The sequence below is a fragment of the Salvelinus sp. IW2-2015 genome, linkage group LG36 (assembly GCF_002910315.2).
Source record: "Salvelinus sp. IW2-2015 linkage group LG36, ASM291031v2, whole genome shotgun sequence".
NCBI lineage: Eukaryota > Metazoa > Chordata > Actinopteri > Salmoniformes > Salmonidae > Salvelinus > Salvelinus sp. IW2-2015.
Window position 1 is genome coordinate 12,260,278 of NC_036875.1, and position 144,179 is coordinate 12,404,456.

Consider the following 144,179-nt stretch of genomic DNA (forward strand, 5'->3'; position numbering starts at 1 on the left):
CACCGTTTAGAAAACATGCTTCCATTCTGCTGTGCGACTCAGGTGTTTTAAAAAGCTATTTGACTTTATGTCATCAGTTAGACCTTCCCAGAGGGTTATATCTGTAAACCATATGTCATGGCTGTCTCAGTCACCAAATCTCAACCCAATTGAACACTTATAGGAGATTCTGGAGCGGTGCCTGAGATAGCATTTTTCCACCACCATCAACAAAACACCAAGTGATCTAATTTCACGTAGATGAATGGTGTCGCATCCCTCCAATAGAGTTCCAGACACCTGTAGAATCTATGCCAAGGTACATTGAATCTGTTCTGGCTCGTGGTAGCCCAACGCCCTATTAAGACACTTTATGTTGGTGTTTCCTTTATTTTGGCAGTTACCTGTATTTTCAAGATGTTCTTATATGTTTTGCATCAATTGATATGTGCTTACAGTTGAARTCGGAAGTTTACATACACCTTAGCCAAATACATTTAAACTCAGTTTTTCACAATAAACAATATCTTAAAGGGGAGGCTGAACCTTCTGATTTCGTCTCGGTTTCAATTCGCCTCATTAGGAAATGCGACTGAGAACGAGATTTGGGTTTTGGAGGCGTGCTTTGATGTGGGTGTCTCTTGTGTGTGTGTTCGAACATGGGAAGCATTTGTACTTTCACTCTGCCAAAACAGTTACCGTCAATCACCCTCCTATGTAACTTGAAACAGTCTAACCAGGTCTTGTGTCTGGAAGTATCCTAGACTAGCTAGCAAGCTAGCCAACTTCTTTTGCCAATTAGCTTCAGCCGGCTGGTGTGCGACCGTGGCAAAATTGGTTTGGCTTTGGATAGCCTATCTGTGGGGGTAGTTAGGGACCGTCAATAAATGACATGATGTAAATAGAACAATACTTTCATGTTGCACACCGTTTAGTTGTTTAGATGTTTTCAATATTTGTACATGAATTTCTACAAATTATAATTGATTTGAGGCTTTTAAGTCATTGAAATTTGGAGCTATTTGAAATGTTAAAATATTGTCCCATATACATTGCGTAATTTACTGATGGTGCCTAACTAGCCCATAGGGATATCGAATGTCAAACCAAATTGACCATGGGCATTACGATCGGGTTGCATGCAGCTGCGGTCTGAATTGATGATTACTTGGGTGCTGCCAGTTGTGGGCAGGATTGAAATAAACCTAACCCGAGGAAAACTGTTACGGTACCATTCATTCCATGACATACTATTTTTTTCGAATTATCTCGCAAATCTTCGTTTTGGACAAGACCGACTTCATGACCAAAATGATCATATTTACACTTTGYAGTCAATTTTGACACTAGAATAAATGTTTCTGACTCATATCGATGCCACAAAAGGAGAAGTTGCTTATTACGTTATTCTTTAATCGTACTGTATTTTTGCCATACAGGCTACTTACCTTTGTTGTGCCCAACCATTATCAAACTGTGTCATTTTGGGATCAAGTTACAATAATCTGTGGTTACAGGAAGCCGCTAAAGACTTCCGTCTGAGTCTAGTTGTATTTCCCAACCACAGAGTAGTGAGCAGTGAGTCTACCAAACTAGGCACAGGCCCTTTCATTAACTTTTCTCTGATTCCAATTCAGAGAGAAACTCCCAATAGGAATGTGAGTTTTGGGTCTGGCTTCATCTGCTCTATTCCTGAATATTGTGTTTATCTTGGAACCCAGCAGACAGAACCATATAGGCCTCAGTAAAAAGCTCTGCCAACTGCTTTCAACAAGATTCTACAGCGAAGTATGAAGTACATTTTCAGTAATTGTTCTCTTTACTACCTCATTCTGGGCAGTGCATGTACATTGGGACACATTTCTAACCAAATGAAAAGCCTGTCATTTTAGACAGTGATATGCAGTGTGCTATAGCCTGGCAGGTGGGACTCACGTGTCATGTGGAAGATGCCATCGCAGGCACTGATGTGGGACAGGAAGGCGTTGCCCAGGCCCTGGGGAGCGTGAGCTCCCTTCACCAGTCCTGCTATGTCCACCACATTCAGGAAGRCCRGCACCTTGTTGCAGAACAGGTAGTGGGGATTAGTGTRGTGGAAAAGAAACAGAGGTTCTATAACTCAGTTTAATGTCTAATATAACCAACAAAATACAGAAAAGGACAACGTTTGGAAAGTGAAAGTGTTTCTCGGGTTTTACATATGAATCAATACTGCCAGAGGAGATTCTCTGTGATCAAACTTTCTTGTTTTCAATATATACGTCTTTAAAATCATGTCTGGGGCATTAGCTGTCTATCGCTGACTAAGTGGTAGCCCTAGGGCCCCATGGTTCTATCAGCCCTCCCACTTAATGCAGATAAAGGAGAAATAAAAACCAAGCAGCAGCCTGTASACCAACACCGGTTCTACACCTTAATCATCCTCCTACTGACAACAGAGGTATGTGCCATACCTTGATTCGTCAYCAGGCTCCTACACTCTGGAATATATGGTTTGAGACACAAGAGCTGTGACTAAAGGGTGATAGGGTTTATGTCATATTAGTCCTAGCAGAGTCATAATGAATATTTTTTGCATTGCTCAGTGCTGAACATGTTATACAGTCGCTTTCGCAATACCATCAACCCCAGAGAGACAGAGACATTAATTCCCTGCTGTGATTTATGACCCTCTCTCACATCAAACCAATAGGATGGTCTAACCGCGCTCATAATGACATATGATAGCCAGCCACTGACACTTAAATGTTATAGCCTCTTACTTAAAAGACAAAATAACATGGAAACCTGCAGTTATCCTTATATGTATTGTAAAGGACTGGCAACTCAATGTCAACAAAATGTTTGTGTCTTTCATGTTGCAGTAGTGTACATTTGCGGTGGCCAATACATATTTGCCAGAGAGCCCAAGTCTGAAGTGTGAATAATAYGTGAACAGTGAGACCCCATACCTGACAGGCTTGTGGAATTGGCACAGGAAATCATAGCGTTCATCTGGAATGGGCACTCGGCTTTCATTTKGGTCAATGGTGCAGAAGGGGAAATTCTCAGCTGCAGCTTGACTCTTTGTCAGTAYGTTGAAAAAGGTTGACTTCCTAGAAAGAAAAACAGCAGAGAGGTCAACACATCCCAGAAACTGTTTGTGGATCCTGATGGCTTGAGGGTATGATGTTGGTTTATTCAAAGTCCTCAGCAAAGCCTGCAAGGCAGGAAGAACATTTCATCTCCACCATGGGAAAGAGGTCAATCTAATATWTTGAACATTTGAGCTTCCAAATCATAAATGTCCTGATTGTAAAACATTAAGCCCATTTACAAGGTCAGATAATCCCATAATAGATCAATTGTGGTTGGAATCCAGGAGAAAATTAGGTTTCTGATAGATATGAGCTGTTGAATGGGATCAGCCAAACATAGCCCCATGTYGTGCTCACTGAGAGGTTTCTGTTCCACAGCACAAGCACCTCAAGAGTGCTTCAGGTTGSACTGACTACCCAATGAATGCAAGTGTAATAACGGCAAGGCAGTTAAATATAATCCTGGACAGTTCTATCTTGGTCCCCTCACCTGATGCTCTCCGCATTTCAATGATTGGTTGGTTTAGACTCCAAAATCTACAAGACTCGAATTGCCTGGAGATTGCTGTGATGAAGCATGGATTCCTCACATATCGCAGGATTGTTCCATCTGTCATCGTAGATATTTCAAGGATGTTTGAGATCATCCTCAGAAATATACAATCTGCCTATGATTTACAATGGCATATGAGGATATTAGCGGAGCGCTTCCCCATGTCCCCAGACAAAGGGGATTGTATATAGTCAAAKAATATTTATGACTTGACCTTAATGTTAATGAAGACTGGTGTTATTCTGCCTACAGTGGTGGACAAAAACATGTCGCTTCAATCATCTCTCATGTTTGTATTCATCAGCTCATCACAGAGCATGAGGCCAATTGAACAACAGTGCTTGCCAGGTAGGGTGGGGAGCAGGGTGAGGGCAGGGGTCATTGTGAAGCCCCAGGCTTGCTAATGTTTCATACAGGAGAGATTATTTCCAGTGGACACACATGCTACCATCTCTATCCCTGTACAGTGGAAATTACAGGAAAAAGCCAAATATCATAATGAGCGAGATGTTGCTGCTTGGCAGGCTTTAGGATTTGACAGCATGGTATCCTTTGTTGTATGTTTTTATCTGGGTAGAATCTTATAATACACACTCATCAATCAAAAGCCTTTTGTGGCTGTTTATTCTAATCTATTACACTTAAGAGTCAGTTGATATTCTGAATTATTGAATTAAATTTGGCTAATGTGATCCCAGACATTACTGGTACAGGGTTCACGACCTTTGGGTTCACATGCACTGTACAGTGAAAGGTATACATACTCCTGCGTTCACAAGTCTAGTGAGAGCCTGAAATTAACTAGTCCAGGGGTTCTCAAAGTGGGGTCCGTACRCGTAGGTACTGCAGGGGGTCTAYGGCCAGATCTCAAAATATATATATTTTTTAAAGTGAGGTCAACATTATTATTTATTTATATTTTGTTTTAATAATATTACTAAAAACAGCAGATTAAATACATTTTTGCCAAGGGATCCGTGGAATAAGTTTAGAGGGTGTAATACAATACAATGTAATTTTATTCATCTAGAATTTATGTTCTTAAAGGGCCAGTTCAGTCAAAAACTAGATTGTCTTGTGTTTTATATATATTTCCACACTATGAGGTTGAAATAATACTGGGAAATTGTGAAAATTATGATAATGCCCTTTTAACGAAAGAGCTGTTTTAAAACACAGCCTGAAATGTCTGCCTGTTTTGGTAGGATGGAAAATTAGTTAATAGACCAATAAGAAAGAGAGTTCCAAACCTCTCTGCAAATAAAAGCTAATTTTCAGTTTTCTGAAGTCGGAAGTTTACATACACTTAGGTTGGAGTCATTAAAACTTGTTTTTCAACCACTCCACAAATTTCTTGTTAACAAACTATAGCTTTGGCAAGTCGGTTAGGACATCTACTTTGTGCATGACACAAGTAATTTTTCCAACAATTGTTTACAGACAGTATATTTCACTAATAATTCACTGTATCACAATTCCAGCGTGTCAAAATTTACTGTGCCTTTAAACAGCTTGGAAAATTCCAGAAAATGATGTGGCTTTAGAAGCTTCTGATAGGCTAACTGACATCATTTGAGTCAATTGGAGGTGTACCTGTGGATGTATTTCAAGGCCTACCTTCAAACTCAGTGCCTCTTTGCTTGACATCATGGGAAAATCAAAAGAAATCAGCCAAGACCTCAGAAAAAAATTGGAGACCTCCACAAGTCTGGTTCATCCTTGGGAGCAATTTCCAAACGCCTGAAGGTACATTTACATTTACATTTAAGTCATTTAGCTGACGCTCTTATCCAGAGCGACTTACAATTTGGAAAGTTCATACATATTCATCCTGGTCCCCCCGTGGGGAATGAACCCACAACCCTGGCGTTGCAAGCGCCATGCTCTACCAACTGAGCCACACGGGACCTAGGTACCACCTTCATCTGTACAAACAATAGTATGCAAGTATAAACACCATGGGACCACGCAGCCATCATACCGCTCAGGGAAGGAGACGCGTTCTGTCTCCTAGAGATGAACGTACTTTGGTGCGAAAAGTACAAATCAATCCCTGAAAAACAGCAAAAGACCTTGTGAAAATGCTGGAGAAAACAGGTACAAAAGTATCTATATCCACAGTAAAACGAGTCCTATATCGACATTACCTGAAAGGCCACTCAGCAAGGAAGAAGCCACTGCTCCAAAACCGCCATAAAAAAGACAGACTACGGTTTGCAACTGCACATGGGGACAAAGATCGTACTTCTTGGAGAAATGTCCTCTGGTCTGATGAAACAAAAATAGAACTGTTTGGCCATAATGACCATCGTTATGTTTGGAGGAAAAAGGGGGAGGCTTGCATGCCGAAGAACACCATCCCAACCGTGAAGCACGGGGTGGCAGCATCATGTTGTGGGGGTGCTTTGCTGCAGGGGGGACTGGTGCACTTCACAAAATAGATGGCATCATATGGAAGGAAAATTATGTGGATATATTGAAGCAACATCTCAAGACATCAGTTAGGAAGTTAAAGCTTGCTCGCAAATGGGTCTTCCAAATGGACAATGACCCCAAGCATACTTCCAAAGTTGTGGCAACATGGCTTAAGGACAACAAAGTCAAGGTATTGGAGTGGCCATCACAAAGCCCTGACCTCAATCCTATAGAAAATGTGTGGGCAGAACTGAAAAAGTGTGTGCRAGCAAGGCCTACAAACCTGACTCAGTTACACCAGCTCTGTCAGGAGGAATGGGCCAAAATTCACCCAACTTACTGTGGAAGCTTGTTGAAGGCTACCCAAAATGTTTGACCCAAGTTAAACAACTTAAAGCCAATGCTACCAAATACTAATTGAGTGTATGTAAACTTCTGACCCACTGGAAATGTGATGAAAGAAATAAAAGCTGAAATAAATCATTCTCTCTACTATTATTCTGACATTTCACATTCTTAAAATAAAGTGGTGATCCTAACTGACCTAARACAGGGAATTTTTACTTGGATTAAATGTCAGGGATTGTGAAAGACCGAGTTTAAATGTATTTGGCTATGGTGCATGTAAACTTCCGACTTCAACTGTAGGTTGAAGACAACAAAGGTTAAAACAACGAGATTCTAATATCGCATAACTCTTTGCAACAATAGGACCAGCTATGCTAGTTAGCAGCGTCGCTGGTCCCAGGGGTTTACCAAGACTCAGACCACTCACAGACAGTCCTGGAAACACTTTTGCTTGAAAAATTGCTCTTTGGTAAGAAGCTAGCTATTTTTGTGTATTTTTTTACMATTTTAATTGAAAACAATCACAGTAAGGTACTTAATAGTTACTCAGAAATGATTGATATTGAGATAAAAATGGCTGTATTGGGACTTTAACTACGGGCAACATGGGCCTGGGAGGCTCACAGGGATATTGGCATTCACAGTACTCCACCAATTATAATTTTTTTTAACTCAACACTTCTTGTATTCCCCATACATGCACAGTAATTTAAGCTTTAAAACTGTCTCTCTGCCTCATGTAAAACTGTGTAGAATTACAGTATATGTGTTGAATTGCAGAGTATTATAGCTTTAAAGCTGCAACAACAACAAAAACTCTCTGCCACTGACAAAATGTGTAGAAATGCAGGAAATTAGTACACACAAAAAATATCTCCAATGCCAGGCCTTTAAAATGTTCTTTCCCAGGACCTGAGACTTGGTTTGTCTAGCCCTGCACTGCCAAAGTCTTAGTAAAACTCCTTGTTTGCTATTTCTATCTCACTCGAGTTGTGTTCTGATTATGAGGGGGTCCCTGAAGAATTTGCTMTGACAAAATGGGTTCCCGGACCCAAAARGTTTGAGAACCCCTAGTCCAGTGGTTCCTAAMCAGGGGAAGTAGGATCCCTGGGGGTACTTGACGTATCCACAGGGGGTACTTGAGAAGACTCATGAGACCATTGGCCTACTGGTAAAATACACATGAGKAGGCACTTCAGGGGTACTCTGGGCAGAGCAAAATTTAGCTGGTGGTACAGTAACTGAAAAAGGTTGGGAACCACTGCCCTAGTCAATGAATGACCAGAATACCTTTACACTGGCTCATGTGGGCCATAAAATAAATGAAGTACTTAAAAATGCATAGTCTATGTTTGCTAAGCAGTAAAATGTATATTTCCAGTTTACATTTAAAGACTATAGACATACCCTACATTGGGCAATCCAACATTCCTATTTTTAAAAAGGTCCCAAACCGTCCWATCAGTGGTGGTGGCTGCTGTCAATCGTCTCCCTTCTKCTGAAATGAAAGACGACACTGGTMGCTTGCTAGCTGTGGTGGTGGCTGCTGTCAATCGTCTCCCTTCTGCTAACAAAAACAACATGACAATGTCCATTGAGAGTGAGAGCTCATAGCATTATGTAATCTAGGGTACACATTCAGCTTTGGCCTGAGCTACTGTGGTATACATAAAACACACCTTCTTGGGAGCCATGTCCTTTTCTTCAGTTTGCGCTGGCTACTAAAACTGCGCTTAAAGTATAGTGAAAAAACATAAATGCACGATTTAGAGACAATAATCTAATAGKTGTCTCGCTAACACCACGCTGATGTCGACCGCACTAACGCCGTGCTCTCAAAATAGGACATGATTCTGCCTGAAATGAAAGACGACACTGGTAGCTTGCTAGCTGACCCATGTCTCTACATTTAACACACACTTGTTAATATTAGGCCTAGTAGGCCTACTCTACTTGAGCTGAGCTAAACTTAATTTTGTCATAGAAAATGTATGCACACATTGGCGCATATACATTGGAACAGGTAAATACTTTTCATATGTGCCTGACTGTGTTGTCTGGCACAATGCATTTGACTTGCAACACATGCACTTACAACTGATTTAAAACGTACAACACACCATTATAGGTTACTACAGGAGTTATTACAGGAGACTACCCAAGAGTCAAGCCTATAACCAAAATGACAGTCTCTAACACAGAATATTACAGTGGCAGGGTGTGCTGGTTAGGCTGTACCTCATATCAGGGAGGGTTAAATCAATGCAAGTAAACAGCTGGGGGATTACTACTCCTTTAACAATGCGAATCTTCTATGCTAWTCCTTGCCACAGCGTTGGTTTTTCCCTAAGGGTTATCTCCCTCCCCGATAAATGTTTTTTTTCTGAACACGAATATGATTGTATATCAATCTGCCTGTTAAGCACCATTGCATAGTGAATTTCAGTCTTTCCCACATATTCTTTAAAAAAAGCTTCCCTTGACAACCAGAAATGTACAAACATCGGATGGAAAATGTTAAAGGCATTCAGCAATAATTACCATGCAAGAGCGGGGACGAGAAACACGTTGAATACTGTACATTCAAAATTAATGTAGAACGATATGGCATGCAAGTCTTTGCATATGCAAATAGCCTACTCACTTCGACGATCTGGTGCGTTAGTCTACAAATCATATAAAAGGAGAAAGGCCTACTGTGCATCTTGATATAGATTTTACAAGATAAAAATAACACGAGTTTATGAGAAAATAACGTTTTCTACATAAAAATGAAGTAGGCTACCACCAGTATGACCCAAAACACCACCATCTTTATCTGCTTGTAGGCTACTTAAAAAATAAAAAATAAATCTCTCTATATATATATATTTTTTTTTTTACTTTCATACACCTGTTTTAAGATAATTATATAAATAAACATGTGAAACTACTTAGAATTGAAGCAAGGCATCATTGCCCCTAAACTGTTTCATCCCTTGGACAGAAACAGCTGTAGGCCTGTGGATTTCCAACAATCCCGACCATGAGATTACACCGATTAGTTAATTGTCCACAAATAAACTTCCCTCAAGGCCTAAGGAAATTAATCCGTGCAGGGACTGACCAGAAATATTGCTATAATCCAGCCCCCTGCATCGTTTAACATGCATAAAATGAGCCTCTAATAATATAGATTTGAGGCAATCAAATGCCTTTTGTACCAATAATTTAAATGAATAGGTTTGGATTAATCATGTATCTTTTGTTGTTGAACGCCTTGATCGATGCAGCGTCACTTAGCCTCACCACAATAGATGCACAACGTTTTGTTCTACCAAATAAATCATTTTCATTGTTTAAGGTACATTGATCAATCTAATGACTTGTAATAGGCTCCTAATTGCCACAGAAAAGTGCTTTCGGATGGAGTCCTGCATGCGAGATTCAACTTCAAATTCTCATTTGAATGACACTGTTAAAATATTTTTCAGGACAAGATTTCTTCAAGGATGCTGGCATTCGGTACCAAACCATTACGCACATTGACAGGCTATCACATCTTTATTATGGTAGGCCTACATGAAATTGTATAAAATTCCAAACTCAAGTACATGTGCAACGCCATTCAAAATTAGTAAATAGTCTAACACTGTTTCAAAATGAGTATTGGCACTCATGTGATCAAACATTTTGACAACAGCTGTCATTTTGAAACATAATCGTTGTTTTAGTGCTCTGGTGTCCCTATCTGCCTACACCGCTAAAGTTTTTTTTGTTCGTTATACATTACCTTACGACTTCATAATATAAGTGTTTCAATAATCAGTTAGATGTTGAATAATGTGGGAATAATCACTCTAATTAAAAGCAAGTACTCCATCGAAGGCATTATCTTYCCCTCGCTCGGTGATAAATGATTCCTCTTTTATTTACAGACAAAAATAGAAATCCAGTATAAAGATCTAGATAACACCAGAATATGATTATATATAGAACATCAACAACAGATAATCAACAATAATGACATGGGCCTTATTTGAACCAAAAGTGCATTACACCAGACAAAAGATTTCGAATTGTAATTACAAAAATGCCAAAAACAGTAAGAGAAATGAATTCTTACATGCTCAGACACATCTTATCAGAAACTCACGCTGTTCGAGCTACTTTGGCATTACAATCAAATTTGTTTATGCAGAATCGACATTTGATAGTGCTAATAGCACTCCACTCAAATTGCCATGATTGCAAAAAAATGAAGCAATTTTCTTGGCTCCGTTCGATGGATTTGATGAAATTGTTTTATATTCACCTCTCTAAAGGTGGGGATTTAAAGCAGAGAGAGCCTTTGAACAAATTGCGCTTGCCTGACTGGCAGCATTCAAGCGCTATAATGGAGCATTATTTGCCCGTTTTGAATACTGTAATGCACAGCTTTCAGTGAAGCCTTTCTCTGGAAAATTGCTTTAACTTTTAAAGGGATGATGATTCACACCAAAGCAGGCCATTGTTACATTATGTCATTACCCCTAAATGTTTAACAAGCTGTGAAACACGTTGACATATATTGCATTGTGATCTTAAAAAAAAAATATCTAGAGGAAGAAAAAAACTATAGTCATTTGGCGGAAAAAAAAGGTTAACGTTGATGAGCTCCCCATGGGGTTTCTATGATTCAATTGTATCTCCAAACGTTATATTTAGTTAGCCTAAATATTTAGTGTGCAATGCTCTATGGTTTCATTGTGCCATATGAAATCAGCCTGTATCGTTGAATGAAATCCATTCGCCAGGCTGACATGAGGGAAACAACATCTCATGTGATTATTATGAGAACGTCTGCAATATCTTTTCAAATAATTGTATTTTAGTACAGTTTACAGGCTGTAACCCTTCAGAACACCAACCACTCATCAAGTTAATTGTCACTTTTTAATTGACCAAAAATCCCCCCGCACACACTCAACATACACGCGTAAATTGGCACAGACCGGCAGGCATACTGGCGCTTTACGCTCACGCACGTACACACACAGTTTACAAACAAGTCCACGATGCTCTCTTTCACGCACACCTGGCAACACCGCTTGAGCCGATGGAAACATTAAGATAATTCACCTGTTGAATGACATACCTTGTATTGCAAGCGTCTTCACTTCAGTCAGCCATTATTCAGTGATAATGGGTCAGCTTATTGTATTTTCTGGCCTCCTGGTGAGAGTACGGGAACTTCTGCTTATTAAATTCATGTCCATGGACGCTGTGAGCAAGCACAACATGCCCTGCAAATGAAGACGTTTCCATTCCTGAAAGTGCATGACAGCTTTAGTTTTGACAAATATGAAGGCACCGCAATTCTTATAGGCCTAGATATTTTTTCAATAATCACCAATCCCCTTATGTCATGTCATGTAACATAAAACATTTTTTGGGACTCCAGGAGGGATAAATGCCAGTGGCAGCTATAGCTTACATCAGAACAGTATACCTCACAATAATATGCAATTAGAGAAAACTATTTCAAGAAGAAGCTGCAGTTGAAATAAAACAAGACAATTTGTCAGAAAGCTTTAGGAAATGCAACCGAGTGCGTCATSTAAATAAAATATATCATATCAAATGCTTACCTCTTTCAGAGGACTGGTTTACACCAAAATGAGCTCGATTCTACAATGAAAGGACACATTGAGCCTTGATGAGAGAATACTTAAAATGTATAAAAACACCACATCGTGTCTTGCTTGACAGTCAGAGCCGCACAATAGTTATTGATTGACGTGAATCTTTTAGCGTTTCTGTCCTTAGCCGAATCTCTCATTGGCTGACATCGCCCCCTTGCCAATAATCCAGCACTTAGATTGGCTGCTTGCTCTTGCCAGCTGTACTTCAAAGAACGCGCTCTCTACAACTAGGTAGTGTAGGAGCTCCGAGCCAAGAGAGAAATCGTGTGGCTACGAAAAAGCACAGTGCCTGAGTCGAATTGGAAAAGTACACTATTGCAGAATTGTGACCAATTCAACATAGCAAAGACCCTGGATATGGCTACGTCTATACTTGGGGTAAGGCGACAAAATATTAGTTTTCAATTCAATGCGTAAAACATGCGTGAAAGTAGGCTTTATACTTTGTCGCTTTCTAAAAAGTTTGTGGTCAATGTTGTTTTATCCTTCAGCTTTGTTGTTTATAGGTATTGAAMCTGCTTGTTTATATGTTGTACATCGTGACTCATATCGGTTTATAGACCACTYTCCTCAATCAAAAGAATTGTAGCTTTTGCCAACTTTCATAATAGGCTATACCCAACATTGTGAGCAAACTTTCGAGACACGCAGTAAACTGAGTGACATTACTGTATAYCCTCGATGAATGTGGCTGTTTATTTGGTTCAGTGGATMTTTGGGTCACATTTTGATACACTCTTTATGAATAAACATTTTCAATACATTTATTTTTTATCCATTATTACGGTAAATCATTTTGTAGCCTATGCAATAATTGCTATCCAAACAAGCATGACAACCGAACGGTTGGTGATCACATAGGCAGACGCAAATTATACTTCTATCAAATACATGTAGGCTATATTATTTACATTGCTTGCAATGTTCTAAAATACAGATATTCATCTCTTTACAGGAAGAACCACGATTTGGAACTACCCCTCTAGCTATGCTGGCTGCTACTTGTAACAAAATTGGCAATACCAGTCCCCTTACCACTCTACCTGATTCCAGTGCGTTTTCAAAAGGCGGATTTCATCCTTGGAAAAGATCCTCTAGTTGCAACTTGGGATCCAGTCTCCCTGGATTCACTGTAGCAACAAGCCGCGGATCGACCGGACTTACATCAACTACTGGCACAGGCAACAGCGCGTTCTGCTTAGCCTCCACCTCCCCGACCTCCTCTGCGTTTTCCACAGAGTACAGCAGTCTGTTTTCCAACTCAGCGAGCATTTCGTCCCAAGAGTCTGGGCAATCCGCCTTCATCTCCAAAGTCCACTCMTCAGCAGAAACCCTGTATCCKAGGGTAGGGATGGCACATCCGTATGAGTCGTGGTACAAGTCTGGTTTCCATTCAACCATCTCGGGCGATGTTACGAACGGAGCGTCCGCGTGGTGGGACGTTCACACCAACCCTGGCTCATGGCTCGAGGTCCAGAACCCTGCAGGCTCACTGCAGACCTCCCTACATTCCGGGACCCCCCAAGCCATACACTCTCAGCTCAGTGGCTATAACCCTGACTTCTCCACTTTGACACACTCSGCATTCAGCTCAACCGGTATAAGTCCCACGGCATCTCATCTCCTATCAACTAGCCAACACCTGTTAACACAAGAGGGATTCAAAACAGTCATTCCATCATACACGGACGCCTCTGCCGCCAACGCTATGATTTCAGGTTCCAGTTCTGGTTCCTCAAGGTCATCCAGGAGGTACTCCGGCAGAGCCACRTGCGACTGTCCGAACTGTCAGGAGGCTGAGCGGCTCGGGCCTGCAGGGGCCAGCCTACGGAGGAAAGGACTTCACAGTTGTCACATTCCTGGCTGCGGTAAGGTGTATGGCAAAACCTCTCACCTTAAAGCCCATTTGCGATGGCATACTGGCGAGCGGCCCTTTGTCTGCAATTGGCTTTTTTGTGGCAAAAGGTTTACAAGATCAGATGAACTTCAGAGACACCTCCGTACCCACACCGGTGAGAAAAGGTTTGCTTGCCCAGTATGCAACAAGCGCTTTATGAGGAGCGACCATTTGAGCAAGCACATTAAAACCCACACTGCCGGTGGTGGAGAAGGCAAAAAGGGAAGCGACAGTGACACCGACACCAGTAACCTGGAGACCCCCAGGTCCGAGTCCCCAGAACTMATTTTAGACGGGGTAAACCCCAGAATCACGATCAAGGACCCATCTCCTCATGACGAGCCCTGAAGGCTGTTATTTCAATGACTTCGAAACCAACTTTATAAAGCAAATGACCAKTAGGCATCAAAACTGGCACATGTAATAAAAACGGGTCTAGGTTTGAGAGACAGGATTGGAGGAAACAATTATTTTAGGCAAAGCATTTGAAAACTAAAAATAATTAGATCTTACCACCATATTGATTAAATGTTCAACTCGTTATTAACCATCAAACGAAAAGCATAATTATTCTATAGGCTATTGTAAGAAAATGACTATAAAGCTGTCAACTTAAAAATGAGCTGGAGGACATTTTAAACGGATCAGTGCGTAAAAGGRGTAAGTTAACCCAAATGAACTTGGTTGGCYCATGTGAGTCGCCATCATCTTGTACATATTGGCAACAAACAATGTGTTCTTTTCATGTAAATGTTAATTATGATTGTTTTATTCGTGTTTGGGATCCTGAAATTCAGGGAGTTTACTTTTAACGCACTTTGTGGATATGTATGTACACAGCTTTTTAAATTCAGTTAACCATTTCATTTCTTTGCTAAAAATATATAAATGTTTACTTGTATAAAATCACACGTATAAGCCTTTCATTTTGTCATAATTAAAATKATGTAAAATCTGAGGCAGTAGTCATGTGATGGGAATGTTTTACTATCTTGTGTCCCATATTTGTTTTCATTATTCCAAATGAAAATAAATGATGAAAAAAGGTATTTGATTTGATCGTAAATAAATACGATTGCCAAACGTAAAATGTAGATAAGCAAGAGTGTTCATTACATAAAATCAATCATACATTGCTGATATAGGCAATCGCACATAGACGTGCATTCTCTCTGAGGAATAAATCAATAGGCCTAGTAAATGGCCGGAAAATACATTTCATGCCCAAATGAAAATCTTGTTAAATGGTATTAATTATGACTTGGAGCACATCGCAGCCCCCATGTGTCTTGTATTTGCGATTAGGGATTCGTGTCTTATCAAATATCTAATTAATCGCCGAGACATCATTTGTTCAGCTTTACTTTATCTGGGGGCTTCCGAGGGGGTTTTGATGACAAAGGCCCCCTGAATAYTTATTTTAATTGTCCAAATTAACTGCTTTAATTTGCATGTCAAACGGAAAGATGGCAGTCCAATAATAAGGATAAAGCATCTYTAAGCTTTCCTAGAAACTATACACTTGATTTGATGTTATGGGAACTGTTAAAAAAAAGGAAAGAAGGGGTAAAAAGCCATATGCAAATGTTGAATTTGAAATGCTCTTGTCGCGGCGCAGTCAAATGGTTCCTGCATGTTATTTGAATATCAGTGGCCCCGTACTGAAAGGGTTCAAGGATGCTCTCTGAATTCTTTGTGCTTACCCAGTGCAGCGTCCGATCTCAAAGAAAAACCCGGGGAATAATTACAGCGTGAGCCCAGGCCTGGGAATACATTAGGGAGAGGCATCTCATCCAGACAACCTCTTCCTGAAGAGGAAGTTAAATTGACCAGAAGGCAATAGAGGAAAATTATTTTCATTTCCTTTTGTGYGGCTGGGTTTAAGGGAGAGATCAGGAAAATAACGACCAAAATAACATCTACATGTTCTATAAYGATCACCAAATTTGAGTTCAAGAATAAACAACTAAAACGGAAGACTAAAATGCCTAAAAAACAAACAAAGGCATATATCATATATTTAGCATTTAATATCAATGTGACCTTTTAAATGTGCAGGCATGATTTWAAATAAAATAGGCCTATTCAAAATCAGGCTACTATAATATAGACTAACAAATAATACATAAATGCAACCTGAAGTTGCAAGTGTGCTTATCTTTTAARTGATAAATTAGCTGTTTATTTGCAGTGTCTTTCTAATGTTATTTTTTCTTCTTCTGGAAATTAATTMTCCTAAAACATTTTGTATTATGCTGTAAATCATTAACATAATTTGCAATTATATGGCTACAATAGGTGGTTAAAATCAAAACGATAAGTGCGTCCAAATGCTTTTGGGAGAGAGACGCCTGGTGTTGCGGACAGTAAGTGGTGTCAGTTATCGCTTTATCGCTTTCCCTGGAATGCCCTCTCACTGAGCATTAGGCAGAAGTCATCTTTGTTTTCAAGCCACAATAAAAGAGAGATCAAAGGAGAGAACCAGTGCGACGTCACGGGACACATTTCGCTGCTAAAGGACTCACGCCATTCTCCTCGTCCCCAGSGTAAAACAATGTCCATCATCTCACAATGGAATATTTTTCTTGTGATAATAACAAAATTACAATTCATCAAACCAATTGGATAGCCTAAAGCATTTAAAGTACAAGCTTATAGATGCACACACCTCCCTGCCTTATTGGAGTTAAATTGCCTATACAGAATATACAAATCTGAAGCGACTGAAACTAAACGTCAAAGCATATCATATGGACATTAGTTATCCATCTAAGCTAATTGCTATGGCTTTTCCAAAAATATATGACTCCCAAACAAATACGGACTCGTAGGTTACACTGTTCCTTATGTCAAATGAACCCCAATGACCTCATGGTTTCTTCAGTTTTGTCCATCATGGTGATCTTGTCATGCAGGTAGTTTACAAGTAATATCTAAAGGCAAATAGGCACGCAGTGTTGCGTAAATCCTGCATTGAGTTTTACACTAAAAGTAAAATTCAGAATTGGGTCTTCAGTGTTAAACATTTGAAACAAACTTGAGGTCTACACACTAATCACGTATGCAGCATACTCATATGGATCGCATAGGCTACTGAACACTCAGAGATTGAGTGTCATTAGTCAACCATGCTCCTGTTTAGGGMACTTGTTGCAAAATACCATTGTGAAACAAGTCTACATAATTAGGCTAGACTTGTAACAAAWGTGATGAAACACGGTTACAAGCATGTGGGAACAGAACCGTTTCCCACTGGGCACAGACATMATTTCAGTTTTATTCAGTAATGTCTAGTTCTGATTTACTTTTGGTTGAGTTGTCAACTAACGTGATATAAACACAACAATTCACCATGCCATTTGATTTAGGGTAAAAGTTGGGTGAACCCCCCCCCCCCCCAATTCCATTACTTTGACAATCAGTTTTCCACGTTGGTTCAACGTCACATAATTTGTTGTTTAAATGACGTGGGGAAACAACATTGATTAAAAAATATTATAATAATTGCCCAGTGGGTTATTACACTTTCACCAAACCAAAATATTTTCATTTCGATTTGCTATAATATTCTTTTAGTATTTTGAAGAGTTATCGGGAATAAAATGACAACCATGACAACAAATATTTCTGTGGTTCAAGTTATTTTACATCTACTGCTGCCCTCTAGTGGAGAAAAATAAKAAAATTTGAGGGCCTGCGCTCTCATGATGCTGTAGCAGTCAAATAGCAGGTAACATCAAAACATGACCAATACTGTGCAGGCTACTAAAACGTTGGTTTCTATGTGTTGTTTAATGTTTAATAAAATAAGGAAAAAAAATACATTTTACAGTAGCATCATAAAACATTACACGTTCGTGTCAAAAAAATATTCACTTTGTTTAGGCCAGCAAAATAAACAGGTATGCCATTACTGTTCCACTTTGTAAGATTGTCTACTCTCACAGTTTAGCGCTTTCTCTCAGCTCTATCTCGGCTTCTGTCTCTTTTCTCCCTCCCTCTGCCCGTACTCCTGCTCCTCCCTGCTCCTCCCCTCTCTCTCTCGTGGCTTCTACTCCCCTCTTTTGCTGCTTTATCCTCCGCTCCATCTCTGCTCCTATTCCTCTCTCGTCTACTTTTCCCCTCATCCTTACGTTGAACCTTGTCTTTACCTCTCTCCCTGTCTCTCTCCCTGTCTCTCTCACTGCTCCTGCTTCTTTCTGGGCCAGGCTGGGAGCTGCTGCTGGTTCTCTGCCTCTCCCTGCTGTCGTGTCTGTGTCTCTCCTGACGTTCTTCCACCCTCATCTTTCTCTCTGGACTGTACTTTCGGCCCTCGCTCCTGCCTGGCTCAGCCCTCGTTTGTTTCTTCTCTCTGGTATCGTCTTTGTGCCGTTTCTGTCTGGAGGTTGGGCTCCGTGACCTGCTCCTGTGAGAGGCGGCCTTGGTCTTACTGTTGACTAGTCCCTCACTCTTCGTGTTATCACAACAGGAGTCCTTTCTCTTGTCCTTCTTCTTCTTTTTCTTCTGGCTCTTAGAGTTGCTGTCAGAGTCTGAGTCACTGTCACCATCACTGCTGCTGCTACTGTCACTGGAGCTATCACTATCATGCTTCTTCTGCTTTCCTTTACTCTTCTTCTTCTGCTTTTTGCCCTTCTTGTCTTTCTTCTTCTCCTTCTTTTCTAGACGATCCAGTTTCCTTAAAAAAAAAAAAAAGACAATATAGGTTAGTAAATCACGTTTACTTTTATTTTTGAATTAATCATCCTTTGTCTTATTTTACAATGAGCATACTTACATCCCAAACAACTAAATCTATGAATGAATGCTCTCCTACCTGAGGAGCTTCTCTTTCTGTTTAGTAGTCAACGACTTCAGGAATTCAACCTCAGGATCCTCCTCTTCTTCACTGGCGACATACTCCTATAGCAGAAAAACAATGAACAATATAAGTCAAACACAATTCAAGATAATTAAAGAGCAAATACTAACTAAACGTGCATATAATTTAATGTAGAAGAGATGTCACAAATGGTTAGAGGAAGCAAGTAAGACAAGAATAACATCTGCTGAACAAAAATACAAATGCAACAATTTCAAAGATTTTTACTGAGTTACAGTTCATATAAGGAAAAAAATCTGTCAATTGAAATAAATTCATTAGGCCCTAATCTACAGATTTCACATGACTAGGAATACAGATATGCATGTATTGGTCACAGATAGGGGCGTGGATCAGAAAACCAGTCAGTATCTGGGGTGATCACCATTTGCCTCATGCAGCACGACACACCTCCTTCRYATTGAGTTGATCAGGCTGTTGATTGTGGCCTCTGGAATGTTGTCCCACTCCTCTACAATGGCTGTGTGAAGTTGCTGGATATTGTCAAGAACGCCGTCGTACACGACGATCCAGAGCATCCCAAACATGCTCAATGGTTGACAAGTCTGTTGAGTATGCAGGCCATGGAAGAACTGGGGCATTTTCAGCTTCTAGGATTCATGTACAGATCCTGCGACATGGGGCCGTGCATTATCATGCTGCAACATGAGGTGATGGCGGCAGATTAATGGCACGACAATGGGCCTCARGATCATCACGGTATCTCTGTGCATTGAAATTGCCATCAATAAAATGCAATTGTGTTCGTTGTCAAGGGCWTAAGCCTGCCCACACAATAACCCCACCATGGGGCACTCTGTTCACAACGTTGACATCAGCAAACYGCTCACCCACATGATGCCATACATGCTGTCTGCCATCTGGCCGGTACAGTTGAAACCGSGATTCATCCGTGAAAAGCATACTTCTCCAGCRTACCACTGGCCATCGAAGGTGAGCATTTGCCCACTGAAGTCGGTTACGATGCCGAACTGCAGTCAGGTCAAGACCCTGGTGAGGACGACGAGAACGCAAATGAGCTTCCCCGAGAYGGTTTCTGACAGTTTGTGCTGAACGTCTTTGGTTGTGCAAACCCACAGTTTCATCAGCTGTCCGGGTCGCTGGTCTCAGACGATCCCACAGGTGAAGAAGATGGATGTGGAAGCCCTGGGCCGGCATGGTTACACGTGGTCTGCGGTTGTGAGGCCGGTTATACGTACGGTCAAATTCTCTTAAACGATGCTGAGGCGACTAATGGTAGAGAAATTAACAATTTCTGGCAACAGCTCTGGTGGACATTCCTGCAGTCAGCATTCCAATTGTACACTCCCTYAAAACTTGAGACATCTGTGGCATTGTGTTGTGTGACAAAACTGCACATTTTAGCGTGGTCTTTTATTATCCCCAGCACAAGGTRCACCTGTGTAATGATCATTTAATCAGCTTCTGATATGCCACGCCTGTCAGGTGAATGGATTATCTTGGCAAAGGCAAATTTCTCACTAACAGGGATGTAAATAAATTTGTGCTCAACATTTGAGAGAAATAAGCTTGTAGTGCGTATGGAAAATTTCTGGGATATTTTATTTCAGCTCATGAAACATGGGACCAACACTTTACATGTTGCGTTTATATTTTTGTTCAGTGTATATACCACCGCATCTTGTGTTGCAAACAATTTCCACAGTTAGTCAATTGGTCACATGTGATGAGACTAACGTTAAACTTGAAGCAACTGGAATAGTGCTGTGGTTTGGTTTACTCTGATAATTGGGCAGTTTGCAGCAATCACATTTAGACCAGGGATTTGCCATGGATATTGTTGKTGTTTTTCTTCAGGGGGAGAAGAGGAACAGAAGAAGATTACCTGCGATGGATCACAAACAGTAGAATTTCTCCCAAGGACACATTTCTTCAGGGCAAATCCACTGTTCCGCATCTCCGCCATTAACTCAGAGGGGTGCATTGAYGGACCTGTTAGCACAAATCACAGCCTCAAAGTCCCATTGATGTCTGACCGCATCCACCACTGCCTCCACAGTRGGGAATTCAGGGGTGGCTTTGTTAACAGAAAGGGATACCAAATCAACTCACTCGTCTTCTGGTGGAGCAAATCATACAATATCATTCYCCCAAAGCAGTGGTTAGGGGAATCAGAATACTTTCATTTTTCTCCCAGCACAGGAGGGGCTCCATTATGGCCTACACGATCAACGCCATTCACAGGACTGTCCCACTGTAAACATTACTTTACTAATCCACTTCCTGATTGTAGCAGTCAGAATCAACTCCACAGGACACCAGGAACGATGGCAACTACTGCTACAGACTAGAGCTGGGTGATATTTACAAAAATCCACATTGCAATAAACTGCCTGAATTGATACGATAACAAATAGAACGATAAGTTTATAACAATGTGCACCACAGATTTTAAAATGATCATTTAAACTACTACTACTAGTAGTATAGTTGTAGCCATCAGTTGTCCTATAAAAATAAAAAAAGAAATCACCCATATTAGCAAACGTATTTCATTTCAAACTTCACATTTCTCTATATAGGCTACTTATCATAATGAACAAAATCAGCAAAATGCCTGCGGTAAGTATTTGGTATCGATAATTCAGTTTATTGTCCCAGCTCTAGTATAGACTTTTTACAAATATACAATGTAATAGTGAATAATATTATATTGGACAAATTATTACAGAATTTTTTGTGCGCCATAGGTGCATCATACATCGATAACAAGTTCTTTATTCAAATTATTTCAAAGGAATTGGTGACGAAAATATAATTTTGTCGTTGAGACAATATGAATACAAATATTTATTTTTTTATAAACCATTACGTCTGTGAAATACTATTCATAATTACCAGCCGGCTAACTTTTTTTTACCTCTACTTATCCTGATAGGTCAATTAAAACCAGATTGTTATTTGTACCTGCTTCCTCTGTGGGTGCAGCGCTGGCATTGATCCCAGACAGGCCGAAGAGAGGACACTCTCTGTCTGTATTCACATGGCCCCATTTGTGACACTTGATGCATCTCACGTTGCGAACCTGAGAATCACAGGTGATTAGACTCAACTTACATCCATTCATTCCATCACTCATATTACCTCCAATAGGACCTGCTACGCAGGTATGCATGACGTAACGTAAATAAACACATTGTAATCCTGAGTTCAACATTAYCCTTCTCCTTTAGCGCCACCAAGTGTCAAATTCCAACACGTTTGTTAACAGAAGAGTATTTAGCGCTGACGATGATATTAAAAGAGCAGATTGTTATCAATAGGTAAGTCATTTGAGTTAAATCAAACATAAAATGGGCACATTATTAATCTATTAAAAARGGTTCACACACACACACAACCAGTCAAAAGTTGGGACACCTACTCATTCCACGCCTTTATTTTTTTWAAACTATTTTCTACATTGTAGAATAATAGGGAAGACATCAAAACTATGAAATAACACATATGGAATCATGTGGTAAMCAAAAAAAGTGTTAAACAAATGTTATAATTCAGAATCTTCAAAGTAGCCACCCTTTGCCTTGACAGCTTTGCACACTCTTGGCATTTTCTCAAACAGCTTCATGAGGTAGTCACCTGGAATGCATTTCAATTAACAGGTGTGCTTTCTTAAAAGTTAATTTGTGGAATTTATTTTCTTCTTATTGCATTTGAGCCAATCAGTTGTGTTGTGACAAGGTAGGGATGGTATACAGAAGATGGCACTATTTGGTAAAAGACCAAGTCCATATTATGGCAAGAACAGCTCAAATAAGCAAAGAGAAACGACAGTCCATCATTACTTTAAGACATGAAGGTCAGTCAATACGGAAAATTTCAAGAACTTTGAAAGTTTCTTCAAGTGCAGYCGTAAAAACCATCAAGCACTATGATGAAACCGGCTCTCATGAGGACCGCCACAGGAAAGGAAGACCCAGAGTTACCTCTGCTGCAGAGGATGAGTTCAACAGAGTTAACTGCAGATCAGATTGCAGCCCAAATAAATGCTTCACAGAGTTCAAGTAACAGACATCGCAACATCAACTGTTCAGAGGAGACTGCGTGAAATATTGATTTGTTTAACACTTTTTTTGGTTACTACATGATTCCATAGTTTTGATGTCTTGTTCACTATTATTCTACAATGTAGAAAAAAGTCAAAATAAAGAAAAACCCTTGAATGAGTAGGTGTTCTAAAACTTTTGAACGGTAGTGTATATTCACCTGAATTCCAAATGGTTGATCCCTAATAGCCATGTCATCCTTGGCATACCTAAAAAGATGAAAGAGAAAGTATAAACAAATATACATTTAAACTCAAGTCATCTAAATGTTTGTACTGATCAACACAATTACCGACTTACTTCTCTCGAGGGGCCGTCTTTTGCCACTCAAACTTGTATTCTGATTCACCTTCCTATAAGAGAAGATACAACGTATATAACTTTAATAATRCTAACATATCTTGCATCACTYATCTCWTATGTATWTACTGTATTTGATACCATCTATTGCATYTTGCTTATGGCGCTCTGTCATTGCTCATCCATATATTTATATGTACATATTCCTTTACTTAGATGTGTGTATTCGGCAGTTGTGGAATTGTTAATTACATGTTAGATATTGCTGCACTGTTGGAACTAKAAGCAAAAGCATTTTGCCACACTCGCATTAACATCTGCTAACCATGTGTATGTGACCAATAAAATGTGATTTGAATAATAAACCAACACATGCCTTTAAAATCTACAACATTTACCAGAGTATAAATGAACACAAATCTAAACACAACATGGAACAATTTCAAAGATTTTACTAAGTTACAGTTCATAGAAGGAAATCAGTCAATTGTAATRAATTCATTAGGCCCTAATCYATGGATTTCACATGACTGGGCAGGGGCGCAGCCATGGGTGGACTTGGGAGGGCATGGGCCCACCCACTGGGGAGCCAGGTCCACCCACTGGGGWRCCAGATCCAGCCAATCAGAAWGAGTTTTTCCCCACAAAAGGGCTTTATTACAGAAAGAAATACTCCTGAGCRCMCCCCCCCCCCCCCCCCAGGTGAAGAAGCCAGATGTGGAGGTCCTGGGCTGGAGTGCTTACACGTGGTGCGGTTGTGATGCCGAYTGGATGTACTGCCATATTATCTAAAACAACGTTGGAGGCGGCTTATGGTAGAGAAATTAACATTCAATTCTCTGGCAACAGCTCTGGTGGACATTCCTGCAGTCAGCATGCCAATCGCACACTACCTCAACTTGAGACATCTGTGGCATTGTGTTGTCTGAGAAAACKGCACATTTTAGAGTGGCCTTTTATTGTCCCTAGCACAAGGTGCACTTGTGTAATGMTCATGCTGTTTAATAAGCTTMTTGATATGCCACACTAGTCAGGTGTATGGATTATCTTGGCAAATGAGAAATGYTCACTAACAGAGATGTAAAACAAATTTGTGCACAAAATTTGGTGTATAAAAATTATTTTTGTGCATATGAAAAAATTTGGGGATCTTTTATTTCAGCTCATGAAAAATGAGACCAACGCTTTACATGTTGTTTATATTTTTGTTCAGTGTATTAATGCTTTCTTAGAGAAGTCTAAGCCTCTGAACAAGAGGGGATTTTAAACATGAGGTGCTTACCTCTTTGGTCTCTTCTTCTCAGTAGAGTGGAGAGTGCATGAGAAAGGAGAGCACAGATCAGTGGAAAGTCATATGGTTTGTTTAGTATGGTGAAAAAATGCACATCTAAAGAAGCAGAACCAGGATTGATGTAGTTACCTTTGTCTGCCCCAGGTGGAGCTTCATACATGAAGTTGAGACCATTTTTCACACGATCATCCCCCATCAACAGTCTAAGGAGAAAGGTTTTAACAGCCAAAACGTCAGACAACGGGTTTCAATCTTATGTGATCAATTAGAGCTGTGATTTTACACAAGACAAAATKTAGGTATACAGTTATATGACAAGTACMCCAACTTCCAGTGGTTAAATAATGMGAGACTTATAAGAMGTCCTATGTAAAGGCATAGCATAATTGAGATCCAAGTATCTGGATCATGTTGTGCTGCCACAGATCCTCGGAATATCTGTAACCCACCTGTTGTTGTAGGTGTCTTGTTCTTTTAGGTAAGAATTCATGAGGTCCTCCTGCTTCTTCTTCTCGAATGTTAATTTCTGCTCTGCTATCCATACCTGTACAATGGTAAAATGGATAACATTGAGAATAGCCAAATCATATTTGTATCCTAGTATATGTACTGTATCTATGGRACATAGCTAGCTAGCCATCTTTCTGAATGTTACATAACGTAGTTAGCTAGCTAATGTGCTAGTCAACAACTGTTGTTAGCCCACAGGTGGTGAAGGTAGGAAACATTTCCACTTCGCTGATCCTCAATACTGGGGCCCCACAAGGGTGTGTGCTCAGCCCCCTCATGTACTCCCTTTTCACCCATGACTGCGTGGCCATGCACGCCTCCAACTCAATCATCAAGTTTGCAGACGACACAACAGTAGTGGGCTTGATTATCAACAACGATGAGACAGCCTACAGGGAGGAGGTGGGGGCACTCGGAGTGTGGTGTCARGAAAATAAACTCTCACTCAACATCAACAAAACAAAGGAGATGATTGTGGACTTCAGGAAACAGCAGAGGGAGCACCTCCCTATCCACATCGACAGGACAGCAGTGGAGAAGGTAGAATGTTAAGTTCCTCTGCATACATATCACAGACAAACTGAAATGGTCCACCCACACAGACAGTGTGGTGAAGAAGGCGCAACAGCGCCTCTTCAACCTCAGGAGGCTGAAGAAATTTGGCTTGTCACCTAAAACCCTCAATCTTTTACAGATGCACAATTGAGAGCATCCTGTCGGGCTGTATCGGCTCTCCAGAGGGTGGTGCGGTCTGCGCAAMGCATCACCGGGGGCAAACTACCTGCCYTCCAGGACACCTACAGCACCCAATGTCACAGGAAAGCCAAAAATATCAAAAGGACAACAACCACCCGAGCCACTGCCTGTTCACCCCGCTACCATCCAGAAGGCAAGGTCAGTACARGTGCAACAAAGATGGGACCGAGAGACTGAAAAACAGTTTCTATCTCAAGGCCATCAGACTGTTAAACAGCCATCACTAACACAGAGAGGCTGCTGCCTACATACAGACTCAAAATCATTGGCCACTTTAACAAATGGATCATTAGTCACTTTAATAATGCCACTGTAATAATGTTTACATATCTTACATACTCATCTCATGTTAATACTGTATTTTATACCATCTATTGCATCTTGCCTATGCTGCTCGGTCATTGCTAATCCATATATTTATATGTACATATTCTTATTCCATCCCTTTAGATTTGTGTGTATTAGGTAGTTGTGGAATTGTTAGATTACTTGTTAGATATTACTGCATTGTCGGTACTAGAWGCACAAGCATTTCGCTACACTCGCATTAACATATGCTAACCATGTGTATGTGACCAATAACGTACAATTTGATTTGTTAGCTAGCTAGCTTCATACTGGCTTGCCAATGTTAGCTGACTGATTTAACGAACATATACGCCTATAATAGCTAGCTAGGGATCATTCTTCTCATAACTAAATTACATCTAGAGGTGATACGTTCAAATTGGAAATACATTTTCTTCAGCTAGCTAGATAACTGTTAGCTGGCTAAATCCAAATTAGGTTATATGCGTCAGTTAGCTAACCAAGCTAGTTACTTCCTGGTGAGCAAATCTATACCAAAGATTTGCCACTTACCTTTTTTATATTTGACTTAGATGCAGGGTGAAAATCTTTCTTGCACATAAAATTAGCAAAAGACTTCCCCATGATTGAAGAATATTAGTTAGCTAGCTAGCTAGGGGATTAAATGCGAAATGTTGTCAAACTCGTTCTGACAAAAACAAAACTGTCGTTACTAGTTACCACAGCCACAAAGTGATAAACCCCGCATATTTGTAGAATTTATTMTTCTTAAAATGTGATTTAAACTTAACGTTAACCCTAATATTAACCCCCCTGTTGATCTTATGCCTAACCATAAATTAACACCAAAAAGCTCATTTTTGTTTTCATTAATTTTTACGATAAAACCAATTTGTGGCTGTGGTAACTAGTGGAAACACCCAAAACAAGGTCATTAAAATCTTCTTCCGAGTCAGCTCTCTGCGTGCGTGACCTCTGACGTACAGTGAGGCAGTCACAACATTCATTGTGCGCACTTGTGAAATCTKGTAAAGATTGAAATAAAAGTGAAAGTAAGGACGAAAGTTTATAGTTTAATGAATCAGGGGGACACGTACAAAAATTAAGTTGTCGGCTACAATKTGTGATCCGGTACTTGGCTGCGGTRACAGGTAATGTTAACATGCCTAGCTGAAATCAGCAGATTATTTCAGATGGTACATTAGACAGGCAATGTCCAGTGCATGTTCAAGTGCTTTGTTTGTGTGTTCATGTWGTAAAATCATCAACCATTTCTGTGTATTTTATCATAGTGTGTTCTTTGTAAATAGCCTTCTGTCACAGTAGCTTCCCACTGGGCACAAACTGGTTGAATCAGTTATCTCAACGGAATTTGTCAACGTATTGTGACGTGGAATCTAAATGTCATTAATGTAAACTGTTGTTTTGTGGGTGAAATTTCAACCACAGGATTATGTCATCATTTCAACACATTTTCAACATAGACACATATAAAATATGTTCAATTTGTACCTTTTAAACAACGTCAGATATTCAACATTATATCCACCGTTTTAGTGGGCAACACCTCCTACTGTAGATTGGAGAGTTGATCTACAAGTATGCTCTTTATTTAGTGATTGGGAAAAAAATCGATACAGTTACATATCCGCAATATTAATTTTGTGCTTGTTGCTTGTTGGCTGTACCTGCACCAAAACTCCAGTATTTTCCCCTTCATAGCTTGTTCTCCATCTTCTTTTTAAATAGGGAGTCAATTTGTTTTAAGCACTTTTATTTCCATGACTGATCTAAACTCGTTTTCTAGGGCTTTCTTGTCCCYCTGCAGCAGACATACTGTATAGTGAGCAATATGTTTGGAATAATGAATTGCAATAAAATCACAGTATCGAATCGCAATACATAAAGAATCGTGAGAATCCCAATACATATTGGCACCTACGTATCGTGATAATATCGTATCGTGAGGTCCCTGGCAATTCCCAACCCTAACTTTATTGGTATCTTTAAAGGGATACTTTAAATAAAGTTTGATTTGATTTAGTCCTATTCTTTAACTTTGATTCTTGGTTGAGATGGAGACGTGAATCCAACATATCAATTATTAATTTGTTGACAAACTGGAATTAAAGCCAAAGATACATCTCCTTCAAATGTTGAYATTTTGTTGCGTTTTCAACCAAACACAATTCAATTCCACTTTTGYAATACAGTAAATAGCCTATTTACTTGTCGACAAGTTAACAAATATATATTGGATTCATCTTTATATTTTATATTTAATCCCAGCCCCTKTCCCCGCAGGAGGCCATCATTGTAAATAAGAATATGTTCTTAACTGACTCCCCGCAGGAGGCCATCATTGTAAATAAGAATATGTTCTTAACTGACTTGTCTAGTTAAATAAAGGTTAAATACATTTTTAAAAATAAATAATTACATCTCCAACCAAACCAAAACTAAAAGTTAAATAATAAGTTTAAGCCAGTGGCTCAGTTTAAGCCAATGGCTCTATCCAAGCATTAGATACTCTTTAAATTATGATATTTGGCTGCATTGTCAACCAAACACAATTCAGTAATACTTTAGTAATACAGTTAAGGCTGTCTTCTAAACTAACGTGACAGTATTTATTCAAGCGTAAAATGAGTAACACATCCATGGCCACATTTTGAGGTTAGCCTACTGCAACTGACATTTAAACAGGTCAACATTTACAAGGCTGCAGGGCCAGACGGATTACCAGGACGTGTACTCCGAGCATGCGCTGACCAACTGGCAAGTGTCTTTACTGACATTTTCAACCTCTCCCTGTCTGAGTCTGTAATACCAACATGTTTCAAGCAGACCACCATAGTATTCTTGGGCACARGGACTAAGGTAACCTGCCTAAATGACTACCGACCTGTAGCACTCACGTCTGTAGCCATGAAATGCTTTGAAAGGCTGGTCATGACTCACATCAACACCATAATCCCAGAAACCCTAGACCAATTTGCATCCCGCACCAACAGATCCACAGATGATGCAATCTCTGTTGCACTCCACACTGCCCTTTCACACCTGGACAAAAGGAACACCTATATGAGAATGCTATTGATTGACAGCTCAGCGTTCAACACCATAGTGCCCTCAAAGCTCATGACGGGCCGCACCCAGGTGGTAAGGGTAGGTAACAACACATCCGCCACGCTGATCCTCAACACGTGGGCCACTCAGGGGTGCGTGCTCAGTCTCCTCCTGTACTCCCTRTTCACTCATGACTGCACGGCCAGGCACGACTCCAACACCATCATTAAGTTTGCTGATGACGCAACAGTAGACCTGATCACCGACAACGATGAGACAGCCTTATAGGGAGGAGGTCAGAGACCTGACCGTGTAGTGCATGGACAACAACCTCTCCCTCAACGTGATCAAGACAAAGGAGATGATTGTGGACTACAGGAAAAGGAGGACTGAGCACGCCCCCATTCTCATCGACGGGCCTRTAGTGGAGCAGGTTGAGARCTTCAAGTTCCTTGGCGTCCACATCACCAACAAACTAACATGGTCCAAGCACACCAAGACAGTCGTGAAGAGGGCACTACAAAACCTATTCCCCCTCAGGAGACTGAAAAGATTTGGCATGGGTCGTCAGATCCTCAAAAGGTTTTACAGCTGCACCATCGAGAGCATCCTGACGGGTTGCATCACTGCCTGGTATGGCAACTGCTCGGCCTCCGACCACAAGGCACTACAGAAGGTAGTGTGWACGGTCCAGTACATCACTGGGACCAAGCTTCCTGCCATCCGGGACCTCTATACCAGGCGGTGTCAAATTGTCAAAGACTCCAGCCACCCTAGTCATAGACTGTTCTCTCTGCTACCGCACGGCAAGCGGTACCGGAGCACCGAGTCTAGGTCCAAGAGGCTCCTAAATAGCTTCTACCCCCAAGCCATAATACTCCTGAACAGCTAATCAAATGGCTACCCAGACTACATTAAGTTGTATAAATAGAAAATATCTGACATTGCATTCCCATTTGAACTTTGTTGTGCTTTTAAATGGTTGAAAGCGCAGTGATAACACATTTAGATGACAAATAAACCAAAAATYGGACATTGTTTTTCCATTGGAATTTGTGCTTTTAGATGGTTGAAAGGATAGTTGTAACACATTGGGAATTCAACAAACTTCTGTCTTGTCTTTTTGAGTGGGTGAATAAATGTACAAATCTTATTGATCAACGTCTCAACCAAATATGACCAAAATGTCCAGGTTGAAATAACGTTATTTGCCCAGTGGGTTGGGTTTGGTTGYTGAATTCTTTCTGCCCACCAGAATGTACCCATCTTCCTGTGATACCTTTGTGGCTCTGCCCCCTGCCACCCAGGGACAGCGCATCGTCTTCGGAAAGAACTCCGACAGGCCCTGTGATGAGGTCCAGGAGGTGGTCTACTTCCCTGCAAGAGACTACAATGCAGGAGAAAAAGTTGAAGTAAGTCTTTAAGACCTCCTCTGTACATGTTTTCAACATGTATATTGTAGTGATGTGAAAATGTCACCTGTCTTACACTCAGTAGGTACACAATGACAGCTGTGTCCCCTTTCGGTCTTGCTCCTCGGACTAGTGCACGTACATCGAAATTGAGCAGGCAGCCCATACCAATGCGGTTGTGCTGAGCAGACCAGCCTGGTTGTGGGGGGCTGAGATGGGGGCTAACGAGCATCAGGTGTGCATCGGAAATGAGGCAGTTTGGGGCAGAGAGAGTGCTGAGGACGAGGAGGCCCTTCTTGGCATGGATTTTGTCAGGTGAATATCTGCCAGCTGATTCATACATCATACATATCTGTTCCTGTCTGTAGTTTGTCATTCTTCAACTAAGCATTGCTCAGGTATTTGTTAATTATTGCTTGTAAAATAAAAATGCATTGCACTGTAAAGCAAATAATGGGGACACATCAATGTGATGGATTTGTCTTTGCAGACTTGGTCTGGAGAGAGCAGAGACTGCTCAGAAGGCTGTGGATGTTATTGCTGAGCTGCTGGAGAAATATGGCCAGGGAGGAAAYTGCATGGAGGACCAGTCTGGCTTTACCTACCACAACAGCTTCCTCATCTCCGACAGRACTGAGGCCTGGGTGATGGAGACGTCTGGGAAGTACTGGGCAGCAGAGMAAGTGGGAGGTACATTTTAATAAGCTATCASTGTTTAAGTTTGCCCAACTTGTGAACTTGCAGAGCAATAACAGTTTTGAATGTTGTTTTTGATCCTCCTCTAGATGGATATCGTAATATCTCCAATCAGTACTCCATAACAACCAAGATAGACAAGGAACACCCTGGGATGAGGGAGTATGCCAAGAGCCATGGCTGGTGGGATGGGAAGGCCCCGTTCAGTTTTGCTGAGACATACTCTTTCATGACTACAGCCAGAATAGAGGCATCTAGCAGCAGATACTGCGAAGGACGGAACCTACTMGAGCGAAGTAAAGGTGAGTTAAGTGTGTAGATGAATGTAGGCAATTGCTTTAGGGATTAGTTGTTTGTGTCAAGTGTAGAGAAAAATGGGTTTGATCAGATTTGAATCAAAACTGAATAGTGAATCCATAGAGGACAGGGCTGTCCAACCCGTTTTTTTCTGGAGAGCTACCGACCTTTAGGTTTTCGCTCCATCACCAGTTGTAACTAASCYGATTCAACTTTCAACTAGCTAATTATTAGAATCATGTGCGCTAAATTAGGCTTGTAGTGAAAACCTACCGGACCATAGCTCTCCAGGAACAGGGTTTGAGAGCCCTGATATAGGATGACAAACCATTTACAATGAATTACTTTTGAATATTTAGGACACATCACAGCTGAGACAATGATGGAAATCCTGAGGGACAAGGAGAGTGGCATCAACATGGAGGGGATGTTCATGACAACAGGAAGCATGGTGTCTGTCGTACCAACAGACTCCACCCTGCCAGGGGTGCACTACATCACTGGAACACCTGACCCTGAGAGGTAGCCGGCCACCGCTCAACCTAGCCTTGTTCCAGCTGAAGCTTATGCAAATCGCTGTATATTAAGGGCCCTTTCTTWCCCAACAGGTCTGTTTTCAAACCTTTCATCTTTGTGAAAGACATTAAACAGTTGAAGCAAACTAGCTCTCCCTGTTATGGCCCTGATGACCCTGTGAAGAAGATACCTCGTTTCCAGAGCAAGCCAGATCGCAAACATCCACTGTTTATCAAACACGAGGTGGTGGCTGCAATCATTGACAGCACCAAGGTACAGAACTTTTCCTAATCTATACATCTTAACCCTTTAAGATTAAGCAAATATGTCTTAAATTTAGCATTTTATTTTTTAGGACAAAGGAAAGAAGATCCTGCAGAATATGAGAGAGTTAGAAAAGGAGAAGATGGCTGAGATGGAGAAACTTTTATCAAGTGGTATTGAAGACCCTACTTCAGTTGTGCACCTGTTTTCTACCTCAAGCCAGGAAGAACTGAGGGTGTACAGTAAAATTTAGTGGGATCTTTCATATTGGAATGACAAGGGGTTGTTTCAAGATCAAACCCCAGCATGCCCCACTATGCAATCATTTCACTACATTGTAACAGTAAATGGTMGTTTCATAAATTGCTGCTCATCAGTAAAAAGTATTAATACATCTGGATCATGATTACAGCCTGTCATTTTTCTTTAAAATCCTAGTTTTATATTTTAAAACATTCAACCAAACAGTAATASTAGAGCAGTTGAGGAGAGAGTTGCCTTTAGTTTGACCTTTGAGCTGTTTACTGAGTGATTTACATAGGCTTATTTGAAGTAAAAGAACAAGTTCATGTTATTACACCACTGCCGTCAGGCATCTGTAAACACCCTGAAAAGCCCTAAAGAGCCACACCCACGCGTTACCACACCATGTATTCACCAGTTCTGTTTTAACCCAGTATAAAAGGAATCGCGTAAACCAGAGGTGCAATAGTTTAGTTTTTTTCAGAACAGGCTGGGAATCAGAGGAACATGCAGCATTAGTTGGCTTCAAAGTACATGACACCGTATATTCTCGGTCAAGTGACATAAAAAAAATACATTGACAAACCATCATTCAAACATTCATAATGCCAAACGAGGTGTATACATGGCTCAGTTACCTTATTAGCAACAGTAATAAGCACAACCCCATTAAAAGGACAAAGTAACATCGCTCCAAAATAACACATMATACAGATTACATTTAATCTGGCACATTTGGTATTGTACTCCTTTTCTCCCAACAAACTGAAATGTWATTGTGTATTTAAAAATCCCAAAAGATAGCTGATCAGAAATATATTTCTTGGCCAAGAATCATTAAAACAAGTCTAAACCAAAAACACAATTCTGCCTTAGCAGACAAGTCTGCATCCATAAACATTTGACACCATTCCATCTACATTATTCAAAATAGATGCCGTGTCCTATTTTCAAGTTCTAAACAATGGCCAAATTAAGGATTTTTAGAATACACAGGAACATTACAGGCTTCTATTTTTAATACCTGAAGCAACATTACAGGCTTCTATTTTTAATACCTGAAGTCACATTGACAAATACCATTCTTGTCATCCGAACGAAATAAAAACATGTTCAATCAGCCTCATGGTATACGAGTGTCATCAAGGGTATACAAGCTAGTCTGTATAACTTGATGATAATGCAAGATATTTGACATCCATCATTTTGCAAGATTATTCATTATTAGTTCTGCCTCCTTGACAAACTTAAATCTCGTTATGCATACAGTACCGCACAAACATATTACAATGGACAGTTCAAAAGAAAAACAAGTGCTCAATGCTTGTTATGACTGCATATTTCCCATGTGCAAAACAGTATGAGTATTTCAAAAAGCAGCACTCTTCAATTCACCTCTATTGGTTATTACTGCTAGGTAGGTAGAGACCTGGTTTCAGGTTTGGTAGGTAGCCGACCTCTGTCATCCTGTGCCTCAGGAGAGCCCTTGAGACTGGGCCTGCCCAGGGCCCACCTTACGCTGTGAAGCGGTAGTGCAGCTCGTCATCTTGGAAGCCGTACTCCTGGGTGATGTGCTGGAGAACCCCACCCTGCTGCAGTCGGCCACCGTAGAGCAGGGCCTCTCCTCGGTCCTGTGACAGACCCACCTGCAACAGCCACTCCACCAGCTCACTGCCAAGAAAAGTGTCCGCCACCATCCTCTCCCCACACCTGTGTGTCGGAGGACAGATTCACCAACAGGCCAGTTAGGCACTCCCCACAGCTACCAACGCCAATAGGAATGACAGAAAGAGAGGGGGAGGAGGGAGCCGATAGACAGGAGGAAGATGGCGCACAGACAAAAGCAAGAGAGAACACAACCCATGCACCAAAAGCCATGAAAAAAATAATTTATATTAGGGATGGGTATACAAAAACTATGCCAGACTGTCAAATCATAAGCAAAGTCAGACCCCTGACCTCTTCTTCTGGACAATGTCCCGGACACACTGCTCTTTGTGGTACGTGGTGAATTGAGTGCAGGTCATCACGATGTCGTCAGACACAACCAGTTGAGGCTGCTCCTCTGGCTTCATACTATGCCACAGACTGGACATCCTGGACAAAAATACATGTCACGGCTTCTTATTCAACACAGCTTACTACTAGATCCTATGAAATGCTTGTCAGGGAACCACTTACCTCTTTTTAAATGGCAGTATTATTAAATGTTTGTCCAGACCAAAAATCCCAAATGAGATGAAGCCCTGAGGACAGAAAACACATATGTAAACACCACAATTAAAATGAATAGAGYAGTTGTTAATGCCATTATGTCTAGGCCAGGGAGGCCTATTGTACCTGTCCATAGTTGACCACAGCACAGAAGAACTGCAGCTCTAAGTAGAGTCTCCCAGGAACTTGATTAAACAGCCACCACAGGCAGCTGGACAGGTTCTAAAAACGTGGAGAGAGACATGCAACAGGGATCATCATACTAACCCAAACACTGAAGGGCAGGACAGGGGTAAAACAAAATCAACAGGCTTTGTTGCATAAGGTAGGCCTAGCTGTGAGGTAATGGCATAATACTCTAGCACAACATTTCATCACTACATTGACTGACCCTTGAGCAACATCCCAACCAATTAGGTTTTATCTTATCCTGAGGGAGCTTTGTGTGATGTTGAGTCACTCACAGCTAATAGGCTGACGGTCAGTAGCAGGCATAGGAGCACGTGGCGGGCCACCTGTCTGTCTGCTAGCTGCCTCTGCTGCTCTTCCTGGGCCAGTAGACAGCCTGTGGACTCACAGCCAGTCCCACACTGACCTGAGGAAGGACACAGAGCAGACATGGCTAGTGACCCACAGGTTAATGACATAGTTTCAAATGAATCACTTAACCTAAGCGTGACATTTGTGTGGGGATAACTGGGGCAAGGAGGATTTCCTGGTCTGACCACCTGTCCTGACCAGGGAAACTCCTTGCCCTTGGTTTAACGATATCATTTGTCTACAGGAAGAGGAGGTATCTGACACAACAAATTGAAATGAAGACTAGAGGGATGTAGGTTAGGAGGTTTCTTAAAATCACTACCTGGCTCGATGAGAAGCGCGTCATTTTTGTTTGTGCTGACAATCATATCAGGCATGGGCTGGGACGGCGCACAGTCACACATATGGCACTCTGACAACACGCACAGAGGATACATTTGATCAGCATCACACACTTGATTAACAAGTCTACTGTAATATACATGTCATAAATCCTGCTAACGCAAGTATACCTTGGTTGATGCTTCCGGTTCTGCCTGGCTCCAACATATCTGGGAGAGTTTGGGTATCGGGGCAACTCTGGGGCCTCAGATCCTCAGTAGTGCCTAACAGAGAGTCTCTCTCCAGGACCTGGTACTTCGAATCCCACGTGCCTCGACTGAGGCCCATCAATGAGCCCCCACTCARCACTATGCTGAAGGCAAGCACAACTGAGGTGCAGATGTTCTGCGCAAGTCAAAAAGACGGGAGGTCAGGATGATGAAGTCATGTTCTACGAGAGGCGATTCTGAATGTCTACTTTCCCCAGTCCGTCTCACCTGGGGCGTCCCGTAGAAGAACGCMGAGTCGATGGTGTCAGGCATCCTCTCCCCAGTTAGGAGGAGCACTGCTGCCACAAGGCCTGGGACTCTGTTGGCATTAGATAAGGACTATGTTTGAGCAGCAGATTCAACAAACAAAAAAAGGTCCCTTGGTTTCCAGCTATTTCATTATTTCAGTGGAAAAAAATAAATAAATCATGACTCACCCCCAGCCTGYAATCACCAGGAAGCCTGGCGCAACCTTCAGCTCACCACCGCTCTTCATCAGCACAAGGGAAAGCGCTATCAGACCTAAAACCACAATGCGCACTCTAGCTCGAGATCATCATCGTCGCTAGACGCCGCACCTTTCACTTTTTCCTTTCGAATCACAGTATGTTAAACACGCAACACAACAGCATGATGTAGGAGAGAATGGTGGTGGTATAACGTTGATGGTCGTGCGGGTGACGGACATACCTGGCCACACGTAAGTACTGTACAGTGAGCCGTACAACAGTGTGAATGTCAACACGTGTCCAATGAAGCTGTCTTGGCGCACGACAAAGTTCCACAAGATCATGCCGACACAAGCTAGAATCTGGACGCACGGAGAGGCACMCGTCAATAGAAAGCAGCAATCAATGACAACTTTTACACAGTGATATTGCACTTACAACTTTCTACTGTGGACAATATGATATGTTCAACATTATTCCATGAACATACAATACGTCAGTTGATGAATGTTTTTGTGAAAAGTAACCGATATTCAAAAGCCTTGCCTGTGCCAGGAACAGGTTGAGGGTGAACATGTGAGGCAGTCTCTTGAATTTCTTACTCAGGAACATGACAGTTACTGTCCAAACCTGTAACAAAAAGACCTCAAAACTAGATATGCTCGTCTACACAAACCATACGTCTTYATGTAAACCAGAATTGCAATTTCATAAATCCAAATCATAACACCACATGCATCCTAGACCAAAAAGATTAAACACAACATTTCWAAATTGTTGGTCCCATGTTTCAGCTGAAATAAAAAGACCCCAGACCAGGACCTCCACATGCCTGACACSATCACATTCACTATATACACGTGCATGTATACCGACAACACACACACTCAATTTGCTGCTGCTACTCTGTTCTTTATTTTACTCTCATTATTCATCCTGATGCCTAGCCATTTTACCCTGCCTTCATGTACATATTTACCTCAAATACCTCTGCACATTGACCTGGCACTGGTACTCCCTGTATACAGTTGCATTCTAAGCAAGCATTTCACAGTAAAGTCTACACCAGTTGTATATGGCGCATGTGACAAATAAAACTGCATATGACCAGTCTAGAAAACAAATAAAAATAAAATGGCCAGCCGAAGGGGAGCAGGAACAGAAAATAAACAGTCCCAAATCAAATGTATTTATAAAGTCCTTTTTACACCATCAGATTTTTACTAGCAATGTGTTCCCGGTTCGTTACAGAAGTGAAACTGAGGTCACATTATAGGAGGAAGTAAGTCTCACGTATCATATCATTGGCACCAGACAGACATCCTTCTGATGACTTTGAACTGCTTGGTTTCAAGTCATATCCCCATCCCTGCTGKTCATAGACTTCCTGCGCTTTTCAATATCATTGTATCCCTTTTTCAATACAGAATTGATGTAGCCCAGCCTAGACAGTATCACCTAATACTACTGTCCCCGAATTCCACAATATAAATGGGATTAGGTACAAAGAAACTTTAGTACAAATCAACACAGCACCCTGCTTGGGGCTTATAATTTCCTGAAATCCGACCACCCTGTCTGAAATAAAATAGGCTAACCAGCACAAAGCCAGTCAGGAGATAAAGACTACAGTTAATGATAGTTCTTCGTTCATAATGGTGGGAGGCAGTCAACAACTCACCAGTGTAACTAAGCTGATGATGCTGACATTAAAGCTGACATTCTGCAGTGAATCCATCAATGGCTTAGGGTCCATCCATGGTATTGTCAGCAACCAAGCAGAAACATACATTATGGGAGCTGAGAGGAATGTGCTTAGTACCATCCCCGAGGTAACCTGTTAGAAAACAATTATGACACTGTCAATGTCTTCCTATGGCATACATTTCTATTAGGGATGCACGACATAATATAAAACAGCACTACCTGTGCAACACAGCATTCCTAACCTAGCCCACAATGTCTGCTGTGTGGATCGAGCAGTCAACAAGTCGAGCAGTCTTTTGAAAGAGTAAGAACATTTCAGCGAGACAACTCAATGGCGAAATCCATTAAATGCCAAGATAATGGTATTCATTGCCCTTGACAATTAACGGATCTCTGTCGTGGATGATGTTGGCTTTCGCCGACTGATCGAGCAGCAGTAAACACTACCAAGTAGGCGCTATTTTTCAAATGTTGCCCTACCAGAGTTACACAGTATTGTTGAAACTCACATCTATGAGCTACTTGCTATGGGCATCACTGCTATTAGCTTCATGACTGGCATTTGGACCAGCGATATCAGCCCCATGAGCATTGAGTCTGACAGCACAGTGGGTCAACGAGGACCTCGTACTGAGGAAAGCCATATTGCATGCTCAAGAATGTGTTTGTTCTCATACCGCTGCTGCCATTTCAATGGCATTTGAGAACATGTTTGAAACTTGAACACTCCTAGATCCATTCGAACAACTGACTGGAGAAATAAGCTAATCAAACTGTGTCTGCAGCAGACATTATACCCTCTGTCATGGCATTGAAACGCCTGCTCAACAAAAATGCCGACACAGACTGTGGGGTTAACTTGGAAAAGTACTCTACTTGAGGCTGTGAACAAGCGATTCGGTAACATTCTCTCTGAGCCTCTACTGTGTCTCCACCATGCGCGATGCTAGGTATAAGGACCGCTACTTCGATGCAGACAAGAAACAGGGTTTACGTGAAATGTTCCAGACACAGTTGGACAAGATGGAAACGGACACAGTGACAGTGCGCACCAAGGAAGAGGYGCCACGGACAGACAGAGCTGGAACTTCACTGCTTGACATGTATGATGAAATCCTGGTTGAGACCGAACAACAAAACAGCACAGCAAATAAGTGAAAGAAATAGGTTTTGATTACGTTTTACTGGTAATGGGGACATACGTAAATGCCAACAAAATAACTTTTTGGTCAGTGTGTGTGTTTCAACTATTTAACTGTACTAGAATGCTTAAAAGGCCACCATTTAAAAARAAATATCGGTATCGTTGTTTTGGGGGCAAGGAAAATATTGGATATCGGTCAAAAATGTCATATCGGCGCATCCCTAATTTCTATCCATACAAGAGAAGGTTGATGACTTACAACTTGTAGCTCCATGTTATAGTGAGCAGCATAGATGGCCACACTGGGGGCGGTAGGGAAGACTCCATAGAGGAAGGCATAGTTGGAGAGACTGGATTGGTTGAGACCAGAGTTGGTGTGGTYGGCATACAGTAGCTCCACCATTTCTCGACAGATCAACGGCATCACCAACCTCCAGAAAAAAACACACAAAAAAAAACACGCTMTTTAAAGTTGAATGTTTCTAAAGTTTACAAGAGAAATGCTGGATTCCTTCACAATGAATCGTCAGGTGAGAAGGAAGAGACTTTATTTCTTCTCCTAACCCTTGACAATAACATTCTGCAGGTCAAAACACTGAAATGTGGGTGGGTGCCAGCATTGAAGAACGTTGGTAATACACAATACAATGGCAGTCCTGAGCCTACGGTTCCCTTGTGTGTGACAGACCTATATGGATCTACAGTTAGTTCTGAGTCAATAACATGTTGTCAGCTCTCCGACAGGCCCAGACCTGCATGGCATTACACCAACACAAAATGTAATAACAAGCAGGTGTGGTCTTWGGTCCTGACAATGTATAATTACAACTAACCCTTTAAGAACAGGATGAACTGCAGGCCTATATGAATATTAAATTGTATCACAGTTCATGTATGCTTAAGTCAGGATTAGGTAAAAAAAAAAAAAAACATTATACTGTACACATGTAATAATCTACCCTAACATTTTCAAACTCAAACAATCCCTCCTAATTCCACCCAAAAACACTCACAGCTTTGCAGTGATGAGCAGGATCAGGGCTACAACAGTAGACCTGGTGAGCTTTCCCAACTGGCCCACCATGGAGAGGCCCAAGTAGAACAGGGCCGCTCCTCCAAAAGAGTTAGCCAGGCCGTCCACAAACTGCTCCATGAAAGCAGGGATCTTCTGGGCCAGGATGAAGTGGAAGATAATGCCAATAACAACCATGAAGACGATGGGGTTCTTCAGAACCTGAAGGATGACCACACCCACTATCTGGAGTTTGTTCTGCTGCCGGTCTCTCTGGTCCCTCCACTTCTGGATCTCACAGAAGGCAAAGCCAATTGGGTTGAGAAGCATGAGAGACACTGGGGCCACCAGGTAGATGTACTGTAGGTACTCTGGGTGGGTGTTCTTATACAAGGCCTCAACTGTGAAGAAGAAAACAAAAAAAAATAGGTACAGTTTAGGAAGGTATATTTTAGGGAGGAGAGCAGASTGAATCAAAATCTGTGTCACAAACCAACCAAATAAGATTTATAGTATAAAAGACATCAATTTCCTTTGTTCTGAGGTTCTGCAAGGAGGAGGCTCTCAAATTTTAAGTGGAGTGAAACTCAAAAGGCACTCGCAMATCTGAGCAATCTTTTCTGCAGGTGCATGGTAACAGTTGAACAAGATGAAGGAAAAAGGAAACCGCACACTGCTCTCGATAGTAACACTGATCTTTAATAAAATGACGCACCGATACGTAAGCTTATTAAAGATCAGTGTTACTATCAAGAGCAGTGTGCGGTTTCCTTTTTCCGTCATCAAGTGGAGTGAAACTGAAAGGATGGAAAGAAGAAGAACACAAGACTCACCAATAGGATATCCCAAAGCAAAGTCGTTGCTTTGAGTAGCAAAGATTGAGAAGAGACCAGCTTTGCTGAAGCGAGTGTCAGGACTGGCAACCAGAAGTGTAATCACACACACAATGAAAAACACAGACACTTTGGCGATGAGAATACTCCACAGAAATGGCCAGATGACATTGCCAAAGTCCAACAGTACCATGTTCTTAAAGAGCAATGCTGGGAGGGCAAACTTGGACACAAAGTTCCCCAATCCTTTGCCCTGTGTGGATGTGATGATGTTTGCACGCCCAGCAATGTAGCCACACAAGATGATCCCAAAACACTCCAGGAGTGCTGGGAAGAGCTTGTCAATGGACATGGTGGGAGGGGTGTCAGAGGGATCCATGTCCCCATATGAAATATTGAGGGTGGCAGGGACCTTCATAGTGGCGGTGGTGGCTTAAGTCCTCAGATAGCAGCTCTCGTGGCTGGCCACGCTGAYGGGGTTGCTGATGTCACTACCAGTCACTGAAAACAGAAAATACATGGAGGTCAGTCAACTACTACGATTTCAATTTAGAGTCCCTAAAAACAGSAGTAATGACAATGTCTTACACAATTGAAACATTTCTGGGAAAAAAGTCTGTAGAAATAAAACAATTTAGTAGTTTTTKCACACGCATGTTCCTCAAAACTGAACACTAAGATAGCTAAATAACAAAGTCTACATTTATCCACTGACGACATCCAGAAAATGTGATTCCAATGACTTTGACAWCATATGTAACTACCATGTAAATACTAGGTAGAAGTTAGATGGGTAACTGGTAAACACACACCAAATGCAACCCACAGTCTACCAGTTAGCTAGTAGTTACTTTGTAGCCTAATGCAACCTTCTGACAGTGTAAGCTACTTTTAAACAAATCGGACAAAACAGCGATGCTAGTTTTAGGTCCCAAAAAACAAAGAGATCTGCTGTTTATGGTTGCAAAAGCCGTCTCAAATATTTTAAAAAAAACTGTGAAGGACCTCTGCGTCATTCTGGACCCTGATCTCTTTTGACAAACATATAAAGAATATTTCAAGGGCAGCATTTTTCCATCTTCGTAACATTAAAACATCTGAAACTTTTTGTCCAAAAATTAGGCCGAAAAACGAATCCATGCTTTTGTCACTTCTAGATTAGACTACTGCAATGCTCTTCTTTCCGGCTACCCGGATGAAGCACTAAATAAACTTCAGTTAGTGCTAAACACAGCTGCTACAATTGACTAGAACCAGACAACTAGACCATATTACTCCAGCGCTAGCCTATCTACACTGGCTTCCTGTTAAGGCTAGGGCTGATTCCAAGGTTTTACTGGACTTTCTCCTACCAATGTCTCCAATTTGGTCCTGCTGTACATACACTACGTGACCAAACAGTACGTGGACACCTGCTCGAACATCTCATTCCAAAGTCATGGGCATTAATATGGAGTTGGTCCCCCCCTTTTGCTCTTATAACAGCCTCCACTCTTCTGGGAAGGCTTTCCACTAGATGTTGGAAGATGGCTGAATGGAAGCAAGTCCACGCAACAATGAGCATTAGCGAGGTTTTATTTTTATTTATTTTATTGAACATTTATTTAACTAGGGAAGTCAGTTAAGAACAAATTCTTATTTACAATGACGGCCTACCCGTCATTGTTGTTGGGTGATTAGGCCTGGCTCGCAGTCGGTGTTCCAACTCATCCCAAAGGTGTTCGATGGGGTTGAGGTCAGGGCTCTGTGCAGGCCAGTCAAGTCCTTCCACATCGATCTCGACAAACAACTTCTGTATGGACCTCGCTTTGTGCACGGGGTGACCTCTACACTACTCCAGCTGACGCTTGGCATTGCGCTTGGTGACCTTAGGCTTGTGTGTGGCTGCTCGGCCATGGRAACACATTTCATGAAGCTCCCATCGAACAACATTGCTTCCAGAGGCAGTTTGGAACTCGGCGGTGAGCGTTGGAACTGAGGACAGATGATGTTTACRCGCGATGCGCTTCATCACTTGGCAGTCCCATTCTGTGAGCTTGTGTGGCCTACCACTTCACGGTTGAGCTGTTGTTGATCCTAGACGTTTCCATTTCACAGTAACGGCATAAACAGTTGACCGGGGCAGCTCTAGCAGGTTAGAAATTTGATGAACTGACTTATTGGAAAGGTGGCATCCTATGACAGTGCCACGTTGCAAGTCACTGAGCTCTTTAGTAYGAGCCATTCTACTGCCAATGTTTGTCTATGGTGAATGCATGGCTGTGTGCTCGATTTTATTCACTGGTCAGCAACGGGTGTAGCTGAAATAGCCGAATCCACCAATTTGAAGGGGTGTCCACATACTTAGTGTCCCTACTTGTACGCTATGGTCACAAGACACAGGCCCYCTTATTGTCCCTAGAATTTCTAAGMAAACAGCTGAAGGCAGGGCTTTCTCCTATAGAACTACATTTTTATGGAATGGTCTACCTATCCATGTGAGAGACGCAGACTCTCTTGACCTTTAAGTCTTTACTGAGTAGGTCCTATGATTGAGTGTAGTCTRGCCCTGGGTTGGCGAAGGTGAAGGGCAAGGCACTGGAGTGATGAACCGCCCTTGCTGTCTCTGCCTGGCTGGCTCCCCTCKCGCCACTGSGATTCTCTGCCTTTAAGCCTATTACGGGGGCTGAGTCACTGGCTTACTAGTGCTCTCCCATGTCGTCCCTCGGAGGGTTGTGTCACGTTGTACCAGGCTTTTTTTTGCTATACTCGACTTGAGTGAGTTGAGCTACTGATGTGATCTTTCTGTCCGGTTTTGCGCCCCCCTCGGGATTGTGCGATGGAAGAGATCTTCGTAGGCTATACTCAGCCTTGTCTCAGGGTAGTAAGTTGGTGGTCTATTGATATCCCTCTAGTGGTGTGGGGGCTGTGCCTTGGCGAAGTGGGTGGGGTTATATCCTGCCTGGTTGGCCCTTTCCGGGGCTATCGTCAGACAGGGCCAGAGTCCCCTGACCCTCTCAGCCTCCAGTATCTATGCTGCAATAATTTATTTGCCGGGGGCTAGGGTCAGTCTGTCCTATCTGGTGAGATTCTCCTGTCTTATCTGGTGTCCTGTGTGAACTTAAGTATTCTCTCGCTCTCTCGCCATAATTACATAAAAACAAAATGGATGACCATGCCTTGTAATGTTTCTAAAAGCAAGAAATGTATTATTAGTAAGAAATAATGTGGTATGTTGCTAAATTGAATTACATTTTTTGTGACCCGAGTCTTTTAAYCAAAATATCAGATACAAAATGTTCARCTGCCCCTTTAATGACAAGAGGTTACCAAGGTAACAGGGTCACTCAAGTAGTTTGATGGGTCAGTGTGTGCGATTTGGGCATCTCTTCACTATCAGCTGAAGCAGCAGACTCAAACTAACATTTAAAAATAACAGAGCTTGTGAACAAAACAATCTAAATAGCCAAGAAGCGAGTACAAAGTCTCACTTTGTAGACTTTAGACTAAATTAGACCAACAACTTTTATGCCTCTGCGCAGCGCCTCCAAAAATGAATCTATCAGYACTTCACTCAGAGCGTACAGCTCTCCTGCCAGGCAGTGTTGGTGCGTGATGTGGGATATAGAATTTGTATTTCTTTATGCGATTAGCATCTCTGAATCAAAACAGAAGACATACTTTGAAAACAGCTATTGCAGCATTTTTCTACAATAAGTTGCAACTCACATGTGCTCAACTTGCCTTAACTATTTTTATTCAGAAATGTAATTCACTGTAGAGCCCTGCAAATTGACCACCCRCCAATGTGGCTGGTGAAATAGACATTYTTACCCACCACTACCTAAATCAAACTGCATTTGGCGGGTGGCAGGTGTTAATTTTATGCCCTGGGATAAGGGCAATTCCATGGTAACAGACTGATTTTTACTTTAAAAGTATGCCAAAGAAAAAAACTTTGATTGCAAAGTTAAACAAACCATACAACTCGAGGACTAGGCCTACTTTTAACAATTTCCACAGATTTTTGAAAACAACATTTACTTGAAGAACAGCGCAATATGTAAAGTTTAGTAACAGAATAACTGTAACATCTCCCTCAGTTTTGTGTGACCACGTTTTCCAATAAGTTGGTTAAATATGTACTCGGAATTAAGATTCAAAGATGTCTGCAGAAAGAATGGGGTGTCAGCTACCGTATATGACACCTTGAGTTTGAAAACATAWMWTCTGGTTATTGAACYGCAGTAAGTGAAGTGGATAAACACCCGGTAACAGAATGATGGTAACAGAATGACACCATGGGTCTCTGATCTGTACTATAGAGAAATGTATCAAGTTTAATGTAATTCGCTTCATGGCAATGTATCCTGAACAGGTACACAAAGGTCGAAAATGTGTACACTACCATTCAAAGGTTTGGGGTCACTTAGAAMTGTCCTTGTTTAAATAAAAAAAAGCTATTTGTTTAGTCCATTAAAATAACATCAAAATAATCAGAAATACAGTGTAGACATTGTTCATGTTGTAAATGAGTATTGTAGCTGGAAATGGCWGATTTTTTATGGAATATCTACATAGAGGCCTATTATCAGCAACCATCACTCCTGTGTTCCAATGTCACGTTGTGTTAGTTGATCATTTTAAAAGTCTAATTGATCATTAGAAAACCCTTTTGCAATTATGTTAGCACAGCTGAAAACTGTTGTTCTGATTAAAGATGCAATAAAACTGGCCTTCTTTAAGGCAGTTGAGTATCTGGAGCATCAGCATTTGTGGGTTCGATTACAGGCTCAACATGGCCAGAAAAAAGTATTTTCTTCTGAAACTCGTCAGTCTATTCTTGTTCTGATGAAAAGCTATTCCATGCGAGAATTTGCCAAGAACTGAAGATCTCGTACAACGCTGTGTACTACTTCCTTCACAGAACAGCGCAAACTGGCGCTAACCAGACAAGAAAAGAGTGGGAGGCCCCGGTGCACAACTGAGCAAGAGGACAAGTACATTAAAGTGTCTAGTTTTGAGAAACAGACGCCTCACAAGTCCTCAACTGGCAGCTTCATTAAATATGACCCGCAAAACACCAGTTTCAACGACAACAATGAAGAGATGACTCCGGGATACTGGCCTTCTAGGCAGAGTTGCAAAGAAAAAGACATCTCAGACTGGCCAATGAAAAGAAAAGATTAAGATGGGCAAAAGAACACAGACACTGGACAGAGRAACTCTGTCTAGAAGGCCAGCATCCTAGAGTCGCCTCTTCACTGTTGACGTTGAGACTGGTGTTTTGCGGGTACTATTTAATGAAGCTGCCAGTTGAGGACTTGTGAGGCGTCCGTAAGTGACCCCAAACTTTTGAACGGTAGTGTAAATCCTCCTTTGCATGTTTGGGTATTACTCTACACACTARCCCTGTCAAAATACCCATACAAGCATACTACATACTTAAACTGCACACTCATTTCTACATTTGATCTAGTACAATTCACTCGTCTTTGACAACAGCTGATAATCAGATGAATTGACACGCTGTACCAAAATTAACGAATGGCACGTGTCAACGCAATCTCACAATATATGACGCATTGAGTACTATTTAATTTTTTTTGCATACTATTAAGTATGTTAGTATGAGGATTCGCACACTGACACTTCTAATGAGCTCCGCTCCAAAACAAAACCAAATTTGGATGGTCTGGATCAAGCATAGACATCTGTTTCACAAGTTCGGACATCACAGTACAGCACAGTAGTTCATTACAGTAAATTATACTGTACTCTAGTGGGCTCTACTGTACTATACTGAACTCTACATACTGACCTACATTCTACTCTAGTTGTATTCACTGTACTGTCCAAACTTGTGAAACAGACGTCTATGATTGGTTCAGATTTGGATTGACCAAATTTCAACTATATTCCAACGTCCATGGACACCCGGGGTGTCAGTCAGTTCTCAGAGGGTGGGAAAGCTGGTTACAGTAAATGGATAGAGGGGGCTCATGGGTAGGTCTCCATAAGAGCTGCGAGAGATGACATTAACTGGAGAGAGAAGAAAGACAGACAGAGACAAACAGGATGAGAGAGCAAGAGGAAGACAGCGACAGACAGTTAAGACTTGTTTCACACATCTGCGTTGACCACCACACGAAAGACAAAGAAAACAGTTATGAACATAACTATGACAGTAACGTTACAGTAGAAGGTGACCCAACAGAGTTGTGACTACTAGGAGTTCCCATAGTAGACAATTAAGTTGCAGTCATCCGGTTACTGATTTATTGGTCACTTACMTATTTGGTAACAGAATGACGCATTTCGTAGAAAATATATATATATATTGTAACGACCTGGGTTTATATGCGCGGAAATCGACAGTCGAAAGCGCACTGGACTTCGGGCAAGAAGGTCGAGGGTTCGAGGCCTGYTCCCTGCTGTTTCATTACAATATAGACTCTTAGCATTCATTTGACACCAAATATAATGTGCTCTTATGAACTTCGTTAGTGCTCGTGAATCATGGGGCGTTTTACATGGAAATGCCCATTATCTAAATTACCTAACGTTAGCTATAGACAGCCAATTAACCTTGCTCTATCCATATAGTATGCGCGATATTTATAGATAGGTGACATGCTAGTTTGCCAAAGGCAATGAATGTACCGGGTGCTATTTTGTCTAGTCTACTCCAAGTTCCCAAAAGAAAAAAGAAGACAGCTTACCGATACCTCTCCATGTCAAGTGCACCGTCTGTGTCTGACAGTTCATGTTGCTACATTCCTCGTGACTGCAGTGCAAACTACTTCACCAATCAAATGACATGGGGCGGAAGGGACCAATGAGTCAATTCGATTATGCTGAACCGTGGGGCACCRGACTCTGGCCCGTGACGTGAATGGGCAAAAGCGGTGAGGGAGGACCGCACTTTTCAAATAGAACAGTAATCTGCGCCACTCGGCCATGTTGTCCACAAGACAGCACGGTGGATCGTCCAGAATCATACAACATCTCTTAGCATTTTCAAACTAGTCTTCATTGGGAAGGCAGATAAAGCGTTTTTTTATCAAAAGCAATCACTTTCGCATGTGAAAACACCGAATCCTACTAATTTCCACATGCTTAATTACGTCACTTAACGTTTTTTTTAAGCGACTACGCAGTGGGCTTTGAACGGGGCACCTGGCTCACGCCCGGGAGGCAGCCCGGTTTCAAAACAAACGCAATCAATTTCCTACCTTTGGTCACCCGGGACAGATTAATCGAAACCCCTTATTGTTGGCGAATCTTCTTCTTCGAGGTTTATTAGCAGACTTCAACCTATAAAGTGTATTGCTGCCACCTACTGTACGAGTTAGTGAACGATAGAAAAAATATATTGCAGGAATGTTCATAGACTTAGATAGACATCGCATCRTTGTATCTGTCCTATTAAGACGTCTGTTAGAGCACGAGCAGCGCCACTGAGGACACCTCCATTTTGAACAGAGAAGGATGGTGGGAGGAGCTATAGGAGAACGGGCTCATTTTAGTGGCTGGAATGTATTTTTGTATTTTTTATTTAACCTTTATTTAACTAGGCAAGTCAGTCAAGAACAAATTCTTATTTACAATGACTGCCTACCCCAGCAAAACCCTCCCCTAAGCCGGACTACGCTGGGCCAATTGTGCGCCGACCTATGGGACTCCCGATCACGGCCAGTTGTGATACAGCCTGGGATAAAACCGGGGTCTGTAGGGACGCCTCTAGCACTGCGATGCAGTGCCTTAGACAGCTGCACCACTCGGGAGCCCTTATAAGTAAACCAAGTAAACCAAGACAACAATTAGACATCAATTACTTCTTGCTAGTTAGGAGACACTGTCTCCATTACAACACACTGCATGACAGGGTAGTGAATTGCTCATCATCGCTGCTCTCCCAAGATGGGTGGTAATTTTATGTAGCATCTTTAAAAAAAAGTTTCCTCAATGGAATGGTATCAAACACATCAAATGAATGGAAACCACATGCTTGACTCAGTTCCTTTTATTCCATTCCCGCTATTGCAATGAGCCAATATAGCTCCTCCCACCAGACGCCTCTGATTTTGAAGTAGTCCATTTTCTTCTTCTACTACTTCTTTGAGTTGGCAAACAAACTGGAAGGGTGCACGCTGCCACCTAGACTGCATTGGATGATCCCTCGGGGACCTGGATGGAATTATGTGATCCTTCCTTAACCCATATGAAGTGTCAGTTGACTACTTTAAAGTGGTGAAAGTCCTCTATGGGACTGCMCATGCTAAAACGGCCTTYGGGTACTAGAGTCTTCTATCTATCTCTATAGGAATGTTGCACATGGGCCTCTCACATGGTCAAAATTCAGTCTATTGTAGTGTTCAGGATCTCAACGTTCCACAAAGTTTCACATGCAGTGCTTTTTAGTAAATGTTGCCATTTATGGATTGATTATTATCTCACTGGTTCAAATATTATTTACTTTGATTGCACAATATCCTTACTAGCTAGTAGACTGTCAAACGTTCCCTCATCACTGTCAAACACTCCCTAAAACACTTCAACGAGCAGGCCTTTCTATCGACCTGGCCCGGGTATCCTGGAAGGATATTGAACTCATTCCGTCAGTAGAGGATGCCTGGTTATTCTTTAAAAGTGCTTTCCTCACCATCTTAAATAAGCATGCCCCATTCAGAAATTTAGAACCAGGAACAGATATAGCCCTTGGTTATCTCTAGACCTGACTGCCCTTGACCAGCACAAAAACATCCTGTGGCGTACTGCATTAGCATCGAATAGCCCCCACAATATGCAACTTTTGAGGGAAGTTAGGAACCAATATACACAGGCAGTTAGGAAAGCAAAGGCTAGCTTTTTCAAACAGAAATTTGCATCCCGAAGCATAAACTCCAAAAAGTTCTGGGACACTGTAAAGTCCATGGAGAATAAAAGCACCTCCTCCCAGCTGCCCACTGCTCTGAGGCTAGGAAACACTGTCACCACCGATAAATCCACTATAATTGAGAATTTAAATAAGCATTTTTCTACGGCTGGCCATGCTTTCCACCTGGCTACCCCTACCCCGGTCAACAGCCCTGCACCCCCCACAGCAACTTGCCCAAACCTCCCCCATTTCTACTTCACCCAAATCCAGATAGCTGATGTTCTGAAAGAGTTGCAAAATCTGGACCCCTACAAATCATCTGGGCTAGACAATCTGGACCCTCTCTTTCTAAAATGATCCGCCGCAATTGTTGCAACCCCTATTACTAGCCTGTTCAACCTCTCTTTCGTATCATCTGAGATCCCCAAAGATTGGAACGCAGCCGCGGTCATTCCCCTCTTCAAAGGGGGAGACACTCTAGACCCAAACGGTTACAGACCTATATCTTATCCTACCCTGCCTTTCTAAGGTCTTCGAAAGCCAAGTTAACAAACAGATTACCGACCATTTCGAATCCCACCATACCTTCTCCGCTATGCAATCTGGTTTCCGAGCTGGTCATGGGTGCACCTCAGCCACGCTCAAGGTCCTAAACAATATCATAACCGCCATCGATAAAATACAATACTGTGCAGCCGTATTCATCTACCTGGCCAAGGCTTTTGACTCTTGTCAATCACCACATTCTTATTGGCAGACTCAACAGCCTTGTTTCTCAAATTACTTCCTCGCCTGGTTCACCAACTACTTATCAGACAGAGTTCAGTGTGTCAAATCGGAGGGCCTGGTTGTCCGGACCTCTGGCAGTCTCTACGGGGGTGCCACAGGGTTCAATTCTCGGGCCGACTCTATTCTCTGATATATATCAACAATGTCGCTCTTGCTGCTGGTGATTCCTGATCCACATTTACGCAGATGACACCATTCCGTATACTTCTGGCCCTTCTTTGGACACTGTGTGTTAACTACCTCCAGACGAGCTTCAATGCCATACAACTCTCCTTTCCGTGGCCTCCAACTGCTCTTAAATGCAAGTAAAACTAAATGCATGCTCTTCAATCGATCGGCTGCCCTCACCTGCCCGCCCGTCCAGCATCACTACTCTGACAGTTCTGACTTAGAATATGTGGACAATTACAAATACCTTGGTGTCTGGTTAGACTGTAAACTCTCTTCCAGACTCACATTAAGCATCTCCAATCCAAAATTAAATCTTAGAATCGGCTTCCTATTTCGCAACAAAGCCTCCTTCACTCATGCTGCCAAACATACCCTCGTAAAACTGACTATCCTACCGATCCTTGACATCAGCGATGTCATTTATAAAATAGCCTCCAACACTCTACTCAGCAAATTTGATGCAGTCTATCACAGTGCCATCCGTTTTGTCACCAAAGCCCCATATACTACCCACCACTGCGACCTGTATGCTGGCGTTGGCTGGCCCTCGCTTCATATTCGTCGCAAAACCCATTGGCTCCAGGTCATCTATAAGTCTTTGCTAGGTTAAGCCCTGCCTTATCTCAGCTCACTGGTCACCGTAGCAGCACCCACCCGTAGCACGCGCTCCAGCAGGTATATTTCACTGGTCATCCCCAAAGCCAACTCCTCATTGGCCGCCTTTCCTTCCAGTTCTCTGCTGCCAATGASTGGAACGAATTGCAAAAATCACTGAAGCTGGAGACTCATATCTCCCTCACTAACTTTAAGCATCAACTGTCAGAGCAGCTCACAGATCACTGCACCTGTACATAGCCCATCTGTAAATAGCCCATCCAACTACCTCATCCCSGTATTGTTAGTTATTTGATTTTTTTGCTCCTTTGCACCCCAGTATCTCTACTTGCACATTCATCTATCACTCCAGTGTTTAATTGCTAATTTGTAATTACTTTGCCACTACGGCCTATTTATTGCCTTACCTCCCTAATCTTACTTCATTTGCACACACTGCATATAGATTTTTTTCTATTGTGTTGTTGACTGTACATTTGTTTATTCCATGTGTAACTCTGTGTTGTTGTTTGTGTCGCACTGCTTTGCTTTATCTTGGCCAGGTCGCAGTTGTAAATGAGAACTTGTTCTCAACTGGCCTACCGGGTTAAATAAAAGTGAAATAAAAGAAAAAAAGACACATAGAAAATAGACAACCAGTGTCAAGTAGGCCTATCAATTTTACTTAAATACTGTATTAAAGATTAATGAAAATATATAACAAAACATATTGAGTAAARACAACAAATATTCTGATTACAAAAACTTGATTAGAATGGTCAATGTAGATCAACTGTTCTATAATACACGAGTGAAAATATGGATAAACATGCATGCACCCAGCGATCTGAAGTAATTGCAAACCACCCAATAATAATGAATGTATGAGGGTCAAAAACACAGTCCTCATACAGCAATATGTGACTTTAAGGTCATAGGGCCAAGAGTCACTAGGGCCCAGAGTGTTACCTGGTCAGGTCATAAAAACATCTGGACCTACTCAGGACACCCCGCAGACYTCTAAGGTGTCATGCTCAGCTCAATGAGACGGCCTGCGAACACTCCTAGGGTGCCAATGATACACACCGCCATGAACACACACAGCAGAATGTGATCCAGCACCATGGCCACAAACTTCCACTCTTCAGCAGCCTGGGAAAAGAGGAGAGCAGTTAGAAACACTMAATCTGAGATCTTTAAGGAACAAACTGTGGGAAGGACGGCAATGAATTCCATAGTCTTACACTGTTGGACTCCTCATCAGATTTCATGGTCTCAGCRATGTAYTTMACCCCCTCAATAGCACTGCGTACATCTGGGTTCTTGGTCATRGGGGACTGGTAGGTGACTGCAGTAGGGGTGGGCTTGCCTGAGATGTCTGAGATGTCAAAGTCAGCACCATAGATGTTTTTATCCTGTCTCTCCTTTGCAGGACGCTTCATTGTTGAGAAGAACATGAGGTTGGGAATTGTGTCAATGAAAATCTAGGAAGCAAAAAATATGAAAGGAATGAATTAATCAAATGTTATTAGTCGCATGCGCCGAATACAACAGGTAACCTTACAGTGAAATGCTTACTTACAAGCCCNCTTCCACTCTTCAGCAGCCTGGGAAAAGAGGAGAGCAGTTAGAAACACTAAATCTGAGATCTTTAAGGAACAAACTGTGGGAAGGACGGCAATGAATTCCATAGTCTTACACTGTTGGACTCCTCATCAGATTTCATGGTCTCAGCRATGTAYTTMACCCCCTCAATAGCACTGCGTACATCTGGGTTCTTGGTCATRGGGGACTGGTAGGTGACTGCAGTAGGGGTGGGCTTGCCTGAGATGTCTGAGATGTCAAAGTCAGCACCATAGATGTTTTTATCCTGTCTCTCCTTTGCAGGACGCTTCATTGTTGAGAAGAACATGAGGTTGGGAATTGTGTCAATGAAAATCTAGGAAGCAAAAAATATGAAAGGAATGAATTAATCAAATGTTATTAGTCGCATGCGCCGAATACAACAGGTAWCCTTACAGTGAAATGCTTACTTACAAGCCCCTAACCAACAATGCAGTTTTAAAAACTACAGATAAGAATAATAAATAAAAGTAACWTGTAATTAAAGAGCAGCAGTAAAATAACAATAGCGAGACTATATACAGGGGGGTACCGGTACAGACTCAATGTGCAGGGGCACTGGTTACTTATTAAAGTGACTATGCATAGATGATAACAGACAGTAGCAGCTTTTACAACTTTGTGTAATAACAGACAGTAATAAATAGAYTGGTAAAATGCATACAATGAGATAAAAGGCTAATTGATGAACATATTAATTCAGATACTTTCTAGCTCCTGAATCACAAAAGTAGGCTTAAAAAGCAGTAATATAGTAAAGTGCAATCATCTATTTTCTGTCACTAGATGGCAGTACTGGGCAAGACATTAACAGGGCAAAAAGAATATTGAGATCTCTACTATTAAGTAGACTTTACATCACTCACAGGAGGTTGGTGGCACCTTAATTGGGGAGAATGGGCTCGTGGTAATGACTGAAGTGGAATCAGTGGAATGGTATCAAATACACTAAACACATGGTTTCCAGGTGTTTGATGCCATTCCATGTGCACCGTTCCGGCCATTATTATGAGCTGTTCTCCACTGATACCACACTATCTGTCATGTTATTTCATGAACGATTTGTTAAGACATACATTTCTAAACTGTCACACACTCATAACATTCACAAACCAGAGTGCACAAGTCATCTTATGCCTTGTCATTTACAATCCAAATATTTTTTTATTTAACCTTTATTTAACTAGGCARGTCAGTTAAGAACAAATTMTTATTTACAATGACCCCGGCCAAACCCGGACGACGCTGGGCCAATTGTGCGCCGCCCTATGGAACTCCCAATCACGGCTGGATGTGATACAGCCTGGATTCAAACCAGGGACTGTAGTGACGCCTCTTGCACTGAGATGCAGTGCCTTAGACCGCTGCACCACTTGGGAGCCCTGTAAGTAAAGCACTATGCTATAAAAACGAAATTATTTTTAGATATAAAAAAAAAAAATCATTGGTAGAAATGTGCCAGCTTTGCCCACCTTGCGAACCCAGGGGGACATGGTGTGAGTGCTGGGGGAGCGGTGGTGGGTGTTGATGACGATGACAGTGATGATAATGGAGGCAATGACGAAGACCATGGTGAAGAGCATGTACTTCCCGATGAGCGGCACAGCACTGGAGGTGGAGGGGATGAGCTCAACGATGACCAGCAGGAACACAGTCAGAGACAGCAGGACAGAGATACTCAGAGTCATCTTCTCACCTGAGGACACACATGGTCACAACAACCAGGTCAACAAAAGCAGATGCATACTGAAGAATTCATCTATGGAGAAAGGCGCAGTTGAAGTTTGCAATCATGCAAATGATCTGCCATTATCACATGTCATACATTTCATAATCTGTCCATACGGCACACAGACAGATTTGAGCAGTTCAGTGGAAAAACGAGGCTCATGACAGAGACTGAACATGTGCTCGTAGGGAGGCCACTGAGATTCATAACAATGGATTCAACGTTAAACACTGTGAGAGCAGTTAATAACTGGGCTTAAACAAATACTACAGTTACACCAATGCTCCAGCTCAACTCAGCTGTGACACCCTTAACAAGTGAATTAAACGTGTTACCTCGCAAGGCTGGCAGGCCGCAGACGGCAGTTCCCAGCCGCGTCCTCAGCGGCATGGCGCAGACGCAGGCTGGGCTGGGCGGTTACGGACAATCATTCAATCAATCCTTATCGCCAGTTGCTGGTTGCCCACAATGCGTTCAGAGAGGCCACAAACCAATTTGTTCGCTCGTTCCAAGAAAGGGCTAAGGTAACTGAGCTTAAACGACTACCGCCCCGTAGCACTCACTTGCGTTCATCATGAAGGTGCTTTGAGAGACTAGTCAAAGGACCATGATCACCTCCACCCTATACGTACCCGGCACCCTAGACCCACTCCATTGCTTACGACCCATAGTTCGCACAGAATCGACCGGCAATCGCAACCACCAACTGCTACACTGCTTCTAACCCATCTGACAAGAGGAATACTCCATTATAGAATCTGTTTCATTCGATTACAGCTCAGCCTTTTAACAGCATAGTACCTGCCAAAACCGTTCGATCAACGCTCGAGATCGCGCTGGTCCGACCCCTGTGCAACTTCGCTGACTTCCTGACGGGCCGCCGCCCAGGTGGGTGAGGGTAGGTAAGCAAACTCCACCTTGCCGCTGATGCCTCAACATCTGGGCCCCAGCAAGGTGCGTTCTGAAGCCTCTCCTGTACTCCCGTCACCCCATCACTCGTGGCCATTCACGCCTCCAACTCAACACCAGTTTGCGCGATGACACTTACATGTGGTAGGCTTGTGATTCAACAACGACGAGACGGCCACTACAGGGAGGAGGTGAGGGCCTCGAGTGTGGTGGCAGGAAAATAACTCACCCTCAACGTCAAGCAAAAACAAAGGAGAGATTGTGATTCAGGAAACGCGGGGAGCACCCCCGTTATCCATGCACGGGATCAGTAGTGGAGACAGGTGGAAAGTTTTAAGTTCCTCGGTGTACCTCAGCGGACACAACTGAATTTGGTCACCACACAGACGCGGTTGTGAAGAAGCGCAGCAGCGGCTCTTCAACCCGGAAGCTGAAGAACTCGGCTTGTACACCAAAAAGCCTCACAGACTTCCAGATGCACAAATCGAGAGGCATCCTGTCGGGCTGTATCACCGCCTGGTACGGCAAACTGGCTCCGCCGCACGAACGTAAGGCTCTCCAGAGGGTTACTGAGGTCGCAGAAACGCACCACCGGGGCAATCTCCCTGCCCCTCAGGGACCACCTACCCACCCGTGTCACAGGAAGGCCCATAAAGAACCTCTAAAGGACCAAAACCACCCAAGCCACCTGCCTGTTTCACCCAGCCCGTATCATCCAGAAGGCGAGGTCCAGTACCGGTGCATTCAAGCAGGGACCGAGAGACCTGGAAAAAACCAGCTTTATCTCAAGGCCATGCAGAACTGTTAAACGCCACCTACTACATTTAGCGGCCGACTGCCAACATAACTGACTCAAACTCCGCGACTTAAAATGGAATATGATGGAAATTATTGTAAAATGTACCAACTAGCCACTTTAAACAATGCCACTTAATATAACATGTTTACAATACCCTACATCCCATCTCATATGTATATACTGTCTCCTATGATTCTACTGGCATCTTGGCCAATTCTTTTATGTAATACATGTACCACTAGCCACTTTAACTATGGCCACATTTATGTTTACATATCCCTCAGTACTCATGCTCATTGTAATATATCCGGTACTTTACCATCTACTTGCATCTTGCCATGCCTTCTGTACAGCCACCATTCATATATCTTATGTTACATATTTTTATCCGCTTTACCACTTGTGTGTGTGTATAAAGGGTAGTAGTTGTGGACATTTGTTAGGTTAGATTACTTGTTTTGGTTATTACTGCATGTCGAACTAGAAGCACAAGCATTTCGCTACAGTCTGCAGCATTAACATCTGCTACACCCATGTGTATTGCTAATAGAAATTTGATTTGATTGATTTGATTTGAAAGCACAATCAATCATATCTCGTCAAAGGTGAGCTGGTTTTGAATGGTAATTTGGTCTAAGACTTGCCTTCACCTAAATCCCCATCTGGTTGGTCCCCATCCTCTGTAATTAATTACGACAGAGGTTTGGAAGTGATCATTGTGATAATTGATCAAGAGAGAAAGAGACTGATAGGCGAGAGAGGAGAGAGACAACACAGTGCATAATTCACAGTGATGAATCACCCGGACTCACAAGAGACACAGGAGGGTCATAAGTGTTAGAGGGTAGCAGTGACATTGTTTCTCTGGCAGTCAGTGCCATCCACCCTTTAGGGCACCAACTCATTCTGACCACAGGGAGGAGTAGCCTCTGTCCATTGAGTCTGCCGACCTCCCTTTCAGAGGGCTGCAAGATCATGATGCCTGTCACCTTACCCCTATACATATCTACTCCATCGCTCCAGTATCCTGTCACCTTACCCCTATACATATCTACCTCCATCACTCCAGTATCCTGTCACCTTACCCCTATACATATCTACCTCCATCACTCCAGTATCCCTGTCACCTTACCCCTATACATATCTACCTCCATCACTCCAGTATCCCTGTCACCTTACCCCTATACATATCTACTCCATCACTCCAGTATCCCTGTCACCTTACCCCTATACATATCTACCTCCATCACTCAGTATCCTGTCCCTTACCCCTATACATATCTACCTCCATCACTCCAGTATCCCTGTCACCTTACCCCTATACATATCTACCTCCTCACTCCAGTATCCTTCACCTTACCCCTATACATATCTACCTCCATCACTCCAGTATCCCTGTCACCTTACCCCTATACATATCTACCTCCATCGCTCCAGTATCCCTGCACATTGTAAATTGGTATTGAACTGACCCTGTAGTAGATTATTACTTCTCTTGGTATTCTTATTATGTGTTTTTGTTCTACGTTATGTTATTTTTAGTGCTACATTGATATTGACTACTGCATTGTTGTGTTTAGAGCTGTCAAGAAAGGCATTTCACTGTACTTTTGACATTAAAACTTGAAACTTGGGCAGGAATTCTGCTTATAAAAAAAACTTAAAGCTGAGTCTCTGTGAATTGGTGCTTGAACAATATTGCCCTACCAAAGCAAAAAGCAAGATAGCGCAAAGGGATTTGTGATTTATTTTGTCCCATTTAGCCTTCCATACACATAGGCCTATACACAAACAACCTCACGTAAGCAAACATACACACAGGCACACAGACAATAGAATTTCAAGTATGTGTTATTTTCAGTTGAGCACATTCACACCCAGACCTCATTCACACAGATTCTAGAATGTGAACTATGTGTTGTTTGTCAACTTTGTGTTGCTGTTCAGTCAAATCGGTGAATCTAAAAGACTTCCATTTGGCATCACAGCTCCTCCATAGCATCATACTGTAGCAGCAGCCATATCAGAGCTAGGCAGCCAGTGATGCATTATACATTAAAGGAAAGGTCTGTTYGCAGACATGGCAGCACACAGGGTCTCTGGGTAATGAGGTAGGCCTCCACACTGGCAACAGGACCAAACGCTAGCTGAGACACAGCACTGGTACAGCTAATGTAGCTMCTAGTAACTTCTGMGGCCCAGAGACARATACAGGTGTAGGATCTTAATTTGACCAGTATTGTCGTAGAAAAATAATCCTGCAGCAACAGGATTTGAATGTTTAGTTCATAATATTGCTTGATTGGTGGTTAGGCTATTAGCTGGACRAAAKAAGGCTACATGATAAGTRCAGTACTGYTAATATAACAGCGTGTTAGTMCAGGTTTTCAGTGAATTTATGTAAACCACGAGGCTCATCTGCATTTCCTGCGGTGCAGGAAAATTCTCAGTCACAAAAGAGTGGTCAAATTAAGATCCTACATCTGTAGAAGGACAAGCGTGTTGTTGTAGGTACCAGCCAATGCAGGTACRGTTCTACACAACCACTACATAAGCTGTCAACGTTGCAGCTATGATGCGGAAATTGGGAGACAAAATATATTTCCATKAATCTTYAGCCAATAGAAGGGATTTAGAACTGAAATGATTGAAGTGATGCTATACTAACCAGAGTCAGTGGGCAGATAGAAGACGAGGCCAGTGAGGAATGAGAAGAGCATGCAGGGGATGATGACGTTGACGATGAAGTAGAGGGGCAGCCGCAGCATCAGGAAGTGGTAGGTGATGTCCAGGTAGGGTGTGTCTGGGCAGCAGGCATAGTACACCCAGTGTTTCCAGCTGCGGTARTCCTTCATCACCCACTCTCCACTCTCCATGAAGTTACTCAGGTCAGGACGGTCGCTGTCCTGGTGGAGACGGGTAATAAAGATGTCATGAAGACGCAACAGACCAGGAAGGGATCAACCTAATTGGTATTTTTTAGGACTGGTGGTATTTTGTAATGCTTTTAGAATCATGTGTTAAATCAGTAATGTACTGAATGTGTATGGGTAACACAGGAGTTACACAGGGGATCAATCAAGAAAAATGTCAAAATGTTGATGATTATTACGGGATTGACGACAACCARGTTGCCATCATAGGTCCAGGTACCAAGCTTCATGCTGCAGTTCTGCAGGTCGAAGGGGAAGTGCAGCACGATGATCTCACAGTAGCTCCTGAAGATGGCAGGGGGGTTCCACGTGATCATGCCAGTGTGCTCCAGCAGCACTTTGGTCTCGTGAACGATGGCAAAGTCACCGTCAGCACTGTGGGCACACACAAACACAGGCATCAACACAGGAAATAATGTTAACGCAGAGGGGCATCACTGCCTGGGGCTTGGCATGGCCCTGCCATCGCAGGCCAACCAACCAGAGCTGAGAATGGTACAGGCTGCTGTGGCATAGGAGCTGGTTGTCAGGGAGAAACAGCAGTGTGTCAGACGCAGCATATGGTGTGGGTGGAACCTGTKATATAGAAGCCAGATTTAGCCTGATGCAATCTGAGCTCTCACCCACTCTGCACAGAGGGAAAAGAGAGGGAAAAGTCATGTGGTTTGAAAACATAATCACACACAGTCGGTCTGTCTGGTGGCCTTTTATCAAGGAAAGTATCAGTGAGAGAATGGTAAAAAGAAAGACATTTGATGCAAATATGGCCTGATTCTTACTTGTTATAGAGCACGAGGTCAGGACGCCAAATGTCAGTGGAGGGCACTCTTATCTTTTTGATTCCACCATAATCCTCAGGATTCCATTGCAAGTTCACATCCTTCCATTGCTGGAAAATGACAGTACAAAGTACAAAGAGCATGAATGGAAAATATCAGGTAGATTATTTGAAGTTCCTGACTTGAAGTCTGATTCGGAGAGGGATCATTTCAATACGGATTATTTCAGAGAATGTTTTATTACAGTTTAGTGAAAATGAACCCAATTCAACGGTTTATAAGGATTTTACACTATCTTCAGAATTATGGTGAAATTTATGATAATTACCATACTTAGATTTTCCTTGTAATTACTCTTACAAAATAGCCAGAAAGAACATATTTTGATCCATATTTACTGTATATTGCAATGTAGATACAGGAAACGGCAGTAACAAACCTGTTTCAGTCGAACATTGCTGTTGACAATCTGGTTGACCTCATCCTGTAGAGAAAGGGAATTGATTTTAGTTTCTACTGTTACGAAACCAATAATTAGGCTACGGATATTGTGGCACACGCTAAGTCTAGGGGTCTTAGGCCTAGTTAACTAGTCTGTAACCTGATTTAAGATGTGCATCTAAGTGAGAAATCAGCATATGCAATGTATGTACACAGGAGACCTCTCCTTCTTGACATCTTGGTCAGCCAATCCAAGCAGATTACCATTTGTTCAGATGGTGACCAAATAAAGTGTATCCTGGTAGACTGTGCCTAACTGTGAGTTAGCACTAAACTACCTACTGCATAACACCTCCCCCATCAAGAAAAGTAAAGAAAAAACCACAGTCACCAGTATCTATTTTCCTGGATTTTCCTAAACTTGTATACTTTCCATAAAACTTATTTAACCGAAGAGACCAAACTATATACACTATAAACACCAGAGCTGCAAAACTATGAAACTTGGCTCCAGAAAACCTCACCTCTGAGATAACGTCATTCTAGAAAACCCAGACAAACCAAAACCATCAAATTCACTGGTCTGCACTCAGCTAATTTCTTCCTGMCAAAAGTCTGACTTGACCAAACCAAGGGACAACCTGTAACCCCTATAGTTCTAAACGGAGAGACCAATTCCATTCCCTAGGCCCATGRTCACAAGCACCAAGCTCCATCTGATATGAGACTTAGAGCACCCACCACCAGGGACAAGTGAACGTTGACCACAACTTCAGCACACTCACTAGGTACACCATTCACGTTCCCCAACGCCTCTTTGCTCCTRTGCTGGAGGGGAACTGAAGGGGAACCGTTAGCCTCCTCACTTTCCTCCAACTTAACCCGGAGACACTAGGCCTACATGCTGTRGGAACTTTCAACCGCTCTTTAACAGGAAGTGACAAAACCCACTTCTTCAAGCTCCTGATTCTCATTACAAGACACAGCCGTATCACCCTGCAAAACTCAGACCGGATCCTCACTAAATTCACAACGTGAACGGGAAGAATCTCCTGTCTCCCACAGGTTAGTAAAACAAAGTGTCAGTAACATCGACCCCTGACAAACAACCTCATGGTCATCCGGCAGAGGGACCACAACCTGTTATCCAAGACCAGACTCAGATGAGGAGACTGTGATGAAGTAACCAAGGTATTTATTGAAACACAGGGGGAAGATAGAGTGCAGGTCAGGGGAAGCTCGGTCGGGTTGCTGGAAACCAGGTGTGGAGGCTGAGGCGAGACGGGTTGAGACAGGGTAAGCAGGTTCGAAGGGGAATCCAAGGGAGTAGTAGAGTGGGGAATCCAGGACAGAGTAGCAGGACTTTTTATTTATTTAAAATTTTACCTTTATTTAACTAGGCAAGTCAGTTAAGAACAAATTCTTATTTTCAATGACGGCCTAGGAAAATAAGAATTTGTTCTTAACTGACTTGCCTAGTTAAATAAAGGTAAAATTTAAAATAAAATACAAATCCTGCTACTCTGTCCTAGATTCCCCACTCTACTACTCCCTTGGATTCCCCTGCGAACCTGCTTACCCTGTAAGAGCCATTCTTATTTTCAATGACGTCCTAGGAAAATAAGAATTTGTTCTTAACTGACTTGCCTAGTTAAATAAAGGTAAAATTTAAAATGTAAAAAAAATCCTGCTACTCTGTCCTGGATTCCACACTCTACTACTYCCTTGGATTCCCCTTCGGACCTGCTTACCCTGTCTCAACTGCCTGTTCAGGGGTAGAACGACAGATTTGTACCTAGTCAGCTGGGGGATTTGAACTTGCACCCTTTCGGTTACTAGTCCAACGCTCTAACCACTAGGCTACCCTGCCGCCCACTAGGCTACCCTGCCGCCCCGAGTAGCAGGATGACGAGACGTGGGACTGGAGACAGGGACCAGAGCCAGAGCGGGCAGAACTGTAGCGGAGARGAAAACAGGCACAACAGGATCTGACTAGTAACAAACGGCTCGAAACGTAGACTGACTGAGCAGAGATTACGATCTGGCAGCGTGAAAGTGGCAGGGCTGAGTATTTATAGAGGTCTTGATTATGGAACAGGTTGCAGCTGGTGGGGATCTGCTCTTACTCCACAACACCTGTCTCACCCACACACACACACACACACACACACACACACACACGAGAAGAGGAGAGGGAGACGGGAGAGAGAGGAGAGGGAGAGGGAGAGGGAGAGAGGAGAGGGAAGAAAGTACTGGAAGTGGCGGCAGTCAAGGAGACTCAGGATGAGCAGTAGAGGCGTTGCAGGATCAGATGTGACAGTACCCCCCCCCCCCCCTCTACTGCACCCGACCAGGCTTATCTGGGAGTGAGGTATAAATCCCTTAAGAGGGAGTGGTCCAGTATGTTATAGTGGTATAGGCAGGATGGTCATCGATGAGCGACGGGGTGGAGGAGCCGCTGCAGGAGGAGGCAGGGGCAGGCAGGGTGAATCAGGGATACATGAAGGTAGGATGGATCCTGAGAGAGGCTGGAGTTTCAGGCGTACCGCAGAGGGTTAATGCACAGTCAATTTCAAAGGGACCAATGAATGGGGGGAAAGTTTCTTCGATGCACCTTCAATAGCAGGTCCTTCGATGAGAGCCATACCTTTTGACCCGGGGTGTAGACTGAGCTGAGGCCTGGCGACGGTTGGCTTGGGACTGGGTCCTATCGGAGCACAAAGAAGGGCAGCCCGGGCCTTCCTCCAGGCATGGTGACAACGGCGTAGATGGTCCTGGACAGAGGGAACCGCAACTCTTGGCGGGAACAAGGGGGTTGGTAACCCAGAGCATACTCGAAGGGTGACATACCTGACGAGGCGTTGGTGAGGGGTTGTGGCATATTCAACCAGGGTAGCTGAGCACTCCAGGAGGAAGGGTTAGCAGAAGTCAAGCAGCGTTGGGCAGTCTCCATCTATTGGTTGCCCCTGTTCGGTCTGGCTGTTGGTCTGGGGGTGATATCCAGAAGACTGACATTGATACCAAGAGCTGAACAGAAGGATCTCCATACCTGGGAGGTAAACTGGGGTCCTCTGTTGGAAACGATGTCAGTGGRGATGCCATGCAGACAAAACACATGGGATACTAACAGGTCCGCAGTGTCCGTGGAGGACGGGAGCTTGGAGAGGGGAATGAAGTGAGCCATCTTGGAAAACCTGTCAATAATGGTGAGGATGACGGAGTTACCGTTAGATGGGGGAAGGCCAGTGACGAAGTCCAGAGCTAAGTGTGACCAGGGGCGACTGGGTATGGCAAGAGGGTGGAGCAGACCGAACAGGCTGAGACAAACTCCAGGACATCTCTCTCCATGGTGGGCCACCAAAAGCGCTGACGCAGGAAGGCAAGGGTCCGGTTCATACCAGGGTGACAGGTGAGGTGGGTAGAATGGCCCCACTGAAGAAYAGAGCGGACACAATCTGGAACAAACAGAGCATTACTAGGACCGTTACCCGGGTCAGGCTGGTTCTGCTGAGCCTGGCTGATACTGGACTCGATCTCCCAGGTGACGGCGGCAACGATGCAGGTGGATGGCACAATGGCTTCTGGCTCGGTACCCGTGTTGTCGGTGGTGAACTGGCGAGAGAGGGCATCAAGCTTGGTGTTCTTCGAACCAGGGCGATAAGCGAGTGTGAAATTGAATCTACCGAAGAACAAGGCCCACCTGGCTTGCCGGGAGTTCAGACGTTTGGCGGTCTGGATGTAGGACAGGTTTTTATGGTCAGTCCACACKATGAAGGGGGTTACAGAGCCCTCCAGCCAGTGACGCCATTCCTCCAGAGCCAGCTTAACTGCCAGGAGTTCCCGGTTTCTGAAGTCAAAATTCCTCTCTGCAGGTGAGAGCTTACAGGAAAAGAATGCACATGGGTGGACCTTCTGATCAGAGGGGGAACGTTGAGACAGAACAGCACCTACCCCGGTGTCAGAGGCGTCCACCTCCACGATGAACTGGAGTTCTGGKTCGGGCTGAGTAAGGACCGGAGTGGAGGTGAAGCGACGCTTGAGTTCCAGGAATGCTGCCTCTGCCTCAGGAGTCCAGTGGAACAGAGGGGATGTGGAGACGAGAGTGGTGAGAGGTGCTGCCAGATGGCTGTAGTTGCGGATGAAACGTCTGTAAAAAAAAATCTGTACCTGCTTCAGTTGGAGGGCGTAGGTCACTCTGTGACTGCCATGACCTTGGCAGGGGTCCATACGTAACTGTCCCTGTGCAATAATATAACCCATGAAACACACTGTGGTAGCATGGAACTCACATTTTTCAGCTTTAACAAAAAGCTTATTCTCCAACAGCCGTTGAAGAACGTGTTGCTGGTGAGCCTCAGGGTCCTTGGGGGGGAAAATCAGTTTGTCATCTACTATAAATAGACAAAAACTAAGCATCCAATCACATCCCTCAGCACGTCATTGACTAGGTTCTGGAAAACAGCAGGGGYGTTAGTAAGACCAAAAGGCATGGCCAAATACTCAGTGACCAAGTGGTGTGTTGAACGCAGTCTTCCACTCCTCCCCCTCTCTTATGCGGACAAGGTGGTAGGCATTTCGGAGGTCAAGTTTGGTAAACACCGTGGCACCATGGAGGGGGGCAAAAAGCAGAGCTGATGAGTGGCAAGGGGTACTTGTTCTTTACTGTGATATTATTCAGCCCACGGAAGTCTATGCACGGCCTCAGTGACCCATCCTTCTTCACAAAGAAAAACCCAGCACCCACCTGGGAGGAAAATGGCTTGATAAGTCCTGCAGCCAGAGAATCCTGTATGTACCTCTCCATAGATTATTGCTCGGGATGAGAGAGGTTAAACAACCGGCTACTGGGGARAGGAGCTCCAGGCTGTAGGTCAATGGTGCAGTCGTACGGCCGATGAGKCGGCAGCGACAGGGCGTGGTGCTTGCTGAACACAGGAGCTAGATCGTGATACTCGAGAGGAACTGATGACAGGTCCGGAGGTTCTGGAATGAACTTGGGCACAGACAAGGCAGGTGGAAGTGTAGAATGTAAACAATTCGAGTGACAAAATTAACTCCAAGGGTTTACCTTTCCGGCGGTCCAGTTAATMTGTGGGTTGTGTAGCTTTAACCATGGATGGCCAAGAACCAGAGGAGAGTAAGGACAGTCGATTGTGTGGAAACTGATATTTTCCTGGTGATTTCCAGAGGGACGCAGGATGACAGGGGCGGTTCTCTCACAGACACGGATGAGGAGCTGTCCATTGAGAGCGTTGGCATCAAGGGGGGAATCGAATGGGACAGTGTCCAGGCCCAACTGGGTAACGACACTTCTGTTCAGGAAGTTCTCGTTGGTGCCCGAATCAAAGCCTGGCTCTGCCACACAAGGTCACCTTCAAGCAGAGGTCTGGAGGAAGATGGGCAGGCGATTTGGYTCAACAGTATATCCGCCACTACTGCCGAGCTCCCTCCTTTGCTGGACACAGGGAACAAGTGGAGACAAAGTGACTAACCTGGCCACAGTATAGGCAGCTCCTAGCACCGATTCGTCGTTGCCTCTCCTCTGGAGAGAGACTGGCCCGGCCGAGCTGCATGGGTTCAGAATCTGGAAGAGCCTGGAGATGGGATGCAGTCGAAGAAGGAGGACAAGGCACTGAAGCAGATGTTATGGGACATGCAACMCTACCTACCCTCTYCCTCCGATGCTCACGGAGACGGCTGTCGATGCGGATAGCGAGAGAGATGAGTTCATCAAGTCCATCAGGCTCATCCTTGGACACCAACTCGTCATTGAGGGTCTCAGTGATCGCGTTCCGGAATGCTCCCTGAAGTGCCTCCTCATTCCAGCCACTCTCAGCGGCGAGGGTGCGGAACTCACATGACATCTCAGCAACACTATGGGGGCCTTGACGGAGGGACAGGAGTCGTTTAGCAGCATCCTTACCGCAGACCGGGTGGTCGAARACTTTCTTCATCTCCTCCGTGAATCTGGAGCAGGAGAATCAGATGGGATATCAAATCAAATCAAATGTATTTATATAGCCCTTCTTACATCAGCTGATATCTCAAAGGGCTGTACAGAAACCCAGCCTAAAACTCCAAACAGCAAGCAATGCAGGTGTAGAARCACAGTGTGGGATATGTCTCTCCCACACTGCCATGGCCCAGGAAGCGCTGCTCCACGGAGGCAGCCAATCAGAAAGGAAATCTTGGCCCATTTGCTAGCATAAGAGTAGGGCTGTTGCTCAAATAATAGTGAACATTGTACCAARAGGGCTCTGCAAKCTCTGAGGTTGCCATAGTAACGCTCAGGAGTCGGAAAGAGGGTCAGCCCTGTAGGTCAGACAGGCTCTGTGAAAACTCATTGACGTGCTCCAGAAGGGTCTTCAGGGCTCGGTCATGTTGCTCAAGCAGGGCGCCTTGGCCAACGAGGGTTTGGTGGAGAGTAGCAGAGTCTGCTGGGTTTATCTCTTTGGCCAGCTCGTACTGTTACGCAGAGTGRAACCCAAGAGCAGACTCAGACGAGGAGACTGGGATGAAGTAACCAAGGTGTTTATTGACACACTTGGGGAAGATGAAGTGCAGGTCAGGGGAAGTTCGGGTGGGTTTCTGGAAACCAGGTGCGGAGGCTGAGGCTGGAACGAGAGGGATGGAGACAGGGTAAGCAGGTCCGGAGCGGAATCCAAGGGAGTAGTAGAGTGGGGAATTCAGGACAGAGTAGCAGAATGACGAGACGTGGGACTGGAGACAGGGACCAGAGTCAGAGCGGGCAAAACTGTAGCGGAGAGGAAGACAGCATCAGACAAGGAAAAGAGGATAACAGGATATGACTAGTAACAAAYGGCTCGAAACGWAGACTGACTGAGCAGAGATTACGATCTGGCAGCGTGGAAGTGKCAGGGCTGAGTATTTTTAGAGGTCTTGATTATGGAACAGGTTGCAGCTGGTGGGGATCTGCTCTGACTCCAGCACACCTGTCTCCGCCCACACAATCACACACACACACACACAGAGAGAGAGGGAGAGGGAGGGAGTACTGGGGGAGTGGCGGCAGGTCAAGGAGACACAGGATGAGCAGTAGAGGGCATTACAGGAGCAGATGTGACACAACCTCCTCCACTGTGGGAAAGAATGYGTCAGCTAAAGGAAACAATGAGTCACTGRCAACCTCTGAATCTAACAGATCACTTGGGGAACCAAATCATTACTCAGTCCACAAGGAGAACCTAGTTGTTCATTGTCCATCAACTCAACATAGAACATTGTCCTAAATTGACACCTGAATTAACTTCATCCTCAAATTGAAGACGGCACACTATATAACATATCTCTACCCAGAAGGTCTCAGCTAGAGACACAATAATCAACTTCCTCACTAGGAAGAAGTATTTCCTGGGAGCCACAGTCTATTTYGGCAAATAATGTTTCCTCTACGTCCCCACACACATCATCCTCCCTCTCTGGTTTGCCATCAGCACCCTTCTGAACCCGATTAGCTTCACAAACTGGGGATACCTCAAAACCCTCCTTGAAAGACTTCACCCCCTGAGACAACTGCCTTTTGACTGACTGGCAAGACAAACTTCCTCCCCTGTATGCAACCCTCCAGTCAACTGCCATTTCCTGTTCTAGCCTCACTATTTCCAACAAATATTCTTYCTCCTGACTGCTATCAYACTAGAAYTTGTGGCAAGAACTCACTCCACTGTTCCCATAACAGAACTGCAACATCTAACTTGTTCAACTCCTCAGCTATTTCAACCTCCAGCATTTTTGCCACCTGACGTAACTGATCCCTTGTTAGCTAGAGAAAACTCCAACTATACTCTTCCTCGGCACAAAACAATGCTGGCTCAAATGCCCCCATAGTCAAAATAAGTAAGCCAAACAGAACCAACTCTTCGACTGACAGAAGTTACAGTTAGCTACATAGTGTTGGCAGTGATGTGAATTGCATGATAAATATTGRTTGATATGGGATGGTGTGACGTTTTTCTTACCACACTGATGAGTTGAATGAGCTGCAGACCAACTGTAACCACCACTGGGTCCTTGAAGTGAGCGACAGGACGCACCACCTTGTTGTAGCCAGTGAACAGGGTTTTCACCAGACGGGTTTCATCATCAGAGCTCCAGGCAGAGCCTACAAGAAACACAGAGACAGCTTGATGTGTGGCTCACATGGCAGAGATTGAGAGATTGTGGGTTTACAGCACCAGCAGACTGATAAGTAGTGGTTAAAGTATGTGCAACTACAGTAGTATTAAATGTACTAAGTGGCTTCCCATCTTCCTCCCCTCCCTCCCGTCCCTTCTTCAGGTTCCTTCTTCCTTCCTTCCTGCTCCTTCCTTCCTTCCTTCTTCCTTCTTCCCTTCCTTCCTTCCTTCCTTCCTTCCCTTCCTTCCTTCCTTCCTTCCTTCCTTCCTTCCTTCCTTCCTTCCTTCCTTCCTTCCTTCCTTCCTTCCTTCCTTCCTTCCTTCCTTCCTTCCTTGCTCTCCTCCTTCCTTCCTTCCTTCCTTCCTTCCTTCCTTCCTCTTCTTCTAACTACTTATTTCAATACACTGTTATACCAGTGGTATACTATCATCGTGGGATGCTGGAGGTGATAGAGATGAGAGCTCAGTCAATAGAGATAGTGTTTCAGACTCGACATCTGCTATTTCCGTTACATATTTGACCCATGCCAGAGCGGTATCCCATTTCATTTTCCGCTTGACCTTGAAACCAAGCCTAGTGTGTGCAAAAACATACTATGAAAGCATGAATGACGTTTTGAGACATTGAAAACAGTAAAATTGTCTGGAAATATAATATGCTATGTGAAACAATTGACTCATTAAGTCAAGCACAAATAGATGGAGGTTAAAAAACTAAGTGCACACACCCCTGTCAATCAAGAGAGTCTAATGCTGGATGCTTTAAAAAAAATGCCAACATTTCCAACAGGCACTAGCTTAGCTATAATATACCTCATATAAGATTTGAAGTCTTATAGTTAACAAATGGATAAAGCATTACCAAGAATCAATGTGAAATTATCAAATTATGTTGATATCTCATGATTAATGGGCTAGATTTGTAAAATATGCAAATATTGGTTTAGGATAGACTATCACCTAAAATATCCTGGAAAAGGTAAGTTATAACCGACAGAAGAACAGAAATGGCAAACTAATTTTATCAGTCACATGTTTAGAATATGGCTTACCTGCTAGAATGATAAGGAGATGAGAAACCAAAAGTAGACGATTCATTCTTGTGTTCATTTCCCATAAACTCTGGGAATGGGGTATCCAATGGGGTAKCCAATGTCCTGAGTCTTCGAATAGAGGGTAAGCGGCTAGTTAGGTAACAACATTATTTCTGTCTACTTTAAAATTAGGTCAAAATAATTGCGACCCTGACTTGCTGCTCCAAGTACTGTAATGGGGAACAGTATTGTTGTTCCCTGACACCATATGTTATGAGCCACCACCAATAGCTGTCATTTGAGAGGGTCACATTCTTTGTCATCCCTCACATGTTACAAGCGCTACATGCCTGCCTAATCTAGCACTAGAATATCTCACAGTGCAATATACTTCCCAAATTGAAAAACAGTAACAGCCTATGGCTGYTTTCCAAAACGAACACATTTGTTGTGATATATTTACAATTAGGCTACTCATGAACAGAGAATGGGAAATGTTATACTGTGTTACATTAAGATGTCATTTCCATAATCATTATTTGGGAATCGTATATTAGTAGTTGATTACATGTCAAATACAGTAATCAAACTGCCACCAATGTTGTCCTCTTGGATGATCTTACCCCTAATGGAGATGGTATGTCTCCCTCTTAGGATAATGTTGGACTGCAACATATCCACAACATCTACCCCATCTAGCCACTGCAATGAGTTTCCAGATGGCCAGGCATGAAACCCAAACACCCCATCCYTGTACACCTGCCCCTCCCCACCAAGGCATTGATGGCACCAGGCAACTCAATTTCCCTACAGCCTCAACCCGTYCAATCAGCCAGTCACTCAACCAGCCGCCTCATTCATCTTATTTAGGGGGAAATTGCAATTTTGGCAATGTCTGAATTAAGAGAGATCTGTCTCTTAACCCCCTCCACTTCTCTCCCCATACCAATCATAGACCACCTGAATCCTACAGTGCCTAAGTGCCTCCTGCCTGGACCCAACCCATGTGACCCTGGAGAAACCCATTGAATCTGCTCATTCAAGCTCATCAAGGTCAGGCAGTGGGAACGTGTCGTCCTGCCGTTGCAGTTGAGACACAGTTCTTTCTTTCAGCAGGAGTCAGCCATTCTATAGCCCTGCGGGAATCTCTCTCARTCAGACCTCCTATTTCACTCTCTATTCTACATGTGATTAAAATGTTCTCTTAACCTGAATCTGAATAATAGTAATGTGGTGTCTGTGGAACATCTGCTGGGGATGGCAGAGCATTGAGCATCTCCCGCTGCATGTTTCTGCCCCCTGCCAGATTATGTAGATGACACTTTCCATGGCAGAGATGATTATGTGTGTTACTGGGATATTTGTACATAATATTTCGCCCCAAAAAATAGCATTATGTGTATTGTTTATGTTCTGAAGATAAAATTATATTTATAATCACTGTATTCTATTACTTTACATGAATTTCAATTAAAGCTCTTCTAAGAGCTCTTTGATGTTGTAAAGGTATTTTACAGTAGATCAATTGTCTCATATACATTTTGTTTTCTGGGTATGATGGGTGGGGGAAGGGATGGAATGGCTGTTTAGTATGGGATATTGGTGTTTGGTGATGCAATTCTATTCAGTGTAGGCCTATGCAGCTTAAACATTGTCCCCCAATTCCTACAATATGGTGTATAGCAGAAATATAGCACATTTCCACATTCAGAAATCAACATGCTACTACTTTAGCTGAAGAAGCAGTAATATCCACAGGACAGGCTCTGCATCTACATACAACATGTTCACGTCACATGTCTGARCTGAATGTTTCAGTATGTCTTTTGAAATTGGAAATGTAGGTCAGCCTCTGCAGGAGGAAATGTCACACAGCTTTATCCAATCAACAAAGAAAGGTCAGTTATCTCATGGATGAGAAGCACAAAAAAACGTAGATTAATTAATGTGAGTATGAATCAGCCATCCCATGGTAATTGTAGCAAATATTATTTSATGTGCATGAAGAGAGGTCTGTCATGACATTATCACAGCAGCAGTCTGAACGTTTAGATGAGTTTCTTGGTCTCTTGGCTGCAGCTAATGTAGATGGATTTATAATAAACAGCTGAAAAAKCTGTATGAATTCGAGTAAATTACACTTTTATTGACCAATCAACCGAAACTAGATATGWATTCATTCACCATTAATTCAACCTAATGTAAACGATAAAGCCCAGTGATAAAGATGTCAAGAATTCCTGAACAGGTATAAACCATACTAGAGCATGAAGCCACAAAAGGCTGACTACAAAATGGGAAAGCATGAGGTGTTAAACACAGAAAAGCTTGGGGCAGCCAGGTCAGATTTTATGGCTTTTAATAATCCAACCTAAAAGCGTAGTGTTTCCACAGTTACTACTGAGAACAATGGCAAAGCATTTAATGGGATTTCACATTAAATTAGGAGAGGCCAGCTGCTGTCATTCAGGATGGCTGTGGKTCTCCACCAGTAAACACTSCCCAGTAGGACCTCCAGTGGAAAGTGTCTGAAACTCAATCAGGACAAACACATKAACCAAAATAACAACAGTTTTTGTTCACTGCCAGTTTAAATGCAAGGGTAGAGTTTGATCTTATAATGAGCCGCTAGTGAAGAAGATAAGGCATGACAGGTTTTTGGAAATTGTGTGGAAAGAAATTGCTTGTGGGGTAATTAAACATAAAATGCATAAACCCCAAGGGACAATGTTTGCATACGTATCCAGCAATTAAAAATCTCCTGAATGCAGACAGGGCCGTGCCTAAAGGTATTGTGGGTTTTGTGTTCATCTCAGAGCGAATCAGTGTGATTGACGCATATTTGGAGGGGATGCTGCATACGGTCACGTGGGCCCTGGGCCGTCTATAGCACTGCCTGTCACTCTTAATATGCAGATTGAGAGGAACAGCCCCTTTTGTCAAGGTCATTTTGCAAGTACACGCAAATGTAGCATGCCATGTACCTCAATGACTGGTGTCTGGACACATTTACCATATTCTAAAATGAACACACATGGCACTAAATGCTTATTCAACAGCTTCATTGTTACTGGAACAATTTAGATGACTCAGAGAAAACAGGTTCATTTTCAGCAAGCAAGGTTTAATAAATTATCGTTTACATGCGCAAATTAAGTACAAAAATATTTAAAAAATAACAAACATTAAATGCACAAATGTAACAGTTTGAATGCAACACAGTTTTGACTGTCAGGCAAATGTAACAGAACATTTAAAGGTACACTGATTGTTTTCTGATTGAAAGAGGCTTTGCATTTCCCCTAAAAAATACTTCTAAAACAGCTGAAAAGGCAAAAAAGACAGGACCAGTCAAAGATAATTACAAAGGTTCAGAGAAGATACAGTAGTCTATTTCACATCCAGGTATACAATGCTTCACAAAAACAATTGCCCATTGGGCAACCGGGCAGGAGATACTGTAAATCTACATGACAAATAATAGCAGAGTAACTATAGCTAGGTTTCCATCCAATTGGTGACAGATTTTCATGCGAATATGCAAAAATACGCATAAAAACACTATGCGCATTTTCCCAYCAGAGATGTTTTTCCATCAAATTGACTTGTTGTGGATAAAAGGCTGTGTGTGATGATGTATTGCACATAAAAATACCTGCATGCTTTCCCTACRAGTCATAGTGGGAGGACCACACAACTTTAGTGGGAGGACCACACAACCACTCCAAGTTTACTTCGATATGATGGTTATTATATCAATATTTGCGCATAAAATTGTTTCCACCAACATTTCTCACATAATTAATTTTACCGACACGAAAAGGTCCCACCTTGTCTAGCGTATTTTGTTTTGTTGACATTTGGCAAGTTTACCGACAAATGATCTGTTTCCATCAGGCCTGTCATTAAATGTTTTATCCGACATGTACGTTACACGCATTAAAAGGTTGGATGGAAACCTGGTTAATGTTTCACAATATTTATCGCATGCTAGGTTACCGCTACAAAGCTACACAAAATAAAGACATGGCCAAGTCTGGTCCATCAGTGTTCTACACAAGCCCCGACAAAAATGGGGAGACAGACATGCAAGTTTAAGGTACATCCACACCCATTACAGGGGAGGAAAAAGTAAGGTTCAGCATTGCTTAACTGGGAGTGGAAACGGATGTATCACAAATGTAATTACAAAGATTCATATGTAATACAAATGCAATAGAAAAGTTCCTTCAAGTCTTTGCACAAAAAGTGTTTAGACAGCATCAAGCTGTTTTACAAAAAATCTGTCTCTTTCCTTCCTTATCTTAGCAGAATGGATGTGTCTGTTTTCAGAAGAGGATGTCTTCCTTATCTTAGCAGAATGGATGTGTCTGTTTTCAGAAGAGGATGTCTTCCTTATCTTAGCAGAATGGATGTGTCTGTTTTTCAGAAGAGGATGTCTTCCTTATCTTAGCAGATGGATGTGTCTGTTTTCAGAAGAGGATGTCTTCCTTATCTTAGCAGAATGGATGTGTCTGTTTTCAGAAGAGATGTCTTCCTTATCTTAGCAGGATGGATGTGTGTTTTCAGAAGAGGATGTTTTTCCTTATCTTAGCAGATGGATGTGTCTGTTTTCAGAAGAGGATGTCTTCCTTATCTTAGCAGGATGGATGTGTGTTTTCAGAAGAGGATGTCTTCCTTATCTTACCAGAATGGATGTGTCTGTTTTCAAGAAGATGTCTTCCTTATCTTAGCAGGATGGATGTGTCTGTTTTCAGAAGAGGATGTCTTCCTTATCTTAGCAGAATGGATGTGTTTGTTTTCAGAAGAGGATGTCTTCATTTTTGATGAGGAACTCCACCACCTGCGGTTGGTAGCGGATGTCGTTGAGTGCCGTCATGGCGTCCAGGTTGGGGGCACGCAGGAGAGTGGGCCCAAAAATAATGCCCAGGTTCTCTGCATTCATCAGATTGTCTTTCTCATTCAACGTTACCCTGAAGTAGAGACACATCAAGGACAGACAATTAACAGCTGAATGTTGAAAACCCATTGAAAATGAACATCTGAGCATTCAATTACAAATATGTCTCAGTTACACAAACATGATGTTACATATCACCAGGGTAGCGAATCGTTTTGTTGAGAAACTCACCTCTTTAAATGGGCCATGAGGTACCTCAGGGTTTCACTGTGTGCTGCAGGCAACAGTTCCAGAGCCTCACGGAAGGCCTTTAGCCGCTTCTCTGGGTCTTCCAGCTCTGAGAAGCAAACAGAAGAATGAGGTCAAAGCAGAGCGGCCACAAGACAGGCTCTCAGAACCTCTAAACATCCATGCTCAATGGTTCTCACTGAAACTATACACTAGCATGAACGATCAGAGTACAGTCAAGATACATTGTTGTTGAACTCCATATAACTGACTACCAAACAATAGTCATTTTCTAAAATGGAACCATAAGAACTTCAAACGTAAAGGAGGATCTGATGCTTATTTTATGTGGACTGCATGCAAGCACATTCTCCACTGAAATGCCCAGGAATGTAAACAGCAACACATAAACAGTGGAAATGCGGTAAAGCACAGCAATATAAATTTTAAAAGTCTCTATTTTGAAGAATCATCTTTGAGAACTCAAAAAGCTAAAGGAAGAGCAGGATAAATGTTCACTGAACACATCCATCATGCGTCATGGCTTTAATGTTGARGGATTTACATAACTCAACCACAGATATGAAAACGCACACCAATGGCATTTCTTCTTGCATGGTACATTTTCCATGGTGCTGGTGCGTGACTGAAACAATTATGCATCATTTTAACTGGCAGAGAAGAGAAAAAAGCTGCTTAGGTCGGACTCACTTGCAGTCTCGATGAACCTGGGGTAGGCGTCGTATGAGATGACAGGAATGGGTAAATCCCTGAGGTACAGTTTAAGTGCTCCCGTGATGATRTTGATATCTTCATAGGCATTGGCAGAGATGTCTGTCTTCTCACCATCTGTGAAGAGATATAACACATTGTTAGACATGAGGAAAGGACTGGTTGGATGTGCATAAGACACTGTTACAATTTTCTTGMTGATTGAACTCAAGGACATTGAGTTCAAGCAGCATGGCGTGCTTGCAGCGTAGTGTGAAGTGAAGAATAAAGGGCTTGTGTCACTGTGGGGGATGAAATCTAGGCTACTTCTCTGTTTTGACTGGCCTGGCCTGTTTTACTTTTCCCTCGGTTCTACATCCAGAGCAGGCCATGGCCTAATTCTGCTGAGGGTCTACATATCACAGTGTTGTGAGTTGGAATGACACTCTGTCATGTGTGATCTCCCACACACTGGTCTAGCTAAGATTTAGCCCATAGCTCCAGGGTTCCCCCCGGTCCATCTCTAAACTCATACTGTACTGGGCAGAGAATGAGGCAGACTATTTCTAACTGCCTCTTTAACTGTAATAGCCAAATGAAGTTGGAGGTAAATTACATTTCTACGGTAAATTACAYTTCGGTCAGCTACGGTTGTTGGACTCGTCTCATGATTTGCCATCCCCAGAGCTGGCCCCTGGCCCTGGCTAAACATCCTGTGACTGGACCGCGTCAGGACAAGCCGTGCTCTCCCAGATGGAGACTAATCCCTCCTCAAATGTGTCGCCTTCCCATTAATACTGCCTCTATAAACACATCGGAGTGTCAACATTTAACTCAAACATGACCTAAAACCATCACATTGAGCACACACGGAGGCGTTAAGAACTGATAAGGACGCTGCGAGAGGCACCCGAGGGGGTTGTTAACACCCRGACAGAACCATAGGATGTCAAAAGAAGACATACCTCTGTCAAATGTCGACTTGACATCTTCGACTGAATCGCTGAATCCAGATATTCTGTAGAGCCCTTCAGACTTCAGCCCTATGACAGAGGGATAGAGAGGTTTAATGACAAGTGCTGCATTTACATAACATAACATAGGACTGGAGTGGACATCCAACACGGATTCAACTCAAGAGCAGAATAAATACAGCCAAATTCACCTTCAGCGGTGACCTTGGGCAACAGAAAATGTCATTAAGCTCTTCCATATGGATGAGAAATTGAAAAGATCTACAATAGCACACAGGGAATAACATGGACAGATGCAAATAGTTTTCTGCATTATTGAGTAAAACGAATAAAAACATAAATCCAATATAGCATTAGTTACAGACATAGATTTACCRGGMTAGACAATGAGGTAGAAATGAGGCTTCTACATCGTTGAGTGATYCAACTGGAATGCAATCAACTGAAACACAGCAGCAGCAACACTACACAATCCTCCATTGTATACAATTGCCAGGCCTCCCATTGGCTCTCCACATCAAATGAATGGAAAGGACCAACATTAGAATCCTCCATYCTTCCATTCCTGTTACCTGCTCTTAATTGGGTGTGTGTACATGTGGTGATTGAAAAATGCATCCATCCATTACTGAAACACACAAAATATAACATTTCCTGAAAGGGAAAGAGGGAGCGCGATTTCCAAGAAGGGTGGGATTTCCAACTATTTCAATAGGGCCATGGCTATCTATCTTCTGCTCACCTCTTGATTCGATTTCCTGTATGCACATGTCCACCACCATGGGTCGCTTGGTGTTGTGAGCTTTCACCAGAGTTGTGAGCTCACAGCTGTATACTTTCTTGATGTGTTTCAGGTCTGGCACGCAGTTGCAGGGTACCATAGTGGAGCACTGCTTGTGGACRTTCAGGCCACAATCTGAAAGAAAAGAGGAAGAGGAGAGTCAGAATGGACAACCTAAGAGGGATGTCTTCTAATGATATAATTMCAATGATATCATCCAATGATATMTTCCAATGATATCATCCAATGATATATTCCAATGATATCTTCCAATGATATCCTCCAGAGAAAAAATAGATCAGAATTAACATTGAAGTGTACCATGAATAGTCTGCATCCCCCAGATTGTTAATTTCATTTTTTGTCGACTGGCTTGGTTTCGTTTTTGCTTGCTAAGGCCTAAATGCTCTTGATCAATATTTGGAGTCAGAATGTCATTGGACCACTGGAGAATTCTGTCCTGGCTGATGACTTCACTCTTTGGTCAGCTGCCAGGGGTGTTATTGGAGTCACCTTGAACACTGGAATGGAACACAGGTCCACAAACAATCCCTCATCCAGACGGCGTGCCATTCATGCATCAAAGTAAGTCATAACAAATTCAAAAAAGGTTGATCTTATATCTACCAAATTTATATCTACCAAATTTATATCTACCAAATGTATATCTACCAAATGTATTCTGGATTCTACTATGTGGCTTGGTTTGTTTTTAATCTGCACAAAAAATAAAAAATAAAAATGACCCAAACCTTCTAGACGTATTTTGTGACAGAGATTTGTATCACACCATGAACCTTATTTGTGTTCTTCTAAGCAGTGAATATGTAGTTTCAATGATCATCTCCAGTGCTTTTGTCTTCGGTGCTAGTGAGTGGGGCCTGAGGCGCAGCTGCCTGCATCAGATTCAGAACAGGTTTCACCTTGCAGGGAGCACAGCAGAGAGCCGACACAGCGACTCCTTCTTCGCTTTGTAACAGAGGCTTTTAGAGGGAATTAGAGGCGCACTGAAAACAATGTGGCCTGGAGGAGGGAGACTCAGGCYTGCACGCTCCATTCTCCTCCAGAATCTGGGGTCGCACACAATGGCCGTGCAGGCAGCGATTCAGCCGCTGCGGGCTACACTAGACCTAGTTTCCTAGACTTAAATGGGCCAGCTCCTTCAAGCTTTAAGCAGTTCTCTGCCTTCTCCCAGTTTGGAAGAGGAACTTTTGACAAAAWATTGTGCATTATAGTATTCCAACTACATCTCGAAATAAGCATTTTGTTCACAGATSTTTTTTTCTATGAATATATGGTGTTTCAGAGAGAAATATGTCATCATTGTTGCTCCTCAAATATCAAATCACACTTTTTTTGTTAAAGGCACAAAAAGACTACGATGTAGAGAAATAGCTACACATATTTTGATTAATATTGGCCCCAGAGAAATTTCAGCAGGCTTTATTCATATGCATTGATGCAGGAATGTAATTACCTTTAAGAGATGATTCTCTTAAGGGTATGAGACAGGCAGTGTAATAGAGGGCAGCCTCTCACCAGACACATGGCTGTTAAACTGGTGTTGTGCATGTGAACACACACACACACACACACACACACACACACACACACACACACACACACACACACACACACACACACACCACACACACCACACACACAACACACACACACACACAACCACAACACACCACACACCAACCACACACACACAACACACCACACACACACCACACACACAACACACACACACCCTGGTGGCCCCTGGGTTCCAGGTGGGGTGGGAAAGCCCAGAGGGAGCCTGCAGACAGACACTGCTTTACTGCACTGTCAGCTCTATCGCCATGGCGAGGAAAAGACACTCCACTGAGGATGAGCTCTGCCCTGATTTGGCTAAAAGGGTCTGACACTGGAGTGGGGTGAGGGGCTGGTCCCACTGGTGGCCAATCAACACATCATCATGTTGTCTAACCTTTACTGTGCCTGAGATCCCCAATGCTTCTCTATTTTACTATCTCTAATGGCAGCAGCATATAGACAAACACATTGTCCTGTTGCTAGTTATTCTATGTTGTTTTCCACCACGGGTAGAATGAGGATGAACAGAGACTGGGCTGTGTGACCTAGCTCTCTGGTTCTGCCTGCTGAATTTTAATGCGGGTGGAAATGGAGCTCCTTCCCAGCGCTCGGAGTCCCGCTCCTCATTAAAGAGACATGCCAGCTTTGTTTTTCTTCACTGGCATGATGGTATGACGCTGGGGGGGGGGGGCGTCCTCTGATGAGGAAATGTGGCACAACAAGCACTGGCAGGGGCTGACTTCCTGGCGCTCGCCCAAAAACACTTCACATATACAGAAAGAAAGGGGGAGCGYATTTTTGGAACGCAAATTCAAACATCGCATAAGACTTCACTGTCCTAGATTCTGGTCGCCATGGCTTTRGTCTAAAGGAATGAAAAATTATACGTACACGTTTCATCCGATTGTCAGCTGCTTTCTAAAGCAACGCATCAATTATTCATGGCGCGGCTCGCACAGATATAAGTGTAGGTCACTTTGTCCCATCAATAATACATTAAAAACAGACGTCAGTCTACGTTACGGCCTTATTCAGGAATGATGAACACCAGAAAACKACTGATTTCTAGAAAACCATGATAAAACATCTATGTTTCGATGTGCCTAAATGACAATACTCGAAATTGCAGTGCACTAGTTTTGCTCTCAAGCATATTCGCTAATCATTTCTAGAGATCAATAATATCGCAAAGCGTGCAAGCACTGCAGCAATATGATCTCATGAAAGCAGTTTTGCATGCTGCATTCATGGGTGCCCCACTTATGCTGCATTTTCTGTTGTTGTTATCCTAGCATCATGAAACCACTTATTATTGCCTAATATCCTGTGATAAAAACGCTGCAAAATCTTTTCAATACCTTAAATCAATAGAAAAATAACCCCTTAGATGGGARCAAAACAATTTCATGACTATACTGTACATTCAATGTAAATGGCTGCTACACAATATCAGATCGTTATTGTTCACAGTGCAGCAAAACCATTCAGCTAGTAACATCTGCCCTGATTGGATAGATAGGCCTAGGTGTACGCGTGTTTAAAAATGGGAATCTATTCCGAGACCATCAAGGGAGAATTTCAGCATGAATCCACAGAGGCATTCTCAACCCCCCACTTCTACTGCAACTGGAGCACAGAGAGAGGAAGCCAGTCTGAGTCTGGACGCCACTGTGCATTATGATAATGGGCTGATCAATATATAGACTGCATATAGAGTGCATATACGTCTGCCGTCGAGTGGAGAACAATTGCTTTGTCCATTATGTGGGAATATGGGAGCTGCATCAGTATAAAACAATAGCATTAAAGCTTGTCATTTGAACAGTGGCATAGTAACGCCATTAGCAAARCTCATCAACTGGACCTCTCATTCATTCGTACAGTACCACATCATTTTCTGTTAAAGCAAGGCATTCATGTTAGTGAGAAGTACTTATTACAGGAAATCCTCAATATTGAGTCCTCATTTTACTCCGTTGCACAACTCCTCTAATCTGTTCCCCAAATATTGGTGGGGATTTTAGATTAAGGGACTCAATATGACACCCACTTACACTCACATTAAAAACCAGGTTACCCACATACTGGGGTGAKAAAAACATCAGTCCKTTACATAAATAAAGAACAGCATGGTGTTAAGTAAAACCAGCAGCAGCTGTACAGTGGCTGTCTACTGTAAAGTATAGTACAGTACGTACCTGCACATTTGACTCCCTGAGCCGTCAGCCCCCACATGAAGTTGGCACAGTATTCACACCAGTGAGGTCCCCGGAACGTGTGGACCTGGAGGATAGAAAGAGAGACAAAGAGAGAGGATGGTAGTCAGATGCTGCAGTTATGTACCACATGGGTACCACACCTTCCCCAGGTTGCCCTGGAGACACCACAATGCTGGCGTCTTAAACTAGCCAGATTGTGTGTGTGTTGGAGATGAGGGGCGTTTAGAGCCCAGTCAAATCTGACAGGATGCCTAATCTACTCAAACTGTTAATGAGTGGCCAGGCTGAATAGGGGTGGTGGTGGAGAGCGGGGAGGATGGGTGGGCACTGTTGACACCGTGCCAGTGTGAGGGGGCATGCTGTCATGGAAATGTGCTACGGCAACGGGTTGCTCAAGCAAGGAAGGGAGCTCTCTCTCCGCCAGGTAACATAACAACAGCTCAGCCAATCAGGGGTGCCTGATCCAGACCTATTGGGAGGAGGCAGAGCGGGCTCCCTGTGAGGTGTTTTCCTACACGACAATGGGAATAATGGCCCTTTTATGTGAGGTGAGAAATACTAGGGCCATCACCAATACTGTGTGTTAACTCATTATGGGATCAGGGACAGCATGAGAGGATTAGCAGTAAAACAATTCATCACAGTAAAATGGTATCAAGTCTGTTGACCTGTGAGTTCATCAGACTATACTATTGGCAGGAAGGTTAGAATATATTTTGTGATTCATGGCTTCACAGGAAAATAAAACCTTATTCACTTGAGTATTTAAAGAGCTACTGTCTTTAAAATTCAACAAATCCCTTTGAAAACAACCCATGTGGCATTTTATTTTGACGTTTTTTTGTTGTTGCAGAGGATGTTTAAGTTGCGCAATTTTACATCTAACTAAGAGTGTTTGGTCCAGTATTTCTCAAGTGAAAAAATGTGTGACGTGTTGCCTTATGTAAACAAAGTCGGGCTGCTGGGCAGGTCTGTCTCACTGTCTTTGCTATTGGATAGAGAGCKATCACTGCAGCTGTTCACACCATGTTAGTGGGAAAATGAACATCGTCAAATCAAAGCCAACCGTCATTTATYCGTTGTTACATTATGTTCTAAACTCTGTTTTAAACAAGACCTTGTGACCAAAATTATCCTATTTACACTTTGTAGTCAATTTTGACACTAAAATAACTGTTTCTGACTCATATTGATGTCAMATTTTCAAAGAGATTCGTTGCTTTTTAAAGGCAGTCGCTCTTTACGTAGGAACAATGAAAATTTGAATRAATTCATACAATTTAGCACTGGTTGTTAAGTCTGGCTATTTGGTGATTTTTTTAAATCACATTTACATTTTTTTCATCATATTTTGTCATCATATCTTCAAAGAGATATCTTGGCTGTACAGGTTAGCGTGTACAAGGTTCAGGATAATTATTCATTAAAATGCTCTGTCATTAACTATTACACACTAACCATATCAGCTCAGATTGCTTCCTGTGGAGGAGGGAGCTTGAAACATTTGAGCTAAATGTGTGACAGACCCTTAAAATGGTGAAATGGAGCATTCAGCATGGACTGGCTGGCATAGTAATACATACATAAATAAGGAAGGAGGGAAGCAAGGAGAATGAGCTCTGTGAGTGTCAGCAGTTCGAGAGCCTTTGAGGGAATGTTTCTCCCCCAGCTCCCCACTTCATTAACTAACTTACCCAAACAGGCAGAGCAGAGCAAACCAGAGCAAGTCTGATGACTGGAGCCTAATGGGAATACCACTCATCCACTGTTTCCCCCCTTCATTGCCTAATCTCCCCATCTGGTACTCAAACCAACAACAGTGGACCACAGACCGCCCAACAGATTTCCTTTAGAAAAAGGCTCAGTGGAAAGACCCAACACAGTCCTGTTCTCTCATGCTTTCTCTCGCCCCATAACCCCCTGAACAGACATTCTGGTGGCCAACTGCCAGTATAGGAACCTAATACAAAAAAACGCCACCTGTCCACAACATGCTGAAATAGAAGCAATATTTCATAGTGGAACGGCATGAGGAAGAGATGCAACTGCTCTTCCTGTGGCAATTTTATGTCTCACCTTGAAGTTGTGGACTTTCTCGTACTTGGGCGGCAGGCTGTTATCCTTCAGTGCGGCTTTGCGGACCAGCGAGGTGAGCTGTGAATAGGCAAACAGTTTGAGAGGCTGCCAAATAGTGGCTGGAGGTTTCTGGGGTCCTGAGATCCTCATCCCCAGAGCAGCAGCCAGTATGTCCTGCTGGTTGGCCTCCTGCTTTGCCTTGTGCACCAAAGACTTCTCTCCCTTCCGGACCTCGTAAGACTCCCTGGATGGCATTCTGACACTCAGGTTGACCAAATCAGATGAACAAGCAGCAAGCCCTATAGAGCAGTCAAAAAAGTCAGAGGTCCTCTGGAGAAAAAAAAAGAAAAACGGGATGCTTAGAACTAGTCTAAACTATGTCATGTGAATTGCATTGCTCCAATTTGACAAGCCTAAACTTAGCGAAGAAACACAAAAATGGCAAAATCCAAAAAGTAGAAAGATGTGTCCTCCGTTAAATCCTCTCACAGGAGAGAGAGTTGGATGAACGGTGCTCCAACGACGAGAGTGTCAAGTCCTGTGATGGCTGGAGTTGGATAGAGAAGAGAAGAAGCCTTGGGTGCTTATGTGTTCCCTGGGAATATGCAGATGAGCTGATGTTGAGTTAATCCTCTCCTCCCTGTGTAGAGCAGATATATTCTCTCTGGAACACAGACAGCACAGTGTGTGTTCTGTGGATGGATGCTGCCAGCACTACCAGAGTGAGGGGGAAGAGGACGGGGGAAGGACCCAGTCACAACGGATTAGATGGATCACACTGGCCAATCAGAGCGAGGCAGGAGCCTGCTCACGCTTTATCATTGCCGTTTCCCCGCCCCCACAACCCCCCTCTAAGATCCAAAGCAGGAGAGCTTGTGTAGGAAGAGTCGGAGTGAGTGTGGGTTGATAATGAGTAATGAATGAGTCATGCATCATCACTGGGCTACTGCTGCCCACAGCTAATGACACCGGTGGGCCGTTGAAGAAAGTGCTATTTTCAAAATCTGGTTACCAACCATTTACTGTTCCAGGGACCACAGGGAAAACATAAGTAAACGTTTGAACCACATTTATTTTCTCAGAAAGAAATTCACAAAATATGAATAATTTTGTTGGATGCGCTGTGAAAAGGGAGAACTGATGCAAGGCCAGGTTTTCCCTTTGCAATAATCTGCCTTTAAGCCTATATTTCAGTCACCATGCAGACAACCCAGAGAGTTAACCCAGGTGTGCTCATTCCACACAATTACAAGCGCCTTAGGGTACATTTGAGATTTTTTTYYYCCTGGCTTCAAATACATAAACAGATTAAAGTAATAGGTAAATTAACAGAAATGTAAAATACAATTTGATCTACCTAAATTCCCTTGAAGAGCAAACAGGTTTTATTTTTCCAATATGGGCAATGGAAAAACACCATAATGCACAGAAACAGAATTACACTGAACAAATGTACATTTCTCTAATACCTAAATTCACAGATAGTCAAGTAATTAATGTAAAAGTTCAAAATTCACTGATGACTTTCATGACCTTTTCAAATTAACATCCTAGTTAAAATGGAAGAGAGATAAACATTAATTGAGCCTCTCATCTCAGTAGGATTCTGTCTGAAATTGTGCTCATTTGCTCTGTTACAGATGCCAGCACGGATGGTATGCTAATTCTGCATCACATATAGAGCACAGTTAAAGTGCTGTGTTGGGAATGATCTGAAACCTGCTACAATCCACACAGCGAGTCAAATGTGATTATACACCCCCATCCCAGAGGCTGATTTGGGCTCAGCTGTTAGAAAGCCATCTGAACAGAGACTGGAGGTGGAGCAGCCCAGTATGAGTCCACATAGATGAACACTTCATGCAATCAATATGGGAAGAGCTTATTGGCGGTTACTGTAGCCCCCAACAGAGAGAGATGGGAAAAAGGAGAGCTGCAAGAGACGCGCTCCACAAACAAACACTGGCTTTGAAGATCCCTGCAGGTATGATGGCATTCCATAACTGCTGTGTCCATAACTGAAAGGGATTTGGGCTGGACATGAAAGACATGAAACGTAGGCGTTCCAATGGAGCGCTCCTCTACCACGCTGTAGAACCCTCTTTCTTCAGGAGGGGTAGCTAGCTACCAGTGAGAGGCAGACAAATTGTAGCCAAAGCCTTTCATATGCATCCGTCTCCCCTCACAGACCCTGGGTGCTTTAGGAAGCTGTGCAGAGTAATTGTGTTTCCTGCTGTTACGTGTGGAGCGAGCATCTGATACCCAGGATGTGGCTTTCTTTACTTTGAATGCTCCTCTAATTGACACTGATTGATTGGACTCGTTTCTCAAAGATGTCCCAAGCTGGGCCTCTTGAAGAAAGGATGAATGCAAAAGCAGCTCACTTAATACCTTTTGCTTTTCCATCTAGACACGTGTCCATCTGGACACGTCTAAGGCACGTGGGTTCATTTGTCGCCGTTTGCAGTTTCCATGTCTCTGATGATGTTTTTGATGTGGTCTAAACAAGATTTCTTCACAACCATCCAACAACAAGAATTTTGTGTGGAGTCTAGAAATACTGTACATTTCACTCGAATACACCATTTATTTCTGTTGCATTAAAATTCAGTTGGAATTTCTGTTGCACTAATACACATTTTACAGACAGACATGTTTCTAATATTATCTTTCATAATAGTATCTTTAAAAAATGAGGGTAGGCTAAACCATTTGTGAGTTGGGATAGAGGTTAAGTAATGACAGTCGTCTGTGGCGGACAGCGAGGTTGTTATATAAGGTAATGTTCTCTTAATGCGCCTCTCTGACCTAGCATCATCACAAATGGGCCACTATTACACTCTAAATGTGCCTAAGTGTGCTCTTAAAAAGGTATTACTGTATGTAAATGAGGAGGAGTGGTACTGGCAGCAGCAGGATGGATGCACAATCGAAGGCTGATATGAGGCTGAAGCTGAGAGGACACTGGTACGTCTCTACTCAGCCTTGGCAGAATGATAGTGGATTCTGAGAGGTCAGTAGATTGATCCCAGAATAACTAGGGCTGTCCAGAACTGGCCAAATATCCAAGATTATATATATAAAAAAAAGAATCAGAAAGAGGAGGCTCAACATAAAAAGCAGGTCCTAACAACCATAAGGAGAGAGTGCATGTYTGAGTCCACTGTTCTCCATACAGGGTTTCAAACAGAGCTGTACCACTCCAAACTGGGGGTTAGAAAACACCAAGCAAATGGAAACAATGGAGGGGGGATCATTCCTTGTTTTAATAATGAATGTCTTCATTAGGAACTGTGATGGCTGGAATCAACTATGGCCTAATGGCTAATGGACTGAGGCACATGAGAATGCAAGCTGTGCGAGAGAACAATCCACCGATCAATACAACGGAACCATCCCTACTGTACCTATGCGTACGCATCCCCATTATGCATCTGCACCCCCCCCACATGCTTCCATAGAGGGGAACACAGTTCAGTATTGATATCATTACAGCTGTGGCTTGGGGAACCTTTCCCCCAAGGGTGGTACTGTGGCTGAAAATTGCTGCATTTTCTGCTTGCCTTGCAAAAACGAGAAACCATTTACACCATGTTTTTCCAGGACAAATAGATGACCTGGCTGTGAATGTGGCTGTTGCCTCGACAGTGATGCATGGTATGTTGCTACCACACTTTGCCATYCACAGTGGATTCCGCAMAGCAAGGTTATACAAGGRCACATCCATGTGGCTTATGGGATGCATAGGTATTGCACTGAGTGTTAACCCACATTGCACTGGTGTGTGGGGTTTAGGGATATCTCTTACCTGAACAAATGATGACCTCACATCAACTCGAAACACATATAAGAGAAACTATTCCAGTCAGTCATTTAAATGTATATAATTGAGAGGAGTTTATAACCAACAACTGTRTACTTAGACTGACCATTCTCTGGTCAAAAGTCTACTATGTCCTGCATAAAATACTRACTTCATCCAGGAAATAGCATAACCTTAGAACATTGATGCTCTGTCTCTGAACAGCTGATGATGATCAGCATACRCTAGCAACATTCATCTTCTCAAGCAATCAAAAGAAATCAAATATATTGTCCACAAATGTTAACTTATCCAATCCGAGTCATCAGATCCTCTTCAGCCTTGGGATTAATCTTCATGACCGATGAAGGATAGCAGGGATTACAGAGGGCGTTGTTTGAGACGCTCACAGAGCACACATTACAGTACGATACGGTACATACTAGCCTTCTATTAACCTGCCTTCACTGCGGCCACTCTGTCCATCACTCTCAGCGTTCCGCGGTTATGCAACTGTGCTGCTGCCTGTATAACACTCCCCCGCATGACCAGAGAGAAGCCCTTAAAGCAGCTCCCTCCAAGGAAACACATTAAAGTTAAAAGGAATGTTCATAACCAATAGTGCTTCCGTAGGCGGTTTTGCCATTTTCACACAGAGACAAGATGTGCATTAAATTGTAAAGAATATAGAGCACATCAGAGAGCTCACCAACTCAAASCTAGGAAGGGACATGATAAATCGCTGTTAAAATTATACGTTAGGTTATGAGTTCACATTCTCTAGATATTGCTCAAACAAAGATGCCTTTCAAAATGTATGAAATGAAGAAAAAAATGGTCTATTGAAATGGCCATAACCTGTGCTGAGATGTCTGACTGGTTTGTCTGTAAAGTACAGGACATAAATCTGTACTGTACTGGCCATGATTTGGTTTATCATTGGTTGGCTGTAACAACATCTGTTCAGGAGTACAAGGTTCCCAAGGGAACAGCATTGTTGTTTCTTCACTTCCTCCACACACCAGCCCTTATCTGGTTGCCTGAAATAAGCCCGCCAGTCCCGCGAGGGGACAAAGTTAATGTACGCTTTGGAGCTAATGTCTGAATAATTCAATCTGTGTATTCCATACACCGAATGGATATTACATCCTGACCAAGAGAAACACTTGAGTGAATTTTTACAGTGCAAGTGTCCCTCGCATCATTACCTATTCAAAGACGTCAGCACATTAAATATTAGTCCCGTTATAACTATGATATGCAACAAATAAGCAATCCACCATAAGCATACAGCTAGCATTGTCCGTTGCTGTACGTGGGAGGCAGTKCCCCAACCAACAGACACCAGGCCAGGAATATCAAATGCAGATGGACAAATACCAGACTTGCTGGTGAACATCTGGTCATCTCATGTCTCAGGATGATGATGTCTCCATGTTGTCTGGTTGTTAGCATATCAAAGGCGGAATAGCGACCAGCTACATTAAGACACCGTAAGGAGAAAAAAACACACCGACGTGTTTAAGAAAACACATTGAGCATCGAGAGATAAGAACATCTGGTGAAGGGAATAGAGGGTTGAGTTAGAAAGATGGCACAGAAAGGCAATATTTCACAGCAGGCCAACTCTTCCTGAGAAGTCTTTTTTTGATTTTACTAAGACGTCATTTTTCTCCATGGTGGCCGATAGATAGCAGCAAATAAGCCGTATGGAATTTCCTGGACCAAACTCTTGTCTCTCAATTGTATTCAGAGCCATTTGCAATTGTCAGTTWCTACATAATCAACATGTGGACTGATAAACAAGGACAATCTCTCCACTGAGTAATTCAGTTGACCTGCTCTTCCCTGGCTGACAGTCAATAATTGTGAGAGAATTATATTTTCCTCAAACTGTTTATTGGGAGCCAGGGCTCATTTACTGTCCTCGTCTCCACTGGAGGGGTACACAACCCTGTGACACAACCACTTACACACACTGGCTTGGCCTGGGAGTTTTGTGATCTGCCTCACAGTATGATTTAGAGTTGTGCCTGGAGTCATTGCAATCCTGCATGATTCGAAGTTAACAAAACATGTATTCATGTGTAACAGTTTAGACAATAACTTGTATTGCACAACTAAATGGCTATCCCTTATGCCTYGTCGTTTTTACATAACAGCACACATAACTTATATTGAAATACTTCAGAGGTATATAAGGATCACAACATGCTTTATACCTAATGGGGATAAATAACAATTGCTGGTTTTGTTGGTTTCATTCTGCACAGGGATTGAACAAATTCACTTTTTTATTCTGACCATAAAACCAATGCTGCTCTCTCACTTTTCCAATTTCCTGAAACATGGTTCCAGTTTATGGGTAAAGAGAAAGGCTTTCTAATGAATACCATTTCTCTCAGTCCTGGGGAGCAACTGTGCTGTGGTTAAACCAGCGTGGAGCCACACAGGAGAGCATGCCTCTGTACCTTTATGATTTTGACCTCACAAACACAGACCCCCACAATACTGAGAATACAACACAGCTGCCTTAACATTCCAACATGGGTCAGAGTTGATGACGAGAGGTCAGGCTGGAGCCCCTCCTTTATATAAAACCASGAGAGACAATAGCCTCTGCTGCTGTGCTATGCAGAAAAACAGAAATCTAGTCTGTGTGGTAAGAAWGACTAGGATGGACACACCTAATCCCCTGTTAATGATTTTCTGGTCAGAACTTGGTGACAGTTGGTTTGTTTGCAACAGGCTATATTTTTAATAACCGTGTGACAATATCAGTGTGTACACTACAGAGCCACAGTCCCGGCCTGACARAACTGTCAGAAGATACAGTCTTTGATATGAGGATTTTCATTTCTAATTACAAGGGCTTTAAGATGTTAGACCTTCCCGGAAACATAACAGCTTTCTGGTCTACCCAGTCCACCTTGTGGGAGCAAACCCACAGAGGCCATTTCATTTACACAGAAGCTTCAACAGAACATCCATATCCTCCCACACTTACCTTCAACCACCTCACATGATCTGTGCCCCACAACAAGAATTCAAATCAAATCACATTTATTTATATAGCCCTTCTTAGATCAGCTGATATCTCAAAGTGCTGTACAGAAACCCAGCCTAAAACCCCAAAAAGCAAGCAATGCAGGTGTAGAAGCACGGTGGCTAGGAAAAACTCACTAGAAAAGCCAAAACCTAGGAAGAAACCTAGAGAGGAACCAGGCTATGAGGGGTGGCCAGTCCATGGAAAACATCCAAAGCAATGTACCCCGTGAATTCCAATATCCAGGCCCTCACAATATTGCACCTCTGAACATCAGAAATCTTGTATAATTAGATTATATACACTCTTTCTCCATTTTTTAAATTTAACCTAGTTATTTAACTAGGCAAGTCAGGTAAGAACAAATTCTTACTTACAATGACAGCCTACCCCGGCCAAACCCAGACGACACTGGGACAATTGTGCGCTGCCAATCACAGCCAGATGTGATACAGCCTGGATTCAAACCAGGGACTGTAATGATGCCTCTTGCACTGAGATGCAGTGCAGTAACCGCTGCGCCACTCGGGAGYCCATTAGGCATATGGTTTTTCAGTTACTGCCTARTCACAGCTGCAAAAGTCCCACATCTAAGAATAATGATATAGGCACCAGTTAGCTATTAAATGGTTAAATTCAAGATTAAAAATGAACATCTCCAATAAGATTAAATGCAAATATTGCTGACACCAGGGGGATATTTCCATGTCTCTAAAAGGTCTAATGATTTYTTGAAGCAAACACAAATGACCCATCACTTAATGTAATGAGTGAATGTTAAAACAGTGATTACTGTGTCTTTGTTTCACTGATTAATTCATTGGCCGACACCAGACGTGAATATGAACAGCTGCATGTCTTCTCATCAATTGGAACAATCCAGACTAGATTACAATCTTGACCACAGACTGGAGTTGGGGAAGACAACTGGTACATTTACGAGCCTATACAAAAAGGACTAACCTCCCTTACTGTCCTCGTCAGTTAAACTACGGTTTTAGCCACAATTAATTCTTCCTTATAAACATAGGAATCTGCAGTGTGCAAAATGTAAATGCTTATTTACCATATTGATATTGATACTTGCCATGATCGGGATCGCTGTGTGCCGATCCCAGGAGGCGCTCTGCAGATGCATTCTATACACTCTAGTAATTAGTCATCCAAGCACACAATTGAAAACCAGCTGCAATGAACTAGACATTGTTGCAACAATCGCTAAGATTAACAACACTGATTCTAAACTGATTCTAAAATGTGTGCAGTAATGAAGACAAGTGAAGCAAAGACAGCGATACCACTTGGAGTTGATAAAATGACAAACAAATAGAGTTGCAGGACCTATAGAGAGGAGAGGCTTTAGACAAAAGCAACAGTTACACAACATAGAAAATATGATAAATAATGTATAACATCCTGACCTCCTCAGATCTTGAAGTGGTAGACACACATGACTACTTTCTGATAGAAGAAGAGAAACCACCACAGAGTGACTGGTTTGCTTGTGACTTGTTATTGTCATGAGAAAKCCATTCATCTTTTAGCCTCACCGTCTCAGAGTCAGTCGATGCCAGCAGAAGCTTACTGAATAGGGTGTTGGAAGTCTTTTTTTGACGTCGCTTAAAACAAAAGAGCTACTCAAAGGACAGATTGTCACAGGGCAAATTAACCAAATTCTCACGTTAGGGACATATACACGGTAAAAATGTTACATCGCTGCAACCAACTCAGCAGGAACAGGTCAGTTCTGTTATTGCATGTCAACGTGTACATTATACAATAAATAACTAGCCTATACTCAGTGCATACAGATAACATTCAAAGCAATCTTCATTTTATCCAACAAATAGGTGTATGTATAAACACTAAACGGTATGATGCTAAAATGTTAGAACCAGGAAAGGGACATTTAAAGGCCAGAAAAATTTGCCTTTTCCTAAATTCATTAGTGTTAAGTAAGAGGGAGCACGTACAGTAGAACAGCATGTTAAGGGGGGGGGGGGGGGGGGRKRAMAAMAAWGAGGGCATGGAGCATGGATCAAGACAGCAGTCCTCACTCTCCATTTGTGGAGACATACAGCACTGCTAGGGTCTCAAACTTCTGTGGTAYATTTCCTCATAGTATTGTATCCAATGTCTGGGCTCTAGTGTGAACCCCATAACACAGTCTGGGAGCAGGAAAAACATACCCCAGACTTTACAAGAGGCACTTTATTTGAACAGTGTGTCATATTGAAATCAAGTCTATTTTTTCAAATGAGCCCCGCACAACACACACATCAATAAAAAAAACAATAAAATACTAATTTACAAAACATGAACATAAAAAAAAACACAAACTTGACTTAGAGATTTCCCCACTAATGTTTTACATTCCCTAAATGGCTAGAGGCATTCAAGCCTCTGAGCCCCCCTTGCAACACATTCAAACCTGAGCATCCACTGCAACACATTCAAGCCTGAGCATCCACTGCAACACATTCAAGCCTGAGCATCCATTGCAACACATTCAAGCCTGAGCCTCCTATGTAACACATTCAAGCCTGAGCCTCCCATGCAACACATTCAAGCCTGAGCCTCCCCTGCAACACATTCATGCCTGAGCCTCCCCTGCAACACATTCATGCCTGAGCCTCCCCTGCAACACATTCGTGCCTGAGCCTCCCCTGCAACATATTCAAGCGTGAGCCTCCCCAGCAACAGATTCAAGCCTGAGCATCCACTGCAACACATTCAAGCCTGAGCTTCAAGCCAATGCAAAATATTCAAGCTTGAGCCTCCCCTGCAACAGATTCAGTCTTAAGCCTCCCATGCAACACACTCGATCCTAAACAACCCATGCAACACATTCAAGCCTGAGCCTCCCCTGCAACACATTCAAGCCTGAGCCTCCCCTGCAACACATTCAAGCCTGAGCCTCCCCTGCAACACATTCAATCTTAAGCCTCCCATGCAACACATTCAATCCTAAGCCTCCCATGCAACACATTCAAGCCTAAGCCTCCTCCGCCACACATTCAAGCCTGAGCCTCCATTGCAACACATTCCATCCTGAGCTCCCCCTGCTACACATTCAATATTAAGCCTCCCATGCAACACATTCAATCTTAAGCTTCCCATGCAACACATTTAAGCCTAAGCCTCAACTGCAACACATTCAAGCCTGAGCCTCCCATGCAACACATTTAATATTAAAGAATCCCCTGCAACACAATCAATATTAAGCCTCCCATGCAACACATTCAATCTTAAGCCTCCATTGCAACACATTCAAGCCTAAGCCTCCCCTGCAACACATTCAATCTTAAGCCTCCCATGCAACACATTTAAGCCTTATCCTCAACTGCAACCCATTCAAGCCTGAGCCTCCTGTGCAACACATTCAAGCCTGAGCCTCATGCAACACATTCAAGCCTGAGCCCCCCCTGCAACACATTCAAGCCTGAGCCTCTCATGCAACCCATTCAAGCATGAGCCTCCCCTGCAACACATTCAAGTTTAAGCCTCACATGCAGCACATTCAAGCCTCCCATGCAACACACTCAATCTGAAGCCTCCCATGCAACACATTCGATCCTAAGCCTCCACTTCAACACATTTAATATTAAGCCTCCCACGCAACACATTCTATGCTAAGCCTCCCATGCAACACATTCAAGCCTGAGCCTCCCCTGCAACACATTGAAGCCTGAGCCTCCCATGCAACACATTCAATCTTAATCCTCCCATGTAACACATTTAAGCCTCCCCTGCAACACATTCAAGCCTGAGCCTTCCCTGCAACACATTCAATATTAAGCCTCCCATGCAACACATTCAAGCCGGAGACACTCCTGCAACACATTCGATCCTAAGCCTCCCCTGCAACACATTCGATCCTAAGCCTCCCCTGCAAGAAATTCAAGCCTAAGCCTACCCTGCAACATATTCGATCCTAAGCCTCCCCTGCAACACATTCAAGCCTCCCATGCAAAACATTCAATTCTAAGCCTCCCATGCAACACATTCAAGCCTGAGACACTCCTGCAACACATTCGATCCTAAGCCTCCCCTTCAACACATTCAAGCCTGAGCCTCCCCTGCAACAAATTCAAGCCTGAGCCTCCCATGCAACACAATCGATCCTAAGCCTCCCGTGCAACACATTCAAGCCTGAGCCTCCCCTGCAACACATTCTATGCTAAGCCTCCAATGCAACACATTCAAGCCTGAGCCTCCCCTGCAAAACATTCAAGCCTGAGCCTCCCCTGCAAAACATTCAAGCCTGAGCCTCCCTGCAACACATTCAATTTGAAGCCTCCCATATAACACATTCAATCGTATACCTCCCATGCAACACATTCAAGCCTCCCCTGAAACACATTCATGCCTGAGCCTCCCCAGCAACACATTCTAGCCTGAGCCTCCCCTGTAACACATACATGCCTGAGCCTCCCCTGCAACACATTCAACCATGAGCCTCCCCTGCAACACATTCATGTCTGTGCCTCCCATGCAACACATTCAAGCCTGAGCTTCCCCTGCAACACATTCAAGCCTGAGTCTCCCCTGCAACACATTCAAGCCTCAGTCTCCCATGCAACACATTCAAGCCTCCCATGCAACACATTCAGGCCTAAGCCTCCCCTGCAACACATTCTACATTTGTGGAGCAAAAACCCAAAGCAGCTCTCCCTAAATAGGAAGCCACCCTTGGAACCACTAGCACTATCCAATCTTGTGCTCTTGTACAGTATTCTATTGTTTTGACCTTGACTAGTGTCGTCAGATACATTGGAAGTTTCTGCAGGAGCGCTTTGTAAAGAAACAAAAGGTAACGCTGCTCTCTTACATACAGAGGCCCAACACACCTTTTGATACAATACACAATGGTGAGTTCTAAAACGATCACCAGTAAAGAATCTAAGGGCACAATGGAAAAAAAGCATCTAGAGGTTTAAGTGTGGAAGCTGCTGCGTGCATACAGATTATATCTCCGTAATGTTGTCGTCTTAGGTCTCTCTTGTTGTGATGTGTGTGTAATTTTAATCCCCGTCCCCGCAGGCAGCCTTTTGCCATCTGGTAGGCCGTCATTGTAAATAAGAATTTGTTCTTAACTGGCTTGCCTAGTTTAATAAAGGTTAAATAAATTAATAAATCAYCWAAAACAGACATAAAAGTGGCYTGRACAACTTCCTTTCTAGTATCAAACGACAGACATGCTCTATTTCTGTAAAATAATCACATTTTGATCTTCAATTTCTTTACCAGCTGAGTAACATGCATTTTAAATGCCAGTTTATCATCTAGCCAGATACCAAGATATTTATAAGAGGGAACTCATTCAATTTCTGTTCCGTTTGAAGTTCACTTAAGTTTAAGTTATGGGACCTAGAAAATAGCATGTATTTTGTTTTGTTTGTATTAAGTACTAACTGAAGGGCCTACCAAGTGGTGCAGCAGTCTAATGCACTATATCACAGTGCTAGAAGCATCACTACAAACGCGGGTTCGATCCCGGGCTGTGTCACAAMCGGCCRTGATCGGGAGTCCCATAGGGYGGCGCACAATTGGCCCAGCGTCGTCCGGGTTAGGGGATTGTTTGGCCGGAGAGGCTTTACTTGGCTCATCGCGCTCTAGCGACTCCTTGTGGAGGGCCTGGCGCCTGCAGGCTGACCTCGGTCATCAGTTGAACAATGTTGTCTCCGACACAATGGTGCGGCTGGCTTCCGGGTTAAGTGGGCGGGTATTAAGGAGCGTAGWTAGGCGGGTCATGTTTCGGAGGACGCATGACTCAACCTTCGCCGCCCGTGCCCATRGGGGAGTTGCAGCAATGAGACAAGATCTAAATTGGGGAGAAAAAGGGAGTAAAATACAAAAAGATCCAAGAGTGACTTCTGTAGTGCTTGGAAATCAGTCTGTGAATGTGAAAAGGCTTGGTTTACAGATGGTACAACAGAGTACAATGTATCGTCAGCATAAAAATGTATATTACAATTTTTCACAGTATTTCCAATGTTATTTATATACAATAGTGGCCCCAGAATTGAACCCTGGGGTACCCCTTTATGTATTCAGATTTGACCCCCTCTGTCACAATAGCCTGAGTTCTATTACCAAGATAGTTCTGAAACCACGTCCAGGCGTCAGTGCCCAGACCTATTGAGGACAACTTACTCAATAAAATAGATTGTTCAACTGTGTCAAAAGCCTTTGACAAGTCCACAAACAYGGCAGCACAATACATTTTTGCATCTAAAGCATTGACAACATCATTAAGAACTAATGTTGTTGCAATAGTACTGTGCCCGGGTCTAAACCCCGATTGATGTACATTCAGAATACAATTCACTAAAATCCGTGACCTCACGATCCCTACTGTCGCCATAGGGAACACACAAGTCCCGCTCCCCTCATGTATGAGAGGAGCCCTCATTAACTCAGGGCCGGCCTTAAACACTTTATACCTAAATTCTGGGTTAGCAGCCCTTTCTCTAATCCCATTAAGTCCTCCAAGCAGAACCTTAAGCTACATTGTTGGAGAAATKGGGTCTGGGACTGAGAGCTCAGCTCACCCAGACATAACCAATTATATGTGTGTCAAATTGTGTGCATCTTGAATAAATGTACAAAATCAGGCTAATTATGCTTTTAATAAACCCACTTGGCAGATTGACGGAAACCTCAAATAAACAGATTTAAGTAGTGTACAAATCAAAAAATTGAGTTACATTTTTTTTTTTTTTTACCAATTCTCATGAATACTTAAAAAAAATTTTTTTGCAAATAACCCAGAAGTCTGTCCAAATCCTCTGGTACTTTCAACACAAATTACCACCTAAAATAGAAGTGAGAGGTGGATGATGCTTTTCACATACTGACTCACTCATATGACTCACACTGCATAACAACACTTGACAAGGCCAGACATACAACATCCCCTCCATTTTGAAAGCTGCATATTTGTCAAGCCCACATCATTTCACACATCAACAGGGTTGTGTAACTGCTGTTGATGTGAGACGAATGACCATCTAAATAAGGTAGAGGCCTCTGAAACACTAGACGAAAAACATTTAACAGATTCATGTATTCTGTTGATTAGAATAAAAGTCAGTTCTAAAATCAATCTGGAGAAACTTACAAAAGAGGACCACTGTCTGTCTTCTTTTAGATAACACTGATGYCCTCCTATCTATGAGGACCATCAAGAGAAGTGAATGATCACATTATTCTTATGAGCTACTGACCACACACAATTATGATGTAACGGAGCTTCACCACTAATATGGTGCTGGCCAAGAGAGAGGGCTCAGTGTAGGAACAAACAAAAAAGAATACTGTGAAAAAGCCCTGTACAATACATATTTTGATGAAGACTAGTATGTTAGAATGCCCGAATACAAAGCAGGCAGAACCTTGCATTTAACCTTGAGATGGCTGACTGGATGTTGGTGTTGGTAATCAGTGAGCACCATGAACAGAGAACTGGGTTAGATTAAAGAGGCATTAGGTCATTTGAAGATGTATTGAAAGCTTCTTGCTTTGCATTTACAACAGACACACAACCCCTCCCACCAGCCCATACAAGGCCCCACTGTAAACGGTTAGCTAAATGAATATCGAGGGGGTTTGACTGAGCTGGTTATGGTTGATGGGATTGAGGGGATTTGAACTGGGATGCAGTTTGCAAACAGCAGACAAGACAAGCCTGCGGTATCCTACTACAACAACAGACTCCAAAAAATGAAGACACCATTGTCTAGTTGCAATCACGTTATCTATCAGTTAGTTTGTAACTGTCAAATCAACACAATTCTATATTGCAAAAGTAAATAAAACCAATGGATCAAAAATGTGAAGACGAGGTATCTATCACAGTGGCCACACACAAGCACTCCCAGCACCACCGGCTCGATAAGAGACCTTGACGTACAATATGGCAGGTGATGAAATGACCGACATGGTAATGAACAAGCTAATGAGGGGAATCAAGACTGCTGCAGGGCCAATAAATCAAAGCAACGGTGCCTGCAATGATATAGGAGCAATCTGTAACAATGGACAGAGCAGGGAGCAGGGAAGGACAGGAGGGAGGGAGGAGAAGGGCCATCGCGATAATGCATGTCAATGTCAAGGCCTTGCTGGTGGTTTATGGCTTCTAAACTAGCGCACAATCAAAGCCTTGTTAATTGTATGATATTATCTCAAATGATATATATATATCTTCTATACATCTGGCTCTATCCTACGAAACAACATAGACTGAATTAAATGAGGACATAACTCAACAAATGAGTTTGAGAAAATGCGTTTGACAAAATCTTTAAAAACCCAGTCCTCAAGAATCAGGACATGTGTCAATAACACCAGAGATCTTCTAGCTCAACGTCATACTATACAAACAATGATAATTATTACAGTATACATTAATAAGAGATAGGGTAATGGTGAAACGAGTGAAACAATTACAGTGATATGTAGGGAAGAGATAGGGTAATAACACCATAAAGGTTAACTGTAGCCAAGAACCAGGAGGACATATCCATGGGGAGGCTTGACACGTAATAACCTGAAACTGCATGGCTATGACACTATCCCCACTAAATCCATTGAAAACTTCATCCTGCAACAATTCTGTCAGTTGCGGTGTGATAACAAATCGATGCTAAGATTCTCATGAGTTTACTAAAGTATCTGAACGATCAACATGGCTCAGCAAACACCAGCGTTTTACTCCAGATTCCCTGCTCTGAGCATTTGAACTAAAGCGAGGTTAATTAACTCTAAGGAATGAAAGGTTATCGCAGTATAAACGCAGCCGTCTTGCAGTTAGGAAAGCAAATTATAATTCCACCGATACACATTCATCTATTACTTCATTTCTGTCTGAGGTTAGAACAGAGTGTAAGTAAAATTATCGCCTAGCTTGTTCTCTGAAAATAAATATAAAAACAATGTCTGACATTAATTTTCTGACCATAATCTGAAATGATTTGATTCTGACTGAGGACCTTAAGAACATGGGCACCTAGACTAATTATGTCTAATAATGGATCCTACTATGTAGGGTCYGGACAAAACAAGGACAGAGCGCAGATAATAGCCTCTGTCCTCTTCCTATTCCTGCCAACGTCGGTAGTACAGTACAGTTTCTAAMCAAAAATACCTTAACGCTTCTATTAGGTTATTACCTAATGATAACCTAACCTTAGGCTAGGTTGAGGATAAAAACTCAAAAGGTGCTATTCCCATGGCTATTAAAATATCTCTATGCAAATGGTGTGGGGGCTGTGTAGCTGTATGTGATGTCTGGAGATGCACCAGCCAGGGATAGTATGCTCTGGGGATGGATTGGCAGGGATGAGCACAGCCCGGCTACGTGCCCAGTGGGGATGGCCTCTACTGCTGGTTGGCCTGGCAATAGCACTAACTGTGAGTAATACTGTTAAATAGATGCAGGTCCTGGGTAATAAAGGTCTTGGGTAATAAAGGTCCTGGGTAATAAAGCCAGACGCAATGCCCAATCACTCTCTGATCAAGATTATGGGGAAGAGATCTAGTCTGACATTATGCCCTAGTAGTAACCAACTGAAAATAATTACTGGCTACTGGATATCACTTTACGTAATATGGAATGAAAATACACTTCAGTACCAGTACTAATATATGGATTTTGGATGGGGGAGGAAAATCGAAGGGAAAAATTATATTCAACTACTTTAAATGACAATGCAGGTTATCATTGGGGTGTACTGTGAGTTGCATTGTGTCTTGTACTGAAGGTCTGGACTGGGACACTACTAGCATACAGCATTAGCATATTCTGAATTAAATGTAAATCAAGCCCTTTCATCTTGGTTTCTTTGGATTAAACATGGGTAAAGTCTGTGCCCACATAAACAGCACACACCTCCTCGGGGAATAGGGCTTTCTGGTGTGAAACCTCAAGCCAGAAGCCTAAAGCAAGTCTTTTCCATGAAGCAGCCCGGAGATTCTTAAAACTTACTCTTAAAGCTCCCTCCAAAAGCAGGCGGCCAGCTTGTGTTTATGATACAATTCATGTAAATGAGTGAGTTTGGCCCTTAATAATCCTTGCCTAATTAAGTGAGCACCCAATCTGCTGAGGCAGACTACTGAGAGCCATGGTGTAATACCTGTCCTATCACGGGAACAGCAGGAGCAGGCTTCTTCCTGTCAGCAGATCAGTTGGGGCAGACTACTGGGGGCCATGGTGTAATACCATGGTGTAATACCTGTCCTATCACGGGAACAGCAGGCGCAGCCTTCTCCCTRTCAGCAGATCAGTTGGGGCAGATTACGGATTTTGTGTTAAATTCTCTACAACAAAGCTTTCTTAGTGTCCAACAAGCTTTCTCTGCCCTTAACCTTGTTCTGAACACCTCCAAACAAAGGTAATGTGGTTTGCTAAGAAGAATGCTCCTCTCCCCACAGGTGTGATTACTACCTCTAAAGGTTTAGTGCTTGAGGTAGTCACCTCTTACAAGTACTTGGGAGTATGGCTAGACGGTACACTGTCCTTCTCTCAGCACATATCAAAGCTGCAGGCTAAAGTTAAATCTAGACTTGGTTTCCTCTATCGTAATCACTCCTCTTTCACCCCGGCTGCCAAACTAACCCTGATTCAGATGACCATCCATCCCATGCTAGATTACGGAGACATAATTTATAGATTGGCAGGTAAGGGTGCTCTCGAGCGGCTAGATGTTCTTTACCATTCGGCCATCAGATTTGCCACCAATACTCCTTATARGACACATCATTGCACTCTATACTCCTCTGTAAACTGGTCATCTCTGTATACCTGTCGCAAGACCCACTGGTAGATACTTATTTGTAAAACCCTCTTAGGCCTCACTCCACCCTATCTGAGATATCTACTGCAGCCCTCATCCTCCACATACAACACCCGTTCTGGCAGTCACATTCAGGTCCCCAAAGCACACACATCCCTGGGTCGCTTCTCTTTTCAGTTTGCTGCAGCTAGCGACTGGAACGAGCTGCAATAAACACTCAAACTGGACAGTTTGATCTCAATTTCTGGACACTTTTACTGACAGTTGTGGCTGCTTTGTCTCTACCTTCTTGCCCTTTGTGCTGTTGTCTGCGCCAAATAATGTTTGTACCATGTTTTGTACTACTACCATGTTGTGTTGCTACCATGTTGTTGTTATGTTGTGTTAATACCATGCTCTGCTGTCATGTGTTGCTGCCTTGCTATGATGTTGTCTCAGGTCTCTCTATATGTAGTGTTGTGTTTTGTCCTATAAAAAGCAGGAGGCCTTTTGCCTTTTGGTAGGCCGTCATTGTTAATTATTAATTTTAAAAATTTCACTCAGCAAGCAAAGAGAGACGGCAGAGAGATCTGGTTTTGTTTCCGCACTAACATCGATCTATATTATTTCTGTGCTTCTGGCCATTCTTTCACCAGTGCTTTTTGACTTCTACACAGCTACAGATAATTCAATGCTATGTGTATAAATATRCATACAGTTGAAGTCAGAAGTTTACATACACGAGTCATTAAAACTCGTTTTTCAACCACTCCACAAATTTCTTGTTAACAAACTATAGTTTTGGCAAGTCGGTTAGGACATCTACTTTGTACATGACACAAGTMATTTTTCCAACAATTGTTTACAGACAGATTATTTCACTTATAATTCACTCTATCACAGTTCCAGTGGGTCAGAAGTTTACATACACTAAGTTGACTGTGCCTTGAAACAGCTTGGAAAATTCCAGAAAATGATGTCATGGCTTTAGAAGCTTCTGATCATTTGAGTCAATTGGAGTTGTACTTGTGGACGTATTTCAAGGTCTACCTTCAAATTTAGAGCCTCTTTGCTTGACATCATGGGAAAATCAAAAGAAATCAGCCAAGACCTCAAAAAAAAATTGTAGACCTCCACAAGTCTGGTTCATCCTTGGAAGCAATTTCCAAATGCCTGAAGGTACCACGTTCATCTGTACAAACAATAGTACGCAAGTATAAACACCATGTGACCACACAGTCGTCATACCGCTCAGGAAGGAGTTCTGTCTCCTAGAGATGAACGTACTTTGGTGCAAAAAGTGCAAATCAATCCCAGAACAACAGCAAAGGACCTTGTGGAGATGCTGGAGGAAACGGGTACAAAAGTATCTCTATCCACAGTAAAACCAGTCCTATATCGACATAACCTGAAAGGCYGCTCAGCAAGGAAGAAGCCACTGCTCCAAAACCACTATAAAAAAGCCAGACTAYGGTTTGGGGACAAAGATCGTACTTTTTGGAGAAATGTCCTCTGGTCTGATGAAACAAAAATAGGACTGTTCGGCCATAATGACCWTCATTATGTTTGAAGGAAAAAGGGGGAGGCTTGCAAGCCGAAGAACACCATCCCAACCGTGAAGCACCRGGGTGGCAGCATCATGTTGTGAAGGTGCTTTGCTGCAGGAGGGACTGGTGCRCTTCACAAAATAGATGGCATCATGTGGAAGGAAAATTATGTGGATATATTGAAAAAATATCTCAAGACATCAGTCAGGAAGTTAAAGCTTGGTCGCAAATGGGTCTTCCAAATGGACAATGACCCCAATCATACTTCCGAAGTTGTAGCAAAATGGCTTCAGGACAACAAAGTCAAGGTATTGGAGTGGCTATCACAAAGCCCTGACCTCAATCCTATAGACAATTTGTGGGCAGAACTGAAAAAGCGTGTGCGAGGAAGGAGAACTACAAACCTGACTCAGTTACACCAGCTCTGTCAGGAGGAATGGGCCAAAATTCACCCAACATATTGTGGGAAGCTTGTGAAAGGCTACCCAAAACGTTTGACCCAAGTTAAGCAATTTAAAGRCAATGCTGCCAAATACTAATTGAGTGTWTGTTAACTTCTGACCCACTGGGAATGTGATGAAAGAAATAAAAGCTGAAATAAATCATTCTCTCCAGTATTATTCTGACATTTCACATTCTTACAATAAAGTGGTGATCCTAACTGAGCTAAGACAGKGAATTTTTAMTATGATTAAATGTCAGGAATTGTGAAAAACTGAGTTTAAATGTATTTGGCTAAGGTGTATGTAAACTTCCGACTTCAACTGTACATGTATATACACTTTGTTCAGCCCCCTTTGCGTTCAGGGTCTCGACAAACAATCAAACCACTGCGCCTGGGTTGTGGTCTTTCTGACAGACAGAATGACTGAGTGCTTCTCTCCATCATCACCACAGCAGACACATCTGTCTGTGTCTACGGCAGAGGCTTCCTCCTAACACAACGAGAACCTGACAAGAAAACGGTCGGCATGGATGCTTTCAGCGCTCATAAATGCAGCCTCCAGCAAATGAACATTCACATCATTAGATGAATAATGCACAACCATTACCTAAAGGTTCTAAATTAATGCAACAATCAGAATTAATCATCTGCATTTGGGGGGGGAGGGAATGTTGGTGATGAAGCATATTTTGTTGATATACTAGTGCTTTTTTGTTGATTCGGTTGATATAGTTTATAATTGCAAATCAAATAACCATGCTGAGCGCTAAATAAGCTAGCCAGTCTCAGACTTTAAAYAGCCACAGAAGGGCAAAGGGGATCATTGTTATTCATCAGCGTTGTGTGACCTACATTTTAACATTTACAATTCAACCCTCCGTGATCATCAGCTTATCAAAGCTATGTTCTGCCCAATAGAAATTAATTGTAAACAATGTATTGTGTCATTTTGGAGTCACTTGTATTGTAAATAAGAATACAATATGTTTCTAAACACTTCTACATTAACGTGAATGCTACCATGACAACGGATAATCCTGAATGAATTGTGAATAATGATGAGTGAGAAAGTGACAGAGGCATAAATATCATGCTCCCCCCAAAAACGCTAATATCCCCTGTTATTGTAATGGCGAGAGGTTAGAATGTCTTGGGGGTATAATGTTCAAGTTTGATGTAATCATTGAGTGCTAGGAATATGGGACCAAATATTACACTTTTGACTACTTTATTAATACACATATAAGTGAATTTGTTCCAATAGTTTTGGTCCCCTAAAATGGGGCGACTAAGTACAAAAAAKTKATGTAATTTCTAAACAGTTCAAACCTCAAATTAAAGCTGACAGTCAGTCATTGTATTATTTCAAATCCAAAATGGTGGAGAACAGAGTCAAAACAACAAAAAATGTGTCTCTGTCACAATACTTTAGGACMTCACTGTAGCTAAAATCAGAGCTGCTGTGATGCCACTGTTAGGACTGGTTGTTGTGCTGTGAGGACAATATGACATTTCCCACTGGGCACACACTGGTTGAATCAACATTGTTTCCACGTCGTTTCAATGAAATGTGACCAGTACGTTGATACATCCATCCAAAACTGTGTAATGCAACTGTCAAATCTGACTTATTGACACATTTGGTGTCCCTGTAGTTATCTAGTGCAAAAGTTGAGCATGTCCTCAGTCAGGAGAAGKTTCTATAATACACCTCTGCCTGCCTGGCTCTGGGGTATGGATGTGCTGCCTCCTGCTGGGGCTGCTACACTAGTGCAGAATAGACAGCATGGAAAGCATGGTCAATGAACAAAAGTGATCGAAAGAAAGGTTTGCACTAGAGGTTTCATTGCATTTACTGTCTGGATGAAAAATACATGGCTATACATATTTTTTGTCAGGCACAGAGTGAATGGAAGCCTGTAGGCTACTGGTGATCGGCTTAAGTGGAAAATAAACCACTGTTTGAAATTAAACTACAGGGATAAATACTATGACACATAAAAAAAACTCCATCACAATGTTAGCTAMATAACATTGCAACAAATTACTGATGACATCTTAGCAACCGGAGCAGAAGCAGGAGGGTCAAAGGTCAGAAGGCATCAACATCCTGGGTCATCCTAAACCAGTGGGCTCAGGAAACAGTATCATAGTCAGCCGCAGACAGGTAAGTGGGATGAATGTTGAAAAGGTACAGTTAAAAAATGTAATGTGTCTAGTTAGATGATTGGCATTTACACATTAGGCCTTAGTAGCATTCTTACCAACAAAATCATTGAATTGAAAGTTTGTGTTCAGGAAGACTTAAACTAATATTTTGGGCTCCTGAGTGGCGCAGCGGTCTAAGGCACTGCATCTCAGTGCAAGAGGCGTCACTACAGTCCCTGGTTCGATTCCAGGCTGTATCACATCCGGCCGTGATTGGGAGTCCCATAGGGCGGCGCACAATTGGCCCAGCGTCGTCTGGGTTTGGCCGGGGTAGGCCGCCATTATAAACAATAATTTGTTCTTAACTGACCTGCCTAGTTAAATAAAAAAATGTAAAATAAATAGTGTAAGCAACCTCAGCATTGTTGTGTTACTAATGTCTTCGTATCCTTGCTGTTACATCCTTTGCAGAGAGGAAATCCTATTCTGAAGTTTGTGAGGTGTGTGCCATGAGAGTTTGGAGAAGTGGCTCCTGAATATGTCCTGGGACAGACTACCTGTGCTCTCGTCCTCAGGTCTGTGTGTGTGTGTGTGTTTGCGCATGGTGTGTGCATGCATGGCCATAGTTGGCTACATGTATATGGACGTTTGACCCTGTGTGTTAGGGCTAAATGTGTGTGTGTTTAATTGTTGTGTGTGGTGTGACTTCTTCTGCTCCACTGAAACCTGTGTCATAGCACACGTGCCCACCTATCACCTAGCACTACACTCTGGTCACCTAGCACTACAATCCTGTCACCTAGCACTACAATCCTGTCACCTAGCACTACAATCCTGTCACCTAGCACTACACTCCTGTCACCTAGCACTACAATCCTGTCACCTAGCACTACACTCCTGTTACCTAGCACTACACCCCTGTCACCTAGCACTACACTCCTGTTACCTAGCACTACACCCCTGTCACCTAGCACTACACTCCTGTCACCTAGCATTACACTCCTGTTACCTAGCACTACACCCCTGTCACCTAGCACTACACTCCTGTTACCTAGCACTACACCCCTGTCACCTAGCACTACACTCCTGTTACCTAGCATTACACTCCTGTTACGGAGCATTACCCTCCTGTTACTTAGCAGCAGTGGTGGAAAAAGTCCCCAAATGTCATACTTGAGTAAAAGTAAAGATACCTTAATAAAAGACTCAAGTAAAAGTGAAAGTCACCCAGTAAAATCCTACTTTAATAAAAGTCTAAAAGTATTTGGTTTTAAATATACTGATATTAAGTATATTGATATTAAGTATCAAAAGTAAATGTTATTGCTAAAATATACTTAAGGATCAAAAGTAAAAGTAAAAGTATAAATCATTTCAAATTCCTTATATTAAGCAAACCAGATGGCACCATTTTCCTGTTTTTTAAATGTATTTACGGATAGCCAGGGGCACACTCCAACCATCAGACGTAATTTACAAATGAAGCATGTGTTTAGTGAGTCCACCAGATCAGATGCAGTAGGGATGACCAGGGATGTTCTCTTGATAAGTGTGTGAATTAGACCATTTTCCTGTACTGCTAAGCCTTCAAAATGTAACTTTTGGGTGTCAGGAAAAATGTATGGGGAAAAAAATACAATATTTCCTTTAGGAATGTAGTGAAGTAAAAGTACAAAGTTGTCAAAAATAKAAATGGTAAAGTGGAGTACAGATACTCCAAAAAACTACTTAAGTAGTACTTTCAAGTTTTTTTACTTAAGTACTTTACATCACTGCCTAGCACTACACCACCTGTCACCTAGCTAGTGAGAAACCGCTAACCGTGTGCTTTTCCTGTTGTTGTTCTGGAAACCTACACCTTCTCAGAAATGGACAGGACCTCAAAACAACACAGCTCCACGTGATCTCTATTGCTATGCAAAGACTTCTCTGGATCAAACTTTATGGTGTAACCTGCTGGTCAGGTTTGTTGTAATGGAAGAGGTTCTCATATTAACCCCCTTCCATTTGTGTCTGTGGGTTTTGGAATGCTTTCGACACCTTGTAGAATCAATTCCCTGACGAATTAAGGCTGTTCTGAGGGCAAATCGGGAGGAGGGGGGGGGGTTCAACTCAATATTAGAAATGTGTTCCTAATGTCTGGTATACTCAGTGTACGTTATACTGATACTGTTTTGCATGTTGAGTGATACACATCACATTGCGGCTTTGCTTAAAAGCCCACTCTCCCTCATCCCCACTCTCCCTGCGTGTGTCTTGCAGAAAGGCCTGGCTCGTATTTGCATCATTGTTGACTGCACTCTAATCCTGGCCTGGAGGTAACACATTCAGGAGCGGCAACTATAGCCTAATAATAATAATAATAATAATAATAATTATTGACTGTTCCAAAAGTATTGAGACAGTGAACATTTTGTTCTTTTGGCTCTGTACTCCAGCACTTTGGATTTGAAAAGATACAATGAATATGAGGTTAAAGTGCAGACTGTCAGCTTTCATTTGAGGGTATGGTGACCCATATCGGGTGAACCGTTTAGAAATTACAGCACTTTTGAACTTAATCGCAAAATTTTACGGGACCAAAAGTATTGAGACAAATTCACTTATATAGTAGTCAAAACGTATAGTATTTTGTCTCACATTCCTAGCACGCAATGATTACATCAAGCTTGTGACTCTACAGACTTGTTGGATGGATTTGCTGTTTGTTTTGGTTGTGTTTCAGATTATTTTGTACCCAATAGAAATGAATGGTTTGTGTATGTATTGTATTGTGTCATTTTGGAGTCACTTTTATTGTTAATAAGAATAGAAAATGTTTCTAAACATTTCTAGATTCATGTGGATTTTACCATGGTTACGGATAATCCTGAATGAATTGTGAATAATGAGAATAGTGAGAAAGTTGAGAAATAGTGAGAAAGTTACAGAGGCATACAGTGCCTTCAGAAAGTATTCACACTCCTTTACAAAGTCCACATTTTGTTGTGTACAGCCTGAATTTAAAATGGATAACATTTTGATTGTGTGTCACTGATTTACACACAATACCCCATATTGTCAAAGTGGAATTATATTTGTAGACATTTTTACTAATAAGTTAAAAATGAAAAGCTGAAATGTCTTGAGTCAATAAGTATTCAGGCACTTTGTATTGGCAAGCCTAAATAAATTCAGGAGTAAAAGTGTGTTTAACAATTCACATAAGTTGAATGAACTCACTCTGTGTGCAAAAATAGTGTTTCATATGATTTTGATTCACTACCTCATCTCTGTACCCCACACATACAATTATCTGTAAGGTCCATCAGTTGAGCAGTGAATTTCAAACACAGATTCAACCACAAAGACCACAGAGGTTTTCCAATGCCTCGCAAATAAGGGCACCTATTGGTAGATGGGTAAAAATAAAAAAAGTTGACATTGAATATTCCTTTGAGCATGGTGAAGTTATTAATGACACTTTGGATGGTGTATCAATACACCCAGTCACTACAAAGATACAGGTGTCTTTCATAACTCAGTTGCTAGAGAGGAAAGAAACCACTCAGGGATTTCAACATGAGGCCAATGGTGACTTTAAAACAGTTGCAGAGTTTAATGGCTGTGATAGGAGAAAACTGAGGAAGGATCAACAACATTGTAGTTACTCTACAATACTAACCTAAATTACCTAAATTAGTGAAAAGAAGGAAGCCTGTACAAATATTCCAAAACATGCATCTGTTTGCAATAAGGCACTAAAGTAATACTGCAAAAATTGTGGAAAATATATATTTCTTTCCTGAATATAAAGTGTTATGTTTGGGGCAAATCCAACACAACACATCACTGAGTACCACTCTTCATATTTTCAAGCATGGTGGTGGCTGCATCATGTTATGGGTATGCTAGTCATCGGCAAGGACTAGAAAAGTAGGTGCTATCTAGAACCTAAAAGTGTTCTTCGGCTGTCCCCATTGGAGAACCCTTTGAAGAACCCATGTTAGTTCCGGGAATAACCCTTTTGGTTCCAAGTAGAACCATTTTGGGTTCCATGTAGAACTCTTTCCAAAGAGGGTTTCAATGGAACCCAAAATTGTTCTATCTGGAACCAAAAACGGTTATCCTATGGGAACAGCCGAATAACCGTTTTGGAACCATTTTTTCTAAGAGTGTAGCAAGTATTTTTTTTAGATTAAACAGAAATGGAATAGAGCTGGAATAAAGCACACACAAAGTCCTAGAGGAAAACCTGCTTCAATCTGCTTTCCAACAGACACTGGGAGACAAATTCACATTTCAGCAGGATAATAACCTAAAACACAAGGACAAATATACACTGGAGTTACTTACCAAGACAACACTAAATGTTCCTGAGTGGCCTAGTTACAGTTTTGACTTAAATCATCTTGAAAATCTCTGGCAAGACTTGAAAATGGCTGTCTAGCAATGATCAATAACCAACTTGACAGAGCTTGAAGAATTTGTTAAAGAATAAAGGGCAAATATTGTACAATCTAGGTCTGCATAGCTCTTAGAGTTGTAATCGCTGTCAAATATGTATTTACAGGGGGCTGAATACTTATGTAATCAAGATACACTGAGTACACCAAACATTAGGAACACCTTCCTAATATTGAGTTGCCCCCACACGGGAAACTGTTAAGCTTGAAAAACCAAAAAGGGTTGCAGTTCTTGACACAAACCAGTGCGCCTACTACCATGCCGCATTCAAAGGCACTTCCATTATTTGTCTTACCCATTCATCCTGAAAGGCACACATACACAATCCATGTTCAAAGGAATATTTAATGTCTGCTTTTTTTTTTTTACCCATCTACCAATAGGTGACCGTCTTTGTGGGGCATTGGAAAGTGCAGTAATATTTAACAAGTAATATCTAACAATTTCACAACATATACCCAATAAATAAACATAAATCTAAGTAAAGGAATGGAATTAAGAATATATAAATATATGGACGAGCAATGTCAGAGTGGCATAGACTAAGATACAGTAGAATATAATAGAATATAGTACATACATATGAGATGAGTAATGCAAAATATGTAAACATTATCAAAGTGACAGTGTTCCATTTATTAAAGTGGCCAGTGATTTCAAGTCTATGTATGTAGTCAGCAGCCTATAATGTGCTAGTGATGGCTGTTTGACAGTCTGATGAACTTGAGATAGACCTGTTTTTCAGTCTCCCAGTTCTAGCTTTGATGCACCTGTACTGACTTTGCCTTCTGGATGACAGCGGGGTGAACCGGCAGTGGCTCGGGTGGTTGTTTTCCTTGATGATCTTTTTGGCCTTCCTGTGACAATGGGTGCTATAGGTGTTCTGGAGGGCGGGTAGTTTGCCCCCGGTGATGCGTTGGGCAGACCGYACCACCCTCTGGAGAGCCCTGCGRTTGCGGGCGATGCAGTTGCTGTACCAAGTGGTGATACAGCCCGAAAGGATGCTCTCAATTGTGCACCTGTAAAAGTTTGTGAACATTTTTGGTGCCAAGCCAAATTTCTTCAGCCTCCTGAGGTTGAAGAGGCGCTGTTGTGCCTTCTTCACCACATTGTCTGTGTGGCTGGACCATTTCAGTTTGTCAGTGACGTGTACGCCAAGGAACTTGAAGCGTTCCACCTTCTTAACTGCGTTCCCATCAATGGTGATAGGGGGGTGCTCCCTCTGTTGTTTCCTGAAGTCCACAATCATCTCCTTTGTTTTGTTGACATTGAGTGAGAGGTTATGTTCCTGGGACCACACTCCCAGAGCCCTCACTTCCTTCCTGTAGGCTGTCTCATCATTGTTGATAATCAAGCCTACTACTGTTGTGTCGTCTGCAAACTTGATGATTGAGTTGGAGGCGTGAGTGGCCACGGGTGAACAGGAGGGGAGTGAGCACTTACCCTTGTGGGGCCCAAGTGTGGAGGATCAGGGAAGTGGAGGTGTTGTTTCCTACCTTCACCATCTGGGGGGCGGTCCGTCAGGAAGTCCAGGACCCAGTTACACAGGGCAGGGTTTAGACCCAGGTCCTCAAACTTAATGATGAGCTTGGAGGGTACTATGGTGTTGAATGCTGAGCCAATGAATGCTATACTTAAAGAACAGCATTCTTACATAGGTATTTCTCTTGTCCAGATGGGATAGGGCAGTGTGCAGTGCGATGGCGATTGACATAACCTGAAAGGCCGCTCAGTAAGGAAGAAGCCACTGCTCCAAAACCGCCATAAAAAAGCCAGACTACGGTTTGCWACTGCACATTGGGACAAAGATTATACTTTTTGGAGAAATGTCCTCTGGTCTGATGAAAMAAAAATAGAACTGTTTGGCCATAATGACCATTGTTATGTTTGGAGGAAAAAGTTTTTGCTCTGACATGCAGTCAACTGTGGGACCTTTTATAGACAGTTGTGTGCCTTACCAAATCATGTCCAATTAATTGAATTTACCACAGGTGGACTCCAAATTGTAGAAACTTCTAAAGGATGAACAATGGAAACAGGATGCACTTGAGCTCAATTTCAAGTCTCATAGCAAAGAGTCGGAATACTTACGTAAAGGTATCCTAAACATTTCTAAAAACCTGTTTTAGCTTTGTCATTATTGGCCATTGTGTGTAGATTGATGAGGAAAAAATGAATGTAATCTGTTTTAGAATAAGGCTGTAATGTAACAAGATGTGGAAAAAGTCAAGGGGTCCGAATGCGCTGTATGTAAAGGGTTGTTTATGCTACATGGACCTGTTACTACATTTGAAAGTGATCAAGAGACTTAGTTTAGAATATCTACATAAATTCAGCAATTGCATTCTTCTCTTATTACTCTGTAGGCTACTGACCTATTCAAAGCTTCCTCGACATCTCATCATACATCTATCTGCCTGTAGTTATTGAACTCAACCTGCTGGAGGTTTGTTTGTTGTGATTGAGTGGGGAGAAATAGCTGCGGGCAAGGTTCTGACAGATGGATGAGTCTAGGTGATGGCAAGAACACACCCAAGAAACATCCACATCAAACCACACCCCCAAGCAAAACTCACTTCTGTCATTGCCGCCAGAGTTTCTTGAAGAACAACCCAAAAAGCGAGGTCAAACCAGCAGGTGAAGTTCCCCTTTAAGCCCATATTTTATCAGAATTATTTATAAAAAATATCCGTCAGCGGTATTTTGCGAAGGGGGCACACTGACTGCACCAGTACACTCATCCCACCCCACTTATGCCCCCTAGTAAGTGGTTCCTTCCAAAATGAGCCTCGGAGGAAAGATATGCTAAGCAGGATGCTAGATACTCAAATGGATCAGGACAATCGGAAGATCAACGGCAGTCACAAAAGAAGATGGCGGACAAGAAATTAAAAAAGGAAGAAAGAGGAACATACAGTATTATGAATAATTATGGAGTATAGGATTGCACAAGCAAACTGGTGGAAGAAAAGATGGCAGATAAGGAAAAAAGGAGGAAAGTGGAATATGTTTTGAAGGAATATGGAATGAAGGATCGCASAGAACTTTTAGAAGAGCTATAGAAGGAAAGTGAACGTGACGAGGGTTAACTAATTGTGGTTGGCAGGTGCAGTGATGACCGCTGAGAAGGAGCTGATTGTTGAGGGAAGCGGTGTGGTGAGGAAGGTTGTGTCAAGTGCAAAAAGAGGGATACGTGCTCTAGTAGCTAAAAGATGGAATCTGGCAGAGAGCATGGATGTAATACCACCGAGTTTGGGCCTCATCCCGAGGATGAAAAGGATGATTCTGGCCAGAAGGAGCGGGTGCTCCGGATCACACWATTAGGGACAAGAAATGTGACTTGCTTTGCTCTCCAGAGCAGGGCAYGTTGAGGAGGTGTTGAGGAGGATCAGTTAAAATGGAAGATTCCTGGTGTCTGTGACGCCCGCCATTTGGTGTGACGCAGATCCGGTGGAGAGCGCGGGGAAATGTAGAGGACATAGACTGGCCCGCTAACTTTTATGTGGAGTCTTTGCCCGACAATGTCAAGTTAAGAAGTATAAGGTATCCCGTGAGAGCTTTAGTTCCAGAAAATACTACTGTGTTTTAGGTGTCAAGTTCATGGGCAGGTTGCAGCAGTGTGTAGGAGGGCAATTCCTAGATGTGAGAAATGTGCTGAAGGGCATGAGACGAAGGAATGCGTTGTACCGGTGGAGAAAATGTGTAGTGTCGGTGGAGAAAGTTGTGTGTGTTAGTTGTGGGGGTGCCCATGGGACTGGAGATCGAAGGTGTCCAGTGAGAGAATGGCAGGTTGAGGTTGCCAGGGTTACAGTAGTGSAGAAAGTGTCGTATGCCGAAGCAGTGAAGAGAGTGGTAGAGGATGATGGCTACAGGGTGAGGGATAGTGAGAGGATTCCTGTGAGTAGGCAGAGATCAAGAGAGAGAGAGATGGGAAGAATATGTGCTTCAGTAAGGTGGGCGTTTTAGCATTTATAGCCACGGTTGTCAGTTGTACTGCAGAAATGGATCGGAAGTCACAGAAAATAGAGGATAGGGTGGCAGTGGCAGAGAAGGACTTGGGATTGCGAGGATTTACGGTTGCAGGGGGTGTTGAGTGGTAGTGTTCTGTCCTCTCAGACCATTACGGGTCTGGAGTAGGATTAGATAGGTTAAATAAGGTAATGGGGTGGTTTTCCTTTTCTCCAAATTTGATTTACTGTATCAAGAATTTAATGTTGGTAGGCCGTGAATGGTCTTACACACACCAGTACAGTAGGTGGCATCTCTATAAGTTGGATAAGATTCGCCAACCAAATCGTAAAGAAGAAGATACTCTAGTCTAGTGCATGCAAACAGTATCGTCAGTGGAGGAGAGAGAATGTAGAGCAGCAAAGTGTTTGATGTGATTTTATAAAGCTGGCGGTGATGGGCAGGACTCTCCGAAGGTATGTTTGTAAATGTATTTGATAAAGCTATGTAGTCCATTGATTCCTTCCTGATGAATAAATAAAACAAATGTTTTGTTTCTCGTGTAGCTCAGTTGGTAGAGCATGGCGCTTGCAACGCCAGGGTTGTGGGTTCATTCCCCACGGGGGGACCAGGATGAATATGTATGAACTTTCCAATTTGTAAGTCGCTCTGGATAAGAGCATCTGCTAAATGACTTAAATGTAAATGTAAATGTAATACTAGCCACCTAGCAATTTTATGAAGTTGGCTTTAGCTAGCCAGCTACTGTAGATAGGAAGTTGGGAGATTGAGAACCTAACTATCTACCAAGCCATTTCAGGATATCAATCAAGTTAGAGTAGCTTGTCTATCTTAGCTTGCATGCCTGATGGCAAGGTTGCTAGACTTTAGAAAAACAAGCAATTACTAAATGCACTGAATATCACTCACGTAAGAACTGCCAGTCAGGAGGATACAGACAGTTCAAGAGGTATGTTAAGATATGCAGAAATATACTTGGTTTAYATGTAATCTGGCACATTTGTGTATTAATTATGATGCCATGATATGTCCCTGTATTGATGATGCGTGTTATGATCCCATGTACTGTGTTGAAATTTGGATGTAATATCCTAGGCATGTTAATGCAGTATATAGTGCAGTATATTGAGATGTGTGATTTACAACAGTCAGAATGACACCCTCATTAAAATGACAATTGAACAGGTAAAGAGGTATGCTTAGATAACCTATGCAGAAAAATAGACATCATTTTGACATAGAATTAGGAATACCGATTATGTATCTAGATTGCAGGAAAAATCTTCAGGTGTTTGAAAAATGCTAAATTCCACAACACCGCTTCGGCCCACCCTCTAAAATAATGGGTGCATGACACTCCTGTGTGTTTGTGTGTGTGTGTGTACACAGTAAAAATACTTTAAACTACTACTTGTTGTTTTTTGGGTTATCATTACTTTACTATTTATATTTTTGACAACATTTACTTATACTCCACTACATTCCTAAAGAAAACAATGTACTTTTTACTCCATACATTTTCCCTGACACCCAAAAGTACTCGTCACATTTCGAAAGGAAAATGGTCCAATTCAAGCATTTATCAAGAGAACATCCCTGGTCATCCCTACTGCCTTTGATCTGGCAGACTCACTAAACACAAATGCTTCATTTGTAAATTATTGCCTAAGTTTCCCCTGGCTATCCATCAATTTTCTTTAAAATTTGAAAATTGTTCCATCTGGTTTGCTTAATATAAGGAATGTGAAATGATTTATACTTTTGATACTTAAGTATATTTTAGCAATTACATTTACTTTTGATACTTAAATATATTTAAAACCAAATCATTTTACTCAAGTAGTATTTTACTAGGTGACTTTTACTTAATCATTTTCTATTAAAAGGTATCTATACTTTTACTCAAGTATAATAATTGAGTACTTTTYCCATCACTGACCCTAACTAACTTTGTGTCCCCTTTAAAATAATGACGCCCCTACAGCAGGGGTAGGCAAATAAATCAGCAACATGCCATCAAAGGACCAACACATAACCATTTTCAATAGGTGGCTTGCCATGACAAGACTGCAAGCCGCAAATGCAAGGCCACCACCAGCCGCCTACGAAGGCTTTTCAACAGGCTAAGATTGGTGTCCTGGGTGGTTGCTAGCTAAGCAGGAATACATACATCCTCCGCTCCAGGGTGAAGTTCCTCTCCCCAAATCCTAACCTTAAGCGTTAGTGAGAAAAATGCAAGACTGACCCAAGATCAGCATCTAGGGGCAACTTCCCCCTACACCCCATCCTCCTGAGGCTGTACAACACCCAAACAAAAAAGGATGGAATCTGAAAAGTCAGGAGACACACTCCAGCTGCTTTCAGACCCTGCTCTGGCCAGAGATACAAAGTAATCAAATTACATTAGGTACAGGCAGTTGTTTCCATGTCATTTCAACCAAAAAMACTGATTGGATTTGCAAAGTCATCAACATAAAGGGATTTCAGGAACGTTTCTTTTTTTTCACCCAACTYTTTACCTAAATCCAATGACATGGTTCAAGTTGTTGACCTCACGTTATTTTACAACTCAAATGTAAATCAAAAGTTGACGTTGAACTGACGTCTGTCCCCAGTGGGAGGGCACATCAACCGCCTAACTATTAGTTCCTAGGACACATTCTCTACACTTTAATCATGGCTTTTACCCAGACACACCTACATTGTAGGTGTGTCTGGGTACATTGTTGCTTGACTGAATACGAGTCAGTTAACTGTATCTGACAGAATTATGTAAATATATTTTTTGTGCCGAGTGCTGACTTGAACAAAATTAATAAAAGGGGATATAAACTAATATCTGTTCCTGCACATTTGAAACAGTGATTCATAGCACACGCCCATAGTTTACAGCAGGGCTGTAAATGCACCTTGTCCTCTTACCCTCAGTTGTTTTCTTAWAGGCTCTATGATTTCCCGGCAGTCAAACTCTTAAGACAGAATATCTGCAAGCACTAAGGATGGTGTCCTAGCCCAAAAGGTATAAGACGATGTATTATGACCCATACAAGACACCACAGGAAGCATCCCATGCTTACACCCAGAAAATACCTTGAGTCCTGGATTATTTTAGTCAAAATGTTAATTTGTATTCAGATTTCTATGTTATCATTTTATAACAAATTATATTGAAAAATAAATTGAAACAYTTACTGTAAATCTTTACTGTGTCATATTATGGGTAATCCTGAATGAATCGTGAATAATGACTTAGAAAGTTACAGCTGCACAAATATCAGAACCCCAAGACATGCTAACCAAGACTTTCTCGCTCATCATTACTCACAATTCATCCAGGACTATCCATAATCATGTTAGCATCCACATTAATGTAGAAGTGTTTAGAAACATATTATATTCTTATTTACAATAAGTGACTCAAATGACAATACATGATTCACCATTAATTTCTATTAGGCACAAAAATAATCTAAAACACAATCCAAACAAACAGCAAATGCATCCAACAAATGTATAGAGTCACATGCTTGATGTAGTCATTGCGTGCTATGAATATGGGACCAAATAATACACTTTTTACTACACAAGTGAATTTGTCCCAATTACTTTTGGTTCCCTAAAATGGAGGGACTGTCCAAAAAGTGCTATAATATCTAAAAGGTTCACCCAATATGGATGAAAATACCCTCACATTAAAGCTGACAGTCTGCACTTTAACCTCATAGTCATTGTATCCTTTTCACATCCAAAGTACTGGAGTACAGAGCCAARACAACAACAAAAGTGTCACCGTCCCAATAAGTTGAGCTTACTGTATATGCGAATGAGGAATGAGGGGGACGATTAGGTGGCCATGATGGAAATGGGGCCAGGTTGAGAATTTAGCCAGGACAATGGGGTTAACACCCCTACTCTTGCAATAAGTGCCAAGTGGGTTTGACCACAGTATTATAGGTCCATTGCAGCAGTTCTCAAAATTATTTCTGGGTAACAAATGTGATTGTTAAAGTTGGCAACCTCTGGAACGGTACCTTYTCTAATATCCATTATGCCAGAGAAGAGCATTCCACACTTTGCCTTCTCCTGTACTATACACACAAACACACAGGACAGGGCAAAGTGAGGAATACTGTCCTCTAACCTAATGGATATGGCTCTATGCTACTAGAAAAAGGTACTGTTCCAGAGGTTAAGAAGCTCTTTCTCAATCAAGAATTGTGCTAGGACTGTCTGGGAGTGGTCTGAGTGGAGAGGGGAAAACTAGCTATTATTGGCAGAGAGGTTTGGAACTTTCTTATTGGTCTATTAACTAAATTTATGTCACCAGGCCAAAAACATTCCACCACAACAAGCTGAGATTTCACTCAGTGTTTTCAAACAGCTCTTACACTAAAAGGAAATGATCACAATATTACTCCAACCTCAGTGTGAAAAAATATATAAAACACAGAAAAATCACATTCGACTGCACTGTGCCTTTAACAGAGATAAAAAAAAAAGCGTAAGAGAGAGAGACAAAGTACACTTGTTGAGTGAGGGACTGTACTGAAGCAGGTTGAAACCAGAGGCCCCAGCACTGTCCACCTCTATCTCAGTCGTAGTGAACGCTTTTGAAGTTGAAGCGTTTCCTCTCTGTGAAACCTGTCATCTGGAGAGAGGAGGAGAGATGGATTTATGTTTCAAGTCCAAAACTGATAAAGTAATGGTTTCAAAATTGGAAAGACCAGAGCAGTGTATCATGTTCATTATGGATACATAGACAATCACTTACTTGACTAGGGTCTCTGGTGAAGTATCTCTTCTCTACGACCTAAAATAAAAGACAAGTATTACGTTTTTTTGTACATGCTCATTGACTCTGAATAATGAACACCCATGTATAGAAAGAWCAGTATCCAGTGCCGTCGGAAAGTATTCAGACACCTTGACTTTCCACATTGTTAGGTTACAGCCTAATTCTAAAATTGATTACATTGTCCCCCCCCCCAATCTAGACAGAATATCCCATAATGACAAAGCAAAAACGGGTTCAGAATTTTTTGCTAATTTATAAAAAAACAGTAATATCACATTTACATAACTATTCATACCATTTACTCAGTACTTTGTTGAAGCACCGTTGGTAGCAAGCTTGGCACACCTGTATTTGGGGAGGGTGTCCTATTTTTCTTTGCAGATCCTCTAATGCTCCGTCAGGCTGGGATGTGGAGCGTCACTACACAGCTACTTTCAGGTCTCTCCAGAGATGTTCGAGCGGGTTTAAGTCCGGGCTCTGGCTGGGCCACTCAAGGACATTGAGACTCATGAGTTGTCTTGACAGTGTGCTTAGGTTTGTTGTCCTGTTGGAAGGTGAAACTTCGCCCCAGTCCTGAGTGCTCTGGAGCAGGTTTTCATCAAGGATCGCTGTACTTTGCTCCATTCATCTTYGCCTCGATCCTGACAAGTCTCCCGGTCCCTGCATCTGAAAAACATCCCCACAGCATGATGCTGCCATCACCATGCTTGACCGTAGAGATGGTGCCAGGTTTCCTCCAGACATGACGCTTGGCATTCAGGCCAAAGAGTTTAATCAGACCAGAGAATMTTGTTTCTCATGGTCTGCGAGTCATGTGCCTTTTACTGAGGAGTGGCTTCCATCTGGCCACTCTACCATAAAGGCACGATTGTCCTTCTGGAAGGTTCTCCCATCTCCACAGAGGAACTCTGGAGCTCTGTCAGAGTGACCATTGGGTCACCTCCCTGACCAAGGCCTTCTCTCCCGGTTGCTCAGTTTGGCCAGGCAGCCAGCTCTAAGWAGAGTCTTGATGGTTCCAAACTTCTTTCRTTTAAGAATGATGGAGGCCACTGTGTTCTTGCGGACCTTCAATGCTGCAGTCATTTTTGGTACCCTTCCGCATATCTGTGCCTYAACACAATCCCGTCTTGGAGCTCTACGGAGAATTCCTTCGAAGCTCATAGCTTGGTTTTTGCTCTGACATGCACTGTCAACTGTGAGACCTTATTTAGACAAGTGTGTGCCTTTCCAAATCATGTTGAATCAATTGAATTTACCACAGGTGGACTCCAAGTTGTAGAAACATCTCAAGGATGATCAATGGAAACAGGATGCACCAGAGTTAAAYTTTGAGTCTCATAGCAAAGGGTCTGAATACTTACGTAAATAAGGTATTTCTGGTTTTTATTTGTAATACATTTGCAAAAATGTCTAAAAACCTGTTTACTCTGTCATTACAGGGTATTGTGTGTAGATTGCTAAGGATTKTTATTTATTTAATCMATTTTAGATTAAGGCTGTAACGTAACAAAATGTGGAAAAAGTCAAGGGATCTGAATTCTTTCTGAAGGCACTGTATTAAGGGGGTTAAAATATGTAAGAAGAAGCATCCGCTTCTGAACATTTCACCTTGTCAAAGAATCTGCTCAACTTCACAGCGTTGGACGTGCCTGCAGCAAAGTATCTTTGGTTGGTGCAATCCTGTCATGAGAGTCGAGGACAAAACATGACCTAAACCCCAAGCCTCAATGCAAAAAGGTTAAAAATGACTTCCACTACCTGTAGCTTATTCAATAGCTGTTACAATACTAATGTGTGCCCACTGCTCATACATTGGCCTTTTATTGTTAGCAAAAGTACATTGCTGAAGCAAATAAGGTTTTCTTTGACCGAGTGATGGGTAGCTCAGAATCCATAGAGGCCTAGAAGGATAGTTGAGGTGAGGATTCACCTACCAGGTTGATCTCCTCCGCGTTGAAGTCTTCAGACAGGAAAGCTGTCCTGGTGAGAACATCATTCCTCTTGTTCTCTGGGATCTGGTCAAACTTGGTGCCGATCAGGAGCAGAGGCACRGAGCTATCAGCAAACTGTTCTCTGTCATAATCACTGGAAGTATTCAGGCAAGACATTCAAGATAAGACTTTCAAGAAGTACATACACTTTCTCAAAGTGCCTATAGAGGATAGCAACTTCTATTTAACAAGCTTTAAAATGTATTAAATTGAGGTAAGCTATTTGATTCCAGCAGTAGTAGATACTTGCCCATTTGAGACGATTACCCCCGTTGGGGAGGAGTCTTTGTTCAAGGCTTCTAGTGACCAGCGATACAGATTCTGGGAGGATTTCTTGTTCGTCAGGTCGTGAACTAATACAATACCTGTAAGGATACAATTATGTGTCATTACAGATATATACAGGTTATCATTTTCCTCATGTGGTGACTGACAGAGCCAGTCAGTGCTGCGTCTTTACCATTGACAGAGTTGTAGAAAACTGCTCTGGTGTTTTTCAGACTGCTGGCACAGCCCACAGATCCTCCAACATCCCATAATTCAATGTAGTAGGTCTTCTCCTCTGGAGTGCCCTCCTTGTAGTCGTGGACCTGTAAAACCAACTCTTAGAATAACCTTAGAATGTGTAAAGTAAAGTAATCTTCAGGAAAAAAACAATGAGTCAATTAATGGACTAAAGTAACAAAGATAAAGCAACCGTTGAGTTTGAGTTTATTTTTTACAGGGGACAGTGCACAATAATCAACATTTCMGTAAAAGTGCCTGTTTTAGCCAGTCGGCTAATTTTCTACCGCAGTCCTTTCCTACCCGTACATCCACGGAGCAGCCTACAGTCCATGATGGATTTCCCAACACTTGGTTCTGACACAGCAGATGAACGAGTGAGGACTTCCCAACACCTGCCATGACAAAATAATTATAGCTAGTGAGACAAATCCAGTATTTTTCAAACACATAGCTAARTTCACTTCTCTTGTCTAGGTATATTTTTAAGTGCATCAAGGGAAGACATCAGCAGAGATTAGAAAATAAGATTCGACTTTTAGATGGTTTTCTAAAAAACTACTATAGGTAGTTAGCAAACATTAGCTATATGTCTAGCTAGTTTCCACGGATAGGAACAAGGGGGACATTAATGTTTTATATAAGCATTATATTTGACCAAACCATGTCGAACGWCACAAAATTTACAAAAGACAATACGATTAGTGAGACATAAATCAATAGGATACCAACCTGAATCACCCAAAACTAACACCTTCACTCTGTCAAGAGACGCCATTTAATTGTTGTCCTGGAAGTAAATAGTAAAGTTCCAGCCCAAAGAATAATATTTGTTCTTTGATTGGTTTAGGAGAACGGTTTCCGTTTCAAACTGGATCCACTTTTATAACAACAACATTGGAAATTGTGAACGTCAATCAAAATATTCTTGCGTTGATTGGCTGTTAAAGTACAGCATGACATACAGCCAATCGGAATAGAGATTTTATTTCCAGATTTCCATGGCGAAAAAATATAGAGAAAAGTACGAAGCAGATCATCCACAAGCTTTCAAGTTATTGCAAGAGAACACATGCAATTGAGTGAGTGTCGGATTTTCTGTATTTCATACATGTGTTGTAGTTAAAGCTAGCTAGCTCGTTTATTCTTACAGAGATCAATTGTGTTGCGCTAACCCGTGATGTAGCTAGCTGTAAACTGAGCTAGCTACTGTTAGCATAGTTGCTAGCTAGCCAGTTTGATTTCTATTCATTCCGTTTCCATTCGCGAGTATTAGCTAACAACAAAAAGTATCGTTTACTAAATAATATTTTGGATAACCATATAGTTTCTGCATTACAGCCGGTTCATCTCTCATTTGGATATGTTTGACTGTAACTGTTATGACTTACAAGCTAGCTAACTACATTGCCACCCCGTCCACGTTGGATGAACACATGTTCATGTTTTTAACAGAGTTCCTTAGTTATATAATAATCCTACTGATGGATGGTGATGTCTACGTTTCAATACCAGATTGTATAAACAGTGTTCTTTTGTTGCAGATCCTACCACAGAGAAGGACCCCCTTGACCCCTTTCTGGGGTTTCTCCCCCTCAAGATCCTCTCCTTTCTGCCTGAAGTTTACCCACCCTCCTGTCCAACCACCCCATAGACACTTTTCAGGCTATCTATTGTAGCCTTTACTTATTCCGTAAGCCACTCTCTCTACCAGTCTGCTACCCCATAGGACAGCCATATAGAAGATGTCAGAGCCAGAATTATTAACAGAGGTCCCTGCTTCGCTGAAGCGCCTGGCCAAGCAGGTAGTGCGGGGCTTCTACGGGGTGGAGCATGCCCTGGCTCTGGACGTTCTTATCCGCAACCCCTGCGTCCGCGAGGAGGACATGCTGGAGCTGCTCAAGTTTGACCGAAAGCAGCTGCGCTCGGTGCTCAATACGCTCAAGGGCGACAAGTTCGTCAAGTGCCGCATGCGGGTGGAGACGGCTCCCGACGGCAAGACCACGCGTCACAACTACTACTTCATCAACTACCGACTGCTGGTCAATGTAGTGAAGTACAAGCTGGATCACATGCGGCGGCGCATCGAGACGGATGAAAGGGACTCCACCAACAGGGCGTCGTTCCGCTGCCCCTGCTGCTTCAGCACCTTCACTGACCTGGAGGCCAATCAGCTGTTTGACCCCATGACCGGTGAGGAGAGAGAGGGTGGGGGGGAGTAGGCGGGATAATAGGGTTGAGGGAGGAGAGGAGGATGTGAGAGGGAGAGTTTTGCAACAGCATGAGACGGGCAGAGAGGCACTGGCKGACTTCCCATTAGGCAGAAGAGGCAATTGCCTCAGGCTTCACATCATCAAGGGGCCGCATGAGCTAGGCATAATATATAAACCTGCAGAAAACGTTAATGATGCACCGATATTACATTTTTGGCYGATATCCGATGGTTTTCTTGCCCCCCCAAAAGATGATACAGATAATCGATATTTAAAATTGTGGCCTTTTAAGCATTCTAGTACAGTTAAATAGTTAACACAGACATGGACGCAGAGGTCTAAGGCACTACAGTCTCTTGTTTTCGAATCCAGACTCTTTCACATCTGGCCGTGATTGGAGTCCCATAGGGCAGCGCACAATTGKCCCAGCGTCGTCCGGGTTTGGCCAGGTAGGCCGTCATTGTAAATAAGAATTTGTTCTTAACTGACTTGCCTAGTTAAATAAAGGTTACATACACACACACCACACTGACCCCAAAAAATATTTTGTTGGGATTTACTTATGTCAACATTACCAGTAAAACATAATCAAAACCTATTTATTTCACTTACTTGCTGTTTTGTTGTTTCTTCAGTCGTTTCATTCAGTTTCTTCAGTCGTTTCATCCTCAACCTGGATTTCTATGGATAGCCGTTTGGGTCTTTGCGTGTCAAAAAAGATACACGTCAAATAGCACTCTTTGACATGTCACATAACACTATTTGACGTGTCAAATAAGCTTGTTGACCAATCAGGATCTGAATATCACTGCACGTCACATAATAATTTAACTCGTTCATACATTTAAAAAAAAATAGTTATTACACATTGATTACACTATCACTTGTATTTCATATGTCACAACTATTCATCGATACGTATGCTGGTGAAGTTGTCTCGCGCACCTACATTGCTGGTCATAAAAAAGCTAGCTAGCTCATGGATGCAAACAATGTTCTTCCCCAAAAACATAGCAAAATGACAATCTGTTTCAGGAGCTATAGTTAGCTTGCTAACTATATAGCTAGGTGTCATCCATCTAARCTAACCCTAATTTATAAGACAGTTCTTATTTCATTAATGGTGTGAAGCTAGCCACAATAGTGGACTTCAAAATAAAAGTATGGCATAATTCTACTGTTTGTATTCATTTGCATCACTGTCAATGACATACTTTTATTTTGAAGGCAAACTGTGAATTTCACTATTGTGCCTAATCCTTATTGTGGCTAGATTCACAAAACAACCCAGTTCGGTCGAGCCTCACTAGCATGATGAAAGTAGCTGGCTGCTTTTAACGTTAGCTTTGGGCAACGGGGTTAAGTAGCTGGCTAGTTATTTATTTTCATGAACTGAAGTTCAATTTCAATAGGCGAACAACAATTGGCAACCTAGCTAATACTTACTCACAAGGACTCCTAAATTATTGCTAAGAATAATGAAAATGACTGCAGTTTCTWCTAGTCAATGTTTTCAGACTAGTTGTATTGYTGTTAGCTAGGTACCAAGCTAAAGCTAGCTACCCCAGAGGTTGCGTTCGAACAAATTATGCTTTATTACCAACGCGGTATTGAAAACACATTGTTCGTGGCCGGTGTTTGCTTGTTTGCAGACTTTTTTTGTACAGCTTTTTTGACACGCAAAGACCCAAACGGCATTCCATCAAATTTATGTCATGAAGATATTAGCAGTGACGCCATTACTGTGTAACTCCGGTAGGGCAACATCTGACAAATGGCGCACTTGGTAGTGTGTACCAGTGCTCGACTAGTCGGCGAAAGCCAACATCACCCACGACAGAGAACAGTTGATTGTCAGGGCATTGAATTCCTTTATCTTGGCTTTAATGGATTTCTCCTTTGAGTTGTCTCGCTGAAATTTCAAATGACTGCTCGACTTATAGACTGCTYGATCCACACAACAGACATTGTGGGGTAGTTTAGGGATGCTGTGTTGCATGTTTAGCACAACATTTTACCTGGCGTCATTATTTCATGTACCTACGTTATATAGGTGTGCACTTCTGCTTTGACATCGGTTTTTAACATCGGYGTTAAACTAGACATCTTTATTTGTACTATTTTCTACATTGTAGAATAATAGTGAAGACATCAAAACTGTGAAATAACATGTAGTAACCAAAAAAGTGTTTAACAAATCACAATATATTTTATATTTGAGATTCTTCAAAGTAGCCACCCTTTGCCTTGATGACAGCTTTGCCACACTTTTGGCATTCTCTCTACTTGCTTCATGAGGTACTCACCTTAAATGCATTTCAATGRACAGGTGTGCCTTGTTAAAAGTTATCATCATTACTTTAAGACATGGTCAGTCAATCTGGAAAATTTCAGGAACTTTGAACGTTTCTTCAAGTGCAGTTGTAAAAACCATCAAACGCTATGATGAAACTGGTTCTCATGAGGACCGCCACAGGAAAGGAAGACCCAGAGAATAAGTTAATTAGAGTTACCAGCCCCAGAAATTGCAGCCCAAATAAATGCTTCAGAGTTCAAGTAACAGACACATCTCAACAGCAACTGTTCAGAGGAGACTGTGTGAATCAGGCCTTTGTGGTCGAATTGCTGCAAAGAAACCACTACTAAAGGACACYAAKAAGAAGAMKWSYTKMKKMSRMSAWRWWMKASSARYRRWSRWYAKWMRRSWGGWRRWMWKYYSTYYKKTSKKMTGAKKMYWMMWWWKWKRWKWTTKKTKSYWMCMRCCRCSWYKTTGTKRKRARMARMRKAGKWGRWKRRWKGATSWYCKCMKSWKKKGTKSYYMCCRYMRWRAAKRRWGGAGGWGGTGKKGKGGKGSTKYKYTGSKGRYRMYRYYKKYKRTKWTWTWWWRWAKWMWWSRRRSMMYWMWYMASCAKSRYKRCYACMRYAKYMTKCWGCRRYRWKMYRYCMYMYCWTMKTRGKRSGRYRATWWTKTYKTTYWWCARSASRAYRAKSMRMCAMMMCWCCWSSMKGYKKWRKRRSKRYTWKWYSAMSARGGAGAGTGATGGAGTGCTGCRTCAGAYGACCTGGCCTCCACAATTACCCGACCTCAACGCAATTGAGATAGTTTGGKATACGTTTGACCGCAGAGTGAAGGAAAAGCAGCCAACAAGTGCTTAGCATATGTGTGAATTTTTCACGACTGTTGGAAAAGCATTCCTCATGAAGCTGGTTCAGAGAATGCCAWGAGTGTGCAAAGCTGTCATCAAGGCAAAGGGTGGCTACTTTGAAGAATGTAAAATATATTTTGATATAACTCTTTTTTTGGTTACTACATGATTCTATAAGTGTTATTTCATGGTTTTGATGTCTTCACTATTCTACAATGTAGAAAATACAACAACAAAAAAATTATATAAAAATGTTAAAATAATAGTAGCGAGGCTATACAGGGGGTACCGGTGAATGTGCTGGGGAATGGGTTAGTCAATGTAGGTAGAGGTAAAGTGACTATGCATAGATAATAGAGAGTAACAGCAGCGTCAAAATGTGTGTGTGGGAGGACAATGCAAAATGTACCGGTAGCCATTTGATTAGCTGTTTTGGAGTTTTATGGCTTGGGGGGTAGAAGCTGTTAAGAATCCTTTTGGACCTAGACTTGGCTCTCTGGTACTGCTTGCCGTGCGGTAGCAGAGAGAAAAGTTTATGACCAGGGTGGCTGGAGTCTTTGGCAATTTTACAGCCTTTTCTCTGATGCCTGATATAGAGGTACTGGATTGCAGGAAGGGACGTATGCACTATTCTCTGTAGTGCCTTGCGGTCGGAGGCCGAGCAGTTGCCGTACCAGGCGGCGATGCAACCAGTCAGGATGCTCTCGGTGGTGCAGCTGTAAAACCTTTTGAGGATCTGAGGACCCATGCCAAATCTTTTCAGTCTCCTGAAGGGGAAAAGGTTTTGTCGTGCCCTCTTCACGACTGTCTTGGTATGTTTGGACCATGATAGTTYGTTGGTGATGTGGACACAAAGGAACTTGAAGCTCTCAACCTGCTCCACTACAGGCCCGTCGATGAGAATGGGGGTGTGCTCGGTCCTCCTTTTCCTGTAGTCCACAATCATCTCCTTTGTCTTGATCACGATGAAGGAGAGGTTGTTGTCCTTGCACCACACGGTCAGGTCTCTGACCACCTCCCTATAGGCTGTCTCATCGTTGTCGGTGATCWGGTGTTGCGTCATCAGCAAACTTAATGATGGTGTTGGAGTCGTGCCTGGCCGTGCAATCATGAGTGAACAKKGAGTACAGGAGGGGACTGAGCGCACCCCTGAGGGGCCCCCGTGTTGCTCAGCATGGTGGATGTGTTATTACCTACCCGTACCACCTAAGGGCGGCCAGTCAGGAAGTCCAGGATTCAGTTGCAGAGGGAGGTGTTTAGTCCCAGGGTCCTTAGCTTAGTGATGAGCTTTGAGGGCACTATGGTGTTGAATGCTGAGCTGTAGTCAATGAATAGCATTCTCACGTAGGTGTTCCTTTTGTACAGGTGTGAAAGGGCAGTGTGGAGTGCAATAGAGAGAGCATCATCTGTGGATCTGTTGGGGCGGTATGCAAATTGGAGTGGGTTTAGGGTTTCTGGGATACTGGTGTTGATGTGAGCCATGGCCAGCCTTTTATATCTCTCAGCTATAGTACAGACACTTCAAAACATACTTCCTTTTGATAAGATTTGACTGCCTGTTTTTCCATGTATGAAACGGTTATACAAACTTAGTGTTTTGTTTCTTCTCAGCTGCATCCAATTCAGTAACAACTGTCACAAAGGTTGTGACCCCTCGTGGATGCGCTCGGTGTTTGAGAGATTTTGTTCAATAGGCTCTAATTACTTACCCATGAATATGCACTGTTGGAAATATATCTCCACTCAACGTTGTTGCAAGCACTTGCAACCAAAATAAAGAACCCAGATGGTTCAAACTTGGTCATCCCAGATGAGGGAAAAACACAGTTTCAAAGCGTACTACACGTAATCGCTAGGTGTTACACAGGATTTAGCTAGTTAAGATGATGTGTAACTTGAGGGGTACTGACTTGTAATTAAATGTGGGCTTATATAGTACATTACCCATCATGACATCCTGGTGTAGCGAGGCGTTATTGATTTACACCAGGTCTCCATCCCTATTTAGCTATTTTGCCATGAACTTCTCCAGGCTTACCCGTATTAGGGATGCCTGGTTTTCAATGAGGCTAGCTTAGGGAGGGGGGGGGGGGGTTCTCACACTGGGTTCTGCCTGGGACCTTCAAATTACTAAATCTGCCCCTGGGTTGGGGAGAGGGGGAGATATTTTGGAAGTTAAAGCTGCAACATGTAACTTTTTAGGCAACCTGACCAAATTCACATAGATATCTGAGTTGAATATCTGTCATTCTCATTGAAAGCAAGTCTATGAAGCAGTATATCTGTTCTATGTGCGCTATTTCTATACCTCACCTTCTTTAAATTTAGTTTTTGCATCTTTTGCTTTTTGTTTTGTACACCAGCTTCAACCAGCTGACATACAATAGTTTTGGTTAGATGGTACAATGATTCTCAACACTATACTTGCTTGTTTTGTCACAAACTGAAATTAGGCAAACTATTATATTTTTAGCAACCAGGAAATGGCAGAGAGATTCATGCATAGTGCACCAACCTTCCAGGCTTTTCTTCTGCTGATCTGTGTRTTCCATTGTCCCCAATATTCATGTTAGGAATATTTGGTCATTCATGGGTTCTTACACTAGATGGCAGTAAATGCTAATAAAATGTAGATATTCTGGCTACACGCTCAGTTTGCGCTCCATGAACCACTGTCTGTCTGGGCCTTCTCTAGAGTTGGACTTCTACACGGCATGTGATCCAGTATGTTCTTCTCAGGGTTCTAGACTAACTTCGAACTCTAACCCTTTTTCAGTTGATGACATCAATTTTAGGTGACCTGACCATAATGTACCTGCATTCCATACAGGCTAATAATGACTAGCCATCATTTAAATGTTACCTTTTTTAATTTGCRGGCTGAGCAAGTATCCTATAGTCTATAATGACCTATCCTCCATACACAAATAATTACATTTTAAGATGATACTATTATTTACATGGATTGTTTGGAAGGAATAAATAATACCTTTTTAAAGAATGTGAAAGGGGTTGTTATTGCTAGCTATGTTCTATAGTTGTAAAGACCTATAAAATCTGTTTTCTTTTGGTAAATTCTGTTTTTCCCGGTATTGTTTTTCCAGGTTTCTTAGTTTTTTGTGTGTTTTTTTTCTTCAGCTTTTCACGTTCAAAATCAAACTATTTTTTTATATAAAAAAATAAATGAAATTGTATGCATGTACACAACAATTCTTAAACCACGTCAGTAGACCACTTTTGAGGCCTGGGAACAAAAACAACCAATAAAAGAGAAGAATATATGCGCGAAACGCATGCACATGTTTACATGGTTCTGCTCATGCTTCAGGTGATAGGAATCTGAATGCACTACCAGAGCTTTGAAAAGCTGATGTAATTATACTTTCCTGTGGATTTGTCTCACATTCCTACTACCAAAAGGACCAACTGCATGGACAACCGGTAAAGTATGTTAAAATATAATTTTATTCAAAGTTCTGGCTTGTAGAGGTCGTGTGAGGATACTTTCCTGATTTAAACACTAATTTCTGCCAGATGTAGAATTCAACGTCGGGTTTCCAGGCAAAGGAGAAGGCAACTAAATTCTGCCACGGGTCGATTTTTGTCGGAGTGGATTGTCAGTGGACTGGAACAAAATTATAATAATTTGTACACTGCAATTTGACCWCAACTAAGCCCAGAAATAGATTTGTATTTGAATATAACAATGATTTCTTACCTTGTGATCGTGTCTCAATGTAATCGTCTCTTTTTTTATTTGTGGGAATACTTGGGATCAGATTTCCTAAATACATTTTTAGCTATATTCCTGGTGATTTCAGTCTTTTCTGACCAAAAATGAAAAACTCCCCTCCTGTCTTCTCCCTTCTCCTCCCTACGTACGCTGTGTAATAGGCTACCCTTACTGGGGAAAAAACACACATTTTACATGTCAAATACAATTTTACATGTGAAAAAAAAAAAAGTGGCTTGGAAGACTTCACGTGATATTTCACATGTGGATAATTTTCACATGAGATTGCATAGGTGATGCCCTGCAAACAAAAATGAGTCGTAAGGATGTCCCTGGAACGTCAGTCAGTGTTTTCAACTTACATGTTAGAAAAATACTTTGACATACATGATTACATTGTGTATGTTCATTTATACAGTAATTATTATTTAACATGTCCACACCTGGGATTTGAACTCACAACCTCGTGGTTCATTGCATTCCGATCATCCCGCTACGCCATCACGTCTGTGTCAGTAACTGATTTCACCTGTATTCCTATGCTTTGGACTTCAAAGTAAATCTCAGCTTTGTTAGAAATACACTAAAGAAAATGGATTATAGTGATTCAGGAGTAACATTTAGGACTGTGGCAGTCATGACATATTGTCAGCCGGTTATTGTCGTACAAATGACTGCCGGTCTTACAGTAATTGACAGTTAATTAACAAACACGTTTAGCATCTCCTGGCTTCCTCGCATACAAGCCGCATAGAAGCCTCTGATGCATGGCTTTGGAACATCTGCAATTAAAAAATTCTAATAAATCAATTTAGTAWACACCATCACAATAAATAMATKTATTTTAGGCAGGTTTAAAGAAACAAGAAGAACACTATGAGTTGGCCYACTGTATGTTATCTGGTTGTGCGCCATGCTSTAGGTTTGTTAATTTAACAGACGAGATATGCTTATAAGTACTGTTATATGATTTTATAGTAAGAAGAATATAATAGAATTTATCTGAATAAAATAGAATTGGCTATGTTGAGTGTAAAAGTGACCATTTTGAAACAGGTCCTATATGCTAGATTATTTGTAAACTTTAGTTGTGAATGATACAAACCTTAGAATGTCTTAGAAATCAAAACATATATGGGCTGCATGATGCGACTATAGGCTATCAAAAAAAGCTTGCGCTCTGTTCTTTGCCTCAGGCTGCATACGCTGTTCTCTCATTATGTGATGATATTTTTACCCATCAGACTATTTATTCTCAATTCAATCTTGTCTTTACTAATATGTAAAATTATACTGAACAAAAATATAAACGTAACGTCCAAGATTTTACTGAGTTACAGTTCGTATAAGAAAATCAGTCAATGTAAATAGATTAATTAGGCCCTAATTTCACATGATTGTGCAGGGGTTCAGCCATGGGTGGGCCTGGGATGGCATAGGCCCACCCACTGGGGAGCCAGGTCCAGCCAATCAGAATATATATTTCTTTCCCCCAAAAGGGCTTTATTAGATGATCCCCCCCAGATGAAGAAGCCGGATGTTGAGGTCCTGGGCTGGACTGGTTACTTACACATGGCTAGCGGTTGAAAGGCCAGTTGGATGTACTGCTACATTTTCTAAGACGACATTGGAGGCAGCTTATGGTAGAGAAATTAACATTCAATTATCTGGAAACAGCTCTGGTGGACATTCCTGCAGTCAGCATGCCAATTGCACGCTACCTCAACTTGAGACATTTGTGGCATTTTGCTGTGTGCCAAAACTGCACATTTTAGTGGCMTTTTATTGTCCCCAGCACAAGGTGTAATGATCATGCTGTTTAATCATCTTTTTGATATGCCACACCTGTCAGGTGGATGGATTATCTTGGCAAAGGAGAAATGCTCACTAATAGGGATGTAAAGACATTTGTGCACAAAATTTGAGAGAAATTAGCTTTTTGTGTGTAAAGTTCAGCGATTTTGGTAATATAAAATAAAAAGCTCATGAAATATGGGACCAACACTTTACATGTTGCGTTTTTATATTATTGTTCAGTGTAGTTTAMATTTTAGAATGTYCTGTTATCAAATGGGCAGGAACAKGGCCAGAGGGAAAACGACATGTCATCCATATTCACTCGAATAGCGWATGGAGGCCACTTTCATTCCAGGTCGTTTTCACTCATGCMAAATAGGCTACTCTAACTATTTCACTCCACACATCAACCACTGTTTGAGGAGCATGCAGTCTCTCGCTGTGCGACATGTCATATTCCGCCCAAACTCTGTATGCCATGGGCTCTCTAACCCTGTTTCTGCAGCTACCCAGTGCTTAATTTGGGAAACCAAGTGAAATCTGTTCGGGAACATCRATGGTAACATGTTTTCACAAAGTAACATATTTAATTAAACTGTTGACAGCCCGATCTTTGCTCGCTCAAGAAAGGAATGAAGGAGATGGAAACGCACGGTGGTGAGATATTCTGTATCTATAGGTAATGTCAGCCTATTAATTATGAAAATATAAAAAATTCCGTTACTAGACTATTCAAATACAAATTAACTATAATTGTAGGCCGCCCTGCACAATCTATGAACCAACAGCATCGCCTAGGCCTATACGTTCTCTCCTAGACTCATGGATAAAAAGTTTAGAGCAGTAGCATGAGGTAACCAGTCTATCCAGTATGCATAATAATACAGTCCACACTAAAAGGCGATTACTAGAATTTGTTTAATTTTGGAGTGTAGGCTAGACCAGGTGTCGCCAACCTTTTCTGAGTCAAGATCACWTTCTGAGTCCTACTCTTATCTACATTTWWAAAAAATTAACTAGGCAAGTCGGTTAAGAACAAATTCGGCAATGACGGCCTACCGGGGTATAGAGGGTTAACTGCCTTGTTTGTGGGCAGAACGACAGATTTTTACCTTGTCAGCTCGGGGATTCAATCCAGAAACCTTTCGGTTACTGGCCCAACGCTCTAACCACTAGGCTACCTGACACTTTAATAACTCTACCCACATGTATATATTACCTCGACCCACCGGTGCCCCCGCACTTTGACTCTGTACCGGTACCCCCTGTATATAGCTCGCTATTGTTATTTTACTGCTTCTCTTGAAACATTTGTTACTTTATTTCTTATATTTTTAGGTATTTTTCTTAACTCCATTGTTGGTTAAGGGCTTGTAAAGTAAGCATTTCACTGTAAGGTCTACACCTGTTGTATTCGGCGCATGTGACATAACATTTGATTTGATTTTGATTTGATCAACTTTGCTGTGCGCTCTAGGCTTATTTTTTTGTTTTTACATTCTATTGCTCGAGGAAACTGTTCAGACACGGTGATCTGAGCTATCTGATTGGCCAGCGGTAGGCCTATAGGTGCACTTGATTAGCTATTTGGTCCTGCCTGGTATGCAGAGTTCTACTTTCCGATACATGAAATGGTTCAAAATGGGAACAATTTGCCTTCCCGGCGCTAGGCCTGCTGGATCAAGTGCACCTACTGCCAACAGCGTTAAACCCCCAAAAATCGGAAAGCAAGGCTTTATCGTTGTTTTTTTAGAAAAATGTTTGGTGATCAACTATGATCACGATCGACCAGTTGGTGACCACTGGGCTAGACCAATTAAATACCAAATATAAACAATTCTGCCRTGCGTAATATGCAGTAGGGTATGTACTGTGTAAGGGCACAATCCTTATTTGAATTCATTTTTTTTTTCAGGCTTGGACTCAATACAGTGMCTTCAGAAAGTGTTCATCCCTGGACTTATTCCACATTTTGTTGTTACAGCCTAAATTCAAAATTGATTAAATCTTTTTTTTCACCCATCTACACACAATACCCCATAATGACAAAGTTACATTTAAAAAAAATATTATTGAAAATGAAATTCAGAAATATCWAATTTACATAAGTATTCACACTCCCGAGTCAATACATGTTCAAATCASTTTGTCAGCGATTGCAGGTGTGACTCTTTCTGGGTATGTCTCTGAGAGATTTGCACACTGGGATTGTGCCCATTTTTTATTATTYTTTATTATTATTATTTWWWWAAATCTTCAAGCTCTGTCAAATTGGTTGTTGATCATTGCTAGACAACCATTTTCAAGTCTTGCCATAGATTTTCACTCATTTTCACTCACTTAGAACATCTTGGTAGGCATCTCCAGTGTAGATTTGGCCTTGTGTTTTAGGTTGTCCTGCTGAAAGGGGAACCAGGTTTTCCTCTAGGATTTTGCCTGTGCTTAGCTCCATTCCGATTTAATTGTTTATTCTGAAAAACTCCCCAGTCCTTAACGATTACAAGAATACCCATAACATGATGAAGCCACCACTATGCTTTAAAATATGGACAGTGGTACTCAGTAATGTGTTGTATTGGATTTGCCCCAAACATAACACTTTGTATTCAGAACAAAAAGTTAATTGCTTTGCCACAAGAATCAATCATCACCTTCAGAAACGCTGTCCATTTCATTTGTATTAGGCTTTGAAACAACATCCACAACGACCATGTTTTCCCACTCGGTTTGAACCTGTTGTTGAACCAACGCATGTCCAGAGTGAATAAGAGAATACTTTGACTAAACGGACACGCGCCATGACCTCAGTAAAATTCCACATGACTGCCGGTGTAGCGGTAATATAGTCAAAGCAACAGCATTAGTAACATTAAATCAGAATAATATGCCTCACCAACATTAGAAAACTGCACAAAGCCCTTAAATTGCTGAAATACGTCAATGAAATAAATTCTGAGAGAATAGTCAGATTAACTGATGAACTAAATTAGCAGTGCTGATGGCACGGTTTTCCTCAATGCAGAATCTKTAGGGGATTTCTGAGAATGCTACAGATTTTGTGTTGTGGCAGAAAGATCAGTGTACCCCAAATCCAGTGGTTGTGAGTTCAAATCCCAGGTGGGGTCATATTGAACGTCATCACTAAGTGATCATGTCAAATGTAATCATATTGATTTGAAGATGTTTACACCATTTTAACTGTACAGCATACCACTTACCTTAAAACCCACAAACCATTTATTTACTTCCCTTACAAAAAAAACACGTGAAATTGCGTTTTCACATGTTGAACAATGAGCAGAAAYTATAACGTGAAAAAAAGAGACACGTGTGGTCAGTTGTTCATATGTGAAACCATATGTTCACATGTATTGCAGTTCATATCGTAACACCCTTTTCACATGTAATAACATGTTTTCACCTCGTGTGTATTGCAGATTTATATGTGAAATTTGCAGTTTCACGTGTGAAAAACATYCAAATGTTGTCACGTGTAGTTTAGTGGTATGTTGAAATTTTGCATCGCCATGTTGTATTTCACATGAGATCATGTTTTCACATGTTCAAATGTTTTCATTTGTGCAGTTACATGTGGTCACGTGGTTTTTCCGTAACGCTACCCCGACTGTGCAGTGAAGGCTCCAGTTTGCCTTTCAGCGCTCTCTGCCATGTATAATTCATCCGACCTGCAGTTTAGTACTGCGTCTCTCCCACCCCCCATTTCCCCCAGAATTATTTACTAAGAGTGGAGCGGGGGAGTAAAGGAATGAGAGAGCGAGAGAGCGACTGAAGGCGAATCCACACGCGCGGTAGTCCCACCACAGCTCCTTAGCGTGAGTTATAACTCAGCCTGCCTGGCTGGTTGGTAGCAGGGGACGTTGTCGTAGATTTGAAGACTGTCTAAATACTCCGGGGTATTTCACACGAACCCAAACACACACAAATCAGCTATGAAGTCCGCCTGCCTGCTCCTAGCTCTCTCTAGKGCATCCATTTTCCAACAGGACAGCTGGAGATATAGCTGTAGCAGGGCCCAGGCCTACCAGCACAGTCAGTGAGCCCTGCCCTGAGGCAGGCACAGATCCTGCTGACTGCACACTGCACACTCCTGGGAGTGGAACCCTTTTTTTGGGGGTTGGGTGGGGCTCGAAGCTCGCTCTAAAAACTAATTTTATTTAAGCAAAGTTAAAACGCTGATAGAGTGCCCTCCTTTCCATATTGGGTCTATTCTTTTCCATAACAATTGAGCAAATTGTTTAAACCTTCTTCCATAGCACTTAAAAGACGATTTTTCAGTCACAGAAATCACAGGGTAAGAAMATTCTCATCTATTGAAAACCTTGATTGCTTATGTAGACAACCCTTCATTTTCAAACTGCAGTATCTATTGTCAGTAGAAAATGAATAATTCAACAAGCATTTACACTTACATTTTGTGCACTTGTGTAGTGTATGAGTCATCATGACATGGTTTGTATTAGGCTTGGGCAGTATACCGTATAGTACAGGGGTCACCAACCTTTTCTGAGTCGAGATCACTTTCGCAGTCAAAAAGCAAGCTGAGATCTACTGCTCAGATATATATATATATATATATACATATACTGCTCCAAAAAATTAAGGAAACATGAGCTGAGCTGCACTACCTGAGCCACTTGTGTGGGTTGTAGACTCCGTCTCATGCTACCACTAGAGTGAAAGCACCGCCAGCATTCAAAAGTGACCAAAACATCAGCCAGGAAGCATAGGAACTGAGAAGTGGTCTGTGGTCACCACCTGCAGAACCACTCCTTTATTGGGGGTGTCTTGTTAATTGCCTATAATTTCCACCTTTTGTCTATTCCATTTGCACAACAGCATGTGAAATTTATTGTCAATCAGTGTTGCTTCCTGAGTGGACAGTTTGATTTCACAGAAGTGTGATTGACTTGGAGTTACATTGTGTTGTTTAAGTGTTCCCTTTATTTTTTTGAGCAGTGTATATATACAAACAATTTTGTAGGAATGAGGTTTGGGAAGTAGGCCTAATACATTATCACAGCATATTGGCTATATGATTGGCCTGCCAATATTGTTAATCAGACCATGTTATATTTCAAAACTCGAGCTTTGATAACAAAATAGAGCAGTTGGTTTAGCACTTGTGAGGCACTGTGGAGCATGAATTTAAATAATTAGCTTTTTTATTTTACTGGACTGATGGTAGCTGCATCTGATGTTCAACGAGGTCACATCACGACATCAAAGTCGGAGCTCTAGAAAGATGCCCGAGTTTCCGACTTGGAATTTCAAGTTGGATGACCGTTCAAAACTATTTTTCCCAACCGCTCCTCACGGTCTCTGCTCTCTTCTTCCTTTCCTCCGCTGAGACTGACCAGAGAGAGGGGACACAGACATCCACCTGATGGAAAAACTCGAGTCGCACCGCATCTGCCTCATGCACAAATTAATGTTGTTCCTATGACCAGAGAAAGTTAAATATTCCTTAATATTAAAATCGACACGTCGAGCTGCTAATAATAATAAAACGCAGGGCTTTCGATACCTGGCTACTCGTTCATTGCAGCTGCAGCCCGAGCGGAAGTACGGGTGGAAGTGCTGAATTTAAACAGTGACAATGCKGAATATAAACTTAAACATGAACTCACTCATCAAAACAGCAGCTCTTTGCTGTATTCGTTAACAGTCCCTCCGTGGTCATGGTTTTAAAAGTTATTCAATCTTACGCCGGCTAGTAGCCTATTAAACTTGTCTGTGGCCACGGTCATGGAAGCTCTGTAGCCACGGGGATTTGAGCTATCCGATTGGGCAGCTCAGTAGGTGCACTCCATTTAGTCACAGATTTGCTTGTCCGCCAGGTGGGCAGAGTTTGTCTCATGGGAACACTTTTCTCACCCGGTGCGCAGGACTTTTGAATCAAGTGCACCTACCGGCAACAGCTCAACATGATTTWAAAAAAGGAGCGCATGCCTTTGCCGTTCGTTGGCTTTTCTACAGAAATATTTGGTGATGGACTAGGAATGTCTTGAAGATCGACCAGTTGATCACGATCGACCGGTTGGCGACCACTGGTATAGTATTTACCATAAAATGGGCTGTTTTGAAATACCAACAGTAAGCTTTTCAAACCCTCCCCCCAAAAATGCATATATCCCCAAACACACATGTGCATTCAAAAACGATTCACACCCCATGACTTTTTCTGCATTTTGTTGTTAGACCGATTTTTTTTTTTTTGTCACTTGCCTACACACAATATCCCGTAATGTCAGTGGAATTATGTTTTAAGAAATATATATTTACAAATTCATTAAAAATGAAATGTCTTGAGTCAAGTATTCAACCCCTTTCTTATGGCAAGCCTAAAAACGTTCAGGAGTAAAGATCTGGTTAACAAGTCACAACATAAGTTGCATGAACTCTGTGTGCAATAATAGTGTCTAACATGGTTTTTGAGTTACTACCTCATCTCTGTACTCCAAACATACATCTATCTGTAAGGTTCCTCAGTCGAGCAGGGAATTTCAWACACAGATTCAACCACAAAGACCAAGGAGGTTTTCCAATGCCTCGCAAAGAAGGGCWCCWATTGGTAGATGGGCATGGCCGTGGGAAGATGTTTTGGGTTGGGTGTGCTGTCGCCAGGAATGATAAAGTTCTAGTACACTAATTTAGTTGAAAAAGCACAATGATCAGAGTAATAAAGGCCTAGTTAACAAAATGTATACAAATATTCCAAAACATGAATCCTGTTTGCATCAAGGCACTAAAGTAATATTGCAAAAMATGTGGCAAAGCAATCAACTTTTTGACCAGAATACCAAGTGTTATGTTTGGGGCAAATCCAATACAACACATTACYGAGTACCACTCTCCATAATTTCAGGTTTAGTGGTGGCTGCATCATGTTATGGGTATTCTTGTAATCGTTAAGGACTGGGTAGTTTTTCAGGATAAAAAATAAACTGAATGGAGCAAAGCACAGGCAAAATCCTAGAGGAAAACCTGGTTCAATCTGCTTTCCACCAGACACTGGGAGATGAATTCACCTTTCACCAGGACAATAACATAAAACACAAGGCCAAATCTGCACTGGAGTTGCTTACCAAGAAGACAGTGAATGTAACAGTTTTGCCTTAAATCTACTTAAATCTATGTCAAGACCTGAAAATAGTTGTCTAGCAATGATCAACAACCAATTGACAGAGCTTAACGAATTTTGAAAAGAATAATGGACAAATGTTGCACAATCCAGGTGTAGAAAGCTCTTAGAGACTTACCCATTTACATTTAAGTCATTTAGCAGACGCTCTTATCCAGAGCGACTTACAAATTGGTGCATTCACCTTATGATATCCAGTGGAACAACCACTTTACAATAGTGCATCTAACTCTTTTAAGGGGGGGGGGGGTTAGAAGGATTACTTTATCCTATCCTAGAAAGACTCAGAGCTGTAATCGCTGCCAAAGGTGCTTCCACAAAGTATTGACTCAGGGGTGTCCCCTGAATGCTTATGTAAATTATATTTCTATATTTCATTTTCAAAAATGTACCAAAACATGTTTTCACTTTGTCATTATGGGGTATTGTGTGTAGATGGGTGAGAAAATTCAGGGTGTAACACAAAATGTGGAATAAGTCGAGGGGTATGAACACTTTCTGGACACACACGTGCGCACCTGCGCTAACACACCCTAAAGCTCGGAAACCTTTCCTATATTCTCTCTGCTCTCTCGTTTTTGTAATTTTCCGCTCACTGGATAGACAATTGGGAGCTAATTTGAGGAAATTGGCTGCCTTTTATAAGCTTTTAGGCGATTTGAATGATGCCGAGTTGGTTGGTAAAGTGCACAAAGGCCTCATTTCCACTTAGGCCTTGCTGATGACAATTGCCTCCCAGGTGAAGCAGGAACTAGGCTAATTGCTCCCATATCTATGATTACTGAATAACCAAGTTGTTTCAGAACACAGCTACTGTAACGTGCCATGGCCCCAGCACCACTTTATACAACACAGTTGCAAAGCATTGACAAGGCAGGGCTCCGTTAGTTAGTGATAGAAAAACAGGAAGTATGGCACAAATTTGTCAACAGCAAGAGGGTAACTCTTTTCTCCATTTCCTCGCCTTRCKAATCACAGCTGCCAAGAAAGTCCAWTTGTGTAACGWTAACATGCTAACAACCTAATTGAAAAACGAGGCTCAGAAAGTTTAGCCTAATGCTSCAGAATCCTACACAACACCAGTGCTGAATCCTTTGTATCCATACGGCCTGAGGTCATCCTCAGTGCTGACACATTGACTGAGGTTCAGTGACGGCGAGAGGGAGAAGCTAATTCATCTGTCCCATGTTTTATTAATCTCTTCTCTCTTTTTTACACTATCCTGGAGGACTGGCACCTGTCCAGGGTGCACTGCTGCAAAATGAATGACATCACAGCCTTCCGCTGCTGCAGCGGGAGCTACACTTTACACACTCCCTCTCTTCTGTGTGTGTGCATATGTTTGTGTGGTATGACTGATACACTGCTATTCAGGATGTGTCTCGTTGTGAATCCAGACAGCGTAGTCTACATACAACTTTGTCTGGAACTACGTCGAAGTTCTGTTCTACTGTTGGATAATAGCTAAATACATGTATTCATCATTCCTTTGGCGGTCTTGATTGTTCCTTCGTCAAGGTGAGGCTCCACGATATCACCACTGCCTCAAAACAGACATCAGAGAACCGGAGCTGTTGCTAGGATACGCACGACAGTCAGTGAAGGGGTAGTACACAAGTCAGCCTGTGTACGAATCCAGTTAAAAACCGAGCTGTTTGTAGAAGGAACACCATTGGTCATGCAGGAAAAGGGAATATCCAAACCTGTAGCTATAAGATACTCTCCAGGCCTACTCCACACTCTGAAAGACTGTCGGCCTCGTGAAAGTGAGCCTAACTAGACCACACCTAAAGTTTTAATTTCTTACAAGAGTCAATATGTAAAAAAAAAAAAACGTCTTGCATCTGTTGCACCTTTTTTTTTAGATGCTAAACACAACAAACCATAAAGCCATTTAGTGGTTGATGGTGATGCCCAACTCAGCCCACTGCCGAGTCACTAAACGAGACCTTGGTCTCAGCATGACTCACTGTCAAAATAAAGGTTCAGTAAAATAGATTTGAGCCTTCTAACCCACTCATGTGTTGCCAAACCATCCAGGCCTAGTGATTAGCTCCAATGAGAATCCTGTCTCGTGGAAGAAAGCGCAGAGKGGGACAATGTTGCTCAACCAGCATTGATTCCAAATGTGAAGTTGGTCTCAGTAGGTTAGTAGTGTCATCTTTATTGGTTTGAGGAGAAGAGCCGGAGACAGACGGGAGAGCTTGAAGGACCGCGTGACCACTCTTACACTGCTTCGGCCCCATATCGTCTATGATTGGAGAAGGGAATATCCAAACCTTTTGTAGATRAACGATGCTCTCCASTTATTAGGGCTACTCTACGTGTTTTATCACGAAGAAGAAAGATCTATATCATGATTGGCTGTTTGTCCCGGGCAGATAAGCTGATCTTTGGTTTGATTGGCCGTTTGTCTTTGGCAGATAAGATCTGCTTTGGCTGTCGAAGTCACATTCAAGCATAAAATTTAGCCGAGGCTCCTATAACGTAACATTTCATTGTCCTTACAACCCACACTGTTTTGGGCCCTTAACTGCCAATTTATCAAATCAAAAAAATGGTATTTAAATCAAAATTTTCTGAATAAATGGCTGGACCTAGATAAAGCTGTCCCAATAGCAGAGCTTTCTTTTCAGCACCATGGAGTGAATCCTTACCACTTCTATACCTGGCWAACAGCAGAGCCTTGTCTGGCAGCAAAACAGATTATAACAGCTTCATTTACTGCCTTTAAAAAAACATAGCTGATATGGCTGACTTGCGTAAACAAATGTGGTTTCTACTGACAATTGAGATGTACAAACTATGGCATAACGGGACGACGAGAGGATGAGGCAATCCGCAATTTTGATTAAGACAATGAGTGAGCTAGGATGGACGTAGTCAATATAACTATTTGTTCAGCACTTTTGAAATGTACAGCGATTATAATTCAGAACATGGGCCGTTCTTACAGTATTCTCCCTGTACACCAAGTCAGAACCGTAGGATAAATAAAGAGGGCATATAAGCAGACAATGAAAGCTCTTACAATATTCGATAATTACATTATTCTAAAACAGGCTATAGGCTACATGTGCACCACCAAGTCTGAACGGTAGGCTAAATTATGAGGGGGAAAGGGACCAAATTATTAGGGTGAGGCACATGGGCTACTAACAGCTTAACACACTTAGTATTACTTTCTTAGCTACAGTATACATGTCTCCCTGGCATATTACATCATTTATGCAGCTGCATACAATACATTTTTGGACTCACCTTGTTCTGCTGTGCTCACTTGAACAGGAAGGTGGTGTGGCGTTCCTTGTGGGCAAATTGTCATAACTTTGTCATCAAAGTTCTTTCATTCTCTGGATTTAAGGTGCTTTCAAGACAGCGGCGAWCTCTAGAAAAAAAACAAGGTTGAATTATGACGTCAGTGATCTTCAGATCAGAGTTTTACAAAGAGGCCCGAGTTCCCGACTTGGAATTCCGAATTGGATGACCATTCAAAACTTATTTTCCCAGTTGGGGATAGTTATTATTATTATTTTTTTATAATAAGTTCCCAGTTGTCTTGAACTCACTGAAGTCTGAGATTTCAGAGTTTCTAGTTGTTTTGAATGCGTCAGACGTCATGCTGGATTGACAGCATGGCCAATGCCCATGGTGTTGAATGTTTATTTTTTTAAGCTTGGTAAGGAGACCCTTAAACCCAGACTTGGACCACACACCCACTCCACTGAATGGCAGGCTAGGGATTTATTTGCAATGCTTGCAGTTATCCACTGATTCCTTCCAAACCACTAATTTGTTGAATTTGCGATTTCCAACTTGTTGTGTAATGTTTATCCAATGGCTGATGAGCACCGATACGTTTTATCTATMATTTCTCTTCATATGACAACGATTGAAAAAGATTTGCAAGTAGATTGTCGTATTGATTCATGATGATGACTGCTAGCTAAGATTTTGAAWGAATAATGTTGCCATGCCCAATCAAAGCTATGGTAGATATAACATGATTTGACATMATTTTATCTGTGGCCAATGACCTTGAGCATTCTTGGATAGGCACTTCTAATGTAACACTATGGCAGCACCCAAGGGAATTTTCGAGCTCTACCCGTAGATTTTGYGGTGACGTAGTGGTCCCATGAGTGACAGAACACTGAGCCAATCACGGCGCAACTAGAGAATATTACCAACCCCTRCACTCCTTATTTTCCGCTGGCTGCACCACCACMACAGAAAGCACTGAGCTAGGCTGAAACACCTGCATTTTGGAGCTGCCTTACTAAAGAAAGCAAAAAGGAGACCATGTTTGTATGCGACTTTATTAACTCAATGATTTTTTTTCTTTTTTAAAATTGTTTGCGAACTGATATGTGACMCAAATTAATGCCAAAATAACATGCAAAACAGGCATCAAAAAAATTATATATATTTGATTTTTTTTGCTAAATAGGTGAGGCTCTGCCCCAATTGCCCTGAATGACGGGTCACCAGTGCTGTTGCCAAATCTTGCCCTACTGTCCATTTTTTGGAAGCATTTTGCTTACGTCTCTCAATTGTTTTCTTCTCCATTAACCCTTTACACTTTACACAAGACTGAATCCAAACCGTACGCTGTTGATTTTATGTGCATTTTACTGTACTTTTCGCTGCATTTGTTGWTAACGAAATCTGAAAATACTCTGAAAATACTCTGGATTCAGATACATTCAGTAACATGATATTTGAGGTAGGTAGAACATAAGACAAATAAAAGGGTTTGAGTGAGAGGACTAACTGGTTTCCAAGTTGCCACACACCTCCAAAGTGCACAGATCCTACGTAATTTCATSACTGAAAGAAGAGTCAACTATAAGGCTTTTTCTTTTTTTTGCTCTCCTAGCTGTGCCTTTGAGGAACTAGAGCAATCGCACTTGTAGTTGCTTTGCTTGCAACACAACCCGTCTCAGAGAAACTGATCGTAATTGTAAGTCGTGAGTGCATTCAGGTGCGTGTTCCGCGGCAAAGTTTCTTCACAATACAAAAACAAGCTCATTCTGTTCAGAACAACCCAGAGTATGACACCATGTTCACAGTGATCATGTTGACACTGTATATGACATGTGTTTTATGATATGAAATGTGCAGAGCACATTTGGACTCACAGGTTTTTGGCTTGCTTGTATGACATCAAGTAGTATTTATTATAATCCTCAATGTCTCATCTTTCAAAATACATAAAAGTCCTCTAATCCTCACTCAAACAACGGAAAATTTGCAAAAGTTGCCCAATTACGGGGAGGGATGGGGGCAACTTGTCATGTGCTGTGCTCAAGTTCAGAACCGCTGTCAGTCAAAACCCACACAGCACTGTGAGCGCAGAGCCAG

The 144,179-nt window shown here is 42.2% G+C and overlaps 9 protein-coding genes across 12 annotated transcripts in view; 3 read left to right on the forward strand and 6 right to left on the reverse strand.

The window, feature by feature from the left end:
• The window catches only part of LOC111959968 (obg-like ATPase 1), a 57,221-nt gene extending 53,548 nt beyond the window's left edge, over positions 1 to 3,673 (reverse strand). Inside the window, 3 exon segments of the mRNA XM_070437526.1 lie at positions 1,915 to 2,038; positions 2,936 to 3,074; positions 3,612 to 3,673. Coding sequence (XP_070293627.1) covers positions 1,915 to 2,038; positions 2,936 to 3,074; positions 3,612 to 3,673 — 325 coding nt within the window.
• An 8,592-nt stretch (positions 3,674 to 12,265) lies between these two features.
• On the forward strand, positions 12,266 to 14,981 carry sp9 (sp9 transcription factor). Its single transcript, XM_023981190.1, has 2 exons — positions 12,266 to 12,413; positions 12,991 to 14,981. Exons 1-2 carry the CDS (start codon positions 12,393 to 12,395, stop codon positions 14,278 to 14,280), a joined length of 1,311 nt encoding a protein of 436 aa, XP_023836958.1. The 5' UTR covers positions 12,266 to 12,392; the 3' UTR covers positions 14,281 to 14,981.
• A 2,724-nt stretch (positions 14,982 to 17,705) lies between these two features.
• cir1 (corepressor interacting with RBPJ, CIR1) lies at positions 17,706 to 26,941 on the reverse strand. 2 transcript variants are annotated; one of them, XM_023981189.2, is made up of 10 exons: positions 26,597 to 26,941; positions 24,919 to 25,013; positions 24,599 to 24,672; positions 24,461 to 24,474; positions 23,179 to 23,231; positions 23,039 to 23,087; positions 21,740 to 21,857; positions 20,658 to 20,764; positions 18,746 to 18,831; positions 17,706 to 18,607 (listed from the first exon to the last, which is right to left on the reverse strand). In XM_023981189.2, exons 1-10 carry the CDS (start codon positions 26,666 to 26,668, stop codon positions 17,881 to 17,883), a joined length of 1,395 nt encoding a protein of 464 aa, XP_023836957.1. In that variant the 5' UTR covers positions 26,669 to 26,941; the 3' UTR covers positions 17,706 to 17,880. The 2 variants fall into 2 exon arrangements, with proteins under 2 accessions (XP_023836957.1, XP_070293663.1); XM_070437562.1 differs by lacking the exon at positions 24,461 to 24,474 and having other exon boundaries at positions 23,179 to 23,227; positions 24,581 to 24,672.
• Positions 26,942 to 27,013: 72 nt separating this feature from the next.
• Positions 27,014 to 32,698, forward strand: scrn3 (secernin 3). Its single transcript, XM_023981193.2, has 8 exons — positions 27,014 to 27,195; positions 30,369 to 30,525; positions 30,659 to 30,840; positions 31,016 to 31,215; positions 31,311 to 31,523; positions 31,878 to 32,040; positions 32,127 to 32,307; positions 32,390 to 32,698. The coding sequence occupies exons 2-8, from the start codon at positions 30,370 to 30,372 to the stop codon at positions 32,549 to 32,551; spliced, it is 1,257 nt and encodes a 418-aa protein (XP_023836961.1). The 5' UTR covers positions 27,014 to 27,195; position 30,369; the 3' UTR covers positions 32,552 to 32,698.
• A 298-nt stretch (positions 32,699 to 32,996) lies between these two features.
• gpr155a (G protein-coupled receptor 155a) lies at positions 32,997 to 47,841 on the reverse strand. 2 transcript variants are annotated; one of them, XM_023981192.2, is made up of 16 exons: positions 47,732 to 47,841; positions 41,031 to 41,531; positions 40,199 to 40,598; positions 39,445 to 39,616; positions 38,016 to 38,171; positions 36,881 to 36,964; positions 36,576 to 36,696; positions 36,323 to 36,407; positions 36,114 to 36,204; positions 35,808 to 36,021; positions 35,618 to 35,707; positions 35,220 to 35,350; positions 34,882 to 34,977; positions 34,723 to 34,787; positions 34,501 to 34,638; positions 32,997 to 34,251 (listed from the first exon to the last, which is right to left on the reverse strand). In XM_023981192.2, the coding sequence occupies exons 2-16, from the start codon at positions 41,446 to 41,448 to the stop codon at positions 34,056 to 34,058; spliced, it is 2,457 nt and encodes an 818-aa protein (XP_023836960.1). In that variant the 5' UTR covers positions 41,449 to 41,531; positions 47,732 to 47,841; the 3' UTR covers positions 32,997 to 34,055. The 2 variants fall into 2 exon arrangements, with proteins under 2 accessions (XP_023836960.1, XP_070293661.1); XM_070437560.1 differs by lacking the exon at positions 47,732 to 47,841 and adding an exon at positions 47,303 to 47,323.
• Positions 47,842 to 52,119: 4,278 nt separating this feature from the next.
• LOC111959904 (acetylcholine receptor subunit alpha) lies at positions 52,120 to 70,063 on the reverse strand. The gene is made up of 9 exons (XM_023981747.2): positions 69,845 to 70,063; positions 68,637 to 68,779; positions 60,656 to 60,700; positions 60,217 to 60,326; positions 59,617 to 59,812; positions 59,173 to 59,410; positions 54,540 to 54,763; positions 53,144 to 53,383; positions 52,120 to 52,596 (listed from the first exon to the last, which is right to left on the reverse strand). The coding sequence occupies exons 1-9, from the start codon at positions 69,900 to 69,902 to the stop codon at positions 52,465 to 52,467; spliced, it is 1,386 nt and encodes a 461-aa protein (XP_023837515.1). The 5' UTR covers positions 69,903 to 70,063; the 3' UTR covers positions 52,120 to 52,464.
• Positions 70,064 to 74,476: 4,413 nt separating this feature from the next.
• Positions 74,477 to 83,666, reverse strand: LOC111959874 (N-chimaerin). The gene is made up of 7 exons (XM_023981709.2): positions 83,297 to 83,666; positions 81,200 to 81,284; positions 77,382 to 77,555; positions 76,631 to 76,708; positions 75,666 to 75,803; positions 74,958 to 75,063; positions 74,477 to 74,799 (listed from the first exon to the last, which is right to left on the reverse strand). The coding sequence occupies exons 1-7, from the start codon at positions 83,549 to 83,551 to the stop codon at positions 74,628 to 74,630; spliced, it is 1,008 nt and encodes a 335-aa protein (XP_023837477.1). The 5' UTR covers positions 83,552 to 83,666; the 3' UTR covers positions 74,477 to 74,627.
• Positions 83,667 to 116,904: 33,238 nt separating this feature from the next.
• rabl3 (RAB, member of RAS oncogene family-like 3) lies at positions 116,905 to 121,613 on the reverse strand. Of its 2 annotated transcripts, none has more exons than XM_023980790.2 (8): positions 121,497 to 121,613; positions 121,074 to 121,159; positions 120,721 to 120,850; positions 120,511 to 120,625; positions 120,204 to 120,354; positions 119,878 to 119,949; positions 118,246 to 118,284; positions 116,905 to 118,122 (listed from the first exon to the last, which is right to left on the reverse strand). In XM_023980790.2, the coding sequence occupies exons 1-8, from the start codon at positions 121,540 to 121,542 to the stop codon at positions 118,066 to 118,068; spliced, it is 696 nt and encodes a 231-aa protein (XP_023836558.1). In that variant the 5' UTR covers positions 121,543 to 121,613; the 3' UTR covers positions 116,905 to 118,065. The 2 variants fall into 2 exon arrangements, with proteins under 2 accessions (XP_023836558.1, XP_023836557.1); XM_023980789.2 differs by having other exon boundaries at positions 121,068 to 121,159; positions 121,497 to 121,612.
• Positions 121,614 to 121,736: 123 nt separating this feature from the next.
• gtf2e1 (general transcription factor IIE, polypeptide 1, alpha) overlaps positions 121,737 to 144,179 on the forward strand; it is a 46,039-nt gene continuing 23,596 nt past the window's right edge. The window contains exons 1-2 of the mRNA XM_023980787.1: positions 121,737 to 121,846; positions 122,309 to 122,957. Of these exons, the coding sequence (XP_023836555.1) occupies positions 122,510 to 122,957 (448 nt within the window). The 5' untranslated portion in view covers positions 121,737 to 121,846; positions 122,309 to 122,509. The remainder of the gene's footprint in view (positions 121,847 to 122,308; positions 122,958 to 144,179) is intronic.